The following is a 135,688-nucleotide window of genomic DNA, read 5'->3' as shown; positions in this document are numbered from 1 at the left end:
GCTCCCCCCGCCCGCGCGGCGCCGGCTCCCGCGCGCGCGCACTTGAGGCCTCCCTCGTGCATCTCCTCCATTCGCTACGTGCAGAATGGTCCGTCGGCAGCAGCTGCGGCGCCGGGTGGGAGGGGGAGGAGGCGGAGGGGAGGGGGGAGGCGGCGCCCGGGCCTGGGGGAGGGGCCTCGGCGCGCCGGGCCGGAGGAGGTGGGGGAGAGGGGCTGGGCCCCCCGAGCGCGGAGGGCGGGTGGGCAGGGGGCTCGGGTGGGCCCCGCCCCCGCCTCCCGCACCCCCCTGCACGGCCACCGCGGCCCTGCACCCCTCCTGTCGGGGGGTCCGGGGAGCCGGGGCTTCCGCCGTGTGCCCCCCTCCCAGACTCCGGCCCCCGGCCCCCGGCCCCGGGCAGCGCCGCCGCGGCCGCCTCGTCCCCGCGTGGTCGCTTTTGTGTGGTGCCAGCCTTGCCCACGCGGCCCCGCGCGGCGGGCCCCGCGCCGCCTCGCCCCCCGCGCGCTGCTCCTGCCTGGAGGAGGAGGCGGGGGGGGGGGCTGGTGACCCCGGAGTCCGGGAGGAGCGGAGAGGAGGGGTGCCGGGCCGCGGGAGCCCGCGGCGGGGCCTCGTAACAGGTGCATGCCCGGTGCGAAGGGCTCCCAGGACGTGGAAGAGGGGGACCTCCAAGGGGTGGACGCGGTCTCCCTCCAGAACCCCGGGCCGGCCGGGATGGGTGCGGCCCAGACGTGTCCCCGCAGCCCGTCCCGCAGGGGAGGGCACCGCTGGGTGGCGCGGCGCCTCCCAGCCCTTCTTCAGGGTCGGGAGAGGCAAGCTGGCGGCCTGCGGTGCCCCTTCCCCGCCGGGCGCCCGGAGGGGGCCGGGTCCCCCCCTCCCCCTCGGGACCGGAGCCACCGGGGATCACACTCGAGGCGGCCGCACAGGTTCAGCTGCGGTCTGCCGTCTAGGCCGCGGAGGGCTGGCAGGTTAGACCGTCAGGAAGGAAGGTGTCCTTCCTGGGTCAGTTTCGTTGCACGCGCGCGCGCGCGGACACACACACACACACACACACAGGACCCAGGAGCCCGGGCGAGGCAGCCGGCGAGTCCTCAGCCTCCTCCCCGGCGGCCTCGGCCTGCGGGCAGCGCCCTCTGCTGGCCGCCGGGGAGCGCGGGGAAGGACCGAGTCTTGCACGGGTCCCCCAAGGGTCTGAGGCCGGGCACGGGGCAAAGGAGGGACTCCATTCATTCTGGGTTGCCAGTGGCAACACACAGACAAGCTTGGTAAAACCTTCCCGGAAATGGGGAGTTTTCCCCGGGCTCTACATGGGTCTGGAGAAGCTAGTCAAGCCGGCAAATGAGTCCCAGGACTCCCCCCCCCCCCATAGCCCTTCCTGCCATTGGGGGGAGAAAGGGGGAAGAAGGGCTTACCCTCTCCCTATAGCAGCTCTGGTTGCCAGAGGTCCCTGCCTGTCACCTTCCCAGCTATGGCTGGGACTCAGAGCCCAGGAGCTGTGCAAAGCACATACAAGATTCCAAGCCCAGGTCCCTAGCACGCTCAAGATGAGATGGAGACCAGTGTCCCAGCCCCGCCTGAGCCGGCCTGGCCCCAGCAGAGCCGGCCTGCCCAGAGGTGAGAACCCGATCAACAACCCCTGGCTGTCTCCTCACCAGGTGCCCTCCCTGGCACGTCCCACACGCAGGCCCAGGGCGGCTGGCAGGGCAGGGTGGGGCTGGTGCTCAGGCCTGTGCCTGGGGCCACAGAAAGGCTGGGCAGGAGGAAGAGAACCCAGGCGCTGTGGGAGGGACAAACCAGGTTCCTCCTACATCTGGAGATGCCCCTGTGTGCTGGGGAAGGAGGCCACAGGTGTCCCCAAGAACTGCACTCTTCTAGGGCCTGAATCTCAAGTTGCTGCCTCTGAGAAGGGTGTCGTGGGGGGCCCTCAGCATGTGCACAGACCCCTCACCCATGTCTTACCTGCAAAGGCTTCTGACTTCACAGGCCCCACTAGGGCCTGTGTTCCTAGACCACCAGATCCCTGCAGGGCAGCCCGCAAAGCCAGAAAGCGTGGCTGCCAGAACCACTTCCATGAAACGGCACTGTGGCCTCCTCCAGCCTCCGTGCCTCCCTGCCCCAACACTGACTTCTACTGCACAGGCCAGGCCCCCTTCCAGACCCGGCTGGTGAAGAGGACTCCCAGGGGCGGGGTGGAAGCCCAGGAGGGAGCAGGGAGCCAGGCACTTTAATTGGAGGTAATTAGATAATTTACTCTGAACGCCAAGGGAGAGGGGAGGAGAGAGGGAGCTTGGCCCTAAACACTCCCAGCCCGTGGTGTCTTTCTGGACCAAAGCCCCCCTAGACCCTCTGTTCTGAATCTAGGTATCTCTACAAATAAAGTAAAACAGGCCTGTAATCCTAGCTACTCAAGAGGCTGAGATCTGAGGATCACTATTTGAAGCCAGCCCAGGCAGCAAAGTCTGTGAGATTCATTTCCAATTGACCAGCAGAAAGCCAGAAATGGAGCTGTGGCTCAAGTGGGAGAGTACCAGCTTTGATCAGAAAAAAGTTAAGGGAAGGTACCCAATTCCTGATTTGAAGCTCCATTACGTACACACACACACACACACACACACACACACACACACACACACACACACACAGAGTAATATTAATTAATTGATTCAAACACCTGAGGTGGCAGGACAAAGCTCCTGGAAGCTGGGCAGGTACAAGCTATTGGGGAGACACAGGGTGTGGGGGGAGGCCCTCTGGGATAGGAATGGGGGGGTCCCTCTTCCTGCCACCTTGTCCTCTGTCCCTCCCAAGGTCACTGCTGCCAAGTTTGGGGCCCATCCCCCCTCAGGCAGTGCCATCTCTGGTCTGCCACACACACACACACACACACACACACACACACACACACACAGGATCTGAGGGTCACTGCCGCAGGAAAGCACTCCAGTAGCGGGGAGAGGGGCCCCGGGGGTGTGTCCTGGGCCCCACGCGGGGCAGCGTGGCGGGGACTCTGGCCGCCAGCCTCGCCGTCCCTGAGCAGCTGACCTGCTGGCGGCCCGCCACGCGGGCCGGGCGGGAGGCAGCAACGTGCGGCTGGGCATGTCGCAGGCCGCGGGGCAGGGAGGTGTGGGGGCGGGCCGGCGCCTCCTCCCCCTCCCCATGGCCCATTCATAAAACCCGCAGGCACTGCCTGGGCCTGGCAGCCCCGACTCCTAATTGCAAACTTATTAAGGAGTTTGCATCTCATTTGCATAGCAATTATTTCCTGGCCCTAAACAGAGAATTCCCCCCCTACACACACACACACACCCTCCGATCCTGTGTCCATGGTAATCTTGGAGGGAGAAAGGGGGTGTGCTCAGGACAGCACCCCACTTTCCTGACCCCTATTGAAAGTGAGGGAGAGGGGTTGGCAGAGCACCCATCCGGCAAGGCGCCCTACTTGCGCCCCAGGTGAGCTGGCTTTACCCCCACTCCAACTGAGGGAGGTGCCCGCCCGTCATCTGCCCCCTCCCCCCCAGGGCTGGCTGTGCCCTGGGGAGGGAGGAGGCGGGCGGCATGGGTCTGCAGCAGCTGGCTGTACCTGGCAGGAGGCGTGCTGGTGGGTGAGACAGTTCGTGCCCAGCCTCACGTACTGCCCTGCTACAGTCTGTGCCCCCACATCCCCGCCCCTCACCCCACAGAGCAAGCCCTCAGTGACTGCAGACACAGACACCCTGTCACAGGGCACAAAGGCACCCACACTGGGCCAGCAGCAGGGCCTCTACCCTGGCAGCCACCCTCAAGAGGACAGATGCCTTCACAAGCCATCTTGCCCCTTCCCAGCCAGAGCTGGGGGAAGCAGGAGCTGTTCTGATGCTCCCCTGAGTAAGAAGGCCCGCAGAGAGGCCTCTCCTTTCCTGAACCCCATTGATGAGCCCCCACATACCGGGACAGACACACACACACACACACACACACACACATTCTGGGCTCCAGCCGGGAAGATCTGTCCGGGCATGAGAGCACTGGAACCTCCAACCCACGGGGCTGTGGGGGGAGGGACGCCCCGAGGAAGGGACGGGTGCTTGTACTTCACATTGTCCTAAGAGTGTGTGTCACCAGGTTCCCTGGCTTGCATGCATCACAGACTGTTGGAAATGGAACCAAAATCGAATAATAAAAGCTAGGCCTTCGGTGGCTCACACCTGTAATCCTAGCTACTCAGGAGACTGAGATCTAATGGTTGAGGTTCAAAGCCAGCCGGAACAGAAAAGTTTGGGAGACTCTTATCTCCAATTAACCACCAAAAAGGTAGAAATGGAGGTGTGGCTCAAGTGGTAGAGCACCAACCTTGAGCAAAATAGCCAAGGAAGAGCACAAGGCCCGGCATACAACCCCAGCAATACACACACACACACACACACACACACACACACACAAAATCTAATATGACCTGGGACATAACCTGCTGGGTCTATAGAACATGGAAGGGTGAGAAATAAATCACAAAATTCAAAATTTTTTTTGCATCAGAATCTAAAAATCCAGCCTTTTATTATCTAGGTCATCAGGCTCCCTCCTCAGATACAACTCCTGCTTCCCGCCATTTCTCCTAGCAGTGGTACACAAAGTTTTTCCCTCTTGTTGCTAGGGCATAAAGAGTAGGAAAGTTCTGGAACACCAACCACAGGTCTGTCCAACCAGAGGGGCACTGGATCTCCTCGGCCCTCCCCGCTCCAGGAGCAGTTGGGATTTGAGGACTGTGTGTGTGCATGAGACAGGGGTACTTGGAAGAAAGTACCAGAAAAACGTATCCCTTCTTCATCTCAGTCTGTCTCTCACTTACATGAGTGTATTTCACAAGATAAATGGTATAAAATAATATACTGCTGTTAAAGGTGTGTACTCAACATGGTTTTTATTGCTAGAGACACATGATCAAAACTACCATAGTTGGTCACTGCTCCGAGCTTCAGGTGGGGCAACTGTGGACAGAGGACGGCCCTCAGTTCCTAGCCTGAAATCTGATGAGCTCAGAGCCTAGGAGGGAGCAGGGGTCAGGGACAAAGTTCACATGGAAATGACAGGTGAAGAAGCAAAGATCACTCCTAGCCGGACACACAGACAAACAGTCTCCCATTGGAGCTGTGTCTGGACCTTCCCTGGTCCCTGCCAGCAGCACCTAGAACCCAGCACCTCCCAGACCCTGCTTGCACACACAACAGTGAGCCCTGCCTGACCTTGGGGCCTCCTCACAGGTACCCAAGGAGTTGAGGCCAGACCTAGCTGCTACCCACATCTGTCCCAGTGTGTCGCCGCCAACTGAAGCATTCAGTAACTGGCATGGAGGAAGAATTTAGGCTCCAGAAAGGCCCCAGTTGTCTACCAGTTGGGTGACTTGGGTACCGCCCATAACAAGGTATGAGCCTTGGTTTTCCCCATCTGTAATAGGGGCTTATCATCATACCTACTATGCCCAATTGTCTGGCCTGCTTGTGTGTGCAGGGAGGGCCTGGCATGCAGCCAATGTCCTGCGAGATTCTCATAAAGATCCCGGATCTGTCCACACTGGTGTAAGAGAAGTTACAACATTTTCAGCCTCCTATCCAGATCCACCTGGACTGTGACTCGGTATCAGTATGAGGAGAAGCCCACTGCAGACACACATGCACCTTCCTGGAGAAGCTGTACAACTGCCCACCCCAGTGGCCCTGGCTCTCTCCAAAGTTACCGGTTTCCACGGCCCATCCTGCCCCAGCAGTCCACCAAGCCACCCTTCCTGAACGTTTTTTACTTCAAGCATGAGCCGAGAGCGGCACCTGGTGTCCATTTCTGTAACTACAGGAACCTGGAAACATTCATCTAGGCTGGCGGGAAGTCCAGTATGCAAAGCACACTTCCCTGAGGCCTCCCAACTCCCAGCTGGGGCCCAGGGAGCCCTAGAGAAACCGCTCCCCACCCCCACCCCTCTTAGGCCTGCACCTGCTGGTGGGGGAGGGGTGACAAAGAAGCCTTTGCCCACACTCGCCATCACAGCCCTGCCACTGCCTTATAGAAATCTCCTTATTCCGTTCTGGTTACCACAGAGAGGAAGCCTAGACACCAGAGATAAGCCATTTTCCCAGGGGCAAAAAAATGATGACGCCCATGGCTGAATGATGAAATGGTTCCAGGTGTCACAGGACACCAGAAAAATCTCCTGAGGAAGCCAGGAGGAAGTGGCCTGCACCGTGTTCCAAGCCTCAAGGTCCAGCACAGCCTTGCCCGGCTGGTGGGGTGACATCTCTCGAGGTTCTCCTGCTCGCTGTGTCCTCAGCTGCACCCTGGAGGAAGCAGTGCGTGCTTCTCAAACTGGGTGCACCTGGGCATGGCCAGCAAAGGGTTTCCTCACTGCCCTGCGTGCCCAGCCCGACAGCCAATCAGAACTGACGGGGGAGGGGCTGAGCCAGGGTTCTTTTTTTCAGAGTCTTTCCAGATAATTCTACATGCAGCCAGGGATGAGAAAGGGTCCTCTGGGAGTTTCCAATCCTCAGACTCCCCTGTCCTCTAAGAGACCAACTCCCCAAAACTCCAGATCTTGAGGATGCTCCAGAACCCCAAAGCAAGCTTCTTCCTTTCCCTCCCCCCCCACCTCCCACCCCTGGTCCCAGGGCCCTTGGGGGAACCTCAGTGGATAGACTTCAGAGAGAGCCCAGAGGCTAGAGCCTCCTGAGCCTCTGACCCCACGCCTGGCCTCCGGGGTGGGGGAGGGAAGGCCACTAGGTGCTTAACCCCAGCAGGATGAAGGCGCCATAATTAGGGTCATGCGGTTGGCTCAGCCTGCGGAAATCCCCGGCTTAGTGAGGCTGGGGAGGGGCTGCAGCCTGGGAGAGGGGTCAGGGCCACAGAGGTCAGCCACATGGAGACCCCTGCGCCCAGGCCTCCGCCACCCCGAGGAATCCCACCAAGGCCGCGCTGCATAGTTCTTTCCCATCCTGGGTGCTAAGCCCCACCAGAGAGGGGGAAGGGCAGCACAGCCCCCACCTCAGAGACACCCCCTCCCTGCTCTCCTCTAGGCTGGGGTGCGCCCAGATCACCCCCTGCCCGGGGGTTTAGGAGGAAACCGAGAGCGCCGGTGGGAAAGGCCAGCCTGAGAATTCCCAGGGTGACCCACTGCGACCCAGGGCCACTGGGCCTGTAATCCCGTTGCTCTCCCCTGTGGAATGTAGCACCCAGGGTGTGGAATGAGGCAGGGAGGGAGCAGGGGTCAGGGAAAGAGGGGGCCTTGACAAGAGGACTTCCCAGCCCCCAAAAGTCCCTCCAGGAGAGGGCAGCTCAGGGTCATAACTCCTGAGCCTGTCACCTGGGCTCATCCCAAGGCACAGGGCTGGGTGCCCGGATGTCCCTCAGCTGGCCCCAACCCAGAATCCTAACGTGGGTGCTGGGGACCTCACGGTCATCTCTGCAGGGCCCCTCACATGGAGGGCAGGAAACGGGTCCAAGACCAGAGCTGGGTAACGCGGAACTCCTCAGTGCTGTGCCTCAGGCCTGGCCGCCCACGAGACCGCTGCAGCGAGCTCGCAGCCTCCAAGCCCCACGCACGCCCGAGTCCCTCCTGCCCACCTGGACGGGGCACAGTGGGCAGAAGAGATGCAAGCCTGTGCCAGCTCGGCTGGGGCTCCAGTCTGCCCAGGGCCTCCCTCATTAAGAATCAGAGCCGCCGGGCACCCGTGGCTCACACCTGTAATCCTAGCTACACAGAAGGCTGAGATCTGAAGATCACGATTCAAAGCCAGCCGAGACGGGGGGGGGGGGGGGGGGGGGGTCCATGAGACTCTTATCTCCAATGAACCACCAGAAAATCAGAAGTGGTGCTGTGGTCCAAGTGGTAGAGTACTCGCCTTGAGCTGAAGAGCTGAGGGACAGCGCCCAGCCCCAGAGTTCAAGCCCCATGACCAACCAAAAAAAAAAAAATCAGTGCTATTTCCTCCAGGAAGCCATCCAGACTGGCACACAAAGGGTTGGAGACAAGCCACACACACACACACACAGCTTGGATGCCCTCCCCTCCCAGCCTCACCACTCACCCATCCTCGGGTTCTGCTGGCTGTGAACCCCTGTGGACAGGGTCTTGGGAGCCAGAGGGCCGAGGCGTAGAAAAAGGAGGGGCTTAGGCAAAGGGAGAGGAGCAGAGCTGTCACGGAACGTGGGAAGGGTCATCATTAAAGGCCATCTGTCCAGGCTCATCTGCTGGCCTCGGTGTGACTTCTGCCTCACAGTGAAGAAACCAGGGTGTTGTGGTGTGTGCAGGTTTTCAGTCTCTCGGCTGAGGAATCATCTCCCGCGCTGGAGCTGATTAAAGTGATCCATTTCCAAAGCTCGGGCTCTTTCCTTCCCAGCCCAGGAGCTCACTGGCTCATGCCTGTAATGTTCTCAGGTCACTCAGATCTGACACTCGTGGATCAAAAGCAGCCTGAGCGGGAAAATCAGTGAGACTTTTATTGGCAATTAACCACTAACAAGCTGGTATCACTCAAGTCATAGCACTCCAGCCTTGAGGAGAAAAACTAAGGGAGAGCACTTAGGCCCTGGCACAAGTTCAGTATTAATACAAGTTCACACACACACACACACACACACACACACACACACACACACACACACACGAGGCTTGGAGGCATGAGTCCTTTCATGTTCCCAGAGACAGGCTATCCCTAGCTTCACTTCTGATAACCGGAGGCTTCCGGCAGGACAGGCATCTTCAGGCTGTGCCAGGCCCCAACCCGGCAGGCCCTGGAGGGTAGCCTGCCCCACCGCTCCTCAGCCTCTGCATCTCCAGACCACCACAGAGGCGGCCTGTGTGGATCCTCGAGGTAGAGGGAGGGGGCCCTGCTCATTGCTGGCTCCAGCCCCAGCTGGGTGTCTGGGCCAGGCAGGAAGCGACCCTCTCCTCTCAGTGTCAGGAGTTCCCAGCTTGTAGACTCGCGAGAGGTCAATGCCGGCCTCCCAGCCAAGTGCTAACTGCACACCCAGCTCTCAGGAAAGCATGTGGGATTCTGGGAGCTCTCTTCCTCCCCCTGCCTGGGGGCACTTTGTCCTGGAAGGGGTGTGAAGGGGGAAGAGGATCATGGGTGGCACACTGGCATTTTCCAAGGGGCTCCCTGGGGAACTCTCCAGACCACGCCCACACCCCTCACATCTGGCCCTGGGGTCCCAGGTCACTCAGAAGTGCTCACCTCACACCAGTTCTGCACTGCCTGGCTCAGACAGGGAAGTCAGAAGCACACAATCAGTCTAGAGGCCACTTTCCCCACACAGGGAGGTGAAAAGTGCCCCCCCACCCCCCACCCCCCAGGGCTTGCACCAGGCCCTCTTTGAGAGCTGGACACCTCCCCTGGGAAGTCTACCCTGACTGGCCAGGGTCATTCTGCCAGGCGACCCCAGCTGGCCACCCGCCATGACAGCCCCCACACTGAGGAATCACTTTGAGATCCTTCTGCAGCCAGAGACAGAATCTCCTTCAAGTTTGGCACCCCAATCAAGCCCAGATGGGTATCTGTAAAATGAGGCAAAGGGCCCGAAGCCCAGGGACACAGGGCTGGAGGGCACTGTTTGCTGCCTAGTCCGACCTCCCTCCCCGAGCCGGGCCCCAGTTCCTGTGTGGGGCGGGTCTGGTGTCTGACACGTGGCATTTACCAGAAGAGCAGAGACGTGAGCCCAGCCTCCTGGTGAGCCCAGCCTCACGTGGAAAAGAGGTGTCAGATTTCAAAGTGCCGAAAACTGACAGAAGCCGGTAGGTGTGGCTATGTTAGACGTGGCTAGGGAGTGGCACCCACACCCAAAGACGTGAAGGAGGCCTGTGCTGGGCAGGGCCACCAGACCCAGGGGACAGACAAGAGAGACCACCCCGCATAAACTAGAGAGTGCAAGAAAAAGCACAGAAAGGGGCTGGGAAGGTGGCTCAGTGGTAGAGTGCTTGCCTTGCATGCATGAGGCCCTGGGTTCGATTCCTCAGCACCACCTAAGCAGAAAAAGCCGGAAGTGGTGCTGTGGCTCAAGTGGTAGAGCGCTAGCCTTGAGCTGAAGAGCTGAGGGACAGCGCCCAGGCCCAGAGTTCAGGCCCCATGACCAACCAAAAAAAAAAAAAAGAAAGAAAGAAAAAGCACAGAAAGCTCCCAATAGGTAGGCAAAAATGCGCACAGGGGAGAGGTTGGGGTGTAAAGCTGGGGAGCCACTCACAGTATGGGTGGCAAGATTGTCTGGACAGACACACTTGGCCCTGAGCTGTATACTCAGATTAATACCCAAGTGTACCCCGACCCAGCCACCTGACTCATCACTAAGCCCTGGGCATCCAAGGCAAGAGTTACCTAGGTAACTCCTCCATGATGGACTGGGCAAGAAAAGTGGGGATGGGCAGGAAATTGGGTGTTCCGCAGAAGTTTGAAGCAACAAGGCTGAATCTTATAAACTGTGCTAAGTGAAGCATATAACACAGTGTCATTCATGGAAAAAATAAGAATTCATGTTTACAGCCCACAACCACAAGGCATCAGATGCCAGGAGGAAGGCTGGGCCACCAGCGGCTCACGCCTGTAATCCTAGCTACTCAGGAGGCTGAGATCTGGAGGATCCTAGATGGGGGCTAGCCTGGGCACATAAATCTGTGAGACTCTTATCTCCAAAATAATGAGCGAGAAAGCCAGGCTGGAGATATAGCTCAGCAGTAAGAATGAATGCCTGCTTAGTGAGAGACCCTGAATTCAAAGTACCACTACCACCCCCAAAAAGAAAGACATGGCAGGGATGGGAAGGTGGCTCAGTGGTAGAGCGCTTACCTTGCATGCATAAGGCCCTGGGTTCGATTCTTCAGCACCACATAAGCAGAAAAGCCGGAAGTGGTGCTGTGGCTCAAGTGGTAGAGTGCTAGCCTTGAGCTGAAGAGCTGAGGGACAGCGCCCAGGCCCAGAGTTCAGGCCCCACGACAGAAAGAAAGAGAGAGAGAGAGAGTGAGAGAGAGAGAGGAGGGAGGGAGGGGGGGAGGGAGGAAGGAAGGAAGGCAGACAGACATGGCAAAGGGCAGAAAGGAGATTTGTGACATGACACAGCCAATGGAAGATGGCACTTCAGCCCACCCTGAGCTGCCCTATAGCTCAGGTATGACCTTAGCTTTAAATAGGTAAAGACCTGGGGAGAGGGGCTCACAGTCCCTATCTGTCAGTGGTGGTCAGATGGTGTCTAGTTGTCCACTGTCTCAGCATGGATTAGGTGGAAGCCTGTTACCATGCAGCTGAGCCACTGACGCCTGGCACATGGTCTGTCCCGACCCGACCCGTCGCCTCCTGGCTTTCACGATGGCTGTAAAGTGACTACAGGAGAGAATGACTCCGTGCACATGACAGAGGCACAAAGGGAGAAGGCTGGGGTGCCTTGCTTTAAGTTAATTTCTAAGCCAAGCAGGGAATCAGAGCTGGTCCACAGAAACAGTTCTCACTTGCCTGTTAATTACCATCGGAAAACTACGAGCTGCAGAGTTGGAAAGGGTAGAGGACATGTAGAGGTTCGTTGTATTTTCCTTTTTTTTTTTTTTTTGGTCCATCTTGGGGCTTAAACTGAGGGCCCTGGGCCTCTTTGTGCTCAAAGCTAGTGCTCTACTACTTCAAACACAGTGCCACGTCTGGCTTGAAGTAGTTTATTGGAGCTAAGAGTCTCATGGAGGGCCAGGAATATAGCTTAGTGGTAGAGTGCTTGCCTAGCATGCATGAAGCTCTGGGTTCGATTCCTCAGTACCACATAAACAGAAAAGGCTGGAAGTGGCGTTATGGCTCAAGTGGTAGAGTGCTAGCTTTGAGCAAAAGAAGCTCAGGGACAGTACCCAGGCCCTGAGTTCAAGCCCCAGGAATGGCATAAAAAAAACGTGTCATGGATTTTCCTGCCCAAGCAGGCTTCAAAAGGCGTCTTAAATAGCTAGGATTATAGCCACTGGTGCCTGGCTCCATTGTATTTTATTCTTTTAAAAAAGAATTTTTTTTTGTCAGTCATGGGGCCTGAATTCTGGCCTGGGCGCTGTCCCTCAGCTCTTCAGCTCAAGGCGAGCACTCTCTACTACTGAGCCACAGCTCCACTTCCAGCTTTTTTCTGCTTATGTAGTGCTGAGGAATCAAACCCAGGGCCTCATGCGTGCAAGGCAAACGCTTTATCACTGAGCCACCTTCCCAGCCCTGTATTTTATTCTTTACTTAACTATATATTGAAGTTTCCATTGTAAAACTTTTCAAAAGGCGCATGTGCGCGCGCGTGTGCGTGCACGCACGCGCGCACACACACACACACACACACACAAACACACACAAATAATCTAGCCTGGGTTGGGAAGGTGGCTCCGTGGTAGAGTGCTTGCCGTGATTGCCTTGCATGCATGAGGCCCTGGGTTCGATTCCTCAGTACCACATAAACAGAAAAAAGCTGGAAGTGGCGCTGTGGCTCAAGTGGTAGAGTGCTAGCCTTGAGCTGAAGAGCTGAGGGACAGGGTCTAGGCCAGAGTTCAAGCCCCATGACCGACAAAAAAAAAAAAAAAATCCTCTCATTTGAAAACTCCTCTCCTTCTTCTGCCTGGGAGTGAGCTTGGCCTCCCATGCTGGGTGGGACAGGGGTTGGGGTGGGGGGCGCTCTCTGGCCAGGCCATGCTCAATCCCCAGACCCATCATCCTCTCCAGAGCCCACAGCCCCACTCTGGGGACGCAGAAAGGCAAGGTGGGGGCTTCACAGAGGTTTGGAGACCCTCAGAGACCAGTGCAGCCAGCCCTGACTAACAAGGGGAAACTGAGGCACGGAGGACTTGCCTGAGGGCCTTGGACCCTGGCTGTCCAGGGCCAGAGTTACGGTGTGTAGATTGCCTGGGTTACACTCAAATCAGTCCTTGCTCCGTGGCTCCGTCTCTTCCTCTCTTCTTCACCAAGGTGCTGCCTGCCACGCTCCATTTCCGGGCAGGATGGAGGAGACTCTGCAGGGACCTGGCATTGGAGCCCAGCCTCTGCTCCCTGTGGCAGTGGGAGGCCAGAGACCCCTGCCGGCAGCAGCCTTGGGGGACAGGTGCGTCAGCAGGAGCCCTCCCATCTTCAGAGCTGCGGTCCCAAGGCCAGGCCCCCTGAGACTGCCTGGCCCCCAGCCAACCCCAACAGCTCTCATTCCTCACCTCAACTCCAGGACCCAGCCCAGGCATTGCCTGCCCGGGGAGGCCCGGTTCCAAAAATCCTCACACCCCAGCCAGGAACCCGGATGCCGGAAACCGTTCTGTCCACTAGATGGCGGGATGCACACAGAAATGTGGTCAAGGCTCAGCAGCCCAAGTATTCCTGGACTCCCTCCCACTCCCGCCTCACCTGTTTTTCTTCGGAATTTTTTGTGTGCCAGTCCTGGGGCACACAGTTAACTCAGAGCCTGGGCGTTGTCCCTGAGCTTTTGTGCTCAAGGCTGGTGCTCCACCACTTGAGCCACTGCTCCAGTTCTGTTGGTTAATTGGAGATAGGAGTCTCAAGGACTTTCCTGCCCTCTGGTTTGGAGTTGCAATCCTCACACCAAAGCCTCTGGGGTAGCTGGGATTACAGATGTGAACCACAGGCATGTTCTGCTTTTGCTTTTATCTTTTGAGATGGGAGTCTTGCTATGATGTCCAGGCTGGCCATGTACTCCTGGATTCAAGCTCCTTCCATCTCTCAGTCCCCAGAGTGCTGGGCCTACTGGTGTACCACACCTGATTTCTCATTACCTTTTTCCTTTTGGTTTCTTGCAATGCAGACCAGGCTGGCCTCCGATTCACAATCCTCCTATCTTAGCCTCTCTAGTACCCATGACCCCTTGAGCTTACCGAATGCCAGCCTCCAGCCTGGTCCCCATGCTGTCCCAAGAAGGGTCCTCTGCACAACAGCTGGGCCATCTTCGTGAATGCACATCTGGGTAAGGGATTATTGCCAGCAAGGCAGTGACAAGTCCCAGCCCTCTTGCTCAGTCCTTCCTGACCAGGCCTCTACCCACCTCTTACCCCTCCCCAGCAGGTACCGCTTCTATGAATCCCAAACTGTGGGCAGCAAAGTGGTCATTCCCACTGGAACCGGTCACTCTGGCATCCCTAGAAGTGGCTTTTGCTCTGCTAGGTTGAAGGCTGCATGGTGCAGGTGTGCTGACACTTGCTGTGGCAGGTTGAAATTGCTCATGGAGTTGTCTGTCCTCTCCCAGCAGCCTCTGAGGCAGGAACCGTATTTTGCCCATGGAGTACTTCAGGCAAGGTCAGAGGAGGTGATAAGGGCCACTCCCAACAAATGGGGACCCTTGGGGGCTTCACAAGGGGACTGTTAGGAAGGTATGTGCTGGCAGAAATCCTGCAGCGTCCTGGGCCAGGCTGAGTGGTGAGAAGCCAGGAGCCAGTGCTGCAGGGAAGAAATGGGGTGGGTGACAGATGCCCCCCGCCTCCCAGCTCCTGCTGCCCGCTCTCTGCACCCCCGCCCCCTACCCCGGAGCCCACACAGCTCATTCTCCCAGGGGCAGAGCAGATGTTGCAGGAGGACCAGAATAGCTCCAAAAATGTGGAGTTACTCAGCAGCACAAACTCAGGGCCTTGAACTTGCTAAGCAGGTGCTAGACCACTTGAGCCAGTCCCCAGCCTTTTTTACTTTTTTGCCAATCCTGGGGCTTGAACTCAAGACCTAGGTGCTGTCCCTGAGCTTTTTGCTCAAGCCCAGCGCTATATTATTTGAGCCACAGCACCACTTCTAGCTGTCTCTGGGTGGTTTATTGGGGGTAAGAGTCTCATGGACTTTCCTGCCCAGGCTGGCTTTGAACCACAATCTTCAGATCTGTCTCCTAAGTAGCTAGGATTACAAGCATGAGCCACCAGTGTCCTTTTTTGAGTAAGGTATCCTGTTTTTGCCTGAGGCTAGTCTGGACCGAGATCCTACCTAGTCTCCCAAGTAGCTGGCATGACAGACGTGTACCACAATGTCTGCCTTATTGTTGAGATGCAAGACTTGCTTATTTATTTTTTGGTTTTGCCCAGACTGGCCTCAAAATGCCAATACTCCAAGTAGCTGGTATTACAAGTGTGAGTCATTGTGCCCAACCCGGGGATGTCAGATGAACAGAATTTAGTTGATGAGCTGTCTGGAATGGCTCCACAGGACAACTGGCCCGCTCTCCAGAGAAAAGGCACCCCCAGCCTTTCAGAGTGGAAAGACAGCAATCGTGTGGACGGAGCAGGAACAAGGAGCAGTGAACGAGGGACCTCCACGTGGAGCGAAACCTCACCTCTGTGCTGAAGGGGCCGGCAGGCGGCTGCTCCTGTTTCCAAAGGAGTCTCTGGTATGGATTGCAGGAGAGGAGGAACTGGGCTTGGGGAAGCAGAGGTGGCCTTGCATGGAGACAGAGCAAGACTCACACACTGTGTCTGGTCATTCATCCAGCAATCACCTGCTCGAGGCTGAGCGCCCAGCCTCGGTGGTGAGCCGAAGCGGGGAGCCGGGAAGGTGAAGATCCATTTCCTTGGCCACAGTGGATGGCCAAGTTGGGGAGTGACAGGAAGCAGTGCTGTTCAGCAAGGCAGGGAGCCGGCCTCCAGCAGAGCCTACGACTGCCAATGTCACCGTAGGCACCCAGCAGAGGCTTCCGGAAAACAACTTTAATAGCTGAGGAAGGGCACGTCACCAAGAAATATTTCCAGCACAGGCCAGGGCAGCATGCAGAGCAGGAGCGCCGAGGTCAGATGATCCTGGCTTCACGTCCCAGCCCTCCACCTGCCCACAAGCCCCTTAGCGCTCCTCAGCCCGGGTTCCTGGCTTGTAAGGCAGGCACCGGGTGACTGAAGCCACTGTGAGGACTACTTGGAGAAAACACAAAGTGCTTGGCACGAAACAGGCACAACAGGAACCCCCAGCAGACTGCCTTGTCCTCCGCTCCTGCAGGCGTGTGCTGCAGACGCGGGCTGAAGGAGACATCCCCTCCCCACCCCGCCAGCAGCCTTGGTGGCAGCTACGTCCCTACAGAAACAGGGTGGCATGGTGGCAGCATGCCAAGACCGGGTGGGAGCTCTGGGTGGATGGAGGAGCAGCCCATCTTCAGAGTTCTAGAAGGAAGGAGAGAACAGGCAGCACTGCAAAGACCAAAATCAGAAAGGAAAAAACAAAACAGGACAAGACCCAAAGTGACTCAGTTATCAGAGTATACAGCAGGTCAGGAGGCTCAAGTCTGTCTGTAATCCTAGCAACTTGGGAAGCATTTATTGGGAAAGGGAAGGATAGAAGTTCAAGAGCAGCCCAGGCGGGCAGGGAAAAAAAATCACAAGACGATCTCAACCAATAACTGAGTACAGTAATATAGCCCAGGTTGGCACCAGCACAGAGCAAGACCCTACCTTGAAAATTACCAGTGCAAAAGAGGGCTAGCTGAGTGGCTCAGGGGTAGAGCACCTGTCCAGCAAGTGCAACGCCCCGAGTTCAAGCCCCCCAGACTGCAGAAAAGAGGGACATTCCTCTTTTCATAACCCTAAGGAACGATGCCAAAGTTAAAACAAAAAAGCCATACAGCATTGTACATTCTCTCCAAGAATGTACACATTGATCCTTTGCACGTAAATGCCAACTCCCGTTTAACTGGGCTGTCAGTCTAGACTTGGCATGAGGAGACACTACAGGAGAGGAAAGCCCGGGCACCAGGCCGGGGCAGGGAGCGCAGGGCGCAGCCCTGTCCTGCACAGGTGTCTGCTAACTCTTGGCAAATGTCTTTTTACCAACTCCATTAGGAGTCTAATTTTTAACCTTTGAGTTCTCAGTATATACATATATTTTTTTCTCTCTTTCCACATCTACTGATAGACAGTGAAGTTGTGCATGGAGACAGAGGCTGCTTTTGTGCTCATGGGCGTGCCCAGTTCCACAGGGATGTGAAAATGTTGTGCCGGAGAGAAGCCAGACCAGGCACAGAACACGGAGCCACCACGTCCACTTACCTACTCAGCAGTTCTTTTGCTCAAGGCTCTACCACTTGAGTTACACCTCTGCTTCTGGCCTTTGGCTGGTTAATTGGAAGTAAGTCTCCAGTATTTTCCCAGGCTGGCTTCAAACCATGATCTTCAGAGCTCAGCCTCCTGAGTAGCTAGGATTACAGGCGTGAGTCTGTAAGGGACATCAGCCTTACCTGTCACCCAGAACTGTTTCAGGGCCTGAAGTCACAGAATTTCATGGCTGGCCGAAGCTTTAGCAGCAGGCGTAGAGGAGGCAAAAGCAGTCTGCAAGGCAGATGGCACTCTGGGGAAGTAGAGTCAGCAGTAGCTGCATCAGAAATCACACAATGAGGGCTGGGAAGGTGGCTCAGTGGTAGAGCGCTTGCCTTGCATGCATGAGGCCCTGGGTTCAATTCCTCAGCACCACATAAGCAGAAAAAGAAGCCGGAAGTGGTGCTGTGGCTCAAGTGGTAGAACGCTAGCCTTGAGCTGAAGAGCTGAGGGACAGCGCCCAGGCCCAGAGTTCAGGCCCCATGACCGGACCCAAAAAAAAAACAAAAAACCAAAACAGAAATCACACAGTGACTACTCAGGGGGAAGTGAGGCACATGACCTTCCGGGCTCTCAGACCGTGGAGAGTGAGGCGCTCAGAGCAGAGGCCTTAGAGCACGCATCACCAACGCCTGGCCCCACACCTGTCCCCAACTGCCAGCAACTGTGCCTTAAAAGTCATGCTAGGACCACTGAATGCCCAGCTCCTCACGAGCCACTGTCAGGCAATACAGGTGGGACTCATCCAAAAGTAGTTTCCAGAAAGTTCATCCGAATGTTAAGCCCCCAGGTGAAAAAAGTAACTCAAGGAACGAGCTGGACTGAGAATCAGACACCCTGAGTTCTTGTCCAGAAAGGCTACTTTTACATGTAAAATTTAGGGAGTTCTTTGAGCTCCCCCCACCCTCGCAGTCTCCATAGTCACAGTGAAGGTCCAAAATAATGGTGGAGGTTGGGCACTGACTGGTGGCTCACACCTGAAATCCTAGCTATTCAGAGACAGGCTAAGATGTAAGGATCTAAGATGTAAGATGGTTCAAAGCCAGCCTGGGCAGGAAAAGTCCAGAGACTCTTCTCTCCAATTAACCAGGAAAAAACCAGAAGTAAAGATGTGGCTCAAGTGGTAAGCATCCGCCTTAAGCAAGAAAGCTAAGGGACAGCACCTGGGCCCTGGGTTCAAGCCCTAGGACTGGCACAAAAATAAATAGCTGGGCACCGGTGGTTCACGCCTGTACTCCTAAGCTGAGATCTGAGGATCGCGGTTCAAAGCTAGCCCAGGCAGGAAAGTCTGTGAAACTCTTATCTCCACTAAACCAACAGAAAACTGGAAGTGGTGCTATAGCTCAAGTGGTAGAGCACTAGCTTTGAGCTGAAGAGCTGAGGAACAGCACTCAGGCCCAGAGTTCAAGCCCCACAACTGACATACATACATACATACATACATAGCCACTTCATTCAGTATGAAGGGGGTCTCTGGACCAGAAGGTTTGCAGCAGAGAGTTCATCCTAACTGGAGGGCATATAGCTACATAACTATCCTCATGTATGAGGCCACAGACTAGAGAAACAAGATCCACAAAGGACTCTAACACCTCAACTCAAGGGTTTCATTCTTTATCAGCAACCCTTTAGCCAACTGTCAGCATGCTGATGCATTACTGTAGTTGGTTAAGGGACAGCATGAACCCAGTGCTTCTACCGCCTGGTTCCTGTGCACTGGCCCCTTTGTGGGCATAAGACTGGCCGGCTAAAGGCAGCACCCGGTTAGCCTGCATAGCAAAGCCCAGCTCATTCCCAGGCCCACAGAACCACCAGAGACCAGCCAGGGCAGGCTTTGAGACAGGATAGCACCTGAGGGAAGGTTTCTTTCTCTCCTCTGGTTCCAAAGCAGCACATGGCAGCCATGATCACCGACTGGACCCTCAAGTCCCACAGTGCAATGGCCACTTCTATTTGGCATGTAAACATTGAGCCTCACACTCACCCAAATAAGGTTTCGAAATACCCATGTGTGTCCTGGTTATGCAAGAGCTGTTGTGAAATTCCAAGCTTTTCACTTTTAAAAAAATGCCTGTGGTATGTACCAGGAGGTGGCCGGGTGACAAAGGCCACAGGCCATCCATCCCTGGGAACCTGGCTGGCTTGATGTTGACCGCGAACACCTTCACTCCTGCCAGCCCAGGATGCCCAAATGCGCTTCAAAAGGACTGACACCTGGCAAGACAGATGAGCGGCAAAGCATCCACAATGCTGAGAACCAAACTACATAACCATCCTCCCGCAGGGGAAGAAGAAAACAAAATCCCATGATTTTTAAGATTGAATTACAGAAGTAGAGCAAAGCAAGGAACGCACAGGTGAGAACGATTTGAATTTCAGTTAAGCGTTGGATTCCCGTATGGTGCAATTTTCACCAAAAAAGCGTTTCGAGCCCCTGAGGACAAGAGAAGGAAGGCAAGGAGAGAACGGAAGAGGCCGAGGAGGCCGCCACGTGAGTGGAGGCCAACGGGAGCGGAGGCCAAGGGGAGCCTGGCCATGGGGCCCGACACCCCCACCCGAGGTTAGCTTAGGAGTAGATAGGGCTGTGGCCAGGCCCGTCTGAGTTGGTGGCATCCCTTCAAGGTGACAGGTTGAGAGCTGGAGGTGGTGTCACACTGGCCCTTTAGGACCCACACAGCCATCCAGGCCTCGAGACCATCCCTTAAGCTCCCGCTCCCCAGGCCTGGGGTCCAATGGAAACCCAGGTCTGCCGGCCACAGCTGCCCCTCTAGGGCTGTTTCGCTCGGCAGTGGTGTGACACTGTGGGTGAGGCCGGGCATCAACAGAGATGCTGCAGCTGAAGCCCTGAACCCAGGCAGATGAAGATGAGGCCCTTTGGCCTGACCGATAGCTTCTTAAGGGCACGGAAGGGGAGAAAAACAAAGGCAAGCGTCTCCTTGCCAGGAAACATAATCTGTGATTATAAATATTTCATGGGCAAAGAAAGCAGCCCTGGCTGAGAGTGTGGGTGGGGGGAAGACAGCAAATGAGATCCCAGTTCGCAAAGCGATAGGGCAGCTGGAGGAGCCGCGAGGCTGGGGCTATTCTGGGGGTGTGCCGTGCGGGCCTGCGTCACAGGCTCTGGCCACAGGGCCGAGCTGAAACCACAGCGTGCCAGTGGTCAGCACAGGACACCTTGGAAGAGCAGAGGGGACCGCAAGGACAGAGCGGTTCCAAGGACGCTGAGCCTCACCAGGAGGCGGGAGAGGGGCGAAGCCTAGCAGGCAGGGCCCTGTGGGCATGTGACTAAGGGCAGAGGCAGGAAAGGGCCTGACCCCAGAAAGCAAGGGACCGGAGAAGCTGGAGGGCAGCTTGGGTCAAGATGCTGAGAATAACAATTCCTTCCATCTTTCCTTTGCCCCGAGCCAGGGGGCTCTTTCTCTCATAGCCTCTAGGGAACAGCACAGAAAGCCCACCGAGTCCCAGCTGCTGTGGCTGCAAAGACACACACACACACACACACACACACACACAGAGGCAGAGCAAAAAGACACACACACACACACACACACACACACACACACACACACACACACACACACAGAGGCAGAGCAGTGTGCCCCCACCAGTCAGTGCTGGGGCTCCTCCATGCTGCGTTCACCACCACAGCAGAGCTGGTGACCATACTCCTCCAGCCCTCCCGGTGTACCAGATGGGGAGGCACTCCCCATTTTCCCAGCATCCCCCCAGGAACACTTAGTCAGAGGAGCCCTAGGGAGCCGAGTGTGCTCAGGGGGAGGACACAAAGCTGAGCCCTCTGTGGCTCCTTGCCTCCGGGCGTGGCAGGTGACAAGCTCTATGCTAGGACTTGGGAGACTCAGGACATGGCCATAGGATCACAGCAGATAAGAATCAAGTCAAGACAGAGAGGACTAAGGGATGCTGGGCGAAGACCCTGAATCTGAAGTCACAGGATCTGGCTGAGGCCAGCTCACACAGGGCCCTGAGAAGCGACATCACCTCTGCACCCGTGTCCTCATCTAAAAAGAGGAAACAAAGCTGGGAGGAACACCAAGAAGGTCACTGTGCTAGAATGTTCCCTAGAGTATCTGTACCCAACCACCCTCCAGATCCCCTGGAGGTCTCAAAGGCACAGCCACCCACCTGCTGGCCGCTTTGCTCCCTTCTCCATCCTCGCTGCGTTCGGCATAATGAAGGCCAAACCCTGAAGTCCTTGGCTATCCCCCACCATCTTGGCCCATGGCTGCATCTGGCCACCTGTACCTAAGAGCTACTGGCCCACCCAGTACACATTAGCATCTTAGGCACACTCCCTCCCCATCTCCAAGACTACTACCCCTCCTCAAGCCCCTCTCCTCAGAGCAAACCTAACCTCATGTGCCTGACCACGCCCAGCCCACTTGTTATAGTCCCACCAAGAATATCCCAGTGAAGCCAGGTGATGGTGGCTTATACCTGTATCTTAGCTACCGAGGAGGTGGAGATCTGAGGATCATGGTTCAAAGCCAGCCTGGACAAGAAAGGTTGTAAGACTCCAGAAAACTGGAAGATGTGCTAGGGCTCACCATGAGCAAGAGTTCAGGGACAGTGCCCAGGCCCTGAGTTCAAGTCTCCCACAACCCCACCTCCAACACACACACACACACACACACACACACACACCCCAAATTCAAATTCCCTAGCACCTTTGGGATAAAAACCTTCCAGGGCTCCTAAGACCCTGCTCCTCTCCTGGCCTGCCTATAATATGGATCTTCAGTGTCCCCTAGAGGTCCATGTGGGAAAGGCTTAGACCTTAGCTTTGGTAGTGGACCTTTAAGAGGCGGGGCCTAATGGGAGGAAGTTAGGCTATTGGGGGTGTGCCCTTGAGAAGCATAGTAGAACCCCATCTCTCCAAGTCTCTTCCACTATGCACTCAGCAAATCCATGTGCTTCCCCACTTCCAGCCCAAAAGAAACAAGTTATCTGATCATGGACTGAGGTCCCAGACCTTGAACCAGAATCAGCCTTTTCTCTTCCTAAGCAATTGCCTCTGGTGATTGTTACAGTAATGGGAAGCTAACAGACACCAGTTACATCCCTCAACCTACTGCACCCTGGTCCCACCCACTGGCTTTTCCCTCCATCACTGGTCCTGATCACAATCCGTCTTGCCCTGGGCTTTGGGAACATGCTCTTCTTCCCTCTGTCTGCAACACCATAGCACACCCCCACACCTACTATTTTATTTTCACTAAGGCACAGAGGACAGAAAGTGCACTGAAGTGTATTGCTAATTAATTATTTACAGACATATCCACTCATGGAACTCCCACACATCTCTAGATCTAGAGCACTGCCGACACCAGGACAGTCCTCTTGCCCCTTCCGATCTCCCTCCCTCAAGATGGCCCTCATTTTGACCCTTTTCACAATGCCAACACAGACAGCAGCTGAGGCAGCTCTTTCTCTGGGAAAGTCTATCCCCTTTATCACAAATAAGCCCTTGTTACACTGGGAGATTTGCACTGCTTGAGGTACCATTTGGTGCATGTCAGCCCCGGTTGTGATACTAAGATACAGGAAGACCAGAGCCAGAATATACACAGCCAAGACAGAGCAAAGAGCCTCTCCCTACTGTCCAGGATGTTCTGCGTATGTGTAAAAACTAGCTTATCAAATCCTCACACCAATGGTAGCACCATTATTAGTCTCCAGTTCATAGGCAAGGAAGTCACGAAGAGTAAGGGGTGGAGTTTGTTCAAACACAAGCAGGCTGGGTCTTAACCACTTCACCACTCTCCTCTCAAAGTCCACTGAGGGACTTAAGCTAAGAGAGCTCATCTCCCCAAGGATGCCAACCAGTGAATGGAAGTTGTCCATCGCCCTCCTAAGCCCAAGACATCATCTGTAACAGAAGGACTTGCCTGAGTCTCCAGGCATGCAGGAGCTCTGAGCACGGGGCAGGCACAGGAGCGTTCTGGAGAACATTCCTGGGCAAGCAGGCCGGGGGGAGGGCGGGGGTGGCAGCACCTAGGGAATGGCCACTCCTAATCCATGCTACCCAGCACTTGTCCAAGCTGATAAAGCGAGAAGGCTGGGACAGGGAAACCAGTCTTTTGGTTAGCAAGTGAGACACCATGGTGCACTTATAAATTGCACACAATTCGCACTGTGGTTTCCCAGATCCTGACAGTCCTTTGTGAACTCAGCAGCGGAGGAGCCGAGCCCCCACCAGGGCTGCTCTGTCCAGACTCGTTCCATGTGCCGCATGCACATTCACACCACCGTTCAACTGCTTCAGCATCATCTACCTCACAACCACACCCCAGAGAGCAAAGGAAGAAAACGTTTATTCTGTCGTGGGACACTGTCACTGTGGGAGGGAGCAGCCATGCAGTCCCCAGAACCCTGCCAGCATGCACTTGTTCTGCAGTTGGAGGCCTGTGTGCTGCTCACACGAAGTTCTGGGCGATGGCCAGCACCTTGGAGTACTCGCCCTCCTTCTGGCGCAGGCTGGTGGGGATAGGGATCTTAATTCGAGTGCCCACGGGGTTCCCATTGTCCTCAATGAGGACCACATTGTTGGAGTCAAACCTGGGGGTCATTCGGGGGCCGGGCATGCGATGTCCTACGATGAGTGCTTTCTTCTTCTGTCCCTTGATGGCCAGCAGTATGCGGTCGCCCACCTTGCCCACCCCACTCTTGTTGTAGACGTGGATGCACCGAGGAGGGCGATGGTAGGGGGTGTTCCCCAGGGCACTGTTGTCCACCACACGCACCCGTGTCATCTTCTGAATCGCACTGAGGCTCTCAGTGGTGCTGCCAGGAGAGAAAAGGCAGTCCAGTGAGTGACCTGTATCTCTCCAGGCCGCGTGCACAGGCCTCAGCAAGAGCAAGCGAGTGCATGCTGCCACTTGTAGGCACACACACACACAAGCATACGTGCACGCACACACAAGCAGTCTTTGTTTCCTTACAATCGAGAGCTTCTGCTGCCTGTCAAGATTTCAATCTAGATGGGTTTTAAAGAGAACTCAATTCTTCTGTTACCACAAACTTTGCAGCAGCTTTTATAAAGTTAAAGGTTTCCAAAAGGACTCTGGGAACTGAAGGAATCCTAGTGGGCCGGGCCTCACCCACTGCCTATCCTGCAAAACCTGCTCCCCTAGATGCTCTCCTTCCCTTCCCAACTATACTCTGTATGGCCCTAACTGGAGACCCAAAGACATGGGTGAGCAGACTTGCTAAAGGAGTTCCTTGACACAATGCAGCAGAAACTGGAAACAAGTCAAGGTAACTATCTTTTAATTCCAGTCAAGGTTTTTTGTTTGTTATTTCTGGCAGTAGTGGGGCTTGAACTCAGGGCCTTGTACTTGCTAAGCAGATGCTCTACCTCTTGAACCATGCCTTCAGCCCTTTTTTCTTGGTTATTTTTTTCAGTTAGTTATGAGGCTTGAACTCTGGGTCTGGGCGCTGTCCCTGAGCAGTTCAGCTCAAGGCTAACGCTCTATCACTTGAACCACAGCACCACTTCTGGTTTTCTGGTGGTTAAGTGAAGACAGGAGTCTCACAGACTTTCCTGCCTGGGCTGGCTTTGAACCATGATCCTCAGATCTCAGCCTCCTGAGTAAGCTAGGATTACAGGTGTGAGCCATGGGCACCTGGCTTGCTTGGTTATTTTCAAGGTAGGTCAGCCTACACTGCAATCCTCCTACTTGCATTTCCCTATGTTGCTGGTGACTATCTATGGTGGCATACACATGTAATCCCAGCTATGCAGGAAGTATAAATAGGAGGACAATGTTCCAAAAGACCAGACAACAACTGTGAAGGTTTTAATGTCCTGGAGGAGTGATAGGGTCAAGAGTAGTCAGATCACTTTAAGAATTTTGTAGGGACAGAGAAGCAGCAACTTCCACTATATTACAATCCAGACAGAGCTATCTTCTCCTTCCCCTACCCTCCTCTTACGGGACATAGGATGTGCCCCCCCCCCCACTCTCGCTTTCCAGTTCCCACTCCCGTTGCAGTCCCCATAGGAGCCAGTGCTGATGGGAGGCCAAAGCAGAATAGGTTTTAGGAACTTAACATGAAAGTTACCTGAAGTAGCGCTGGCTGAGTGCTCGGCCTGTGGGGACAAAGAGGCCCAAGGGCCCAGAAAAGACGGCCATGGGGTCCCAGATGGCAAGTCCTACTGGAAAGGGGGAGAAAAAGATCATTTCTAAGTCAGGGTCCTTACTCAGAGCCAGTTGTCTTTGAAGATTTGTGTGGGAGATGACACTTGTAGCGCAGATCATTAGTCACAAAATGTAAAGGTTTCTTAGTAGTTAAAAGGCGTGTGATGAATAGCGGAACCCCTGCTCCAACACGCTACCCATGTTCCACCTCTGGGGTGAGGAAGTGGGGATGGCATGGCTTTGAACAGAGAGTCCTTCCCGCTCTTAGCCCTTCCCAGGGGGGCAGGACACAGAGACCACCGTGCTGCCAGAGACCACCGTGCTGCCAGAGACCACCGTGCTGCCAGAGACCACCGTGCTGCCAGAGACCACCCTGCTCTCTGCAGACACTAAGCACTACCCAAACTGTCAGTCCCACATCACCTTTCTGCCCAATATGAAAGCCAGAGCACCTGTGTCACTCAAGGCCAGCAGAGAAGAGCCAAAGGCTGCCCTGGACCTGGCTGGCCCAGACTCCCAAATGACACTGTGATCTGGGGGACCTGCGGCTGAAGGGGGATCCTAGGAAAGCAGGCAACAGCCCAGGGCCAGCGTTAACAAGCATGGCAATACCTGAGCGTCCTTGGAGCACAGCTGAGAAGTGCCCACACAGCTGGTGACTCCAGCCACAAAGCATGCTCACTCCCCACCCAAGGGCCCGACTCAAGGCTCTGCCAGGCCAAGCCAGTGCACTGTAGTACTTGCACACAGTTCAGATAAGACTACTTAATAAAGTTGGGGGCGTCTCCATAGTCACTGCCGCAGGAGTAACTAGACAATCCCCAAACGCCTGTTCACTGGAATTTCGCCTCAAATCCCAGGAATTCTCCAAGTGGTATCCCAAAACAACCCATGAAGCACTGGCCCAAGGCAATCATCAGCAAACAAAGCAAGCAGCGGACTTAGCAACTGCTAATGTATATGACACAGAGAGGCACAGACCATCAGACCAGGCCAGCTATTTTTCTGTTCCAACCAGAGGCCAAGTACGCATGCGGCCGAGCTCCAGTGTGGTCAGGAGGGTGGGCGGGGGGCGGGGGCCGTGCGCAGCGCCCAGCCCGAAGCCTGGCACACATGAGCTGCTCCTCTGCCTCTTCACCGCAGCACGTGTGCCGCCACCCACAGCGGTCAAGGGCTACCAGAAGGGGGCTGGCCAGCCAAGCGTGTTTCCTCTGCGCCTCGCAGCCTCATTCTGGGTCCAAAGCTCCCTCACACAGCCCCCCTCCTCCCCATCGCATGGCTTCAGGGTCTCATGTAAGGCTCATAAAAGCTCCCACAGTGGTACTATTATTAGCCTTACTGGTACGCATGGAAAGCAGGCCCAGAGAGGTAAATAACCCGACCAAGGCGACACAGCTGGGAGTGACAAGGCAGAACCCGTGCTGACTCAACAGGGCGTAAATGTGGCAACATATTTGACGCAGGAATGGCTTCCGCAGTGCTCACTGGGTGCTCTCAACAATGCTGACACGGCATGTTCATTCTACCTGCCAACTCCATGCCAGCGCCACCAACCCAAACAGACAACCGCCAGGTGAAAACGATTCACTCTAACCCTATCTAAGTTTTGAGGACAATCTGTGGTGTAGGTGGCAAGAAGCACGCCATACTCCAAGCGGTAACTAAAAATGGGCACAAACCACCACCGCTCTGCAAGCAGGTGGTCTGGTCCAGGCTGCAGCTCCCTTAAAGCCCAGCCAAGCCTCGCCATCTGATGCTGGCAGGCCCTGCCTTGTCTCACTCCCCGCAGAAGACGCTGGGCTTCTCCCCAGTCCCTCGAGATGAGCCCACCACCACCCACGTCCCCTCTCCATAGATGGCAACACCCTTGCCTGCCTGCCTGTCTGCACAGAATAGCCTCTCCCCTTCCCTCCCCCCACCACACTGCTTCCTCAAGAACGTTTTCTTTAGCCCAAGGACTGCAGAGGCCTAGAGAAGCTCCCCAGAATCACCTGACGTTTGTACCATCGGGACCCCCATATTCTTCAGAGCAGTCACTGCAAAACCCCGAGGTGTCCCTCCCCAACCTGTGTGCCCCTCTCTGCCTCAGCTGTCCCCCTCCCACACACGGTGGACATCCATGGGTCCTGTGCTGGTGGAACCGTCCAGACACAACTTGCACTCTCCTGACGCAGGCGTGGGGTAGACTTGGAACGGACGTCAGGGACTGCATGTGCCAGGCAAGCTCTGCGCCAAGGAGCCAGATCCCCAGCCCTACATATTTGCATGGAGTCCCTTGATGTGTGACTCCGCTACATGCTACTCGAATCTCCGAAACCACAGAGGACCCTGCAATCTGGCATCTGAATGGCTACTGTAATTTGGGAGGCAGCTCAGCACACTGAGACGCGGAGCCGGTGCTGGTGCTGGTGCTGGTGCTGGCGCTGCAGCGGTCATGCCTCCAGGGAGCACTTCCACTCCTCCAGAACAGCCAGTCCACCACTCTCACTCTTTAAAGGATCTGATACTGGTCTCAGCCCCAGGCTGCCCAGCCGCTCAAAGGCCTTTCCCTGACAGTATGCATGCTCCTTATCCTCCAAACCTCCAACTGTCCCCTCCACCTCCACACCAGCAAGCAAGGCAGCAGGTCCTGATACCACCAAGAATGCAATAAATACCTGTAGACTAAGATACACGGCCAGCCCCCAGGCCTACCCACGTCTTCATGCAGAGGCCCAACCTCGTCTGCACACGGGGAGCACTTCAGGAGACCCCCTGTGTCAGGAGGGCACTGGCTGTGGGGAAGCAGCCCAGGCTTTGTTGCTGGTCCTTGGAACTGTCTATCTACCTGACACCTCCACTGCCCACAGTGGAAACCCCTCAGGACCAGGGGAGAGACTGGGAGACCACAATCTACCTCAAAGCAACTCTGCTGGCCATGGTGTGGGTTCCTAGCATAAAGCCATCCTGGGCCACAAGGCCAGATGCACTGCAGGCCTGGCCTGCCTACAAGTCTTTGTTTTGCAGCAGTGTTTCTCTGAGCCATGTCTGCACAGGAGACTCGCCTCAGTATTTCCTCCTTTACCACGCTCTCACTTGGACCAGGAGAGGTATTTAGAAGGCTTCCATGCCAGGGATGGCTTTTCATGCCACTTCCTGGTCCGTTCTGCAACTTATCCTCCCACTTTTAGAATATGAATCACCTTACCTTTAAAGGGGGAGGGGCGAGAAAAGAAATGATTTACCTGAGTCACCCTCCTGTCCCTCCCTGGTTCAACTCTACAATCTCCCTTCAGTGGCTGGGGCCCCACAGCGCTGGATTCCAGACACACAGGTGAGCGGCCCACCTGGCTCTTCACCCTGCAGAGGCCACTCAAACACTTGCTGTGGGGGGGCGGGGCCAGTTCCTGGGCTGCAGCAAACTACTAGAACAGTGACAATCTGTCAAGTGGACACAACTGACTGACAGTTCAGCTCCCAGTTCCAGAGCCGGGCTCTTCCTTATGCTCCCCCCCCCCCCCCCCCCCCAGTACTTGAGGGAGCTCCTTGTTACCTCACCTAGGGCTGAACTGGAAAAGCAAACAAAACCTATACCTTGGATACTTTGTGGAAAGCTAGAAAGTACCACCAGTTGAGTTTTTAAGATCAATGAATGTATTTAGTATCAAAAATCTATACAGTACACCCGCCTTATTCCTGAATTCTGCAGCTCAGCTGAAGCAGGGAAGCTGTAAGCCCTGCATTACTTCCTGCTGTGTTTACACAAGGCATCCTTAGCATTTGTGGTTTTCCTCAACAGTGGTCTCCTTGGAGCCACTGAATACCATGGATCTACTGCATTTAATTACAGGGTATACTTAGTATAACACATCTATACATTGTCTGGTATCCAGCCAGGTGTCTGGGATGTTACAGATGCTTTAAAGGCCTTATAAGTGGAATGGGTGTGACGGAAAAGGGAGGGGAAAAAAAAGATTGGCACCATCACAAACAAGTGCTCCAAGAACATTCTATTGGAATATAACAGGAGAGACTACACACACACACACACAGAAATCAAATGCAAAACCCAGCCACAGAAATGACAGTTAGTGAGAGCCTGTAATGTTTTTCATAAAAGTAGGAAAAGAACTGGGCGCTGGTGGCTCATGCTTGTAATCCTAGCTACTCAGGAGGCTGAGATCTAAGGATCGAGTTTCAAAGGCAGCCCGGGCAGGAAACGTCCATGAGACTCTTATGTCCAATAAAACACTAGAAAACGGAAAGTGGTGCTGTGGCTCAAGTGGTAGAGCATTCGCCATGAACTGAAGAGCTGAGAGACAGGGCCTAGGCCCAGAGTTCAAGCCTCACAACTTACAGAAAAAAAAAAAAAAAGTGGGAAAAGCATAGCCCTAACACTTTGAAGAAATCAAAGTCCCAACCTGAGGGAAGGGGTGATAGTGTCCAAAAAGAAATATACTCATGGGGCTGGGAATGTGGCTTAGTGGTAGAGTGCATGCCTAGCATGAAGCTCTGGGTTTGAGTGCTCAGTACCACATAAACAGAAAAAGCCAGAAATAGAGCTGTGGCTCAAGTGGCAGAACACTAGCCTTGAGCAGAACAGCTCAGGAACAGTACCCAGACTTGGAGTTCCAGCCCTAAGACCAGCACGTATGCATACACAGATTTTAAAAAAAAAAAAAAAGGAGATCACATTATGTACATTCAATTCTTTCCATATCCTAGCAGGGGCCACCCAGTCTAAAAGGGTTCTTAAAAGGATTCTTAAAGCCAGGTGCTGGTGCTCACTCCTTTAACCCTAGCTATTCAGGAGGCTGAGATCTGAAGATCGTGGTTCAAAGCCAGCCTTGGCAGGAAAACCTGTAAGACTCTTCTCTCCAATAGACCACCAGAAAACCACAAATGGTAGTATGGTTCATAGTAGCCTCAGGGACAACACCCAGGCCCTGAGTTCAAGCCCATGATGGACAAAATACATAAATAAAAGTATTCTCACACTTTCTTCAGTGGTTTCATTCCTGAGTCAATGGAGACAAAGAAGAAGCAACAGTGTGTAAGATCTGCTAAGGACTTACAACAGGACTGAGGGCACAGTATAGAAAATAGGGTGTTACGGATGGAGAAACCAGTCAGCACCTCTATCTCTGTGGCAAAACACCTGAACCAACCACTGGCTCATGGTTCCAGCACATTCCATCCATGGCCCCTTTCCCCCATGCACTTGGGCAAAGCATCATGGCGGCTGGAACATGTACAGAAAAGGTTCCCAGACAGAAGTAGAGAAACACAGACAGACAGGAAGGAGGCCAGCAACAAAACTCCTTCAAGGACATGCTCCCAGTTAACTATTTCCTCCAGCTAAGTCTCACCTTCTACAGTTTCCAGAACTTCCCAAAAGAGCACCACCCACTAGGGACCAAGACTTGCCTTGAGCCTCTTTCTGAGACACTTCATCCAAACCACAACATTAGGACATCTGTAGATTTGTCCCAGGTTAGAATGGAATCCAGATCAGAGCCCAAGGCTGTTTCCCTCACTCCCTGTGTAACACCAGCATGGCTAAGATGCAGCTTCAGTTACTTACATCACTGAGGCAAATGCACCCACACAGTGTGGGTAACTTCCCCCAGTCCACACCATTTTTTTTGTCAGTCGTGGGGCTTGAACTCTGGGCCTGGGCGCTGTCCCTCAGCTCTTTAGCTCAAGGCTAGCACTCTTCCATTTGAGCCACAGCACCACTTCCGGCTTTTTCTGCTTATGTGGTGCTAAGGAACCAAACCCAGGGTCTCATGCATGCAAGGCAAGCGCTCTACCACTGAGCCACTTTCCTAGCCCCTCCATGAGACTCTTTTTTTTTTTTTTTTGGGTCCGGTCATGGGGCCTGAACTCTGGGCCTGGGCGTTATCCCTCAGCTCTTCAGCTCAAGGCTAGTGCTCTACCACTTGAGCCCCAGCGCCACTTCCAGCTTTTTTCTTTTTGCTTATGTGGTGCTGAGGAATCGAACCCAGGGCCTTGAGCATGCAAGGCAAGCACTCTACCACTGAGCCACCTTCCCAGCCCCTCCATGAGACTCTTATCTCCAATTAACCACCAAAAAAAAGACCCAGATCTATGTCTCAAATGGTAGAGCACTAGCTTCGAGCACAAAAGCTCAGGAGCAATACTCAGGCCCTGAGCTCAGCCCCAGGACTGGCACAAATAAAAAAAAAATAATTTTTTAAAAGATCGGTTTTAAAAGACATTGGATCATCTAAAGATTCCTAAAGCTGAGTAGAATCCATGTTTGGAGTTTGACAGATAGGACTGGAGAGAGGATTCCAGAACATTTTAATCTCTGTTCTTTCCACAGAACACTTGATTCCACAGTATACTTGATTCAGTTTTCACTGTCGGCTTGCTGAAATGCTTCCTCTCCTGGGAAGTCTCAGTGGTCCACTTAGTCCTCAAGGAAGGCTGTGAGTAGGTGGTGAGCCCACGTAGGCAGAAACACTGCAGCCACCAGATGTTCAGATTCACTACATTATTTTAGAAACTAATTATAGTTAAGAAAAGCCTTCTAAGCCAAGCGCCAGTGGCTCACGCCTGTAATCCTAGCTACTCAGGAGGCTGAGATCTGAGGATCTCGATTAAGAGCCAGCCCAGGCAGGAAAGTCCGTGAGACTCTTACCTCCAATAAACCACTAGAAAACTGGAAGGGGCACTGTGGCTCAAGCAGTAGAGCACTCGCCTTGAGCTGAAGAACTGAGGGACAGCGCCCAAGCCCAGAGTTCAAGCCCCACGACCAACCAAAAAAAAAAAAGTGTTCTAGGACTGGGAATGTGGCTTAGTGGTAGAGTGCTTGCCTTGCATGCATGAAGCCCTGGGTTCGATTCCTCAGTACCACATAAACAGAAAAAGCCAGAAGTGGCGCTGTGGCTCAAGTGGTAGAGTGCTAGCCTTGAGCAAAAGAAGTTCAAGGACAGTACCCAGGCTCTGAGTTCAAGTCCAGGGCTGGCAAATAAATAAATAGCCTCAGAGACCCAAACTCCAGGTAACCAATACTTTTCCATTTCCATTTTCTAGGTATCCATCACTAGTTTTATTGTGCAATGTAAGCAATGGGACATACTGGTTTTATAACCACAAAAATGACACTATATAAAAACTTCCTTGATGCCGGGCGCTGGTGGCTCACACCTGTAATCCTAGCTACTCAGGAGGCTGAGATCTGAGGATCACGGTTCAAAACCAGCCCGGGCAGGAGAGACCGTGAGACTCCTATCTCCAATAAACCACCAGAAAACCAGAAGTGGCGCTGTAGCTCAAGTGGTAGAGTGCTCGCCTTGAGCTGAAGAGCTGAGGGACAACGCCCAGGCCCAGAGTTCAAGCCCCACGACCAACAAAAAAAAAAAAACTTCCTTGAGAAATAAACATCCAAAGAAGATGCCTTGCCTAAAAAAAGCCTTACCACCCTCAGTGAGATCCCTGCTTTTAGTCATTGGCAGTGAGTGAAGAATGAACCATTTTCTGTAACCTCCCTGAAGACAGACCCATCCTGCTCTCCTTTTCTCCCCACATTTCCTACTACTAGTTTTGGTTATAAAAAAGGCTTCACTTCGGCCCACTCTGTTCTTTAGTGTGGATTCCTGCCATCCTAACTACCTCTTTATGGACAATTTGAACTGACCAAAAATGTGGGCTTGGGGCAAGGGACAAAAGGTACAAAAGAACAGGGCTTTTCAAACTTCTGTGACATGCAGAAATGCACTGTACAATTCCCAATATGCTTACATGTGTCAAGAAACACATGTAGATTAGTACAGTGGCTCACATCTGTAATCCTGGCTTCTTAGAGGCTGAGATCAGGAGAATCATGTTTGGAGGACAGCCTAGGCAGAGTATATGAGCATTCCTCTCATCTCAATCCCCCCCCCCCAAAAAAAAAGCTGGGCACTGTTGCATATGCCTGCCATGTCTGCTACACGAAGTCCAGGCCTGCCCTGGCAAAAAGCAAGATCCTAGCTGAAAAATACTCAAAGTAAAAAGTACTTGTGGCTTCAGAGAACCTGCTTTGCAAGTGTGATGCCCTAAGTTCAAACACCAGCCCCATCAAAGGAAGTGTACTTACTCTACGTGCAACCTCCTCTGATATTTTCTTTTCTTTTTTTTTTTTTTTTTCTGGGTCCAGTCGTGGGGCCTGAACTCTGGGCCTGAGTGCTGTCCCTCAGCTCTTCAGCTCAAGGCTAGCACTCTACTACTTGAGCCACAGCACCACTTCTGGTGTTTTTCTTTTTGCTTATGTGGTGCTGAGGAATCGAACCCAGGGCCTCAGGCATGCAAGGCAAGCATTCTACCACTGAGCCAACTTCCCAGCCCTGATATTTTCTAGAACTTTTTATGTTTAAGATATCTCTAGCTGAGAATAGTGGTTCATGCTTGTAATTCCAGTACAAGGAAGATCAAGGCAGGAGGATTAGGAATTCAAGACTGGCCTAGAATATATATACATATATATGCATATTACATATGTATATATACATATATATACCTTACCATATATATATACATATATATACACACACACATATATATATATACACATACACATATGTCTCAAAAAACCTATGATGGTGATTTCCAACTCACCAATAAGGTTCAGTTTGAAAAAAACTGCCATAAAGAATCCAGTTGCATTCCACAAGCTACTGATGAGTGAGTGAAAAGCCAGTAGGTAGCAGAGATATTAACCAACTACAAGGAATCACCCCCAAGGCAGACAGTGCCCTTGTGTTCAGCAGTCACTGCCAGGGGTTCAAGGGCCTTCCATATTGCCAGCACTCCCCAGGGAACCCAAGGAGACTCTGCCTAGGCCCCGGTAATTTCTTTATAAATTCAGTCCAACTTAATTCCTCAGGGTGGCAAAGTCCGCTTGCTGCCCACTGCGGAAAGCAAGACTTCCCTTTTGGCCCTATCTAGCAGGCATCCCAAGTTGACCAGCAGGTGTGGGTCACCACTCCGTGGTGGGCGTGGTCTCCAGCCAGGTGGAGGCTGGGGCAGCGGGGAGCCGGGGGGAGGGGGGGCACAGACGCGGGGTGGGGACGGGCACTGGGCCGCATGGCAGCAGCGAAGGCCAGACCTCGATCCCCACACCACACAATCGTCTCAGGAAACTCATGTCCACACCAAGTGGGAAAGGAGAGGGAGGACAGATAGACTCCAGGGGACGAGCCACCTGCCCGGGCTGGCCCCCCGGATCGGCTCCACGACCCGGGAAAGGCAGGTGAGCTTCGGGGACCCCGCAGCCCCGAGAGCGCGGGAGGGGGCTGCCGTCCAGGCCGGACCCCGCTCAGGCCGGGACTCCTCCAGCCAAGGCCCGTCAGGCCCGGGGCCCTCCACTCACCCCCCGCCCCACTCCGGCTTCTCCTCTCTGTCCCCGAGGGAAGTGCGCCTGCCTCCCCCACTGCAGGGAGGAAAGGGAGAGCGGAAGAAACCAGCCAGAGGGGCCTCCACGCGCCTCTGCACCCCGCCCTCCACTCCGTACCGCTCTCGCCGCCCCGGAATATCCCGCCGTGAGCCCCCCTGGACAAGCGCCGCCTTCCCCACGCGGCCTTCCCCCGACTGCGCCTGCGCGCCCGGCCCAGCCCGGCGCGCGGCGGCCTGCGAGTGCGCGCGCACCTGACGTGAGCTGGCGTGGGGGGCGCGGCCTGCGATGCCCCGCCCCGCCTCCCCTCCCTCCTCCCGCTCCCCCTCCCCCACACACGGCCGCGGCCGCCGCAAGAGCCCGGAGCTCGAGCCGCCCGGCGACTCCCCCTCCCCTCCCCCCGCCCCGCCCCGCCCCGAGCCGGGGCTCCGAGCCGGAGCCGAGTCTGCGCCTGGGGTGAGTACGCGACCCCCTCCCCAGCCCCCTCTCTTTGCTTGGCGGGGGCTTCCCACCCTCCCCCAAAGCGGGGGGGGGTACCCGGGCTCAGCTGCGCGTCCCCTCCCTTGAGCGTCCTGCGGGACCCAGCGGTGCCCGGGCCCGCGGGACCCAGGCGCGGCGCGCGCTGTTCCCGCGCGGACCGGTCCCCAGCCCCGCGTGAGCGCCGCGACCCCCGCCTCCGGCGGTGCGGGGTGCGCCGGCCTCCGCCCCCGGCTCCCGGGCCCCCCCCCGGGGTCCCCGCGGTGCCACCCCGCTTCCCCCACCGGGGCCGTCCAGGTGCGCGGGTCCCGCTGCGCCCCCCGCCCGCCGCCGCCGCCCCCGAGGGTTGGATCCCGGGGTCGCCCGGTCCGGTGCCCCGGGTCTCTTTGATCGCTTCTCAGGCTCCGGGGCCGAAGCTGGCCGGGAGCCGGGATCAGGCTGGGGCCGGGGCAGGGTCCGCGGGGTGCTGGCCCGGGGCCGCCGCTGCCCTCCGCCCCAGCGGACGGGCCCGGGAGCGAGTCCTCCCGGCGCTGCCTCCGCCTCGCCTCCGCCCGCGCCGCGCACAGTGCAGTGTATTCATGAGTCGCCGGGGCCTGCGGTGGGGGCCGCGGCGGGGCCGGAGACCGACGCCGATCCCGAGCGGGGGCAAAGGCCCCGCGGCGGCGGGCGCGCTTTGTCCCTCCCGGCCGACCTGACCGCCTCGGGCGGACCGTCCCGGAGCTCCCCGCCGCCGCCGCCGCCGCCGCGTTCCCCGGGAAAGAAAAGGACGCCTGCGAAGTGGGAAGGAGAGGTCAGAGGGGCCGGCTGCCCTTGGGGCTCGGTGCTGCCACCTGCCTGGGTCCCCTGGCCGCTCGGCCCGCACCTGACTCCAGCCAGTGTCCTCGGGGACTGGAGCCTCCCTACCCCATACTACTTACTACTCCTCCCGCCTCTCCCTCGGGTCTGCAGAATGGGGCAAGGTTGGGGCCGTGCCCAGCACCTCCGGCGGAGGGGCCCACAGCCCTCCTCCCCGGCCCACGTGAGGAGGGGAGTGGGAGTGTCTGCCGGATTCAGGGAAGGTGTGCTGGCAGCATGGTTGCCCTCCAGGGCACCAGAGGGTCCAGGCCCTGGCACATCCCAGGTGGCACATGCCGGGGCCTGCTGGCCGTTCACCCAGTGCAGTTTGGGTTGGGTGAATGGTAAGTGGGTGGGGAGGTTACCGAGCAGAAGGCCTGTGGTAGGTAGCTAAGAGCCCTGCTGGGGCCATCATACCAGTTTCCTCCAGGTATCACAAGGTAATAGAGACCTGAGTTCAAATTCTAGCTCTGCCCTGGCTTAGCTGTGTGACCTTGACAAGTTACTTAACCTGTCTGAACCTCTGTTAGCATTTAAAAGTGTGGATATGCTTAACAAGGTTTAGCATGGAGATCAAACAATATTACCTAGGTCAAGAGCCTGGCACTCTGCCTGGTAGTTGATCAATAATGGGTTCTCTCGTTGAACTCCTGACCCATGCCCGCATAGCATTACCCCTGGTGTCTCCATTTCCCAGCCTGCTGCAGGTGGAAGGGGTGTTTTTGGAGAGTTTTTAGGAACAGTCCCAAACATAATATAACCCCTTAGGCCTAAACAAGCTGTGCTGTGTGCCTAGGGGCTCTGTCCTATCTTATTGCTGTATTCTGTGTTTTCTTTGTTATTGTTTGTGGGTCATAGGGCTTGAACTCAGGGCCTGGGCGCTGTCCCTGAGCTTTTTCATTCTAGGCTAGTCCTCTACCACTTTGAACCACAGTGCCACTTCTGGTTTATTGGGGGTTAATTGAAGATGAGTCTCACAGACTTTCCTGCCTGGACTGGCTTCGAACCATGATCCTCAGACCTCAGCCTCCTGAGTAACAACTGTTTTGTAGAATCTATTGTGTCTAGAACTACTTAAGAGCTTTACATCTTATTCCTTAAAACACCCTATTACTGGATTCTTGTCCACATTTTACAGATGGAAAAACTGAGCCCCTGGGTGACTAAGTAATTTGCCCAGGAGAAAAGATACGCCTGTCTCATCTTAGAGCCTGTGTGCCCTTACCCACCAGATTATACCGCCCTGTATGTTATACCTGCCTCAGAATCCAAATTATAAACTCCACGGAAGTGGTGCTGTGGCTCAGGTGGTAGAGCACTTGCCTTGAGCTGAAGAGCTGAGGGACAGCACCCAGGCCCAGAGTTCAAGCCCCACGGCCAAAAAAAATATATATATATATATATGTGTGTGTGTGTGTGTGTATACACATATATATGTGTATATATATACATATACACTCTCTCTCTCTCTCTCTCTTTCTCTCTCTTTCTCTCTCCAAATCTGAGCATAGGAGCTTGGAGCTCTAAGCAAGAAGAAAGGCTAGTGGTAAAAGGGGTGTGGCATTTCTCCAGGGCTGGTGGTCCTCAGCTCCCTGGTGGAAATGGCAGCAAAGTGTAGTGGTTAGGAGCGTAACACCAGCCGGGCTTCCTGAGTCTTATCTGTGGAGATGGGCTACATGACCTGTTTTCTCCTGGACTTGTGACCAGGAGCACATGAGTTAGTTTCAAAGTGTACTTACCCAAAACAAGAGTTAAATAAGCCAGACAGGGTGGTAAACACTTATAGCCCCAGCACTCAGTAGGCCAAGACAGGATGACTGCAAGTTTGAAACCAACTTCAGCTGTGAAGCAAGACCCTGTCTCAAACAATAAGCCAGGCATCGGTAGTTCATGGTTGTAATCTTAGCTGCTTAGGAGACAGATCTGAGGATCACAATTTGAAGCCATCCCTCACAGGAAATTCTGTGAAACTCATAACTCCCGTTAACTACCCAAAAGCCAAAAATGGGGAGTGTTTCAAGTGGTAAAGTAGCAGACGAGAGAAAATGCTAAGGGAAAGCACCCAAGCTCTGAGTTCAAGCCCCAATAACATGCATGTGCTCATGCGCACACCTTAAATATTTGATAAATGCATTTTTTAATAATACTTTTAGCCAGGTACCAGTGGCTCACGCCTGTTACCCTAGCTACTTAGGAGGCTGAGATATGAGGAGCATGGTTCCAAGCCAGCCCAGTCAGGAAAGTCCATGAGACTTTTTTGTTGGTGGTGGTTGTGGTGGTCATGGTGGTCATGGGGCTTAAACTCGTCTTGGACGCTGTCCCTGCACTCTTCAGCTCAAGGCGAGCACTGTACCGCTTGAGCCACAGCTCCACTTCCAGTTTTCTAGTGGTTTATTGGAGATAAGTCTGGCTTTGAACTCAGATCCTCAGATCTCAGCCTCCTGAGTAGCTAGGATTACAGGCATGAGCCACTAGTGCCAGGCCATGAGACTCTTATCTCCATTTAACCCCCCAGAAAACTGGAAGTGACCTGTGGCTCAAAGTGATAGAAGCATTAGCCTTGAGCAATAAAGCGCCCAGTGCGTGTGTGTACACATATATATTTATACACATATTTATGTAATTTTATCCTTACATATGGTATTTCTCTCTTCTCTCTATCTTTCTGGAATCAGTAGGGGTGGGCTAGGACATTAGTATCTGTTACCAATTGAAAGACTGAGATCCAGGTAACACAGAAAAAAAGTTAATCTCCATCTCCAACCGATGCCTTCCTGTGACCTGAGACCTATATTAAATCTCCCCACTAACCCCCTAGAAGAATGTTTTAGGGCTGGGAAGGTGGCTCAGTGGTAGAGTGCTTGCCTCGCATGCATGAGGCCCTGGGTTAGATTCCTCAGCACCACATAAGCAGAAAAAGCCAGAAGTGGCTCTGTGGCTCAAGTGGTAGAGTGCTAGCCTTGAACAAAAGAAGCTCAGGCAATGTGCTCAGACCCTGAGTTCAAGCCCCAGGACTGGCAAAAAAAAAAAAATGTTTTTAAATTTATGACTCCCTGGCTCCCATGGCACAGGCAAGTCTTTTAATGGTAAATTATAAGCTTAATTTAGCTGGATTAAAATCCCATCCCTGCCCACCTCTCTTTTAGCCTCAGTGTGAGCTCAGCTGGGTTATATAGGTGGAATGGAGGAACTGCCCCCTGTTACCCTGTCCCTCAAATGTCCTGCCTGCCACTGGGCTGCCCAGCCCAAAGCTAGCTGCCTTAAAAGCAGTCTGGCAGCCCCGCCCCTACAATTCAGAGTTTGAATTAACCCGGTCCAGTGGCAAAGACACCTGCCCAACTCCACCCCTTACCTGCCCTGTGATGCTGTGTGAGTCCTGCTTCCTCCCTAGTACTGGGGTTAGGTGGAGGGGACAGCCACGTGACATAACGAAGGTGGCTGGTTGCTTCATTTACCAAGCACCCAGCTAGACCCTCACCCTCCCTGCTGGCGCCATTTAATGTAGATGTTCCCAGAATGTTCCACCTTCCTCTGGACCCGAGATGGCTGGAACTAGATGGGGGGAGTAGTGAGGGAGGGGGGACGCGGAACCCTCTGGCCCAGAGGAGCCTTAGAGTTTGAAGATACAGACCAGGGATGGGAATGGACAGTTGAGATTCCCTGTGTACTGGAGTTGGGAATTGCGATTGGGGCTAGTTAGAGCCCTCCACCCTGGCCCTAGATAGCCTGCCCACCTTTAACCAGTCCTGGTGCCCCAGGCTGTTCACAAACACCTGACCTGGTGCCCCAGGCTCTTCCCATTCATGTTTGCATACCAGGCTCCTGACACACCCACGTATCAAACCTCCACTTAGAGGCTAACAACTTACTTCCTTTCTACTGCCTGCCCTACAGTCACCTAGCTCCCCTGTACACAGGTACACAGGTAAGCACACAGTCGCACACCTCACCAGCACCCCCCCCCCCCCCCAGTGCCTGTGTTCTCTGGCCTGAGAGCAGGCCACGAGCATTTTCCATATTCTACCCAAAGCTTCCACAGCCTGCAGCCCTGTACGATGCATCATCCAGGCGCCCTGAAAAGACTTCTAGTTTTGGAAAGATGGTAACCCAGGTTTGAATCTAATTGTTTGATTAGCAGTGAGACTTTAATAACATTAATTACACTCCCTGAGCCCTGTATCTTCATCTTAAAAATGGCAATAAACTGGGCACTGGTTGCTTAGCCCTGTAATCCTAACTACTCAGGAGGCTAAGATCTGAGGATCATGGTTCAAAGCCAGCCCAGGTAGGAAAGTCTGTGAGACTCCTATTCAGTTAACCACCAGGAAACCTGAAGTAGAGCTGTAACTCAAAGTGGTAAAGCACTAGCCTTGAGCAAAAGAGCTCGGGAACAGCACCCAGAACCCCAGTTCAAGCCCCACACTTACCAAAAAAAAAAAAAATGGTAGTAACAGCTGGCAGCAGTGGCTCACCCCTGTAATGCTAGCTAGCTACTCAAGAGACTGAGATCTGAGGATTGAGGTTCCAAGCTAGCCTAGATAGGAAAATCCAAGAGACACATACATACACAAACGTATGTGCACAAATGATAGTAACACTTAGCTCATTGGATGGCCAAGGATTAATGTAGTCGTGAAACCATAGCACTTCCTAAGTAAAGCTATCTACTGTAGTTACTAAATTAATGTAGCTTTGGTGGTGGTGGCGGTAGTGTGTGCCATTACCAGAGCTTAAACTCAATTCCACTCTAGGCTAGCACTATAACATTGAGCCACAGCTCTACTTCTTCCTTTTTTTTTTTCTTTTTTTTTTTTTTGGTATTGTTGGTCATGGGGCTTGAACTCTGGGCCTGGGCACTGTCCCTCAGCTCTTCAGCTCAAGGCAAGCGCTCTACCACTTGAGCCACAGCACCACTTCCAGTTTTCTGAGTGGTTTATTGGAGATAAGAGTCTCATGGATGGGGCTGGGAAGGTGGCTCAGTGGTAGAGCACTTGCCTCGATGCATAAGGCCCTGGGTTCGATTCCTCAGCACCACATAAGCAAAAAGGAAAAAAAGCTGGAAGTGGCTCTGTGGCGCAAGTGGTAGAGCGCTAGCCTTGAGCTGAAGAGCTGAGGGACAGCACCCAGGCCCAGAGTTCAGGCCCCACAACCGGAACCAAAAAAAGAGAGAGAGAGAAAGAGAGAGAGAGTCTCATGGACTTTCCTGCTTAGGCTGGCTTTAAACCGCAATCCTTAGATTTCAGCCTCCTGAGTAGCTAGGATTACAGGTGTGAGCCACCAGCACCCAGCTACTTCTTACATTTTGCTGGTTAATTGGAGATAGGAGTCTCTCCAACTTTCCTGCCCAAGCTGGCTTCAAACTATGATCCTCAGATCTCAGCCTCTGAAGTAGCTAGGATTACAGGTGTGAGCCAGCTTAAATAAATTTGTTTGTTTGTTTGTTTTTGTCCATCATTGGGTTTGAATTCTGGGCCTGGATGCTGTTCCTGAGCTTTTCTCCTCAAGGCCAGTGTTCTACCACTTGAGCCACAGCGCCACTTCTGGTTTTCTGAGTGCTTTATTGGAGATAAGAGTCTTACAGCCTTTCTGTCTGAGCTGGCTTTGAACTGAGATCCTCAGATCTCAGCCTCCTGAGTAGCTAGGATTACAGGCGTGAGCCACCGACACCTGCCAGTGAATGTGTTTTTAAAGGCAGCTCAGGCTAGAAGAAAAGAAGGTATGGTATGCCCCGGGCAAGTTTCTCCTTCCTGAGCCAGGCTTTGAGGAGACTCCCTGGGACCTAGGGAAGCAAACAACCTCAGCCTCCAGCTCCCTGGGCAAGCTCTTGCCTCTCACCCTATGGTTGGATGTTAGGGAGAGAGGTGGGGGGGGGGGGGGGGGTTGCGGGACTCAGTCTTGGTGGGCTAGAGAACCCTGAGTCACCCCAGGGCTAAAGGATACTCTCCTCCAAACCATCACCTCAGTCTGTTGTTCTTTGTCTGGTTGCCTTTCTTCCCTGGGGACACTCCCTGGTTCAGTGTTGTCAGCAGAAGGGGCCCCAGGGGTCCCCCAGTGGGATGGGAGGGGTGCTGCTGCTGCTTCTGCCTTGAGAGCTCCACCAGGGTCTCCAGCTCAACTCTGCCCCCAAGCCCTTCCACAGCCCAGTTGTTCCCTGCCAGTCCCAACTGCCTGGACTGTGGTAGGGATCCTAGCTGAAGGGCAGTATCCTGGCTTCTGGGGGCTTAGGCAGGTTTGAGTCACACCCACTCTCCCTTCCTTTGCCAATGGAAAAGCTGGCTGGTAGGCACTGTGTTCCCAGCCTGCCCTGCTCGAGGCAGGAGCACGGCACTCTGGGAGTTGTAGTCCTGATACCACGCCTGTCATCCTTGTATAATGAGCTGAAGAGGAGGAAGGTGGAGGGGAATGGTGTAGACACTTATGCTATAGCAGGGGGAAAAAATGGGGAGAGAGCAGGAGTGGCTGGGGCCAGCCAGGCTACACAAACCCAGAAGTCCTGCTTTTTTTGTTTTTTGTAGAAGTCCTGCTTTTTAGTGCTCTGCCACTGGCTCCCATCCCTGGACCCCTGCTCTGAGGACAGAGTCAGCTCTGTTTTGAAGCCAATTATACAGAGTTGAAAGCACTTAAGCACATGAATTTATGCAGGCTCATTTGCTTGTTTTATTTATTCCTGGGGGGGGGCCTTGCATAAGCTAGGCAGACACTCTACCACGGAGCCACACCCCGGCTCCTATGCCACTTTGCTAAGAGGGATGAAAGAAATAAAGGTAAGAGACAAAGCCAGGCGCTGGTGGCTCACGCCTGTAATCCTAGCTACTCAGGAGGCTGAGATCTGAGGATCAAGGTTCAAAGCCAGACTGGACAAGAAAGTCCTTAAGACTTACACACACACACACACACACACACACACACACACACACACACACACACAGTAGTAGAGCGAAGTGCCCAGCCCCTGAGTTCAAGCTCCAGGACCAGTACAAAACAAATAAGAGTATGAGGCAGATGTTCTGGCCAGTAGACCCCTCCCCATCTTCCCTTAGGCTCTGGTCTCTCCCTGGCCTGAGACAGAATGAGAGAGGGAGTTTTTTTGTTGTTTGTTTTTGTTGGTTATGGGGCTTGAACTCTGGGCCTGGGCGCTGTCCCTTAGCTCTTCAACTCAAGGCTAGGGCTCTACTGCTTGAGCCACAGTGCCACTTCTGGCTTTTTCTGCTTATGTGGTGCTGAGGAATCAAACCCAGGACCTTATGCATGCAAGGCAAGCGCTCTACCACTAAGCCACCTTCCCAGCCCCAAGAGAGGTTTTTTGTGGGGGGTGGGGGGTAGAAATCACAGATACCTTCCAGCTTTGGGAAGCCAAGTGTCTCCAGTGTTGGCCAGGCGTCTGGACCCTGTGCCCCCGGCCGGGTGCCGACCCAGCCAGAGAACCGCGATGGCGAATCCATGTGACTTCCTCAGGCCCTTATCTCTGCAGGCCAGAGTTTCCCCCCACCCAGGCTGCCTGGTGATCTGCCCTCCTCTCCCAATGCCCACCCGTTTCTGGCCATGAGGCGTTGGGGGGCGAGCCCCACTGACTGCTCTGTCCTCTCTCAGGAGGACCATGCGGCAGTAGCAGCCATGCTGCCCTTCCTGCTGGCCACGCTGGGCACCACGGCCCTGAACAACAGCAACCCCAAGGACTACTGCTACAGCGCCCGCATCCGCAGCACTGTCCTGCAAGGCCTGCCCTTCGGGGGTGTCCCCACCGTGCTGGCTCTTGACTTCATGTGTTTCCTTGTGAGTGCCGTGTGCCGTCCCCACCGTTGGCACTCGTGTCCTGCACACCCCTGGCAAACGCCTCCAGATCTGATCACTCGTACCTGCCCCCGGCTCCCAGTTGCCCTGTAATGAATCATCACTGCCCTACCCTTCATGGTCCGGTTTGTAAGACATCATCCCAGACACACACACACACACACACACACACACGACATCATCCCAGACACACACACACACACGCATGCATGCACACATGCACACACACACTCTCACTCACTGACATCAGGTACAAGGTCTCTATCTACCACTTCCCCTCTTCCCCTAGGCACTGCTCTTCTTATTCTCCATCCTCCGGAAGGTGGCCTGGGACTATGGGCGGCTGGCTTTGGTGACAGATGCAGACAGGTAAGAGTCTCCTGCTTCACACACATACCTCCCTCCACGCTTCTCAGGAATAGAGGCAAGCCAGACCTCTCCTTTGTGGGAGATCAAGAGGGACGAGTCCCAGTCCCTTGCCAGTCCCCAGGAATTCTCCCCCGCCTCTGCTAACCCCGTGTATTCTCTGTCCCCAGGCTTCGGCGGCGGGAGAGGGACCGAGTGGAACAGGAATAGTATGCCCCGATCCCCACTAAACCATCTTTCCTTTTTCTTTTCCTTCTCACGCTTCTCTTCTCTTCTTGCCAAGTTGCTGGTTTCTTTTTGCAGTTTTCTTCTCTGCAGGCTCATGTTTCAGATTAGCGCAGCGGTGTGCTTTGCAGCGCAGGGGCTCCCAGCTTGTCTCTGCCTCACTCCTCCCCATCTGGCTTCTCGCCTAAGAGAAGGCCCTCCCTCCGTCCCCTGCCTTGGTGCCCTCCCCAGCCCCCAGGAAACCTCATGCCACCTTCTTAGCACAATCACGCAGAGACAAGATTGGGTGTCACCAGCAGCTTCTCGTGCCCTAACAGCTAGTTCTTCATCTTCCAGGGTCCCTGCTCACTCCTCCTGGAGGCCTGGGCAGGGGGCTGTCCAAAGACCCGCCCTGTGGCCTTGGTGTTGCCTTATGGTCTCTGTCTATAGGACTGGAGTTGGAGCTGCGGCAGCTGCTGCCTTGGGGAACAGGGAGGGTGGTGCCATGCTCAGGAGACATCTTCCAGCCTTGTCATTTCCTTGAGTTCTCCTGGTCCCCATTTTTTCCCTTCACCTCCCCATTGCCCTTTGCATCACGTTGGCTCTGTTGTTTCCCCACGCCCTCTTCTGGCCCACTGTGGAACTGCAGGGCTCTCTAACATTCTCCCTTCAGCCTCCATCTGGGCAGTGATGAAGACACCTCTCCTGTAGGGTCCACTGCCCAGCATCAGTGTCCCCTGAGGGGGAGAGGCGTGTTTGAGGGGCGGAGGGGGAGGGGTGCGCTCCTGCTTCAGCCTCTGCGCTTTCTGTGCCTTCTGTGACCCTGGGCTCAGGGTGTTCACACCTACCACCCCAAGGCTCACACTCACCCCCCGCCCTGCTCTGACTTCTCATCTCCCCCACTCCAGTGTGGCTTCAGCTATGCACGCCGACAGTCATGACCGGTATGAGCGCCTCACCTCCGTCTCCAGCTCCGTCGACTTTGACCAAAGGGACAATGTGAGTATCTCTCCCCAGATGTCTTGGCCCATCCCCTTCAAGGAAGATGGGCTAGGGCTGTGGGGTCAGGGATGCTGACGCGGCCTCCTCAACAAGCCCAGAACCCAGGCCTAGACCTCCCAGTTCCTCTTCTGCATCCAAGCCTCTCGCTCAACATCTGTGGACTCCAAACTTAGCTGACCACAGTGTAATTCTGTGCCCACCTCTGTTCCTGATTAATCCTAAGGCCGTCTTCTTCCTCAGACATTAAACACGGGTTTAGAAATCATAATGAGCCTTTCAGACCTGTATAACAAAATGTCCAGTGATCGTTGTGCTGCTTAGAGGTTCAGCTGGCCATGGAAGTCAGCCAAGCCACTGGGAGCTGACTGACAGCAGCCTCCTCAGACACGACAGTTCATCAGTTCAGGACCACAGACGGCCTTGCACACAAATGTCAGCACTCACCAGGCCCTCTGTTGTTATGAGAGTCCTGGGCAGAACACTAAATCATCCTCAGACACTGGGGTGGCATCGGTCAACCCAGCTCAGGCTGGAGGTCCCGGGGTGGCGTTTCCTGCAGCAGGGCCAGCAGGTAATGGCTGTCAGTCTCCCTGGGTAGACTCACACTGGTAAGTGGCAAGGCAGACATCTCACCCCTGCTAGCCAAAGGTGCCCATGTGGTCCCCAGACCCAGCGAAATCCCATAGTCCCGCGTCTTGACTGAGAGCCACCTTCTCGCCATCCTGGGTTCTTTCTGCCCACCCCTCCCAGAAGCTTCTACACTCTGCCTGAAGGCAGACCTAGGAAAGGAAGTGACATCTTTTAGCCCTGGTGACCCTGAGTCTTGGTGCCTGTATTTATAAGACAGAGACAGGAACTCAGGGAACACGGCCAAGAAGTGCATGCATACTCCACTGCTTTGGGTAGCCATGTTCCAAACTTGTCTTTATTAGTCGGAAGTTGGAGGCCCGCTGCCCTGCCCCCAAACCCTGCCCTGACTCCCACGGCCATAGAACTCTGCAGGGACTTGACAGTCCAGACTTGAGGGTCCAGATAACTCTCTTCCTCGAGGGTGAGACCCTCTCTCCATCATTCCCTTCCTCTGGGGCTGAGCTGTTTCTGGAGTTTTCCAGCAGGGGCATGTCTGAGTGACTGGTTATGAGACTAGGAATGTGGGTCTTGAGAAGGGACAGGGGTTGGCGGGCTGGGCCTCCCGCTGAGAGCCGTCTATCCACACAGGGCTTCTGTTCCTGGCTGACAGCTATCTTCAGGATAAAGTAAGTGAACAGCCTTCCAGCCTGAAAAAACAAGAGGGAGAAACTTCAGAACCTGTCATCTCCCTACATATGCAGCTTTGAGGGCCTTAGTGCCGCTAGCCAGCCCGGCTCACGCCCTGCTCCAGAAGGCCAGGCCAGGTCCCTGGCTGCTTCCCGCCATCCACTTCACCTGTCCTGGGGGTGGGGGAACAGCTGGGCCCTCCTCTCTCCCAACCCCTGCTACTGCTGGAAGTCAGGGGCCAGAAGGCACCCCAACGTCAGCCTTCACGCAGCCGGCGGGTAGGGGCGCCAGGTAGGCTGGGGACAGCCAGCCGGCAGCAGGCAGGAGCCGGCCAGCGTCCAGCAGGCAGAACTCGAGATCCAGCCAGAGTCCAGCAGGCAGGCAGTGAGCGCTGAGAAAGGCAGGAGGTTTGGACAGGTTAGCACTGCTCCTCTCCGTGGGCCGTGGGAGCTCAGCCAGCACCCTGAAGGCTGCACAGGGCACCTTGCTTCCCGCCACTCGCTCTCCACGCACTTCTACCCGCGTCTTTCACCATCACCACCTTTATTCCCCTTTGCCTCTGCCTCCTCCTATTCAGACTCCCCTCCATTCTCCATCTTTCCCTTCCCCCTCCTCTCTCTCTCTCTCTCTCTCTCTCTCTCTTTTTCTCTCTCTCTGTGCCAGGCTTGAACTCAGGGCCTCCTACTCTTTTTTTTTGGGGGGGGGGTCCAGTTGTGGAGCCTGAACTCTGCGCCTGGGCGCTGTCCCTCAGCTCTTCAGCTCAAGGCTAGCGCTCTACCACTTGAGCCACAGCGCCACCTCCGGCTATTTTCTTTTTGCTTATGTGGTCCTGAGGAATCAAATCCAAGGCCTCATGCATGCGAGGCAAGCGCTCTACTACTGAGCCACCTTCCCAGCCCCAGAGCCTTCTATTCTTACTTGGCTTTTTCACTCAAGGCTAGCACTCTACCATTTGATCCCCAGTTCCACTTCTGGCTTTTTGCTGGTTTAACTGGAGATAAGCATCTCCCACTTTTCTGCCTTAGCCTCTCCAATAGCTGGGACTTCAGGCTGAGTCCCTGGTGCTGACTCTTCCTTCTTGTTCTCCCTCTTTCCTGGAAGCCCTTCACTCCTCCTTTCTCTTTTCCTGCCTCTCCTCCCCTCGCCCTTTCTCCTCCCCTCCCAGGAGACCGGTTCAGCCCCTCAGCAGGGCCGTGTAGGGTGGATGTGGGGCAGTGGTCCTGCCTCCGCCCTGGTCCTAATTCCAGCCTGCCCCGTGGCCTGCAGGGATGACGAGATCCGGGACAAGTGTGGGGGCGACGCCGTCCACTACCTGTCCTTCCAGCGGCACATCATCGGGCTACTGGTGGTTGTGGGCGTCCTCTCCGTGGGCATCGTGCTGCCGGTCAACTTCTCAGGGGACCTGCTGGGTCAGTGCAGGCCGGGGGCAGCGGGGCAGGCGAGGGCGCGGGAGTTCACACCTTACCCACCACCATCTCCCTCTCCTCACCTTGCAGAGAACAATGCCTATAGCTTTGGGAGAACCACCATCGCCAACCTGAAATCAGGGTGAGGATGGGGGTCGAGGGCTGTAGCATGGCGAGGGGAAGGGGCACCCTTGGAGCGGGGAAAGCTGCCCAGGGTGTTGGCGGTTACCATGGCTCGTGGCATGAAGAGACGATCTCCTAGGGCCATTTCTTTCTCTCTCTTTTATTTTTTTTCCCATGCCTTGAACTCTGGGCCTGGGCGCTGTCCTTCAGCTCTTCAGCTCAAGGCTAGTGCCCTACCACTTGAGCCACAGCACCACTTCAGGTTTTCTAGTGGTTTATTAGAGTTGAGAGTCTCACAGACTTTCGTGCCCAGGCAGGCTTTGAACCGTGATCCTCAGATCTCAGCCTCCTGCGTAGCTAGGATTACAGACGTGAGCCACTAGCACCCAGCCCTAGGGCCATTTCCATTGGACTGGAATGATGGAGGGGCTGTAGGGGTTGGAACCAGAAGCCTTGGCGGCCACGGAAGGGCCATGGCTGTATGAGGGCCCCATGCTGGGAGGTGGAGTCGGCTGAGGGTCCTGGCCCTGGTAGCCCTCACAGACCCCTTCTGCTCCCCACCAGGAACAATCTCCTCTGGCTGCACACCTCCTTCGCCTTCCTGTACCTGCTGCTGACCGTCTACAGCATGCGGAGACACACCTCCAAGATGCGCTACAAGGAGGACGACCTGGTATGCAGGCCGCACCCCCCACTCCTGTCCCTGCGCTCCCTCCACCCGGCCCCCTTGTCCTGGCTCTATCACCAAGGGGCTCCATCCGTAAGCCTCAGTTTCCCTGCCTGTGCAGTAGGCTGATGAAACCCCTCCCAGGGCGGTTGGGAAGTAGCATGAGGCTATCCCATGCCTCGTAGCAATGTGGGGTGATACCATCTTGCCTGGTAATTGTGGTAGGCATGATCCCCTGTCCTCTACCGCCACTCTACACCCACGCCAGCCACTTCCCCAAAGACCTGAGAGTGTACCCAGTAGTCCTCAACCACGTGCTGTGTGCCAGTCTCCCTGCCCCTTGCATTCCCTGAGGCCTCTTCCTACCACCCCTACCTGCTCTGTCTACCCCTCTTGCCCCTTGAAAAGGAGCGAAGCCCCTCCAGCCTTCCTCAACTCCCTCAGGAAGGCAAACCCTCCCTCTCCCACCAGGTAAAGCGGACACTCTTCATCAACGGAATCTCCAAATATGCAGAGTCGGAAAAGATCAAGAAGCACTTTGAGTGAGTAAGCGGCCCGCAGCGTCCTCACATCTTCCAGCCCAGAGATCTGGCTGGGGGCCTGGCACGCAAGCCAGGGAAGGAGCTGTCTAGGAACGTAGCTCAGGGGAAGAAAGTATGTCTAGCATGCCAGAGGCCCTCGGTTCCATGCCAGCATCTTAAAAATAAACAATTCCAGCACTTAGGTTGAGGCCAGAGGATCTTGAGTTCAAAGTCAGGCCTAACTCCATACTAAGACCCTCCCCCACCTTAAAAAAAAAAAATGAACAGGAGTACTGGGAGCTATGTCACAAAAGCCAGGCATGAGTGGCTCACGCCTATAATCCTGGCTATTCAGGAGACTGAGATCTGAGGATTGTGGTTCAAAGTCAGCCCAGGCAGGAAAGTCCATGAGACTCTTTTTTTTTTGGGGGGGGGGGTCCGGTCGTGGGGCCTGAACTCTGGGCCTGGGCGCTGTCCCTCAGCTCTTCAGCTCAAGGCTAGTGCTCTACCACTTGAGCCACAGCGCCACTTCCGGCTTTTTTCTTTTTTGCCTATGTGGTGCTGAGGAATCGAACCCAGAGCCTCAGGCATACAAGGCAAGCACTCGACCACTGAGCCACCTTCCCAGCCCCTTGAGACTCTTATCTCCAATAAACCACCAGAAAACTGGAAGTGGCGCTGTGGCTCAAGTGGTAGAGCACTTGCCTTGAGCTGAAAAATGCAAGGACAATACCCAAGCCCAGAGTTAAGCCTCATGACCAACCAAAAAAAAAAAGCAAAAAACACATACTTAAAGATGGGGACTTCGCATAAAGATTGGAGCGGGAGCAGCGTGCCCTCACACTTGAAAAGTCACTGTTCCTTCTCCCAAGCCAGCAAGCTTTCTCTAAGACATCTGCCAGCCGAATGTTGTCCAGGGAGGCCAGTCTGCCTTGAGCTGGCTCAGGGCTCAGGGCTCCATCTCTGGCCAGGGTTAGAGGTCAGGTTCAGGATCACTTTCTTGTTGGTCTTAGGCCAAAGCTAGAGATCTTTCTGTCCATAGAGCTGCAGGTTGTTTGGGGTCAATCCGGAGTCAGGGCCTAGTGCTAGACCAGGACCAGGTCTGTGGGAATCATAGATATAACCTATGACTCAACACGGTTTCTACAAGCTCTCAGCCCTGGACAAGAATAAGACCACAGCAGGGCACCAATGGCACCTGGTAATCCTATCTACTCAGGAGGATGAGATCTGAGGATCGCAGTTCGAAAAGTCCTTGAGACTCCTCTCCAACTAACCACCAGAAAACTGGAAGTGGAGCTGTGGCTCAAAGTGGTAGAGTGCTAGTCTTGACCAAAAGAGCCCAGGGACAGTGCCTAGGCCCTGAGTTCAAGTCCCAAGACTGACCACAGAGATGGGGGGAGAATCAGACCACAGCCATGGCCCATATCTATAATCCTAGATGTTCAGTAGACTGAGATCTGAGTTTCATGGTTCCGAGCCAGCTCAGCAGATAAATCTGAGACATTTTTTAGCTCCCAATTCCTATCTCAAATAACCAGTTAAAAAGCTTAAAGTTGAGCTGTGGTTCAACTGGTACAGAGCCAGCCTCAAGTAAAAAGTTAAGAGAGCAGGCACGGCTCTGAATTCAAGTCCCAGTACCAGCACAGGCACATGCACAGGCTCCACGCACAGGCTGTGTGTGTGATGTGCTGGCTCTGTGGGTAAAGTCAGACTGCGGGTCCGCAGAGCATAACGGCTGCTGTGTTTCAGGGAGGCCTACCCCAACTGCACGGTCCTTGAAGCCCGGCCTTGTTACAACGTGGCACGCCTTATGTTCCTTGATGCTGAGAGGTACCAGGCTGGGCAGGGAGGGGGATGCCGCGGGCCCCTGCCTGCTGTGGAGCTGTGGAGGGCTTGAGTCTTGCCACACGGGAACTTGGCTCCTTTACCTCCTAGTGTTTCATAGGAGATTTATATTAGAGTCCATTCCCTGTCCCCCTACCCTCCACCTCCCACCCTCACCCCTGCACACCTGTTACTTCTGGTCTAGAGAGCACAGGAGGAAAGGGGCTCCCAGTCCCTACCCTGCCTGCAAGACTCATCCTAGGCCACAGGATGGGAAATTCTCATCGGACTGTGGAAAGGACTGGTCCGTGAGGACGGATGGAGTCCTTGGGCTGGGGGATGCCTGATCCAAGTCCAGGGCAGCCCCAGCTTTGGGGAGTGGGTCTGCCCCATCCCGCCAACCCAGCCCCTCCGGGTCCCACAGGAAGAAGGCTGAGCGCGGAAAGCTCTACTTCACAAACCTGCAGAGCAAGGAGAACGTGCCTGCCATGATCAACCCCAAGCCCTGTGGCCACCTGTGCTGCTGCGTGGTGCGAGGTTGCGAGCAGGTGCGCTGCAAGCTGACCACGGGGCCCCGGCCTGGGCAGGGCTGGGGCGGGCTGGATGGGCCATCGCGTAGAGCCAGCCCCTCACCCAGGACAAAGAGTAAACCCTGCAGACATGAGGCTGGACCCCTCCCTCATCCCAGACCCCTGAAGCCCGGTTCTCTGCCTGAGTTAATTTGTACATACAGTGACCAGATTAGGTCAGCAAGAGTGCAGCATTGAACTGTACTGACTAAGGCTGTGATTCTGAGCAAGTTTCTTAACTGCATTTTGCCTCGGTTTCCTCATCTGTAAGATGAGAGTGGTGGTGAAGACTTAGTCCACACATATAAAAAGCCTCAGGGAGGACAGTTGCCATAGGACATTCCTGAACTCCCAGTATCTGGGAGTCGAGTCAAGAGTCTAGAGTTAAGAGACCAAAACAGGAGGGGAGAAGCAGGTGTAGCGTGTGGAGGCCAGGGCCCGGGCCAGGGCCGCTGACCGCACACCTGGCCTTGGCCACGGCAGGTGGAGGCCATCGAGTACTACACGAAGCTGGAACAGAAGCTGAAGGAGGATTACAAGCGGGAGAAGGAGAAGGTGAACGAGAAGCCCCTGGGCATGGCCTTCGTCACCTTCCATAACGAGACCATCACCGCCATGTGAGTCCCTGCCCCGCCCAAGCCCCAACCCCTGGCTCCCAGCCGTCAGCTCTGTGGCTGACGCAGCGTTTCGCACACAGCATCCTGAAGGACTTCAACGTGTGCAAGTGCCAGGGCTGCGCCTGCCGCGGGGAGCCCCGCACCTCCTCCTGCAGTGAGGCCCTGCACATCTCCAACTGGACTGTGTCCTACGCACCTGACCCCCAGAACATCTACTGGTGAGCCCCAGGGCAGGGCGGGGAGGGGAGGGGCTCGGGAGGGGCGGGTGGGTCTGGGGTCCCCAGAGTGACCCCCACACACCTCGCAGGGAACACCTCTCCATCCGTGGCTTCATCTGGTGGCTGCGTTGCCTGGTCATCAACGTGGTCCTCTTCATCCTGCTCTTCTTCCTCACCACCCCGGCCATCATCATCACCACCATGGACAAGTTCAACGTCACCAAGCCCGTGGAGTACCTCAATGTGAGCCCCATACCCGCCCAGCCCAGCTCTCCAGGGCGCCCCCCATATTCTCCACACACTGCCCTAGAAGAGGTCACCCTGGGATTTACCAGCCCCCGAGCGGAGGGGTGCATGACCTTGACTAAACCCTGTGCGCCCTCTGCCTTCAGCTGAAGCTGGATGGAAGCAGCTGGATGCTTAGCTTTCAGCTAACGCGGCGCGGCGTGAGGCAGGAAGCAAGCCTTGCCGCCTGCCCCGCGACAGCCCCCGTCCTCCACCACACACACAGCTCCTCGGAACCCAGTGTCCAGAGGACGAGACATTGGAAAGTACCGCGTGAGGATAGCAGATGATGAGACCCAGGCTGCAGGCCCCAGTCCCCGTCCCACTGCTTACTAGGAGCTAAGCCTTTGAGATGCTTTGCCTCCATTTATGCGTCTGCAAGATGGGCCCTATCATTGTGACAGTTAATACCTGGAAAATACAGGTGTGCTTGGCACATAACAGGCGTTGAGCAGGTGCTAACTATTGGCATCATTCACCCCAGGCCTCAGGCACAGCCCTGCCCACCACCTCAGCCCGTGTGTTCAGGACTAATGACATTGGACCCTCTTGACCTCCCTCCCCCACAGAACCCCATCATCACCCAGTTCTTCCCCACCCTGCTGCTGTGGTGCTTCTCGGCCCTGCTCCCCACCATCGTCTACTACTCTGCCTTCTTTGAGGCCCACTGGACACGGTGAGATGCGCACCCTGCGCCTAGATCCTCCCGGTGCCTGCTGGCCCCACGGGACTGCCCTTGAGCCTCGGGGCTCCCTACCCTGCATAGTCCCGCGCTGGCAAGGAAGAAACAGGGCCCGCAGGGGAAGCCCCTCCCCGGGCAGCGCTCCCGGCACCTCTGTCCTGGTTGGGAGAGCAGGCCCAGGGCCGGCTCCCCTCACCTGTGCCCGCGCGCCCTCCCAGCTCCGGGGAGAACAGGACCACCATGCACAAGTGCTACACCTTCCTCATCTTCATGGTGCTGCTCCTGCCCTCGCTGGGACTGAGCAGGTGAGTGCCAGGCCACAGGCCGGGCATGGGGACCTCCACCCTGCACTTACAGGAGGACACATGATCGGAGGCCCTGGCCTCCCTTGATTTCCTGCTCCGTTCTGACTGGCTCCCCTCCGCTCCCCTCCAGCCTGGACCTCTTCTTCCGCTGGCTCTTTGACAAGAAGTTCTTGGCTGAGGCTGCCATTCGGTTTGAGTGAGTGAGCGGGGCCCCTGGAGAGAGACCATGGTGGGTGGGTGCAACTTAGAGACACTGCCACCCCATGGGGGGGAGCCTGTGACCACACCTCCACCCCAGCACAGGAGGAAAAGAAGGGCTGACATCATGGGTCTGAGGATCACACCACAGAGACACCCACCACGTCTGGGTCCTGTATCATGCTCCAGGAACCCATGTGGAAGCTGAGCCCACCTCAAGGTGGATTTAGGGCTTAGCAGACCCACGTCTGGGGGCTTTCTATGGTGTCTTGGGCTCATTTTCTGGGATGTGCTTTGGTAGCCTTGAATTTGAGCTGGGGGGTTGGAGAAATGTCAGTAATGAGATCTTAGGCATATTCTGGGAGAGATCTAGGAACTCCCGGGGTACTGAATCTACAGAAGGCTTTTGGGGTGTGGGGTGGCTCTGGGGCTCACAGTGCAGGGAGGAGGGTTCAGCTATCAGGGTTCTGGGAGCCTCGGTGAGGTGTGGCTGTGGTTCTCTCTGGGTCTCTGGGGACTCTGGGAGGCCATATGGGAGCACACCGCTCATCGTGGGCTGGCTGTAGTCTGTGTGGACCTTGAACTCACTAGAGGCCTATCTGGCCTCTCCCCGCTGGAGCTCTCCGGGCAAGGAGTTCTGAAGCCGGCCTGAGCACCATCTAAGGCTCATTTGGGGGAAGTGGACTATGTTAAGGTCTGAAACTTCTGGGTGTTCCTGCACTCAACATGCTTGGAGTCTGAGGGGCCCACTGAGGTGCCAGGCAGCCGCACCCCAGATATTGTGGTGGGCTTAAACACTGTCTCCTTGAGTCTTTCTGAGCCACAAGGTCTAGGGGTGTGTCCAGCCATGTCTGTTCTGACATCTGTCTCTGGGTCCGTGCGTGGGGGCCTGGGGCGTCAGTGCTGGGGAGACTAGCCATGTGACGGAAACGTGGAGGGGGCGGGCATGGTGAGCTGTCGTGCTGGCACTGAGCGGGCAGCCACCAGGTCACCCCAAGGGCGCAATGCTGGAGCACCTGGTGCCCGCAGGTGTGTGTTCCTGCCGGACAACGGCGCCTTCTTCGTGAACTACGTCATTGCCTCAGCCTTTATCGGCAACGCCATGGACCTGCTGCGCATCCCGGGCCTGCTCATGTACATGATCCGGCTCTGCCTAGCCCGCTCTGCTGCTGAGAGACGCAACGTAAAGCGGGTACGGCCGCCTGGGGCAGCAGCGGTCCGCATAGCGCCCCCTGGTGGCCCAACCAGAAGCAGCAGCAATTAAGCTGGGGGGCGGGGGGGTCACAAGGGTGCTGGGACTTGGGGACCTCAGATTGCTCAAATGTACAGCCATGGGTTGACAGATGACCCAGAAGGTCCCTGAGTTCAGGCAGTGTAGTGTTGTGTGCTGGGAGTTGGAGAGTCTGGCTAGATTTAGGGTCCCTCTACCCTAACTCCACAAGAAGGCTCTGGGCATCTAGTCCCCCACGTCCTCCCAACTCTTGTTCCTCCTACCAGCCCTGACCCCCAGAAGGCCCTGTGCCCTGTCACTGCCTGACCTGACCTCCTCAGCTACAGCCCCTCCTCTCCACCTGCTTGCCCTTCCCCTTCCCCAGACACAAGATCCTTGTCCCCGCGGCTTCATTCCCAGCCCCAGCGTTCCTGGCCACCACCTCCGCCTGCCCTGTGCCCCTGCAGCCCGTCCCCTTCGCCCTGAGCCACCTCCTGCCCATGTCCCCCCCAGCATCAGGCCTACGAGTTCCAGTTTGGCGCAGCCTACGCCTGGATGATGTGCGTCTTCACGGTGGTCATGACCTACAGTATCACCTGCCCCATCATCGTGCCCTTCGGTAGGCACCGCCGCGCCGGGACCTGGGCCCTGCTCGGGGGGACCCAGGGCCGCGCCCGCTCCACTCTAGTAAGGCAGGCCACCCTGAGTGGACAGGGCCCTGGCTGGGAGACCGGCCCCTCGGGCCTCCCGCCTGGTCCCTGGCTCAGTCTGGGGCCCGGCCTCGGGGATGAGGGGGAGAAAGAACATTTCCACTCAGACCGGACCTGCCTGCTGCGCGCGGCCCCGGGCAGAATCGCCCACCCCGGCCCCAGCTGCCCACCCTTTGCACAACCACACCTGCTGGGATGCAGTCCAGTCCCTCTGCCACGGCTCTCACACACCTACACAGCCTCCAAACCAGGAAAGACTCCCACTCCAGGGGGGCGGGTCCTGTGCCCATGGGGTTGTCCTGTGGTAGAAGATCGTTGTCACTTGGGCTGTTGTCACTTGGGCAGGTCTGCCTTCCTTTTTAGAAATGACTCACAAAGATTTTCTTTTAACCATGACCCTGCCAGTAGCCTCCACTTCCCTCCAATAACACTCTAACCTTCACCACCCTCTCTGTTAAGACCCCAGTCTCCCAAACTAACCTTCTTGTCCTGTGTAACCCCCCCCCACTCCCCCTCCAGGGAAGCACACCCCCCTCCTTTCACTTACACTCCTCTGCTTAGAGATGGGGCTAGGGAGCAGCAGGCTGGGTTTCCGGCAGATTCTCGCCGCTCCACATGAATGGGGCTCTACTGTAGGATTCGAGGTGAGGGTTCAGGAGGAAGGGACAGGAGCCGAGGAAGTAGGGCAGCGAGCGGCATCCTGTCCTGGGGCAGGAGGGGGACAGCCCTCCCGTGATCTCAGAAGGCCTGGATGGACGCACTGGTTCCAAGGTCAGGGCCCATGTGACTTCCCCCAGGGCTCATGTACATGCTGCTGAAACACCTGGTAGACAGGTACAATCTCTACTATGCCTACCTGCCCGCCAAGCTAGACAAGAAGATCCACTCAGGGGCCGTGAACCAAGTGGTAGCCGCACCCATCCTCTGCCTCTTCTGGCTGCTCTTCTTCTCCACCATGCGTGCAGGTGAGGCCCCCTGCCACTGCTCTGGGGGGGCCGGGGACACCAGTAACTCATCCAGAGTGGAGGTCAAGCAGGCCACAGGAGGCCCATGCAGCCGGGGGCCTGGGAGAGGTCTGGGTCAGGCCAGGCACAAGGAATTGTGACAGTGCATTCAGAAGGTACCAGGGAGCCCCTGGGGAGGCCCAAAGGAGGGGCGACACCCCCATTCCTTGTTCCTCCACACCAGGGTTCCTGGCCCCCACATCCATGTTCACATTTGTTGTCCTGGTCATCACCATCGTCATCTGTCTCTGCCACGTCTGCTTTGGACACTTCAAATACCTCAGTGCCCACAACTACAAGGTATTGGGCTGGGGGGGGCGGTGGGGAGGCTGGCATTGAAATGGGGAGGGCTGTGATAGGAGCTGGGGGGGTCACACTAGTCCCTGACTCCTTTTGGGCTTCTCAAGATTGAGCACACAGAGACAGATGCCGTGGGTCCCAGAAGCAACGGACAGCCCCCCACTGCTGCCGCTGTCCCCAAATCTGCGGTGAGTGAGCCGCTCCATGGCAGGGGGAGGCGTCCCAACCCCAAAACTGGGCAGTGGGGAGCAGGATTGGCTGGAGGTGCCCTGCTAGTCCCCCACGCGCGAGGGCCAGCTGTCTCTCACCCCACTCCTCTTCCCTTCAGAAATACATCGCTCAGGTGCTGCAGGATTCAGAGGGAGATGGAGATGGGGATGGGGCTCCCACAAGCTCAGGGGATGAGCCCCCATCATCCTCATCCCAAGATGAGGAGCTGCTGATGCCACCAGATGGGCTCACGGACACGGACTTCCAGTCCTGCGAGGACAGTCTCATAGAGAACGAGATCCACCAGTAAGGGGAGGGCAGGGCCCTGGAGGCCACGCCCTGCCCACTCGCCCCACCCCCACGGACACTAAAACGCTAATTTATTAGATCTAAAGCCCCTTCCTTCTCCATCCCCTGCTTTCATTAAGGTATTTAAACTCTGGGATCCCACCGTTCTCCCCCACCACGGAGAGAGCGCGGGAGCCCCTCAACCTCAGTGAGGAGAGCCCCGAGCCGGCCCCGGGGCAAAGGGGTGTGGAGGGAGTCCCCCCAGATCAACCCCCCTCCCAGTAGCGTCCAAGAAAGGGTTAATGAGAGCCGAGAGGGGTACCTGGTGCCCGAGGCTGGAGACCTGGGGGAGGGGCAGATCTTTCCTCCCCTTCATTCCCCCAGGACTTGGAGTCCCCAGCCCTCCCAAGATGCATGAGGGGTGGGTGCGGAGTGGGAGAAAGTCAGGCCCCAGCCTCGGGGCGGGGGCCCTGGGAGGAATGGCTGACACTGGAAAAATGGGTTTTTGCACTGGTTTTTTGTTTTGTTTTTTTGGGGTTTTTTTTTTTTCCTTTAAAATAAAAACAGAAAAGCTTTGGGGCTGATGTCCACTTTGTGCTGCTGCCTGGACCAAGGCTGGGGCTCCTACTCAGCCTCTGTCTCCCCACCCCACCCCCAGCGCTCGCTCCCCATCCACATGATTCCTCAAGGAATTTGTTCAGTTTCGGCTTGGGAGAGGCCTGGAGGTGGGTGTCTCAGGATAGAATGGGCCTCTGCTCAGCTTGCTCCACTCCAGCCCCACCCTCCATGGTCCCCAAACCTCACAAGCAACACGGGGCTCTGGAGAGGGACCTGCAAAGCCTCATGTCTCTGGCCAGATGCCTCAGAGTGGCTGCGCGTGTCCCCCCAGGAGTGTCCTAGCCCCACACACACCCCAGGAGCCCCTCAGAGCCTGTGATTTTCACAACCCAACTCCAGCTCACCTCTAAGTGGATTCCTGTGAGCTCTAGCCCACACCAAAGCCACACGGCTGTGCCGCGTGCACGTGTGCTTACGTACACACGGCATGTGGCCTGCATACAGTACGATGTAGAAAGCCTGCATTCCTGCCACGGTTCTGCCACCCGCCCCCTGTGCATCCCTGAGGAAAGCTACCTCTCCCTGGTCCTGTTTCCTCAGGAAAATCAAGGTATATTACAGAGTCCAAGCCCCAGGACTGGCACACATACACACACAGAGCTTGCCCAGGCACCAGCCAGGGGCAGGAGCAAACAGTGGCCTGGCCGGTCCCCACACCACAAACAGGCCAGGGGACTAGACTTCTTGGGCTGATGACTGTAGAGATGGAAGGTGGAGCCTGGGTCTTGGTTTCAGCCACCACATCAGAGCTGTAGCTTTAGGAAGCAAACTCCCCATGGAATTCCCAAGGTCCTGGGGCCAGTCCAGGGGAGAGGAGGGCACTGCCAGACCCAGCATGAGGGGACAGTGCAGTCGGTGAAACACGCTTTTATAGTGCAAAGGCTCCAGCGCTCCCGGAGCGCTTTCTGTGTCCGGGCCAGCAGGCACCAGTGCTGTCTGGCAAGACCAAGTGTTGCACAGTGTGGCCTGGACAGATCTCAGGCCTGGCCTCTGGTCAGCAGACACCCCCTTGGTTCCCAACCTGTATAGCAAGTCTCCCTGCCCTCCAGGAAGTGTCTCCCAACAGGGCCTATGAAGTTCAAAACCAAGTCCAAATGTTTGGAGATGTGAAATGCCAGATGACATCCAACAGCACACAGAGCAAAGGTACTTAGGAGGCCTGGCCCAGTGGGGAGGCCCAATGGCCAAGGCCCACCCCACCCCACCTGCCTGACGCGATCATTTGGCAGGTATTTATCCAGCAGGCACCCGGTGCCCAGCATGAGGCTGGAGACTTCAAGGCGCCGTGATGCAGTCACCGAAGGGGGAAAGGAGGCCACACAGCCCGAGTCCACTCCTTTTTTTTATTTTTGGTAGGATGGGGCTTGAACTCTGGGCCTGGGCGCTGTCCCTGAGCTCTTCAGCTCAAGGTGAGCGCTCTACCACTTGAGCCACAATGTCACTTCTGGTTTTTTTGGTAGTTAATTGGAGCTAAGAGTCTCAGGGACTTTCCTGCCCCAGCTGGCTTTGAACCTCGATCCTCAGATCTCAGCCTCCTAAGTAACTAGGATTACCTGCGTGAGACACCGAGGCCCAGCTCACTTGCTCTTTTTTATAACTGGGGCAGTGGAAAATAAGGAACAAGCAAGGTTCAAACACTAGCTCACACTTACACTCCTAGCTACTCAGAAGACAGATCTGAGGATGGCACAGCCCAGGCAGAAAAGTGTGAGACTCTTATCTCCAATTAACCAGTAAAAACCAGAAGTGGTTGAGCATAAAGCAAAAAAGACAAGCAAGAAGATAAGGCCTCAAGGCTGGGAAGGTGGCTCAGTGGTAGAGTGCTTGCCTTGCATGCGTGAGTCCCTGGGTTCAATTCCTCAGCACCACATAAGCAGAAAAGCCAGAAGTGGCGCTGTGGCTCAAGAGATAGACGCTAGCCTTGAGCTGAAGAGCTGAGGCCCCAGTTCAGGCCCCATAACCAAAAAAAAAAAAAAAAAAAGGTGAGGCCTGGAGTTCAAGCCCTAGTAACTGACACAAAATAAAAAAGAAGCTCAGGCAGGGCGCTGGTGGGCTGACACCTGTAATCTTAGCTACTCAGGAGGCCGAGATATGAAGACAGCAATTCAAGGTCAGGCGAGGCAAGAAAGTCAGTGAGACTCTTAACTCTAACCACCACAAAACCAGAAGCAGCACTGTAGCTCAAAGTGGTAGAGCACTAACCTTGAGCCAAAGAGCTCAGGGACAGCACCCAAGCCTTGCGTTCAAGCCCCATAACCAACAAAAATAAATAAATGAAGCTCAAGTTGAGGTGACGCACCTTGCAAGAGACTCAGATGGACTTGGCCCACGGAAGTGGCTCCTGTCCCCAGTGGGTGGGTATGGGTGGTGGGTCTGGCGATGAGAAGGGGTCGCCCTGTTGCTCTGGGGCTGGGATAGAGGCTTGAAGGGGAAGGAGGAGAGAGGGATGGCAGCAGTTGAGAAGTGCCCAGATCCAGAAATCCCACTGGGAGCAGAGTTCCAGGGTGGGGGAGGGGGTCTCTACTCCCACTCCCCCCAGAATCCTTAACTGTCAGGCCCTCGCTAGGAGCCCACCAGCTGTAGGCATGCTGCACTTACCAGGTAGGCACTGATGAAGACTGACCCACACCTGTACCTCCTGCAGACTAGGGCCTCCCCCAGAAATAGGGCTTCTGTTCCCATCAGACTGAGTTAAGTACCCTCTGAGGATTGAGGCTGGAACTCTCACCAGACTAAGTGTGCCCTGGAGACCACAGCCCAGCCTCTACCTCACACTATTTGGGAAAGAATAGGCCAATGAAGGTCAGAGGAGCTGGTAAGTCAGGGAAGGGCTGGAGCTGAGAAGATACCTTGGATTTGTCTGCTCAGGCTGGCTTCAAACCGGGATCCTCAGATCTCAGCCTCCTGATGAGCTAGGATTACATAAAGCCACCAGCAGCCCAGCTCCTACTTCATTTTTTATTATTATTATTCCACTGTAGGCAGACTCCACTGTTTGTTTATTCTTCATCTGATGGTCATTTGAGTTTCCCCCCGTTTTATGACTATTGGAAATAATACTACTACGAACATTTGCATGTAAGTTTTATTTATTATTTTTTATTTTTGTCGGTCGTGGGGCCTGAACTCTAGGCCTGGGCGCTGTCCCTCAGCTCAAAGCTCAAGGCTAGCACTCTTCCACTTGAGCCACAGCGCCACTTCCGGCTTTTTCTGCTTATGTGGTGCTGAGGAATCAAACCCAGGGCCAAATCCATGCAAGGCAAGCGCTCTACCACTGAGCCACCTTCCCCACCCCTGCATGTAAGTTTTAGTGTGGATGTATATTTGCGTGTCTCTCAGACATTTACTAGTGAAATTGCTGTGTCAACTGGTAGCCCTCTGTTTCGCCATTTGAGAAACTTCCAGACTGTTTTCCCAATGGCTATCTCATTTTTATTCCATTTCCCTGCTTCCTCACCAACACTTTTTTTTTTTTAATCTGTTTTTATTACAGCTAGCCTAGTGAGGGTGAAGTTGTATTTCACTGTGGTCTTGACTTGCATCTCCCTGGTGTCTAGTGGTATTAAGCTTTCTCTCAGGTGTTTAGTAGCTATTTGGGTTTTCGTCATGGTGGTTTGGTTTATTCATGTGTGCCAATACTAGGGCTTGAACTCAAGCCTGTGCACTAGGCTGTAGCTTTTTTGCTCATGGCTGACACTCTACCACTTGAGTCCTACGCCTTCACTTACAGCTTTTTGCTAGCTAGAGATGAAAGTCTCACAGACTTTCCTGCCTGGGCTAGCTTCGAACTACACTCCTCAGTCCTCTGTCTCCTGAGCAGCTAGGATTTCAGGCGTGAGCCTCTGTTTTGATTAAGTTGCTTGTCTCTTGGTTGCTGAGCAGAGCCCATTTTTATGGACAAGGGAATGGTGTCTGCCATAAACGAGAGTCGACTCCAGGCCAGTGGGGTAGGCCAACACAGCAATGCCCAAAACCACAGGAACCAGAGCTTTGAGGCGCTGCAAGCAACCTGTCTGAGAAACGGGGAGCTGTTTGAGGACCCCTTCTTCCCTGCAGAGCCCAGTTCTATTGGCTTCAAGGATCTGGGCCCCCAATCCAAACAAGTGCAGAACATCAGTTGGCAGCGGCCCAAGGTGAGCACTGGACAGGGGGGGGGGGGGGGGGCGCGGTTAATATCATCTCCAGCCCACCACTCCAGCCTAGCTTTGAACTAAGCTCCACCTCTACCATGAGAACTGGGAGTGGTGGACTGAACATGCCCAGCCGGCCCTGCACCTCCCCACCCCTCCCCTCATCTCTTCCCCCAGAACTTGAGGGAGGGCCCCAGCAGGGAGGGGGCATCCCGGCTCCCTGACATCTTCATTTCTTCACTGCAGGAAATCACAAGCAACCCCCAATTCATCCTGAATGGGCTGACTCCCACAGACATTTGCCAAGGGGTCCTTGGTGAGTCTTAAAAGAGCAAGGGGTTGGTCGCCATTGGGGCATGGGAAGGTGGGGTAGTGCCAAGGTATCTTTTTTTTTTTTTTGGTCAGTCATGTGGCCTGAAGTCTGGGCCTGGGCGCTGTCCCTCAGCTCTTCAGCTCAAGGTGAGGGCTCTACCACTTGAGCCACAGCGCCACTTCTGGTTTTCTGGCGGTTTATTGGAGATAAGAGTCTCATGGACTTTGCTGCTCAGGCTGGCTTTGAACCTTGATCCTCAGATCTCAGCCTCCTGAGTAGCTAGGATGACAGGCGTGAGCCACCAGCACCCAGCCCAAGGTATCTTTTGAGGCTGGAAAACTGGGGACCCCTAGATTCAACCACCTGGTTCTTTGTCCCTGTCCCTCCCCTTCCAGGAGATGAGCATGTAACTGTTGTGACTCCCTGGTCAAGCATCAGAAATGTATTAGTTATCTATTGGTTCTTAATAGATCCCCAAGACTTAGTAACTGAAAAAAATAACAGGCCAGGGAAAGCAGGTCCCACCAGGTCTCCGTGGCACACATCTGTTATATTAGCTACTTGGGAATCTGAGATCTGAGAATCATGGTTCAAAGGCAGCCAGAGCAGAAAAGTCCATGAGTCTTATCTTCAGATAAACAGCAAAAAGCCAGAAGTGGAGATGTAGAAGTGGCAGCCTTGAGTGAGAAAGCCAAATGAGAGTATAATGCCGAGGGGGGTGGAGGGGGTGGAGAAGAAGGAAGAGAAGGAAGAGAGAGGGAGGGAGGGAGGGAGGGAAGAAGGGAGGAAGGAAGGAAGGAAGGAAGGAAGGAAGGAAGGAAGGAGGGAGGGAGGGAGGGTGGGAGGGAGGGAGGGAAGAAGGAAGGAAGGAAGGAAGGAAGGAAGGAAGGAAGGAAGGAAGGAAGGAAGGAGGGAGGGAGGGCGGGAGGGAGGGAGGGAAGAAGGAAGGAAGGAAGGAAGGAAGGAAGGAAGGAAGGAAGGAGGGAGGGAGGGTGGGAGGGAGGGAGGGAAGAAGGAAGGAAGGAAGGAAGGAAGGAAGGAAGGAAGGAAGGAAGGGAGAGAGGGAGGAAGGAAGATTGGTTTGTTCCAAAGAGAGAGGCAAGGACCTTAGGCCAGAGTCCTCCCAGACTCCCTTGAACTAAACTCATGGCTGTGATGTGTGACTCACGCATTTGATGGCAGCCCTAGCACAGGGAGCTCCCCTCCCCAGGCCGCGGTCCTTCCTGCCTCCCTCGGTCTCCTTCCCCATGCTTCAGCAAGAGGCCACTAGTGCTGGGGAGACCGCACAGGGCCAGGCTCCTGCTCCTTCAGGGCTTGGACTTGGGGGCCACCCCCACATGGAGATGCTCAAGGGGAGCCCCACTTACCTTACAGGAGACTGCTGGCTGCTGGCCGCCATTGGCTCCCTTGCTACGTGCCCCAAGCTGCTGTACCGTGTGGTGCCCAAAGGCCAGAGCTTCAAGAAAAACTATGCCGGGATCTTCCATTTTCAGGTGAAGTGTGAGTGTGTGAGTGTGTGTGTGTGTGTGTGTGAGTGTGTGTGTGTGTGACTCCGGGAGACAGAGACTCCTGCCTGCTGAGGCCCGCCTTGCCTCCCACAGATCTGGCAGTTTGGGCAGTGGGTGGACGTGGTGGTGGATGACCGTCTGCCCACCAAGAACTACAAGCTGGTGTTCGTGCACTCATCCCAGCGCTCGGAGTTCTGGAGCGCCCTGCTGGAGAAGGCATATGCCAAGTGAGTGCCTGGAGCTGGAACGGGGCCCTGAGGCATCAAGAGAGACAAAAGGGTGCCAGAGCTTCCCTCCCTTCCTTCCCCCCCCACTCCAGAGCTTCCCTCCCTTCCTTCCCCCCCCCTTCCAGGCTCCCACCTCCTCCCCCAGATCCTAGCAGTGCCTTCTTTGCACCCCCAGACTGAACGGGTCTTATGAAGCATTGTCTGGGGGCAGCACAACTGAAGGCTTTGAGGACTTCACAGGAGGTGTGGCCCAGAGGCTCCAACTCCAGAGCCCGCCTCAGAACCTGCTGAGGCTCCTGCGGAAGGCCATTGAGCGATCTTCCCTCATGGGCTGCTCCATCGAGGTACGCCACTCCCAGTTCTGCCTCTGGGCCTTTGCACCTACTGAGACTTACCTGGAAGACTCCCCCCACCTCCGCGCCCCCCCCCCACCCCCATCTTCATCTAGCTCTTGTCATTCCCATTTCCATCCAGCTGCCTCTTTCTCACACCCACCTCCCAATCGCCAGTGGTTGTCTCCATCTGGTATATGGGTTATTTTGTTTTGATTTTCTTCTCTACTTTTATTGAGACCTGAATTTTTTTTGGGTGGAGGGAGGGAGGTTGGTTATAGAGGCTTGAACTCAGAGTCTGGGCCCTGTCCCTGAGCTTTTTCGCTCAAGGCTAGTGCTCTACCACTTTGAGCCATAGTGCTACATTCAGTTTTCTGATGGTTCGATGGAAATAAGAGTCTCAGGGACTTTGCTGCATGAGCTGTGGCTTTGAACCACGACCCTCAGATCTCAGCCTCCTGAGTAACTAGGATTACACGTGTGAGCTGCTGGCGCCCAGCTGACCTGAAATCTTTTGCTTCTCTCTGACTTTATTCATAGCCTATCTTCTTCATATAGACAAGAGACAGTTCCATAAGTCTAGTGACCTTATTTACCCTGGACAAAGCCCAGTTGCAAGAGGCTGCCACAATACTGGTTCAAGTAAATAAACACAGAATGCCACCCTACCACCAAGCATTGCAGGGATGTAATCACTGCAATCACTGATTACAGACAAATGAAGACAAGTGTCCCCATATACCATGTATACAAACGCTTACAACTTTACCCCCTCACAGTAAAAATAGCCAACAATCTAGATGTCCTTCAGCAGAGGAATGGTTACACAAACGACGGTAATCATTACACACCATGGAATACTACTGAAAAGGACAAAAGAAATAACAATTGAGAGAGGCCTGCAATAATCAGGACAGATCCCAAGACTGAAACAGAATGCAAGAAGCCATCCCCAAAAGACTTCCCACTCACGCTTCTCCATTTGTGTGATCTTGAAACAACAAAATAATAGAGAGGGGAAACACATGAGTGATTGTCTGGGGCTAGGACAGTAGAGTAGTTGAGAAGAGGGACACATGGTTATAAAAGGATCAAATGGCAAAGGATCCATTGTAGCCCTTGACTGTGGTGGTGAAAACTACACGTGGGGCTGGGAAGGTGGCTCAGTGGTAGGGCGCTTGCCTTGCATGCCTGAGGCCCTGGGTTCGATTCCTCCACACCACATAAGTAAAAAGAAAGAAGCCGGAAGTGGCACTGTGGCTCAAGTGGTAGAGCGCTAGCCTTGAGCTGAAGAGCTGAGGGACAGCACCCAGGCCCAGAGTTCAGGCCCCACGACCAGACCCAAAAGAAAAAGAAAACTACACATGTAGGCTGAGCACAGTGTTTTGTGCCTGTAATCCCAGCTACTTGGGAGGCATAGGCAGGAAAACAGTTTCAAGGGCAGATATCAAGATCTCATCTGGGAATGTGGCTTAGAGGTAGAGTACTTGCCTTATGAAGCCCTGGGTTCAATTCCTCATAAACAAAAAAAGCTGGAAGTGGTGTTGTGGCTCAAGTGGTAGAGCACTAGCCTTGAGCACAGAGAGGCTCAAGGACAGTGCCCAGCTGAGTTCAAGCTCCAGGACCAGCAAAAAAAAAAAAAAGATCTCAGCCAATAAAAACTATGTGAACTGGGCACCAATGGCTCTCACCTGTAATTCTAACTATTCAGGAGGCTAAGATCTGAGGATTGCAGTTCAAAGCTAGCTGGGTAGGAAGTCCGTGAGTCTCTTATCTCCAATTAACCACCAGAAAACCAGAAGTGGCACTGTGGCTCAAGTGGTAGCGTGCTTGCCTTGAGCTGAAGAGCTGAGGGACAGCACCCAGGCCCAGAGTTCAAGACCCACGACCAACCAAAAAAAACAACTGGGTGTGGTGGTGAACATCTGTGATCCCCCCTATTCAAAAGATAAATAGGAGCCAGGCGCCCTTGGCTCACGCCTGTAATCCTAGTTACTCAGGAGGCTGAGATCTAAGGATCACAGTTCAAAGCCAGCCTGAGCAGGAAAGTCTGTGAGACTCTCATCTCTAATGAACCACCAAAAAGCCAGAAGCAGAGTTGTGGCTCCAATGGTAAAGGGCTAGCCTTGAGTGAGAAAGTTCAGGGACAGCTTCCAGGCCCTGAGTTCAAGTCTCCCAGGACTGACAAACAACCCAGAGTTCTCAGCCTGGTTGGGGGGCCCAGGCCTGACCATGAATGCTGTTCCTCCCTCTCTGTCCCGCAGGTCAGCAGTAACAGTGACTTGGAGTCCATGACAGAGAACATGCTGGTGAGAGGACACGCCTACGCGGTGACCGGCTTGGAGGACGTGAGCTCTGGCCCCTCCCCAGACCGCCTGGAGAAGGAGGAGGAGAGTCGGGTCTCCCCCTCCCTGAGCCTCCTTTCCTGACTCCCCCAGGTCCTTTACAGAGGCAAGATACAAACTCTGATCCGGGTCCAGAATCCCTGGGGCCGAATCGAGTGGAATGGAGCCTGGAGTGACAAGTAGATCCCCTGAGCTGGGGGCGGGGGGTGGGGTGGGGAGAGACACAGCACAGCCCATGAATGAGGCTCTGTCCGGGGCTGGGGCTGGTCTTACCCGGGACCTCAGGAGATGGCCACTGGGGAACCAGGGCATCCTTTGGGGAGAGAGGAGATATGCTGGCTGTGCCCCTCCTTCAGCACTCTGTCTGGTCTGTCTGTCTCTCTGAAGTGCCAGGGAGTGGGAAGAAATTGATCCCGTGATCCAGTTACAACTGATGCATAAGAAAGAAGATGGGGAATTCTGGTCAGTGAGATGTTGGGGTTTTTTGGGGGAGGGAGTGCTTCTAGCTCCCCCCAACAATGACCATGATCACCTCCTCGGCCACCCTCCAGGCTTTGCGCCTCTGGGTCGGGAACAGGGTGGCCTGACAGGCGGGGCCTGCCCGTCCCCCTGCAGGATGTCCTACCAGGATTTCCAGAGAAACTTCACCCTCCTGGAGATCTGCAACCTCACCCCCGACGCGCTCTCCGGGGACTCCAAGAGCTACTGGCACACCGCCCACTATGAGGGCAGCTGGCGGAAGGGCAGCACAGCGGGGGGCTGCAGGAACAACCCCAGTGGGTGATGGCACTCGGGCAGGAAGGGAGGGAGGGGCAGGCAGCTCCCCCTACACACATGGGGTGAAGGTCCCAGGATCAGGGCCCATGAGGACAGGACATTCCCTGTGAAGGGGACAAACAGACCCGTGCTGGGCCAGCTTTGTTCTTCCAGTAGAGCCCAGGCCAAGCCCAGCCCAGCCCTCCCCACCTGCTTCCTCCACAGGTACCTTCTGGACCAACCCCCAGTTCAGGATCTACCTCCAGGAGGATGACCACCAGGAGAAAGAGGACAAGGTGGTCTGCACCTGCCTGGTGGCCCTCATGCAGAAGACCTGGCGGCGCGCACGCCCCCAGGGAGCACAGCTGCTGACCATTGGCTTTGTCATCTTCCCGGTGGGTCCCCAGCCTCCCTCATCCCTTTATTATTTTATTTTATTTTGCCAGTCGTGGGGCCTGAACTCTGGGCCTGGGCGCTGTCCCTCAGCTCTTCAGCTCAAGGCTAGTGCTCTACCACTTGAGCCACAGTGCCATTTCCGGCTTTTTTTTTTTCTGCTTATATGGTGCTAAGGAATCGAACCCAGGGCCTCATGCATGCGAGGCAAGCACTCGACCACTGAGCCACCTTCCCAGCCCCCTCCCTGATCCCTTTAAGACTTACCTTCCTAGCTGGGCACTGGTAGCTCACACCTGTAACCCAAACTACTCAGGAGGAGACTGAGGTCTGAGGATTGTCTGAAGGCAGCCTGAGAGGAAAGTTCTAAAGATGCTTCCTCTGGCTGCGAGTGTGGGCTTAGTGGTAGAGTGCTTGCCTAGCACACAGGAAGCCCTGGGTTTGATTCCTCAGTACCACTTACACAGAAAAGGCTGGAAAGGGCACTGTGGCTCAAATGGTAGAATGCTAGCCCTAAGCAAAAGAAGTTCAGGGACAGTGCCCAGGCCCTGAGTTCAAGCCCCAGGACTGGCAAAAAAAGAAAAAGACTCTACCTCTAATCAACCACCAAAAAGTGGGAAGTGGAGCTGTGCCTCCGATGATAGAGCATTTGCCTTCAGAGAAGAAGCTATGAGATGGCATCAAGCCACGAGCTCAAGCCCCAGTGCAGGCACCGAGAAACAATAACAGGGGCTGGGAAGGTGGCTCAGTGGTCGAGTGCTTGCCCCTCATGCATGAGGCCCTAGGTTCGATTTCTCAGCACCACATAAGCAGAAAAAAGCCGGAAGTGGCGCTGTGGCTCAAGTGGTAGAATGTTGGCCTTGAGCTGAAGAGCTGAGGGACAGCGCCCAGGCCCAGAGTTCAGGCCCCACGACTGACCCAAAAACAAAAATAACAACAACAACAACAAATCCCACACAACAACAAAGAACACAACCAGTAACTCATCTTCCCCAGGTCCTCTGCCTTCTGTGTCAGTGCTTTCTTAGGCCCAGGACTGCTGAATGCTCACACTCTCCCTACACCCCACCCCTGGCCCCCTAGTACTGGGACTTGAACTAAAGACCTTGAGCTCTTAGCTTTTTTGCTCAAGGCTAGAGCTCTGCCAGTTGAGCCATGCCTCCACTTCCAGCTTCTTGCTAGTGACTAGGATATGAATCTCACAGACTTTTGTGCCAACATTAGCTTCAAACCAAGATCCTCAGGTCTTCTGAGTAGCCAGGATTCCAGATGTGAGCCACTGCACCCAGTTTGGGATCCTAGTTTCCATGTTTAACCTGTAGAGATAAAAATATTCCTTGACAGGGGAAGGGGAAAAACAAGTCATTTAAATAAGGATACAGGTGGACCTGTTGCAACAATGAGAAGTACAAGTTGTCATATCGAAAACGAACTTTACAACTTTGGTGGGGGGGGGAGGACTGGGCGGGGGGGTGGGGGAGGCTGGGAAGGGATGGGGAGGGGAAACAAAGGAGGAGACTACAATGCTTGATAAGAAATGTACTCATTATCTTGCCCATGTAATTGTAACCCCTCTGTACAGTATTTTCACAATAAAAAATTTAAAAAAGGAGGAGGCAACAATGCTCAATAGGAAATATAATCAGTACCTTGCTCATGTAACTGTAACCCCTATAACAAGGATTTTTAAAATAAAAAAATACCAAAAAAGAAAAAAAAATATTCCTTGACAAAACTTTCTGCAAACTGTAACTGTACTTTGCTCTCTAAAGTCTACAGCTATTTAATGTTATCAGAGTCTATACCCCACCTTTCAAACACCCCAGAACACAAATACACACACATACATGTACAAGCACACAAATGCACATGTGTGTGCACACAGACACATACACACACTAGCACACACACTGTGTACACCTGCCCCAGCTTCTGCAAACCTGAGACCTCCCTACCACCCTGCATGACTGACCATTCTCTCTCCTCTTCCCAGGTCCCAAAGGAGGTACAGAGGACTTCCTCCCTGGCTGGCACTGACCCCTCCCCTGGCTGCAAGTGACTGACAAGGGGTGGGACTGGGGGGAGAAAAAAGACACTTTGAGAGGGGTTGGACATGGCTCAAGGGGTAGTTAGCGAGCAAAAGCATCACATTCTGAGTTTGAGTACTGTTTCTGCCCCCTCCCCAAAAAAAGGTGGGGCACTGGGAGTGTGCCTTAGTGGTAGAGTGCTTGCCTAGCATGCATGAAGCCCTGGGTTCGATTCCTCAGTACCACATACACAGAAAAAGCCGGAAGTGGTGCTGTGGCTCAAGTGGTAGAGTGCTAGCAAAAACAGCTCAGGGACAGCGCCCAGACTCAAGAGTTCAAGCCTCAAGCCTAGAAAAAATCAAAAACAAAAACTGACACCAACCCCCCCCCCCTCGGGAAGCACTGGACTCAGCCCCAGTGGGAGTCAGGGAAGGAAAAGACCACACCGGGGAGGTGGGTCAGTTGGGTAGCAGGGGTCCCAGACAGGTCGGTTGGTGGTGTCACCAACCTTCCTCAGCAGGCCGCTCCCCTGGGGGAACCCTCTCTCCCTGTCCCCACCCCGCCCCGCCCCAGCCCTGTACCCATCTCTAGGACACATGCAGTTTCAGACCATCCGGGATAGCCACTTGAAGAAAGAATTCTTCCAGAAGCATCCCGAGAACAGCTTGTCTGAGATCTTCACCAACTCCAGGGAGGTGAGCCAACAGTTCCGGCTGCCTCCGGGCGAGTACATCATCGTGCCCTCCACCTTCGAGCCCCACCAGGATGCCGACTTCCTGCTCCGGGTGTTCACAGAGAAACACAGCGAGTCCTGGTGAGTCAAGGCTGACCTCTCCATGCCCAGGTCCCCTGCCTGGGGGCCCGAGAGGGAAAAGCTCAGCAAGCTGTCCTCCCGTCCTCCTGCACCTTCTCCACATGCAGGGAAACGGAGGCAGGGGAGGCCAAGGCCCAGTTAGTAGCAAAACCAGAACCAGAAACTCCTAGACACCAGGTGCTGGTGGCTCATGTCTGTAATCATAGCTTCTAGCGAGGAGGCTGAGATCTGAGGAGAGCTGTTCAAAGCCAGCCTAGGTAACAAAGTCAGTGAGAATCTTATCTCCAGCAAAAAGCTGGAAGTTGAGCTGTGGCTCAAAGTGGCGCCAGCCTGAGTGAAAAAGACAGGAGACACAAGGCCCTGAGTTCAAACTCCATTCTCTCTGTCTCTCTCTGTCTGTCTCTGTCTCTCTCTTTCTCTCTCTCTCTCTCTCTCTCTCTCTCTCACACACACACACACACACACACACACACACACACACACACACACACATAAACCTACCTAGTGCCTAAGGAACAGATGACCAGAAACAGCCCAAGAGCTTGTGAGGCAAATGGGGACTTACCAATCAAAGAAGCTCAAGTGGTAGAGTGCAACCTTGAGAGAAAAAGCAGAAGGATATTATTGTCCTACCCTTAAGTTCAAGACCCAGTAGTGGGCTGGGAAGGTGGCTCAGTGGTAGAGCGCTTGCCTTGCATGCATGAGATCCTGGGTTCAGCACCACATAAGCAGAAAAAGCCAGAAGCGGTGCTGTGGCTCAAGTGATAGAGCACTAGCCTTGAGCTGAAGAGCTGAGCTGACAAAAAAAAAAAAAAGACCTCGTAGTACTGGCACACACAAAAAGAATGAATGGGAAAAATGAAAGAAAGAAAAAAGGGAGGGAGGGAGGGAGGGAGGAAGGAAGGGAGGAAGGAAGGAAGGAAGGATGGAAGGAAGGAAGGAAGGAAGGGAAAAAGGAAATACAGATGCCAGGTGCTAGTGGCTCACACCTGTAATTGTAATCAAAATGGTGGAGTATTAAGCCTGAGCACAAGAGCTCAGAGACAGCACCCAGACCCTGAGTTCAAGCCCCACAAAAGAAAGAGAGGGGGCTGGGAATGGGGCTTAGAGGTATGAAGGCCTGGGTGCCATTCCTCAGTACCACACACACAGAAAAAGCTGGAAGTGGCGCTGTGGCTCAAGTGTTAGAGTGCTAGCCTTGAGCAAAAGAAGTTCAGGGACAGTGCCTAGGCCAGGCCCCAGGACTGGCAAAAAAAAAAAAGAAAAGAAAAAAAAAAGGAAAAAAAGAGAGAGAGGGAAGGGAAAGGGAAAGAGAGAAGGAAAGAAAGGGAAAGGAAGGCCTAGAACAGAGATGCTATGAAGCTGTTCCATACTGTCCCTGCCCTCCCCCTCATCACCCCCAAAGCACCCATCCCCCAACCCTTCCACACTTGTAAGCCTCCCCTCCCTTCGTCACAGGGAACAGGATGAAGTCAACTACTTAGAGCAGCTCCACGAGGTAGTAGAGACCGGGAGCAAGGAGGTTGGGAGGAAATGGGGTGGGGGTGGAGATGAGTTTTTGGACTTGGTCCCCTTTCCCACACCCTGCACCCCAGGAGATGGCCTTTGACAAGAACTTGGATCCGGACATCATTGAGTTGTTTAACATAGTGGCAGGCGAGGTGAGAGAGGACTGTGGGCTGAGGCTGAAGGGTGGTGGTGGCTTCTGGCTGAAGGGGCCGGAGCAAGGGCTTATGGTGCATCTTTGTAGGACAACGAAATAGACATGTATGAGCTACATAACCTGCTCAGCAAACTGCTGGACAGACGTGAGTGCTCCCTCCCCACCCCCACAGCCTTCTCCCGTGGATCTGGCCCCTTTTTGACAGACACTCCATTCATCATGTGTCTTTTCCCCACTCCTTCCTTCCTTCAGTCAAGTCCTTCAAGACCCATACCTTTGGCTTGGATGCTTGTCGCCGTATGATCAACCTCTTGGATGTATCTTCCTGTCCAGTGCTTTCCCCACCCCCCAGCCTGACCCAGATATCACCACTTCTCTCGCCAGCCATGTCCCCCTTGGGTCCAGAGTAGCAAAAGATGCTGTTCTGCTGGTGGCTCCTACTTGAGGAGTCCTGCCCCCCCTTCCCCTCCCCGGGTGAGTCCCTCTTGAACTTCCCTGCTCCAGGTCGCCTCTGCTATCCTTGACCCCTTCCCAGAAAGATAATTCAGGCAAGCTGGGGTTTCTGGAGTTCCAGATCCTGTGGAAAAAGCTCAAGAAATGGACGGTAAAGGGCACCCACAAGCCATGTGTGGGAATGAGAAAAGGGGGTCCTAGAGAGGTGCAGACTAGCAAGGATGGTGCTCGATCTGCAGCCCTTGACTTGGAATGGGTCTGTGGGTGGATGGCCCCTTGGGAGGAGGCCTGCAGAAAGCCCTGGGTGCGGCAGCAGAGGGTCCCCTGCCAGGCTTGAAGCCCTACCAGGGCTGGCTCTGGGGGCGCAGGGGCAGATGAGTGGGAGGGAACCACTATTGTGAGTGAACCAGCCCTGATGCACCCGTGTGGCCTCAGGACATCTTCCTAGAATGTGATGTGGACCACTCCGGCACCCTGAACTCCTACGAGATGCGCTCGGCCATCGAGAAAGCAGGTGGCCAGAGGGCAGGAGAGGGTTTGGGGCCAGGCTGGGGGAAGGCAATGCCCAGGGGCCTGGACTCGCCTCTCCTGGTTCCTCTGTTCCCCAGGCATTAAGGTTAACAACAAGGTGACTCAGGTGCTGGTGGCTAGGTATGCAGATGACAACATGACTGTGGACTTTGACTGCTTCATCAACTGCTTCTTGAGGCTGAAGGCTATGTTCAGTGAGTTCAGTGAGACTTCTGCCCCTTCTCAGGGATGCTGGCCCTCTCCACCACACGCATGCACACACACACACACACACACACACACACACACACACACACACACACACACACACACACACACACCCTAAGGAGGAGTGCTGACCCAGAGGCACTCACCCATATAGGGCACACTGGGCTGGAGTAGTTCGGACCCCTGGGGCTGAGCCTCCATTGCTGGGGAGCTAGTGAGGATAATGTGGATAATGTGGGCATGGGGTGCACACCTGTAATCCCAGGATTGGGAGGCTGAGGCAGAAGGCTGGTGAGTTTGAGGCCAGCTTAGGCTATATAGGGAGTTCTTGCCTCAAATTTAAAAAAAAAAAAAAAGGATCCTGTTTTAGGACTGAGATACAAAGTAAACGAGTTAAGTCTATAGAAAGTGCTCAGAACCAGAGTTCTGAACCCCTCTTTCCGGCCTCCTCCCCAAATCAGCATTCTTTCTGACCACGGACTCCAAGAACACAGGCTATATTCAGCTGGACCTGCAGCAGGTTGCTGGGGAAGGGTGGGAGGAGGGAGAAGCGGGAGGGGCCGCGCGCCTCTCAAAGATGGCCCCGCCCCAGGGACGGCCCCGCCCCAGGGATGGTCCCTTCTCACCGGTGGCCCCGCCCCGAAGGTGGCCCCGCCCCAGGGACGGCCCTGCCCCAGGAATGGTCCCTTCTCACCGGTGGCCCCGCCCCGAAGGTGGCCCCGCCCCAGGGACGGTCCCTTCTCACCCGTGGCCCCGCCCCGAAGGTGGCTCCGCCCCAGCCCCCCTCACTGGTGACTCCGCCCACTCCGGCCCCGCCACCCGCCCGTCCGCCCCCTCCTTCCTCTCGCGCAGTGGCTGCTGGTAACCATGTGGGGGTAGGCGCTGCCCCGGCCCGGCTCTCCCGCCCGCCTTCCGCCCAGGCCCGCGATGCCTCGCCTCTCCGGGCCGCCCCGCTGTCTGCTGGTGGATGGGACTACGAGGCGGCGTCCGGGCCCCAGATACCACTTTCCCGACCCGGAGGGACCCGCCTTCCCTCCAGCCCCGTGCACTCTCTGAGAGTGCTTTGCGTTGTGTTGCTTACCAGAAATGAAGTGACTCTTCCCTGCCGTGTTTGTCTGGCTGGGAAGGGCAGGGGTCGTCGTCCACTTTGCTGAGCAGCCCCCTCCCCCGTCGCTCTCCCGTGGACGTGCCACTGGCCGCCCAGCTCTGGGGGGAGGACTGGCGGGGGTGCAGATCAATTCTGGGGGGAGGACTGGCGGGGGTGCAGATCAATTCTGGGCACCCCCCCCCCCCCCCGCTCCCGGGACGCTGGCGGTTCCGCCTGTCCCGGTCACTCGGGGGCGCTGCTGGCCTTGTGCAAAGTCTGGCTGCCGAGCGCCACGTCTCTGTGGGTCAGGACTGGCGCAGTGAACCAAAAGATGGAGCGGGGCGGGGGAGGGGCTGCCCCCCTACATTCTGCCACCGAGGCCTGCACCCCGCTGGCACGCCTAGGGGCCACACGACCCAGAGTCTCCTCTCTGATCACAAACTGGAGTCCCCAGAGGGTCTCAAAGGTCAAATCCTGACACCTGCAGCCGATAGGCCATACCCTTAGAGGGCTCTGCTGAGGGTAAGGATGGGGTAACGAGCCCCTGGGGCCTCTTCTCAGTGGTACAGGAGTTTGAACTCAGGGCCTCTGCCATTTGAGCAAGTCTCCAGCAGAATGGGCCCTCCATCTACCGATTCTTAACCTTGGAATGTGTGCCAGATGAGCTCTACCTTACTCCCAGCCCCGCTTCCTGCCTTAGTAAAAACCCAGGCCCAGGGCCCTTCTCTCCCGGGCCTCTCCACCCTGCCCATCTGGCCTCTGGCAGGGACATTGGGCAAGGAAGCAGACACAGCACACTGGGCCCCATTTCCCTTAGATGAGTCCTTCCCAACTCCCCTTTCTCTAGGTGTAACTCCTCCAGTTTCTGGAGAGGCTGTTCCAACCCCCCCCTTCCTTCCCTCCCCCCCTTCCTTCCCTCCCCCCCCTTCCTTCCCTCCCCCCCTTCCTTCCCTCCCCCCCCTTCCTTCCCTCCCCCCCTTCCTTCCCTCCCCCCCCTTCCTTCCCTCCCCCCCTTCCTTCCCTCCCCCCCCCCTGGCAGAGGGGGTTGCTGGGATTCCCCCCCTGGCTCCCTCCCGCCCATCTTTCTGTCTTTCTAATTTCAAAGGCCTAGTCAGCCTGGGTAGAAAGCCGCCCCCTCCCTCACGTGACTGCCCTCCCACCGCTGCCTCTCTGGGTTCCTTTCCCTTGTCTGTGAGTCTCTTCTTCGTGCCCAGATCTTTTTCTTTTCTTTCTTTTTTCTTATCCAGTCTGGCTTCTCACCACGATCCTCAGATCTCAGCCTCCTGAGTAGCTAGGATGACAGGCGTGAGCCACCAGCACCGAGTCCCCACTCCATCTCTTGAATCTTGCCCACCAGGTCCCTGGTTTCCTTCCTCGGTACTGACTTAGCTCCTCCCTCCTCCGTATAAGTTTTTGATCAGGGTACTCAGAGGCAGAAAGAAAATACCAAACACACACAGGGCCAGTGGCTCATGCCTGTAATCCTAGCTACTCAGGAAGCTGAGATCTGAGAATCCTGGTTCAAAGCCAGCCCCAACAGGAAAGTAGTCTGTGAGACTCTTATCTCCAATGAACCACCAGAAAACCGAAAGTGGCGCTGTGGCTCAAGTAGTAGAGTGAGCGCCCTGAGCTGAAGTGCTCAGGGACAGTGCCCAGGCCCAGAGTTCAAGCCCCAAAACCCAAAAGAAAATACCAAATACTATAGGAATCACATTGAATTCCTAGATTAATTTGGTGAACAAACATGTTTACACCATTTTATCGTATACTTTTCCTGGAACATCCACCCAGGTATGTAGATCTCTCCCTGTCTCTGGGCTGCTCCCCCCCCCCCCCCCCAGCGGGGGATGATAAAGTGTTTGCTTTTTTCCTTTAGGGTCTTGCTCCGTTTTTGAAATTCCTTTTCTGGGGCGTTTGGTTTGTGTGGCTCTCCCTACCCACATGCAGTATGTGCAGTATGCCCTTCCTGTGCCCTCCTCCAGCCTGTTGTTCTGGGAGCAGCTGTCCCAGAGCGACAGCTGACAGTCGGATCGAGGCATGGCCCAAGGGTGTAGGGTTTACACCTCATCCTGTCTACGGTGGGTGACAACTGTTTCGGTGGGGACAATGGCTTGCATTCTCTACAGCCTCCTCTCCAGGGCAGAGCAGCTGCCTCATGGATGGAGCAGGACTCCACCTGTCAGCTCTGGGCAGCGTCCCTCACCACCACGTTTCCTCATGTTTCACAAACACCTATAGTATGTTGCCATTTTGCCATGTGTTCACTGCCTGGAATTGGGGGTGGGGGGGAGGTGGAGAGTGTGACTCTCCAGAACGTTTCTGGAGGGCTCCAAGGATCTAGAGAATGGACCAGGAGAAGTCCTCGGGGCCAAGGCCACATAGGGAAAGCGAGGTGTGAGAACCACCAGCCAGCCATTCAGGAATAAAGGCGGTATTGATACTTGTTTAAAAGTGTCCCAGCATTGTTTGCTTTTCTCTTTTTCCACTGGGCGGGGACAGGGACATAAAGCAATGAAGTGCCTCCTACCTTGCTCACAGGAGCCTAGGAACCCAACAAGCACTTCTCCAGGAAAGACACTAATCCTGGGGGGGGGGGGCGGAAATATGTGATAAGATAACTCCTTTAGCCCTAGAAATGCTTGTCAAATAAAAATATTTACCTGGGCTGGGAAGGTGGCTCAGTGGTAGAGCACTTGCCTTGCATGCCTGAGGCCCTGGGTTGGATTCCTCAGCACCACAGCACCACATAAGCAAAAAGAAAAAAGCCGGAAGTGGTGCTGTGGCTCAAGTGGTAGAGCGCTAGCCTTGAGCTGAAGACCTGAGGGACAGTGCCCAGGCCCAGAGTTCAGGCCCCACAACCACCGGACCCCCCCCAAAAAAAAATTACCTTAAAGAAGGAACTTGTCTCAGAAAGAGCATTTGTAAAGCCCTTTGTGTGTGTGTGTGTGTGTGTGTGTGTGTGTGTGTGTGCCCACATATCCATGCACATACATCAGGGCTGGAACTCAAGGCCTCATATTTAAATACTCTACCACTTGACCCACAACTCCACTAACTTTTTATTTATTTATTTATTTGCTGGTTAATTGGGCAATAAGAGTCCCTTGGAGCCGGGCACTGGTGGCTCACGCCTATAATCCTAGCTACTCAAGAGGCTGAGATCTGAGGATCGCTGTTCAAAGCCAGCCCAGGCAGGAAAGTCTGTGAGACTCCAAAAAACCACTAGAAAACCAGAAGTGGCGCTGTAGCTCAAGTGGTAGAGCGCTTGCCGTTAGCTGAAGAGTGCAGGGACAGCGCCCAAGCCCAGAGTTCAAGCCCCATGACCGACCACAAAAAAAAAAGTCTCTTGGATATGTCTGCCCAGGTTGGCTTGGAACTGTGATTCTCATATCTCAGCCTGCTGAGTAGCTAGGATGATAGGTGTGAGCCAGTGAGACCTAGCCCATCCTTTGTTTGAAGGAATGATCAAGGAGAACAGACATCATCACAAAGAGAACAGACCCAAATTAACAAACAAACCAGACTCAACATCTCTAAGCCCACTGACAATGTCAAAACACCAGAACAACAAAAATGATCAAAACATAGCAGGTTTTGATCAAAGAAGACACTTATCTAAAGGAATGTTTAAATGTGCTGTTCTACTTTTTAGCATAAATACCCATATGGTAGAATAGTTACTGCCTTTTTCCACTCATGTCTAAGTGTATACTATCCTTTCCTAAGTAATTATCTATTAGTCCGCCCCCCCCCCCCCTTTCTCTTTCTCTCTCTCTGGTGCTGGAACTGGGGCTTGAACTCAGGGCCTGGAGATTGTCCCTGAGCTTTTTTACTCAAGTCTAGCACTCTCCAACTTGAGACACAGCTACACTTTTGGCTTTTGGGTAGTTCATTGGAGATAAGAGTCTTAGGGACTTTCCTGTCCAGGGTGGCTTCGAACTGAAACCCTCTGCTTTCAGCCTCCTAAGTAACTAGGATTATAGGCTTGATTATAGGTGCCTGGCTCAAACATTTCTTTAAATTGACCTTGAGAAAGCTTGGAAGTTCCATCAATTTCCTCAGAATTGCCTTCCTGTCCTCCTCAGAGCACGAGAGAGAGTGGGAGATCAGGAAGTCCAGCCAGAGCATTGCACAAGGCTGGGCCAGGAACTGGAAGAAACTGCCCCTGGCAGCTCTGTGGCCAGCGAGGATGGTTATCTTTCCAGGAAAGTCTTAGCATAATTCTTGGTTCTCTGTCTTGAAGAAAGTGGGGCAGACCAAGGAGGGGTGGAGTTATTCCCGGTACGGTAAGGATAGGAAGGAGGTGGACTTGAAGAGCTGATCCTAGGAGGGGGTGAGGGGAGATGCAGCTAACTCACCCCTGCTTGAGTTTTGCATTGTAACCATTGCAACCATGGACATTGCCTTCGCTGCCTCTCCAGCCTCAGCGCCCTGGAAAGGTCTCCTCATTCTGGTTCATCAGAGGCAGTGGTGGGGTAAATAGATGGCCGCATTCCAAAGGTTCAGCAAGTGATATGAACAATCCCTGAGCTTTTTTCCCCAATCACAACTGACGCTCTGTCACTCAAGCTATGTCTCAGTCCCATTTGGGGTGGGGGGGGTTGTTGGCTGATTAAGTAGACATGGAGTCTTAAGGATTTTTCTGTCCCAGCTGGCTTCAAACCTCCACGGTCAGATCTCAACCTCCTGGGTAGCTAGGATTACAGGCACAAACTACCATGCTCAGCCATTACAAGCAATGAGGCCCCCATCAGGAGATGAAATAGAAAGCTCCCTAACTCTGGGGAATTTATATTCTGGTGCGGAGGTAAATAGTGAACAAGAGGAAGGACATACCCACCTTGTCAGACAAAGTAGACAGAGCAGGAATGGGGCAGCAGGTGGCGGACACAGTGCGCATTTGAATAGGGTGGCTGGCTAAGATTTCGGCAAAGACTGATTGAAATGGGTAAGAGAGAGAACCACATAGATACATGGGTAAGAGTTGTGTAGCCAGGAGCACCAAGAACTACAGTTGGGGTACAGGACACTCCCCCCAAATATAACTGCAGGAGACTAGAATATACTACCCCAAAAATACATCTCTTTGGCCTATTGATTAGTTTTAAAAACTGAACTAAGCCAGGCTTTCAAGTGGCTCATGCTTCTAATCCTAGCAACTGAGATCTGAGGATTTGAAGCCAGCCCAGGCAGGAAAGTCCATGGGAGACTTTATCTTCAATTAACAGCAAAAAGCCAGAAGTGAAAGTGTAACTCAACGGGTAGAGTACTAGCCTTGAAGGGAAAAGCTAAGGGACAGGCCCAGGCCTCGAGTTCAAGCCCCAGGACATGCATACACAACAAAACCAAACCACAAAAGAAAAGAAAAACAATAACAAAAAAAAAACCACCTGAAATTAATGTTGAGCATGACCTCCATCACGTGTTGCTTATTCTGCTTATCCATCTTGGCCACAGTGCCCTGGATCTTCCCATTTCACCACACCCCAGCACCCACAGGACGTTGCGATGTGAGTGGCGTAGACAGGACAGCGCCACAGTGGAATAGGAGAGCCATCTTTGCCACAACTTCTTTTCTTAATTTACTTTTGCTATGCTAGAGGTGATGTGCAGCGGGATTACAATGACATGTCAGGTAATGAGTACCTTTCCTTTCAAACAGCCCTCCCTCCTGCCTCCACCCACGAGTTATATAGTTCCCGTTCATCCGTGTCCAGAGAGCTCCACTGCTGCACTTTTTCACACTTTTTCCCTCAAGTGCTGAGCCCTCTGCCTCGCCCTCCCGAAGATATACATGTGAACACACCATACATAAGGTAAAAAGGACAGTCATTAAACACTAAAAGAAAAAGAGTTTGTTTCCATATCTTGGCGTTCATCTCAGTATTATATTACCTCATATAAATAGGAGGAAGCATTTAGGCATGCGTCTTTGTGTTTCTCTCCAAAGAGTATCCTGCTTCTGTCTACTGTGCGCATCTCAAATCCTGTAGAATTTGTCATCTCCCATGCTTTTTAGATCTACCTTTCACATAGCAGAGAAAACATGCACCATTTTTCTCCCTGAGCTTGGCTTACCTCACTTAACATCATTTGTTCTAGTTCCATCCATTTCCCTTCAAAGGACATTATTCTTTCTGGTGGCTGTTGCCACCACGTTTGACTGTGTATTTGTCACCACAAATGCAGGCCATTGGTCAGGGCTTGGGAAGACAGCGGCATATCTGCATCTGAGTCCACGTGACCACAACATGGGAATTCGTCCACAGTTGCCTTCTTCCACCTTAGGTCAAAGATGCAGATTTTGGCATCACGGACATCTTGGTGAAAGTGGGACTTTGAGGGTGGCTGGTTTTCACAATACTGACCTCACCCGACAGGGTGGCCACGCATGGGGATACCACAATCCTTGGTGAGGTGCCAAAGGGAAGAGCCTGAGTTTATGATCTCAACTAGACGTTTACAATCATAGCCATCAGTCCAACTTAGAATTTAAAAAACAAATGTGGAGCTGCATGCCAGTTCCTCCTCCATCGGCCCAGCAGTAAAGCAGCACACAATCCCACGTAGGCAATGCGTAAGTTTTTCTTTTTACGATACTCACCTCACACGCATGTGCCAGGAAAATAATTAACAAGGAAATAGCTTCAACATGACTAGCTTTATTGAATGTTCCAGGTGGCTCTCCTGAGAAATCCAAACATAATTATTTAAGATCAGTGAATTACATAGAAGTGACCTAACTATTCAGGAGGCTGAGATCTGAGGCTTCTGGTTCAAAGCCAGCCCAGAGAGAAAGGCCCATGAAACACTTATTTCCAATATACCAGCAACAAAACAAAAGTGAAGCTGTGGCTCAAGGGGTAGAGTGCTAGCCTTGAGTGAAAAAGCTAAAGGAAACACCTCCAGGCCCTGACTTCAGCTCCAGAACTAGTGCGTGCACACGCATACCCGTGCAAGCGCATACAAACACACACACTCTAATTAATACATGTACTCAAAGCTATCAGAAATAATAAGGGTAACAATGATGTATACAAAGCATAGGAGAAACCAATTATATATATATATTTTTTTTTTTGACCAGGAAAGTTAGAAAGTATGAGATTCTTTTTTTGTCTTTGCTTTTGTTTTTTGTTTGTTTTTTGTTGGTAAGGATTGAACCCAGGGCCTTACAAATGCTAGGCAAATGCTCTATCACGGAGCTACATGTCTAATTGTGAGGACTTTCTCTCTTTCTCTCTTCTCTTTCCTTCTTCTTTTTCGTTCTTTTTTTCTAGTATTAGGGTTTGTATTCAGGGCCTCACAAATTCTCGGCAGGTACTCTACCTTTATGCCACATTTTACTTCAGTTTTGTTTTTGTTTTTAATCATAGGGCCTGAGCTCTGGGCCTGGGCGCTGTCCCTCAGCTCTTCAGCTAAAGGCTGGCGCTCCACCACTTGAGCTACAGCACCACTTCCGGCTTTTTCTGCTTATGTGATACCAGGAATTGAACCCAGGGTCTCATGCATGCAAGGCAAGCACTCTGCCACTAAGCCATCTTCTCAGCCCCTACTTTATTTTTTTCCAAATAGAGTTTCTCTTTTATGCTTATACTGACCTGGATTGTGATTCTCCTGTTTACGCTTCTAGTGTAGCTGAGATGATAGGCATGTGTCACAACACCCAGCTTTTCATTAGCTGAGATGAGATGTTGCTAACTTTTTGCTTGGGTTAGCCTCAAACCATGATCCTTCTGATTGCTGCTTCTCAAGAACTGGGATTATAGCTGGGTTCTTGTGGCTCATGCATGTAAATCCTAGCTACTCAGGAGGTTGAGATCTGAGGATCGTGGTAGGAAGGTCCATGAGAAACCAGAAGTGGAGCTGTGGCTTAACTGATAGAATGCTAACCTTGAGCACAATAGCTCCATAATACCTGAGCCTTGAGTTCAGACCCCAGATCCAGCACAAAATAAAATAAAATAAAATAAAAATAAATAAAAAGTAAAAATAAAATAAAGCTGCCTTGGATCATTGGTTATTTGTGTTTGTTTTTTAGGTGATACTGAGGTTTGAGCTTAGAGTCTCATGCTTGCTCAGCTTTCTTGCCTGACAGATGCTCTACCACTTGAGCCGCAACATCTACCCTACTTTTTTGCTGGTGGTAGTGGTGGTCCTGGGGCTTGAACTCAGGGCCTGAACACTGTCCTGAGCTTTTTATCACTCAAAGCTAGTGCTCTACCACTTTGGGCCACAGCATCACTTCCAGCTTTCTGGTGGTTAATTTAAGAGTCTCATGGACTTTCTTACCTGGGCTGGCTTTGAACTGTGAGCCTTAGATCTCAGCCTCCTGGATAGCTAGAAGTACAGGCATGAACCACCTGCGCCTAACCCTACCATTCTTTTTTTTTTTTTTTTTTTGGGTCCGGTCGTGGGGCCTGAACTCTGGGCCTGGGCGCTGTCCCTCAACTCTTCAGCTCAAGGCTAGCGCTCTACCACTTGAGCCACAGCACCACTCTGGCTTTTTTCTTTTTGCTTATGTGGTGCTGAGGAATTGAACCCAGGGCCTCATGCATGCAAGGCAAGCGCTCTACCACTGAGCCACCTTCCCAGCCCTCTTTCTTTTCTTTTCTTTTTTTTTTTAATGTATGTGCCCGACTTTGGGCTTGAACTCAAGACCAGGGCACTGTCTGAGCTTCTTTTTGGTCAAGGCTAGTGTTCTACCACTTGAGCTATAGCTCCACTTCCAGCTTATTTGGTAGTTTGATGGAGATAAGAGTCTCATGGGTTTTCCTGCCCAGACTGGCATTGAACCTTGATCCTCAAATCTCAGTCTCCTGAGTGGCTAGGATTATAGGCCTGAGCCACAGCCATTGACATCTCGTTTACTGGTTATTTTAGAGATGGAATTTAGTGAGCTTTTCTGCCCAAACTGTGATTCTCTGGCTCTCTGCCTCCTGAGTAGCAAAGATCACTGGTATGATCGATTGGTGGCTGGCTTTTTAATTTTTTTATTAATTTCATTGTATGTATTTTAGGGGTACAATGTGACCGTTGGATACATAGATACCGTGTGTCTGGCTCCAGTCAGGATGTCAATATTTCCATTTCCTCAGTATGACTTTGTAGTGGGTGCTCTTCTGTTTGTTCTTGATCAAGGGCTGTGAAAGTGCTTTCATGTGTCTGCCTGGAAGGAACTTCTGTGTTTTATCAAAATAATTTCCTGCACTTCATGTTGACTTCATTATGTTTTTTATTACTCAAGAAAACTTAGGGCAGGAGGTAGCTCAGGACAGCTTGTTTAGCACAGGCCTGGTACTGGGTTCCGTCCACAACCCCACAAAACAATAAAGTCACCTAGAAGACGAAGAGGTTTTAACAATCCTGTAGCTTTTGCATTTGTCTTTCATCCTGGCCTGTCATTTGATTTCTTCAAGTGTTCTAAATCTTTTGACCATTTTCAAAAATCAAATTCTAAATTGTCTTAAAAAGACAGCACATAAAACTTCAAATTAATTGAGATTTTCCAGATGGGCTTCTGGAATATCTCAAGATAATTTGTCCTAAGTCCCTGCAAAACAGAAATGTCAACTAATAAATAAGCTTCCCTGCCTCCCTTTGTGCTGGGGACCAAACCCAGGGTCTCATGCATGCTAGCCAAGAACTCTGTGGCTTAGTTTTAGACACACACACACACACACACACACACACACACACACACACATACACACACACACACATGATTTTTAAAATATAGTAGGAAAGGGCTAGGTGGGGTTTGAGTGGTGGAGCACCTGCTTAGCTAAACCAGAAGTTCTGAGTTCAAACTCCAGTACTGTCAAAACAGAAAGCAAAAAAAAAAAAAACAAAGAATCTGTTTTTCTTTTTTTTTTTTCATTGATTTTATTTTATTTGTGAACATACTGTACAGAGGGATTACAATTACATGGGCAGGATAATGCGTACATTTCTTACCAAGCATTGCAGTCTCCTCCTTTGTTTACCCTTCACATCCCTTCCTAGCCTCCTCCCTTCCCCCCTAGTCCCAATCCTTCTCCTCCCCTCCCCCTCCCCCCCTACCAGAATCTGTTTTTCTTTTTTTTGGGGGGGGGGGGTCTGGTCGTGGGGCCTGAACTCTGGGCCTGGGTGCTGTCCCTCAGCTCTTCAGCTCAAGGCTAGCGCTCTACCACTTGAGCCACAGCGCCACTTCTGGCTTTTTTCTTTTTGCTTATGTGGTGCTGAGGAATCAAACCCAGGGCCTCGAGCATGCAATGCAAGCACTCTACCACTGAGCCACCTTCCCAGCCCCAGAATCTGTTTTTCTTAATTAAAAGTACCAACTAAGCCAAGCACCAGTGGCTCATGCCTGTAATGCTAGCTACTCAGCAGGATGAGATCTAAGGATCGAGGTTCAAAGCCAGAGGGCAGAAAAGTCCCCATGAGACTCTTATCTCTAACCATCAAAAACTGGAAGTAGAGCTGTAGCTCAAAGTGGTAGAGTGCTGCTAGCCATGAGCAAAAGAGCTCAGGGACAGCGCTCAAGCCCTGAGTTCAAGCACTACAACCAACCCACCCCCCCCCCCCCAAAAAAAAAAAAGTACCGATTAACCAGGCACTGGTGGTTCAAGCCTATAATTCTAGCTTTTTAGGAGGCTGAGATCTGAGGATAATGGTTCAAAGCCAGCCCAGGAAGAAAAGTCAGTGAGACTCCTATCTCCAATTAACCACCAAAAAGGCCAGAAATGGAGAATGCTAGTATCAGAATGCTAGCCTTACATATAAAAAGTATAAAAGCTCAGGGAAGGCTCAGGGAAGGCACCCAGGCCCTGTGTTCAAGCCCCAGGATACACACAGGTACACAAAGTACCAGCTGGAGCTAGGGTTGTACCTCAGGGACAAAGAACACTTGCTTATAATGTACAAGTCTCTGGGTTTGATCCTCAGTGCCAAAAACACCAAACTAAAAGAAAGCTAGGTACCAGTGTCTCACATCTATAATCCTGACTACTCAGAAGGCTAAGATCTAAGGATCCTGGTTTGAGGCCAGCCTTAAGCAGACAAATCCAAGACTCTCATTGCCAATTAACCAGCAAAATGTTGAAAGTGGAGGTGGTTAGAGCACCAGCCATGAAAGAGAAACACAAGACCCCAAGTTCAAGCCCTAGTACCAGCACAAACACACACACACACACACACACACACACACACACACACACACACACACACACACACCAAGCCTCCAGTCACTGACAACATATAATCACTGTTAATTCTGCACTTGCATAATCAGTCTGGCCAGTTTAACAAGACTAGACTTACTTCAAATTATAACAAATTAGTCCTACCATAATTATCTTTTGTTGAAATATGGATGCAGATAGAGAGAAAATTATCCTTCAATAGAAAACATTGTATAATGCACTCATTAGAGTCTAGAGCGGCTCCTTGGGTTTTATCTACCTGTGCATTGGACTGGATCCAATGTTCCCTCCAACGTCTGTCCATGACTCTGTGAACAACATTGCTAATTTCTCACACCTCAGACTCAGAACCGCTTCCCTGTAGGCACTGAGGCAAGGCTGATGGTCTCATAGGAACTCTTGAGAAATCAGACCAACAGCACACATGCAGGCAGCTTTCCCGCTCAGGACTGAGGCACTGAGATGCCACCAGACAAATTCAGCAGTTCCCAGGACCTGAGTTCAAGCACCAGGATAGCATACACAAAAAAATGTTTTCAGGTCAGATGCTGGTGGTTTACTCCTGTAATCCCAACTACCCAAGAGTCTGAGATCTGAGCATTGTGATTCAAGCCAGCCCAGGTAAGGAAGTCTGTGAGACTCTTAGCTTCAATTAACCACCAAAAAGCCAAAAGTAAAGCTGTGGCTCAAGTAGTAGAGCGATAGCCTTGAGCAAAAAAGAAGCTCAGGGAAAGCACCCAGACCCTGAATTCAAGTCCCACTACTGGCAGAAAACAAAACAAAGGTACAACTGACTGCCGCTCAGACTCAAATCAGTTGGTCTTCTCCTCTGGTCATTAGCTTTTGTTTTTCTTTCATTTTATTGAGTTATCAGATAGACTGCCAGCCCAGATTCTGGAATGTGAAACTTTTTGGGAAAGTATCAGGTAAGGAGAATGTCAGATCTCAAGACATAGCAATCCAAAATACAATCAAAGGAGACCAGAATACATCATCCCAAATCATATTTCTTTGCCTTGTTGATTATTTCCAGCTCTTTATTTGTTAGTACTAGGGTTTAAACTTTGGGCTTCACTATTTATTGCTCAGCTTGCTTGCTCAGTTCGCACTCTACCACATGAATCACACCTCAAGCCTGGCTTTTTGCTGTTTATTTTGGAGATGGAGGCTTGTAGACTTTCCTGTCTGGGTTGTCTTCAAACTTAGATCCTCAGATCTCAGCCTTTTGATAGCCAGAATTACAGATGTGAAGCACAGATGTCAGGCACCATAGGTGCCTGACTGATCTTGGGGTTTTTGATGGTATATGTTGTTGTTCAGTATTTAGCGATAAATGAGTTATATGCCAAGGCTTTGAAGTTTCTAAGGTCAGCTTCAGGGCCATTATCTCATCGGAGTGTAGCAAGGCCCAATCCAGTCTCATGATCATGATGTAGTCAGAATTCTAGCCAGAGGCCCAACTCTAGGGCCCAACAAGTCGGGTCCAGTCACTTATCCTAATCTCCCAAATAAAGAAGCAAGTAGTGGTGCAGGGCAGAGAAAGGAGACTTATTGTGGAATGGCATGCCACAGGAAAAGGCAAAGTAAGCAGATCAGTCCATCTTCAGTAGTATAGACATGAGCCTTAGGCTTAAATAGATTTTTTAAAAAGGCCAGGCATAGTGACTCACACCTGTAATCCCAGCTGGTCCAGAGATAGAAATCAGAAAGATTGAGGTTTGAAGCTAGCTGAGAGAGAAAAAAAAAAAGAAAAAACAAAGTAAACAAGACCCCCCCTATCCACAAATAAAGGCAGGCATAGTGGTGCAAATCTCCCACACAGAAGGAGGGTCATAATCCAAGGTCCACGTGGGCAAAAAGTTCAAGGCCTTATCTGAACATAAACTAAAGCAAAGAGCAAGTTTGAGGCCTTGAGTTCAAACTCCAGTATTAGCAAATAAAGAAATTAACTAGCCAGGCACCAGTGGTTCATGCCTGTAATCCTAGCCACTTGGGAGGGTGAGATCTACAGATCATGGTTCCAAACCAGTCTGGAAAGGAAAATCTGTGAGACTTTTTTTTTTTTTTTTTGTCGGTTGTAGGGCTTGAACTCTGGGCCTGGGTGCTATCCCTGAGCTCTTCAGCTCAAAGCTGGTGCTCTATCACTGTGAGCCACAGTGCTACATCTGGTTTTCTGGTGTTTAATTAGAGATGAGTCTCCGAGCTGGCTTTGAACCAGGATCCTCAGGTCTCAGCCTCCTGAGTAGCTAGGATTACAGCATGAGCCACTGGTGCCTAGCCTGTGAGACTCTTATCTTCAATTAACCACTAAAAGGCTGCAAGTGGAGCTGTAACTCAAGTGGTAGCTCACCAGCCTTGAAAGAAAGAACTAAGGGACAGTGCCCAGGTTCTGAGTTTGGGCCCCAGGACCAGGAACACATGCGTGCATGTACACACACACACACACACACACACACACACACAACTGAATGGAGATGAGAGAAATACATAACTGTCTCAGTGGACACAGGCCATCTGGACATTGATTATTTGAGGGTTGGCCAGGCAGAACCTTGTGACCAGAGACGTCGTTTTTGCCTGTGAGAGTTAGTTTGGACATTTATCCATCCATCCTGTCCTCCTAGGTTCCAAGGTAGCTGCTAGATGGACTGCAGGAAGGAATGGCTCAGAGCCGTGCCTGCAGCTAAGATGCAGTCAGGGAAGCTGAGCTGCTAGTTATCTCTGCACATGTGCAGACCCACAGGAAGTGTCAGTGCCTTTCAGCAGAAGCAGGGTCTAAGTTCCTGTGTAACTAGCCGGCTCAGATACTCACAGTTCCTCCCAGTAACTGAGGTAGCAGGTGCCGGGATTGAAGCTCACATGACTCAAGTGCTTAGGGCCTACCACACAACTAGAAAGGGCCCACTTTCCTTCCCCCTTCTCCTAGACCAGAAGAAAGTGCAGCTTTGTTGGCCCCGCCCCTTCAATGTGCCAGGTGCTGGACCTCAGCTGTCTCTTATTGTCACCACCACCACCCCCTCGGCAAGCTGAGCTGGGTGGGACTGGGTGGGATGGGGTGGGGCTATCCAGACCTTGGATCCAGCTACGTGGTCTCTGAAGGCAAATCGAGCAGAGGCTGATGCTGAGACTTGTTCTGACTGGTGAGAGCAGCCACTGAATGGTGAGGTTGGGGATGGGAAGGGGGTGGAGGGCAGGTATGGGTGGATCAAGAACTTCCAAAAGAAAAATTAAAATTACCCGGAGAAGAGCCTGATGGCTCATAACTATAATCCTGGCTACCCAGGAGGCTGAGATCTGAGGATTGTGGATAGATTTTCCCAGCCAGGGTAGGAAAATCCATGAGACTCATTTCCAATTAACCATCAGGAAACTGAAAGCTGAGGTGTGCTAGAGGGACACAGTCTTGAGCTGAAAAAGCTAAGGGACAGCACCCAGGCCCTGAGTTCAAGCCCCAGTACTGACACACAAAAAAGAATTGCCTGGGCAAGAACCTTGCTGGCTGGAGGGGGAAGGGTTTGGGGCTGGCAGGGGGTGGAGGACATGCAGAAAGAGGGGTGATTAGAGGTAGGGAAGGGGGGAGGGTAAAGTTGGAGCCCTGGAAGCAAGGAATGGTCAGCTGGGGGTCCTGGCCCCAGCTTTCCTGTTTCCGGCCTTGGCTCAGGGTGAGAACTCCTGACCTTGCCAGGAGAAAGGACATCACCGGAATAAACCTGGCTCATGAATTGAAGATTGGGAATGCAGAAGTGTACGCAGAAGGGAGTCGGGAGTTCCTGCCCAGCCCGAGGCTTTGCCAGGTGAAGTGGGAGCAGGAAGTACAAGCCTGAAGCCTGGATTGCCCGCATTGCGTTTGCAGGTGCTGACCCCGCCATGCCCGCCCCACTGCTTCCGCTGCTGCTCCGGGTGCTGCTCTCTCGCCTGCTGCTGCCCCTGGCGCGCGCGGCCCGCCAGCACCTCCTGCCCCTGCTACGCGGCCTGGCCCACCGCCTAGGCTCCCAGAACATGCGTGAGGCTGTGCTTGGCTGTCTGCTCTTCATCCTCAGCCATCAACACCCGCCGGAGGCTGGGGACACTTCCAGGATGGACCGACGGGACAGGAGGGAGAGGGTAGGCGTCCAAAAGTGAGGCCTCGAGTCCTGCCACAACATTCTCCATCAAAATGCTCCACACCCCCCTCCCTGGACAAGGACATTGGGGCGCCAGCACTAATGGCAGGATGCTTGCTCAGTGGGCAGATCTGGGGCTGGGAGTGGGCCTGGCCTGACCTGGCCAGCTCTCCTTCATTAGCATCTCCAAAATGTGTTCCATCTCTGCCTCTTCCCCTACACCCTGACTTCCTCCCAAAGACCTCCCCCTAGTCACCCCTAATCACCTTGATCCCAGGAGGGACCTGGCCTTCCAGCCAATGGGGCCATCCAGATCTTGTGAGGAAAGTTTATTCTGGGACAAGTAGCAATTTAGCTAAGAGATAGTTGAATCTGATTGTCAGTCTTTCCTATTCAGAACCTCGCTCAAAACAATCTGACCTGGTTCTCTTTGAAGGCAGATTCATCCATCAATTGCCCAATAAATATCTGTTGCATAACTTGCATGCCTTTGAAAGTCTCACCACCCATACTCTACCCTGTAGGCTGTTGAACCTGGCCAGGCAGCCAGGGAGGAGACAGCCAAAGAGGCCACATGCCGGCTTTGCCTTCCTGGCGTGTCCACTTTTCCTCTCGGTCCTCCTAAGCTGGTGTTTCTAGTGTTTTATCTTTCACAAGAAAGAAGATGACACACCTGGAATCCCAGTGCTTGGGACAGGAGGTGGAGGCCGGAGGATCTTGGGTTTGAGACCAGCCTGAGCTACCTAGGCAGATCTTGTCTCAAAGTGTCCAAAACAGCTGGATGCCAGTGGCTCTTCTTGCAAGAAACCCTAGCTGCCCAGGAGGCTGAGATACTGTGCAGGGTCAGCCCAGGTAGAGGAGTTCATGAGACTCTAGCTGAAAAAAACAAAACAGAAACAAACAAAAACCCTGAGCAAGTTCCGAGCCATCTGGGCCACCGGTGGCGCTGTAGAAGGACCCTGTGGCCACCCAGGGGTCAGTGCAGACAGGCCTCCAAGAGGAGGTGGGGCGGTGACCCTGGAGAGACACCGAAATGAGCTGCTGGACATATTTGCATCCCAGTCTCCGGGTGATTTGCATCTTGTTCCCTTGCGAGGGGCCCTGTGCGGGGACCCCGCCTCTAGCCTCCACCGGGATCCCCTGTGGTCCCTGCACCCCTCAAAGGCCTAAGTCGGGAGGAAGCGGGCGCCCAGCTAGCGGGCCAGACGCCCTAGACGGCCCCGCCCCGTCGATCAAACGCAGCGCAGGGCCCGGCCGGTGGGGGGAGGGGGGTGCTGGGGGAGCGGGCAGCCCCGCGCGGGGCCCTCGCACCAGGCCTTTGTTCTTCCCGCCGCGTCCCTGGGCGGCGCCGAGAGGCGGGGCGGGGGTGGTGGAGACGCGGCGGGCGGGGCGGGAGGCGGAGGCCGGGGCCGCCCCTGTCCCCGAGCCAGCAGGGACCGGTCAGTCCCGCCGAGGTGCAGGGGAGGAGAGGGTGTCCCGGGCTCGCGGGCCTGGGAGCTCCGCCCTGCGCCCGAGTCTCGACGTCCCCGACGGAGCCTCAGCAGGTGCCGGGGAGGGGCGGGGCTGGCCGCAGGGGCCGTCCCTGGCCTCGCTGGACGGTGTGGACCACCCTGGGTGACCGCCCCCTCCCTACCTCCCCAGGCAAGCGGCCTGCCTGAGCAGAGACCGGCCGAGGTCTGAACAATCAGGCCGGAAGACCAGGCCCAGACCCGGTGACAAGTGTTCTTGAACCCTGACCCAGAGCAACCTGTTATCTAAGGTGTCCGTGTTGTATTGTCACGGTTTCTTGGTGTTCACTTCGGTTTTGAACCTCTACATTAGGGCTGCCTGTGGCTTGTGCTAGACCCTGCGTTTGATCCTCAGGTCCACTAAAGAAACAAAACAGGATTGAAGACCACACTGCATTGAAATTTCCCCCATTGCTGATTTTTTTTTTTACTTTTTAAAAATGTTTATTTGTTTATTTATTTTGTTGGTCGTAGGGCCTGAACTCTGGGCCTGGGTGCAGTTCTTCAGCTCTTCAGCTCAAGGCGAGCGCTCTACCACTTGAGCCACAGTGCCACCCGAGGCTTTTTCTGCTTATGTGGGGCTGAGGAATTGAACCCAGGGCCTCATGCATGAGAGACAAGCATTCTACTACTGAGCCACCTTCCCAGACTGTGGTTACTGAATTTTTATGGTGTGTGACGGGGGGGGGCAGTCTCCCTACACTTGGCATCTCAAGCCAGGGCATCTCTCTCCCTAGTCCTAGCCACCAGAGAGATAACATCACAAGGAACCCCCTCTCCTGGCCAAGCAAACACACTTCCAGCAAACATAGATGACTCTTGGTGACAGGGGAACCCACCCAGGACTGAGGTGTGCTAGGACTCCCTGTGTGATATGACAAGCCTCCCTCGGCAGGAGTGTGGGGTGCGAGAATCTGGGACGAGCATAATCAGGAGGCGGTGTACAACACGAGGTGGGGAGCAGGGGTCAGCTGGCCCAGCTCTTCCCACTCCACCTCTGGGTCAGCCACCTGGGGACCTGCAGGAAGCGGGGAGAAGCCTGAGCTTGGACAGAGGGAGAAGAGGATTTGGCTAGAAAAACCCCAGGCCCAAGCCTGTGTGAGTTTGGGCTCCAGGGCCTGTCCAGCAGAGGTCTGTGGCAACCAGCAAGCTCTCTGTCTGGGGGAGATCACAGTGAAGGGTGTGGGTGCTGGCTGGAGCTCAAGCCAGGACCAAGCCAGATGGGCTGCACTCCAACAATAATAGGCCTGGCTGATGCCATCCACTGAGACAGACGGCCAGGCCCCAGCAGGAGTGGAGAGAGGAACCAGCCTTGCCCAGTCTGGCAGGGACTCTCATCCCTTCCCTCCCATGTGTTTCCACTTCCAGCTTCTGTTGTATACAACTGTGGCTGACTGCCCCCAGCTTGGTGGATCTTGGTGACCACTATACCAGCCAGAGTCAGAGCTGGAACAGGAAAGTGGGAGAGAAGCAGGAGGCCAAGGGAGAGTAGAGGCCAGGGCCAGAAGAGGAAGAGAGAGAGACTGGACAAACATGAGGGTGGGAATCTGGGGGTTGTGGACAGACATGAAGCCACTTCCAAACCATGGGGCAGTGCCTAGAAAAATACCACCTGAGCCTGTCTTCCTGTCCTGTTTCACTTAGGGCTTGGGGGAAAATGTTTGTCATCGCCACAGGAAGAAAGGCAGAATACCAAAGACACCCCAATTAGAGTAACGTAAGGAGAGCCCACACTGCTAAGAATTTCCGCTGTCTCTCTTCAGGGCCCTGTCTTTCTCTGGGGAGAGTGTGCAGTGTCACCTTGTCTCAAAGATGTCAGAAGGGCTAATTGTTAATTAGTATGTATGGTTTCTCCAGGGAACAGGCCCCATGAGTCGATGAGGGTGAGATGGGCCTTTTGGGTAGGGATTTTCCTCTTACCAGGACCTCCTCCCCAGGCTGGGAATGTGGCTCAAGTGGTAGAGTGCTAGACCTAGTGAAAGAATGCTCAAGGGACAGTGCCCAAGCCCTGAGTTCAAGCCCCAGACTGGCGGGGAAAAAAAAAAAAGACCCCTCTCTATTTACTGTCTTGTCTTGTCTCTCTGCTCCCTGAGGGGTACCATCTCAATCTAGGACATCATGCTCTAGAGGATGTAAGGCTCATTGTGGCTTGTGATCCCAGCCCTTGGGCTTGGTAGGCACTGGTGGCTCACCCTTGTAATCCAAGTTACCCAGGAGACTGAGATCTGAGGATGGAGGGTCAGAGCCAGACTGGGCAGAAAAACCTGACAGTCTATTATTCCCAGTTAACCAGCAAAAAGCTGGAAACAGAGCTGTGGCTCAAGTGGTAGAGCCCCAGCTTTGAGTGAAATACTCAAGTAAGATCAGGAGGACCTGATTGCCAGCACAAAATAAAATAAAAATAAAAGGCGCGCAGGGTTGTGCCCCAACTTCAAGGCAAAGTTGTGGGCGTTGTGAGTGTGGTCTGAGACAGTTAAGTCAGGAATCCCACCAGGAGGACCACAAAGTCTTGCAAGGAAAGGGGATCTGAAAGGAAGAAGGCATCATTGGGCCTGGTCGGAGTGGGGCGAAGGCTGGGACGGAAGGTGGGGGGGAGGGGGAGGGGGGCAAGGGGGGGACGCCTGAGGTGGCTGTGGGGGCGTCGGGCCGGGTGAGCCGAGGGCTGGTCTGCGCCAGGTGTCCGCGGTGTGGGACTGTCCCCCAGGTCCGCGCGCGCCACGGTGGGGACCAGCCTCGGAAGTATCAATCACCGTCACGCGGCCTCGGGGCGCAGGGTCTCCGGAGAGGGAGCTGGGGAGACCCGGAGCCGCGGGGAGAGGGGGGCGGACGGGCGGGGCTCCGGCGCGCCGAGTCCAGGGGCGGGACGGGCTCGCGAGGGGCGGGGTCAGGGGCGGGACCGGCACTGGCGGGGGCGGAGCCAAACGAGAGGCGGGCCTGCGGGTGTGGGCGTGGCTCGTCCTGTGGGGGCGGAGTCGTGGGAGGGTGGGCGGGGCTAGGAGAGGGCGGGTTTGAATACGCCAGGGCGGGTGCGGGACGCTGGCGGGAGAGCGCGCCGATGTCCGCGCGCGCGGGAGCGGTCTTCTCCAGCAGGTGCTCCGGGGCCGGGCTGAGGCCGGGGGGAGGCCGGGTGAGGGTGGACCGGAGGCGGCTGTTGGTGTTTGCTTGCCACGCTGGCCGGCAGGCCTGGCCCGGGACGCGGTGGAGCCCCCGCGCGGCGCGTGCAGGGCGGAGGCGCGCCGCACGTGGCGCACTCGGCCCGGGGCTCCGGGGAACCCGGGGCGGACGCGGGCCGAGCCCGGGCGTGGGCGGCCTGCTAGCTCCAGGGCCCGAAAACGGTTGTGGCCACGCTGACCTGTGCAAGCGGCCGGCGGGGGGACGGTTAATCCCCGCTCGGCCCGGTCGGTGCTGGGGAGGGGCCGCGCCGGCGGGCGGGGACACCGGGCGGGGGGCGTCCGTCCCTTCACCTCCCTTCCCGGCCTGCCCCGCGGGGCGCGTCCGCGTGTGCTGCCCGGGAGAGTGAATAAATGGGTGTCGGGACGCGAACGCGCCCTCCAGGCTCCCTGCCTCGGGCCGAGCCGCGGCGGCTGCTTCCACCCCGGCCCCTCACTCGGCCCCGGGCCTCTTCCCAGCCTTCCCTCCACTCCTCTTGGACGTCTGCAGACCCTGGGTCTGGCCCTGGATGGGGTGTGAGGACTCCGTGCCGGGCAGTGTGTGCGTGCGTGTGTGTGTGCGTGCGTGTGTGTGATGGGATGTGGGAGAATGACCTGAACCTCCACCCTAGTTTTCCCCTTTCATGGGAGCAGAGGGACCGCCTGCCGGGTTCCCCAGCTAGCTGGGAAGAAGCCGTCTTTATACCTCCCTCCCCTGCCACCCCACAAGGAACCTAGAATAAGCTGTGTATTGAGTTTGAATCCGTAATAGCTCTGTGGCTTTAGGCAAGTGACTCAACCTCTCAGAGCCTCCGCCAGCAGCTGGGTAATTAGGAGGCAAGCGGGTCTGGTGAGGTGGGGGAAGGGGGGCTTACACAGGTAACAGCTGGGATCCTGGGGAATGGAGATAGATGTAGCACCAGGGTTTGTGTAGAAGTTGGGGTACTTGAGAAGTGTTGGGAGCCCCAGCACAGGGAGGGGCTCCCTTTGGTGGCTGCCCCATTTCTGTGGCTGAAGGGTTGGTCACCAGATGCTCTGAGCTGATAGCACTTTCTGGTTTGCTGCTTGTCATAGACAGACAAGAAAGTCAGACGCCAGCGGCTCACGCCTGTAATCCTAGTTACTCAAGAGGCTGAGATCTGGGAATTTTGAGAGGAACGTCTGTGAGACTCTAATCTCCAATTAACCACCAAAAAGCTGGAAGTGATAGAGCACTAGACTTGACCAAAAGAGCTCAGAGACAACACCCAGGCCAAGTTCAAGCCCCAGGACCTGTGAGTGCCACAAGAACATACCGCAAGGCTGGCTGGCTGGCAGAATGGAATGCTAGCAGGAGGGCAGGACTGTAGGCTGCCTGAGGGGCTGCAGGACTGAGATGCCCACCGCTGAGAGCAGGGGGAGGGCTGATCTTGCAGCCTGGGCTAGTCCTGCTGACGGAAGGCAGCTCTTCATTCCACCCCAGCCTCTCTAGTCTAACTTTGCCTTGTGGGGAGGAGGGGCTGGAGCATGGGCTGTGTGGAGGGGTGGGTGTGGTTGGGGGGGTCCCCTCCATACTGTCCAGTAGAAACCTCAGTCCTGGGTGGTTTTCTCCAGTCCCCGGCAAAGCCCTCAGGTTCTCTAGGAAATGCCAGCAGCTATTGTTCAACCACTGTGTTCTCCAGAGCCTAGAGCAGAAGCTGGCTGGCATGCAGAAGTGCTTATTGAGGAAGACCTGTTGATTGGAAGGAGTGCTCTGACCGGAGGTGTGTGCTTAGCCCCTCCCCTCTGCATTTCCGGTGTGTGTGTTGGGGGCTGAGGAAGACCATCTGAGTGTGTGGGGGTCACCGAGGGTGGGCTATGGGAAGGGTGGAGAAGCCCACAGAGGGGCCACTGGCTGCATTGGTTTCGGTAGGCTGCACCTTGCAGCTCATCTGCCCCGCCCCCTGCTCTCCTGCTGAGACTCCCAGCTGTCTTATCTCCCTGCTACCTAGTGGCTTTATCTCCCTCTGCTTCTCAGCACTTGGCTTTGAGTCTTCTCTCCTGATGTGTCCTGTGCTACCTTTCTTCATTCTGGACCCCCACGCAGGACCCGGTGGACCAGGCCTCGTGCCTGAGCCTGAGATAGGACCCCTTCCTAGGGACCAGCTGGGCTCTCTTGGCTCCCCTCCATCTGTTGACTCTGTACATCCGGTGAGTTCAGGGACAGGGTACTGGGGAAGCCTGGCCTCTTCTCTGGACAGCAGCCTTGGCCCAGAGCTGGGCCAGCAAGGGGATGGACGGGGCATGCTGGCCTGGTTTCCTGCTAGCTGCTGAGAAGGCTCCTAGCCCTTAGATCTGCTGGAGTGGGGTACTCCCCTCCCTGCCTGAGAGGGGTATAGAGGGCAACCTGGACAAAGTGCCTGGAGCTTTGGGACTATCCAGTTGGGGCCTGACCCCCACCCCTTCCAATATTCCCTTGAAGGCCACTCTAAGAAAGGGGAAGAGTTCAGTGCCGGGGTCAGAGAGGAACTGAGGGGGGGGATGGGAGGACCTTGGGGTCAGGACTGGGGGTCAGAGGTGGATGGGGCTGGGCTATGGAAAGGAGTGTGTCTTTGTACCCATTATGAAATACTTTCCTGGAAAATGGGTTGAGAACTAGAAAGCCCCTAGGCAGTGGTTGGAAAGAAATATATAGGTGCAGCTGTGCTCAGGGTCCCCTGTCCCCTGAAGAGGGGACTGGCACTCCCAAACCCTGCCTAGCCTCTGCTGGGGGCTGGTGGGAAGGTGGAAAGGTCCTGAGCGGCCTCTGCCTGCCTGCAGATCTGATTGTTTTCCATCTGGCGTCTTCTCCCCTCCCCCCAATCTTTGCCCTCCACTGATTTCTGTCCTTTGTCTTCCTATCTGTCCTTGCATTGTCTCACTGTCTGACTGTCTCTTCCTGCCTCTCAATCCTGTTTCCTTCTCCTCTCTCTGCTCTCCACCCTCCTGCTTCTCAGCTTATTAACTGCCCTGGCTTCTGGATAAAAATAGCGGTGGCAGCAGCGGTCAGGCCAGAGCCCGCTGGAGTCTGAGCAGGCGGGGAGGGAGGGGGCCGTCAGCCCGGGCGGGTGGGACCCAGCTCAGTGGTCCTGAAAGGTGGGACCCCGTGGCTTCGTGTCCAGCTGAAGGAGAACCAAGGCCTGGCCTCACGTTGCCTCTGACCCCCAGCAAGCGCCAGACGGAGAGAACTGCCAGCCAGGCACAGCAGAGCACCCCGGCACAGCCCAGCACCCTGGCAGCATGACAACCAGTCAACAGCCTCAGGACAGGTACCTAGGGGTGGGGTGAGGCGAGGGTGGTGGAGCTGGGCTGGGGATGCAGAGAATGAATGATAGGGCTCCATGGGGCCCATTTTCTTGGTCTTTGGAATATAGGTTGCCTCCATGACTGGCCCCCACCCAGGTAACTCTGAGTCAGGACTATGCGCTCCTGGCTGCAAGGAAGGTGGGCAGAGTGGGCAGGGCAGGCCCCAGCCCCTGCCTAGCCTGTCAGTGTTTCCACTGTTGCTCTTCAGCCAGCCAGCAGCTTCTGGCTCTTCCCGCCACCGCTGTGGGAGACACTTGGCAGCGGCCTTCATTCCAGAGCACATCTGGCAGAACTGCCCTGTCCCTGGGGGCTGCCCTGGAACCTTTGCCTCAGATAACCTCCGCCACCCTGCTTCGTGATCTACCCTTCCTGCCTGTGGAGCCTGTCTGAACTCCCTCCAGTTAGACCTGCAGCCGGGGTCAGGAGGATGAATTATTCGAGGAAGAGGCGCCATTGATTCCATTTCTCCGATGGACCTAGGGTTTCAGAAAGTTGCTGGGCGCTAGGGCTCATGCCTGACATGCTAACTACTTAAGAGACGGAAATTCGAGGATCAGTTGGGGCAGGAAAGTCTGAGATTTAGTCCAATTAACCACCAAAAAATGGAAGTAGAGCTGTAGCTCAAGTGGTAGAGTACCAGCCATGGGTGGAAAAGCCGAGGGACAGCGTCTAGGCCCTGAGTTCAAGCCACAGTACTGGCACAGAAAGAAAAAAAGAAAAGGGAAAAAAACGATGAAGTAGTACCAGCATTCCTTGTAGATCTCCGGCCTGTGCTTTACGCCAGGCCCTCAAGCTGTTCACCTCTCCCTGTCCGCTGTGTCTCCTCCTAGGCCAAAGTATGGCCAGGCACTTCTGGGTTTTGAAGGCTTAGCTCCACCTCTGTGAGACCATCTCCCCACTTGTGAAATGCAGGTGGGGCTGTCGCTTCATAGGGAAGGGACATCATGTGCCGACAGTCCTGGGCTGGGCCTGGCCAGGTGTGGTGCCCTAGCCAGCCCTCCTTCTTGGCTGTTCCCTGAAGCCCTCTTCCCACTCACCCCCTTGTTGTGCTGCCCTGGTTTCCTGACCCCTCTTCTGTCTCTGCCCTGTTTGACCTTGCCTTGGAGTTTTCCCCTGCATCTGGGCCTCTGAACCAGGCCTTTAGTGTTTTAAAGGTAGCTGATGAGGAGCCGGTGTTGGTGGTTCACATGCCTATAATCCTAGCTACTCAAGAGTTTGAGAGCCTGGCGCTGGTGGCTCTCGCCTGTAATCATAGCAACTCAGGAGGCTGAGATCTGAGGATCGCAGTTCAAAGCCAGCCTGGGCAAAAAAGTCCATGAAGACCGGAAGTGGCGCTGTGGCTCAAGTGGTAGAGTGCTCGCCTTGAGCTGAAGAGCTGAGGGACAGCGCTCAGGCCCAGAGTTCAAGCCCCACAACCACCAAAAAAAAAGAGTCTGAGATCTGAAGATCAAGGTTCCATGAGACTCTTTATCTCCCATTAACTACAAAAAAAAAAAAGTAGAGGACTGGGAATGTGGCTTAGTGGTAGAGTGCTTGCCTAGAGGAGCCCTGGGTTCAATTCCTCAGAATCACAACAGAAAAAACTGGAAGTAGCACTGTGGCTCAAGTAGTAGAGTGCTAGTCTTGAACAAAGGAAGCTCAGGGATATTGCCAAGGCCCTAGTTCAAGCCCCAGGACTGGCAAAAAAAAAAAAAAAAAGTGCTAGAGCACCAGCCTTGAGTGGGAAGCTCCAGGGACTGTGTCCAAGCCCTGAGTTCAAGTCCCAGAACTAACACCTCCCTCCCCCGCACAAAGGTAGCATATGAAGGCATTGAGGACTGATGGGAATAGCTTAGACTGTCGGTTTGGGTTACCCACAGGAGGCCTGTGGTAGTCCAGGTTCCTGAGTCCTGGCCAGGCCTGTGTGCTATCAGCACAGGGTGTTGGCTGTGGGAGGCTGTGGCAGACATCTGGTGACCATGGTGGGTCACTAAGGTTGCAGGCAAGGCCTACTTAGAGGACGGAGACCCGGCCAAGTCTGGATGGCCCTTATTTATCCTCAGACCCAGATGACGTCCAGTGGCTCAGACCTGCTGCCCTAGGCGGTGTGACCCGCAAAGCCAGTTCTGTCTGGAGCTTGCTCACTTCCCAGGCACTCCGTCCACTCTTCTAGGGCCAGAATGATCTGGGAGTTTCTTGACCTCAGAACCCTCTTCAGGGAACCACACGACTCCTGGCCAGGCAGCCTGCTCATAGCCTGCCTGCCCGGTGGGGGAGGGATGTTTGTTCACTCTCTCAGCCACCCGCCCCAGCCCCTCAGTTCCAAAACCATCTCTACCATGTGGGTCACACGGCCCAGTGCCCAGGCTGAGGGGTCCTTGAGTGTTCCAGGACTGGCACCAAAGGTGCCATGCCATCCAGTCACTGGCTCCCTTCCCTTGGCTCATCTTTGCCCCATTCCCAGGCCTAGGACACACCCTCCCACCTACTCCTCCCACCTGACCCCCCCCCCACACACACATTGGCACATACACGTGCATGGACCTGGGCCAGCAGGGAGATGAGGTTGAGGAGCGTCCGGTGTTGTGTCACGTGGTCCCTGTTTCCTCTTCTCCCAGATACAAAGCTGTTTGGCTTATCTTCTTCATGCTGGGCCTGGGGACGCTGCTCCCCTGGAACTTTTTCATGACGGCCACTAGGGTGAGTCTGGGAAAGAATTGAGCCAGGATGGGGCTGGGCCCCTGGACCTGCAGGCCTCAGGTCCGTGCCGGGGCCGGAAAAAATAGTCTGCAACCCTCCCTCCCCTTCCCCTGCAGTACTTCACCACCCGCCTGGATGTCCCCAGCAATGTGTCCTTGGTCACTGCTCAGCTGAGCAAGGACGCCCAGGCTGAGGCCACCCCCGCACCACCTCTGCCAGAGAGGAATTCTCTCAGTGCCATCTTCAACAATGTCATGACCTTGTGTGCCATGCTGCCACTGCTGGTGTTTGCCTGCCTCAACTCCTTCCTGCACCAGAAGTGAGCACCACCCGCCCCAGCTGCCAGCCAGGCCCCTGCTGCCTGCTGCCCCCCACCTGAGCCCCAGCCCTGGCCTGCCCCCCACCTCCTGCCTGAGCCTCGGCCTCCCCCCTCCCCTAGCCCCAGCATATCCTCCCCCGCCTCAGCCCCAGCCTGCCCCCCCCCCCCCAGCCTCAGCCCCAGCCTGCCCCACCCCGCCTCAGCCCCAGCCCACCCCCCTGGCCTTTCCCTCAGGGTCTCCCAGTCTGTGCGGATCCTGGGCAGCCTGGTGGCCATCCTGCTGGTGTTCCTGGTCACTGCTGTCCTGGTCAAGGTGCAGATGGACCCTCTCCCCTTCTTTGTCATCACCATGGTCAAGATAGTATTCATTAATTGTAAGTGGGGAGCGGGGGAGGACGCCATGGGCACCTGGAGTCGAGCCTGAGCAGCATGGCCTTTGGTTGGGGGGGCCAGTGAGGAGGGCAGCCTAGCCTCCTGACTCACTGGGCACACATGGGAACCGCAGGACCTGCTTTCCTGTGGCCCCTGCACCCCCGGCTCCTTCCCCCCGCCCCCCATCCCTGCTGAGGCCTGCTGTCTTCCGCAGCGTTCGGCGCCATCCTCCAGGGAAGCCTGTTCGGTCTGGCCGGCCTCCTGCCCACCAGCTACACAGCTCCCATCATGAGTGGCCAGGGCCTGGCCGGCTTCTTCGCCTCTGTGGCCATGATCTGTGCCATCGCCAGTGAGTCCTCACGGGGCTGGCGTGGCTGGGGGGGCAGGGGAGGGCAGGGCCTGCCTCTGCTCACAGCGCTGCCTCTCCCAGGCAAGTCGGAGCTGTCGGACAGTGCCTTTGGGTACTTCATCACAGCCTGCGTGGTCGTCATCTTGGCCATCATCTGTTACCTGGCCCTGCCCCAGCTGGTGAGGGAAGGGAGAAAGTTTGGGGGCGGGGGGGGGGTTGTGTGGCAGAACCTGGGGGAGACACAGGCTTCTCCCTAACTACCTGTCCCCCCACGTGACAGGAATTCTACCGCTACTACCAGCAGCTCAGGCTGGAGGGGCCCGGGGAGCAGGAGACCAAGCTGGACCTCATCAGTAAAGGTGTCAGTGGCCGGAGGAAGCTGGGAGGGGCAGCAGGAGTCACGGTGGGAGCCCCTGGCTGGTCCTGAGCGCCAGGCATGTGGACTTGAGGCCCTGGCTGGGGGAGGGGGAAACACCCGTAGTAATAGGAGCAGAGGAGGCTCAGGCTAAGAGGATTTGGAGGGGAGAGCTGGGCAGTGTGAGGGTATAGTCATGGACCTGTTAAGGGCTGTCTACCTCCAGTTAAGCTGGTTTCTCTGTCCTCTCCATGCCTTCAAGATCCTTCCACAGCCTGTCAGCCCCCAGGAGAGGAGGCAAGAGCTATCAAAGAAGAGTCTAGGGTGACGGTCCCCACCTCCCAGTCCACCAGCCACTCTGTCAAAGCCATCCTCAAGAACGTGAGATGGGTGTACCCTCCCACCTGCCCCATTTTCCTTTTGAGACTAGTCCTCCTTTAGAGTGGAGTGTGTGTGTGTGTGTGTGTGTGTATGTATGCGTGTGTGTGCGTGTATGCGTATGTGCGTGCGCACGGGAGTCTCAGGTGGGAGTTGGTGTTCTATCCTGTCAGCCATCATGAGCACACAGGGAGCTGGGTGAATCCCCTCCCCTTTCTCCAGATCTCAGTCCTGGCTTTCTCCGTCTGCTTCATCTTCACCATCACCATCGGCTTGTTCCCTGCTGTGACCTCTGAGGTCAAATCCAGCATTGCAGGCAACAGTGACTGGGGTGAGGAAGCCACCCTTGCCAGGCTGGGGACAGAGGGCCCCGGGCAGGTCTGCGAGCAGTGTGGAGCAGGGTTTCCCTCTGCCCAGCTGCCCCCCTCCGCTCTTCCCCTTTCCCTGTACTGAAAGCATCTCTCCATTGTTCAGGAGGACAGTGGGAAAGGGGGTCACGTCTCTGTCTCCCCCCTTGTCTCATTCTCTTCCAGGAAAGTACTTCATTCCTGTGTCCTGTTTCTTGACTTTCAATATCTTTGACTGGCTGGGCCGGAGTCTCACAGCTGTTTTCATGTGGGTACGTGGAAGAAGGGCCCCAGGGCTCACGGGGGAGGGGAGGAAGAGTATAGACACGATCCGGAAAGGAAACCCCAAGACAGCACTGTGTTACGGGGGGCCATGTTTATTTTAATGTTTGGTTTGGCTTGTTTTTTTGTGTGTGCTGGTATTGGGGCTTGAACTCAGAGCCTTGAGCTCTTGGTTGCATTTTTCCACTCAAGGCTAACACTCTACCACGTGAGCCATACCTCTCCTTTCAGCTTTCTTTTTGCTGGTTAGACTATGATAAGAATCTCAGGCTGTTTTATTGTGTTTGTTTTTGAGAGGAGGCTGCCTTCACCCCACCATCCTCAGGCCTTAGCCTCCTGTGTAGCTAGGATTACAGGCCTGAGTCACCAGCGCCCAGTTTAGGGATGTTCTTTTAAGTCCATATAGAGTTTACATAGAACTAGGTCTGCCAATCTTCAGCCTACAAGTTAAGATATAGAATACCTACCCAGATTAAGATACAGAACATTCCAGCACTCCAGAAGGCTCTACTGTCCTCCTGCCTGGTATCTTCCCCACCCCCACCCCCAAAGTCCCCGTAATCTGGTTCAGTCCAGACCCCAGTGGTCCTAAGTGGAGCTGCGGGGCCAGCGGGGCTGAGCTGCCGCCGGTTCCCCACAGCCCGGAAAGGACAGCCGCTGGCTGCCGAGCCTCGTGGTGGCCCGCCTGGTGTTCGTGCCCCTGCTGCTGCTGTGCAATGTGAAGCCGCGCCACTACCTCCCTGTGGTCTTCCAGCACGACGCCTGGTTCATCCTCTTCATGGCTGCCTTCGCCTTCTCCAATGGCTACCTCGCCAGCCTCTGCATGTGCTTCGGGCCCAAGTGAGCAGCCCGGGAGGGGGGAACTTGGTGGCACGAGGCTGGGTTTACCACTGGTTGTGGGGACGCTTGGTAGAGGGAGCAAGGGCAGGAGGAAACCGCTGGTCCCAGAGCTGAGGGGGAGGGGCTGGGAAGGTGGCTCAGTGGTAGAGTGCTTGCCTTGCATGACTGAGGCCCTGGGTTCGATTCCTCAGCACCACATAAGCAAAAAGCCGGAAGTGGCGCTGTGGCTCAAGTGGTAGAGCACTAGCCTTGAGCTGAAGAGCTGAGGGACAGCGCCCAGGCCCAGAGTTCAGGCCCCACAACTGGACCCAAAAAAAAACAAAAACCAGAGCTGAGGGGGAGCTGGCTGGCAGGACCCTAATCCGAGCAGTAGCCGGGGCAGTGGAGGGGCCCTGAGCTTGCACAGCAGAGCAGTAGGAGGTGGCCCGGGGCGGGGTTGGGACGTGATGGGTTGCTCACATAGTTAGCTCCCCAACCCCAGATTCTCACGGCTGGGGCAGGGCCAGGCCACCTGCCATAGTCCTGCCCGCCCGCCCTCCCTTAGGAAAGTGAAACCGTCGGAGGCCGGGACGGCAGGCACCATCATGGCCTTCTTCCTCTGTCTGGGCCTGGCACTGGGGGCCATCGTCTCCTTCCTCTTCCGGGCAATTGTGTGACTGAGGGGGACAAAAGGACTGCACTGCCCGCGTGCTGCCCACTTCCTTCTGCCAGAGACGAGCGGGGCTGATCTGGAGGTTTGCTCTTCTAGCTGACTTCTGCTTTCTGAAGGCCCGTGCTGGGCCGGCCGGATGTCCAGGCCCTGGGGAGGGAGCACATTGGTGGCCTGAGGGGAGAGTTGGGAGGGGACACGCACCACCTCTGCCCAATGGCTCGAGAGCTACCTTGGCAGAGAGGCTGAGGTAGAGACAGGGAAGTGTGCCTCTATCAAGGAGCTGGGCTGGCCAGTGTACCATCTGTGTGTGCCTCCTCCCCCTTCTCGTGTCCCCTCCCCTGCTTCCGGTGCCTTGTCCACTGTCACGCGCCTTGTACAGTTGCCGTTTTATTGCCTTTTTTATACTCAACAAAAACCAGGTGCCTTCTGAGGCTGAGTAAATAAATCTTTTTTTTTTTTTTTCCTCCATGGCTCCCTGTGTTCTTGAGCCATGGCTTAACGCCTTGGCGGGGATGGAGAGGTTAGCAGTTGTGGGCAGTGGGTAGCCATGTGAGCATGCCCCAGCTAGGCCTGCGTCGGGGCAGGGCCTGGGTCTGAGGGGAGGGCCTGGGTCTGAGGGGAGGGTCTAGGCTCTTGGCTTCAGAGGGCTCCAGTGCCCCCTGCTGGCGCTGTGCGGAAGGACAGGCCCGGAGCCAGGACACTCGGATTGTGGATCAGACCAGACCAAGAAAGGCCAAGTTTTTCTCTGCTGCTCTTTCCTTCATTCCTAGGACCCCAGATGGAGACGACCCTGTGTTGTCTGCATTGGTGCCCGCCCTGCCTCCACTCAGTCCTCAGTCTCTGGAATGAGCTCGGCAGAACTGGCCAGCTCCTCCCCCAGCTCCTGGCTGGACTCCCACGTCCCTGGGCAGGAAGAGTCTGAGGCCCGAGGGGTTCTCCCTTACCTGGCACCCATCCCTCACACAGCCCAGCCCGCCAGCCTCCCTGAACAAGGCCTGTGTGTCCTCCTTGAACTTGTACCTCCCCTTTCTCTTCCCAAACTCTGGCCTGGGAAGGGGTAGTTTGATTTGGAGCCATGAGGGACTAACCCCCAGCCCCCCTGGCCTGTGGTACTATTTCACTGGAGAAATAGTTGCCAGAGCTCTGGTCACAGTGCTCCCCAGAACTGGCCCTCGGGTATGGAACTCAGGTTCTTCCCAGAACGGCAGGTACTGCTGCCACTGCCGGGCTGCTCACGCCCTGGGCCCAGACCAGCAGACTGCTGCAGCCTTGCTCCGTGAAGATGCCCTTTCTCACAGGAAGTGCTTTCACTGGGGATGTCAAGTCCTGTTGGCATTTATTTTTCCTTTTTTTTTTTTTTTTTTTTGAGCTCTTCAGCTCAAGGCAAGCGCTCTACCACTTGAGTCACAGCACCACTTGCCATTTTCTGGTGGTTTATTGGAGATAAGAGTCTCATAGACTTATCTGCCCAGGCTGGCTTTGAACCGTGATCCTTAGATCTCAGCCTTCTGAGTAGCTAGGATTATAGGCCTGAGCCACCGGCGCCTGGCCAAGTGTGTGTGTGTGTGTGTGTGTGTGTGTGTGTGTGTGTATACTTTATTGGAGATAAGAGTCTCAGAGACTTTCATTCTGGGCGGGCTCTGAATTATAATCTTGAGATTTCAGCCCCTTGAGTAGCTAGGATGACAGGCATGAGCCACCAGCAACCTGGCTTAAGCAGAAGTCAAGATTTTAGGACAGTTGAGTATACCATTGTGCTGGGCACTGAATCAGCGCTAGTTCATCAAGCTAGAATACATGTCCGAGCTAGTGGGAAATATTCTTTTTTCCCTACCAGCTTCAGAAGCTGTGGGCTGCCAGCTGCCACTGGCTCATTCATGCCTATAATTGTGATTACTCAAGCCGCTGAGGTCTGTAGTATCATGGTTTGAAACTAAGCTGGGTAGAAAAGTCCACAAAACTTCATCTCCAAAATAACCAGTGACAAGTCTGGCTAGAGGTGTGGCTCAAGAGTCAGTTCCAGTTTGGCAAGCAAGCTGAATAAACTCAAGGCCCTAAGTTCAAATCATTTACTAGCAAAACAACACTGTGGGTCCCTGAGTGATCCCGGTACCCTCTGTGTGGCTGAGGCAAGGTGAGTACAAACCAGAGTTCTTTCTCCTTGTCCTGCCTCATCTTCTCTCACAAACACTAGAGCCTTGGCAAGGCATCTTAGCACCAGCAGCCCCCAGTAGGCCATGAATTTCTTCCCAAGGCCCTCCCATTACCTCCTGCCTTGGCCTTGGGAACTAACTTCCAGGTTTCCAGTCCATCCCACACATGGATGGGCTGGAAACCAATTTAGGGTATGTCACTCCATCTTCCTAGAACACGTTTCTGTTTCCCTGAACATTCCTGATGCTCCACCAACCCCGGCCAGCAGTGTCATTTCTTCCTCTTCTGCCCAGAACTTTTGAAAAGTGACTTACCTTCTCCCAAGCCTCTTTATCTTTGTCCAGCTCTGGGATGAGGCTAGGGTCTATATTTTACTCCAGCTTTGTCTTTTTTTTTTTTTTTTTTTTGGGGGGGGGGTCCAGTTGTGGGGCCTGAAGTCTGGACCTGGGCGCTGTCCCTCAACTCTTCAGCTCAAGGCTAGCGCTCTACCACTTGAGCCACAGCGCCACTTCTGGCTTTTTTCTTTTTGCTTATGTGGTGCTGAGGAATCGAACCCAGGGCCTCAGGCATGCAAGGCAAGCGCTCTACCACTGAGCCATCTTCCCAGCCCCAGCTTTGTCTTTTTGAACTTGAAGTGCTGCACCTGGCTCCCAGGAGCCCTCAGAAAATGCATGCCGCAGTGCGTCCGCCTGAGTGACAACCTCACCTGCAGCGTGCCTGCACGAGCACGTGCATGCACATGCACACACACACACACACATACCTCTGTGCCTCACTCCCAGACTGTTCCAGCAGCGACTCAAAGGAGGAAAAGGCAAACTTGAGATACAATCAGCTTCTTTTTTGTACTTAATGCTGAAGAAAACCACTGAGATAGTTCCCCAAAGTCTTCTAATACAGATGCCCCAAACTGGCCGGCTCCTGTGTAGCTGCAGTGATAGTTCATGACACAGGGAGCGCTGTTTAGGCCACATGACTGGAAAGGGGAAGCATTGCTCAGAAGGGCTGGCTAAGACAATCTGCCAAGCTGGATGCCCTAATCCTAGCTACTGAGATCTGAGGATCTCAGTTTGAGGCCAGCCCGGGAAGGAAAGTCCATGAGACTCTTAGCTCCCATTAACCAACAAAAAACTGGAAGTGGTGCCGTGGCTCAAGTGGTAGAGCACTCACCTTGAGCTGAAGAGCTGAGGGACAGCGTCTAGGCCCAGATTTCAAGCCCCACAACTGACAAAAAAAAAAAATCTGACAAACCAGGCGCTAGTGGCTCATGCCTGTAGTCCTAGCTACTTGAGAGGCTGAGATATGAGGACTGCAGTTCAAAGCCAGCCCAGGCAGCAAAGTCTGAAAGTCCATAAGACTCTACCTTCAATTAATTAACAGAAAACCAGAAGTGGCGCTGTTGCTCAAGTGAGTGCTAGCTTTGAGTGAAAGAGCACAGGGACAGCGCTCAGGCCCAAGTTCAAGCCCCACAACCAACCAAAGGAAAAAAAAAAAAAAGCTGCTTTTGTCCCCAGGCAGCTGAGACTTCAGGCTGGATGCGCCTGAGATCGCCGCCCAGAGCAGCCTGCCCACCGCGGCGCTCATAGCGTGGCTGCCACTGTCACAGCAATGCGCCTCTTTTTAGTCTTCAGGTGAAATGCTGAGCCCTTCCTTCTCCGGGAGAATCAGCTTTCCTTGCACATAGACATGAAGCCTCAGGTGAATCTATGGGTTGGAGTGTATTAGTTTTATTATTTGATGAGACTATGGAAAGAGCATGGTAGTGGCAGGTGTAATGTATAGTGGTGAGAGAGGTCCCCAGTTCTAAAAAAACAAAGCCTAAGTGCTTCTCAGTATTAAACCCATAGCAACTCAAAATGGATGTGAGCAGGGAAGTGCAGAGTCACTTTAAAGAGATAGCAGCGCTGTTGGCCGGCCAGCCCTGCCTGAAGCCTAAGTCCACACACCAGAAAGACTGCCTGTGGGCCAGAGGCCAGCCCGCAGATCCCGGGCAGAGGCTGGTTTGGCAGCAGCCATGCAGGTCCTTCAAGGCCCATCTCGGTCCTGGACAAACTGGCACTGTGGAGATGGCAGAGTTCCAACCCCTGCCACCCATCGGTGGTCTGTGCCAGCCAGGCTCACTCAGCTCTTCCAGCTCCCTCTGCAGCTAGGGCTGGCTTGGTGCTCCCTGCAAACAACAGGTGGCATTCCAGCTCCAGTCTGCAGGACAGTGCCCAGTAGGGGCCGGCACGACCCCGCCCAAGCCCCTGCCCAGGACAGTTGCTCTCCCAGGGCTTTGCTGGGGAGAACCTTTGATTCTTTCTAGCGCCTGCTATGTGCATGCAGTCTGTGGCGTGGCTCTGGCTCCTGTGAAAGGGATGGCCCATACCTATAATTCTACCTAATCTGGAGGCAATGATTGGGAAGATCAAGCTTTGAGGCCAGCCCAGGCACCTCCCCACCAAAAAAAAATTAGGGAGACCTACTATTTCAGTAAGTCAGGCATAGTGGCATGCCTATGAAAGAGGTATAAATAGGATTACATCACGACCAGTCTGGACAAAGCAACACCCAACTCAAAAGTTAAAGCCAGGGGCTGGGAAGGTGGCTTAGTGGTAGAGCGCTTGCCTTGCATGCCTGAGGCCCTGGGTTCGATTCCTCAGTACCACATATGCAAAAAGAAAAAAGCCGGAAGTGGCGCTGTGGCTCAAGTGGTAGAGCACTAGCCTTGAGCTGAAGAGCTGAGGGACAGCACCCAGGCCCAGAGTTCATGCCCCACGACTGGACCCAAAAAAAAAGTTAAAGCCAGGCGCTGGTGGCTCATGCCTGTCATCCTAGCTACTCAGGAGGTTGAGATCTGAGGATCTCGGTTCAAAGCCAGCCCAGGGCAGGAAAGTCTGTGAGACTCTTATCTCCAATAAATCACCAGAAAACTGGGAGTGGCACTGTAGCTCAAGTGGTAGAGCACTAGCCTTGAGCTGAAGAGCTGATAGACATGCCCAGGCCTAGAGTTCAAATCCCACAACCGACAAAAAAAATTTTTTAAAAGGCTGAGGGCTTTCTCAGGTGGCAGAATACCTGCTTAACAAACACGAGGCCCTCAATTCAAAGCCCAATACCACCGAAAAGGAAAAGGATGATGACAGGATCGTGGGCTGGTTAGGGAATTAAGGACAGCTCTGTAGAACTGGTTACAGGGTGGATGGTACCGCGGTCACCAGGACTAGCATGACCACGTCTCCTCCAGGTAAGGTCCTTATCCCCAGCCTCCAAGCGCCAGCTACTTCAGCCATTTCCATTGCCAGCCCCACTTCCATCCTCTCCACAGCCAGGGAAGGGAGACGTGGGGGGAGGGGCAGCAGGAGCCCAGATGGTGAGGACTTGGGAGGGTGATGGGGGTGAGGCCCCCCATGCATACAAGACCAGACTGCCATGTCTGGACCTGGGGTCCCCCCCCGCATCCCCCGCCATGTTGAACCAGGCCTTTCCCTCAGCCACTGTAAAGCGGGGTAATAACATTTGTGACTCCATCGCGATGCAGAATGATCAGTTGTGCCCCAGCACCTCTGTACCACCTGGCACGCATCTCCCTCTCAACCTGCAGTGCCAACTGCCCGTTTTACTCCAGAAAACTTAAGGCCAAAAGTCTACAGGATGGAAAAAGATAACCCACTTACCCAGTCCATCACACATGGAAGAGTTTCCAGGCAGGGAAGGGGACAGAAAGATAGAGTATTATGAGACAGTCGCCATCTTCAACCCGACTCCAAAATACTGGAGGCTCCGGCACCCTAGTCTGCCAAGTAAAGGCAGCAAAGTTCTTATGTGTGTGTTTGCATATGCTGCTACTAGGACTTGAACTCTGGGCCTAGGTGCTGTCCCTTACCTTTTTTTTTTTTTTTGCTCAAGGCTAATGGTGCTCCTATCATGTGAGCCACAGCTTTGCTTCCAGATTTTCTTGCTAAGACTGGCTTTAGGAGCTGGGAATGCGGCTTAGTGGTGGAGTGCTTGCCTCTCACACATTAATCCCTGGGTTCGATTCCTCAGTACCACATAAACAGAAAAAAACAGAACTAGACAGTGGTGCTTTGGCTCAAAGTAGAGCGCTGGCCTTGAACAAAAAGCTCAGGGGCTGGGAAGGTAGCTCAGCGGTAGAGTACATGCCTTGCAAGCGTGAGGCCCTGGGTTCGATTCCTCAGCACCACATAAACAGAAAAAGCCAGAAGTGGCGCTGTGGCTCCAGCGCTAGAGCGCTAGCCTTGAGCTGAAGAGCTGAGGGACAGCGCCCAGACCCAGAGTTTAGGCCCCTCGACCGGCAAAAAAAAAAAAAAAAAAGCTCAGGGACAGCGCTTAGGCCCTGAGTTCAAGCCCCATGACTGACCAAAAAAGGAAAAAGAAAAAAACCAGAACTGGCATTGTGGCTTAACTGTTAGAGTGCTAACTTTAAACAAAAAGAAGCCCAGGGACAGTGCCCAGGCCTTGAATTCAAGTCCCAGGACCGGGTATGTGGGGGTAGAGGGGGGGAGACTGGCTTTAGACTACAATCTTCAGATCTCAACCTCCTGAATAGCTGGGATTACAGGCTCGCGCCTGCCCAGGAACAGGAGAGAGGCACAACACAAAGTAGAACAAGTTAGTTGTTCACCCCCTCGCCCCCCAGCCCTGCCCGCCCATCACCTACTCTGGGATGAATGATTCCAGGTTACTGAATTTTACCTGCTTATTCAACGGGACCTGGAGCATGAAGAAAGCTGAAGTCAAAAACCTGACCTGGTAGGTAAAGGTGCAGAGAAGGATAACAGACATTTGGGGCTGAGCAGTGACAAAGCAAGCAGAATGTAGGCACTCCCCTGATTCTACGTGCTTGGAAAGGCCAGTCACTTCACATGCATATTAATAGCGCAGATTACCAAAGATGCCAGTTTATAAACTGAGGATGACTTAGATCACAAGTCCTGGCCCTCTCTGCCACACAGCCTGGGGGTTTTCTTCTTGCCAAGGATTCAGTGATTCAGCTGTCAGCTTGCCTGCCTGCATTCCTTCTTTGTGTGTGTGTGTGTGTGGTGCATGCATGCACCAGGACCCCTCAACTTGACTTTTTTTTTTTTTCACTGAAGGCTGATACTCTACTATTTGAGCCACAGCTTCCCTTCTGGCTTTTTGCTGGTTAATTGGGGTTAGGTGTCTCTTAGATTTGTCTGCCCAAGTTTTGACTTTCAAGGACTACCTCAGATCTCAGCCTCCTGGGCAGCTAGGATTACAGGTGTGAGCAGGGGGGCCTGTCAGCTGTCAGATCCAGTACTCACCCAGCCCTCTCGGTCACTCTCCTGGTACACACAGCAGGCTTATCCCTCCAAGCATAGGGAGGTGTGCCTGGCCCTCCCCTCCCTCAGAACCCACTTTCTGTTTCTTAGTCAGGGCCTCACTATGCAGTGAAGACTGGCCTGGAACTTGTGATCCTGTTTTTACCTCGTGAGTGCTGGCACTACAGGGACATGCTATCACCTTTGGCTTTCAGCCTCCACATTCTATCCTCTCTTCCAGCAAGGGCTGGCCTCTGCTCTCCTCCCCTGCCCGGCCTCCCTGCCCCAGCCTCACCCTTCTCCCAGACATGTCCTGCACAGCCTCCAAGTCACTTTTTATTTTCCCCCACAGGGGTTGGAGATTTTGTCTGTTTGATATTTTTAACAACACAATTTACAGTTCTAATAATTTAATCTAACATTAGGTTATTTTTTTTCTTAAGCACACTTGGAGAATTTATTATTATTTTTCTGTCAGTTATGGTGTTTGAAAACAGGGCCTGGGTGCTATCCCTGAGCTTTTGTGCTCAAGGCTAGTAGTGCTCTACCACTTTGAGCCATACCTGCACTTCTGGTTTTCTGGTGGTTAATTGGAGATAAGAGTCTCATAGACTTTCTTGCCTGGGCTGGCTCCAAACCAAGAGCCTCAGATCTCATCCTCCTGAGTGGGTAGGATTACAGGTGTAAGCTACCAGCTCCTGGCTGGTAAGAGGATTTTGAGTTTTACACCACTGTTTGGTCTGCATAGTGAATCAAAGCCAGACTGGACTACAAAGCAAGTTCAAGACTAGACAAACCTATATAGCCAGACACTGTTCCAAAAACAACCCTGCTCCCAAATCAAAGTAAGTTGAATTTCACTTAAGTGCTAGTTGCTCACGCTATACAGGAGACCTAGAGGATCATGCCCAGGCAGAAAAGGCTGTGAGATTCCATCTTCAGTTAACCAGACCGAAGGCATAGTTCAAATGGTACAGTGCCAGTCCTGAGAACTTGAGTCATTGGGTACCAACACACACACACACACACACACACACACACACACACACACACACACCCTAACAAACTCTCCAACCATAGCTGAGGGCATGGCTCAGAATTTTGGCATAGCAAGTGCAAGGACCTATGTTCAACCACTAGTACACACACCTACCAAAAAAAGGGGGGGGGGGCTAGGAAGATGGCTCAATGGTAGAGTGCTTGCCTTGCATGCATGAGGCCCTGGGTTCGATTCCTCAGCACCACATAAGCAGAAAAAGCCAGAAGTGGCGCTGTGGCTTAAGTGGCAGAACACTAGCCTTGAGCTGAAGAGCTGAGGGTCAGCATCCAGGCCCAGAGTTCAGGCCCCACGACCAACAAAAAAAAGAAAAAAAGATGGGAAATAGTAGAAAATTGTTCTCAGATGATACAGTTGCATCTAGAAAACACCAAGAGGGCTGGGAATGTGGCTTAGTGGTAGAACGCTTGCCTAGATGCATGAAGCTCAGGTTCGATTCCTTAGTACCACATACAAAGAAAAAGCCAGAAGAGGCACTGTGGCTGAAGTAGTAGAGTGCTCAACTTGAACAAAAGCAGCTCAGGACAGTGCCCAGGCCCAGAGTTCAAGCCCCAGAACTGGCAAAACAAACACAGGACCAAGTCTACTGACATTCATTTGATCATTCATCTGAGAACTGGGGATGGGCTGGGCCTGCCTCCACAGCACAGTGCTGGTGTAGAACACAGGGACTGAGCTGCAGTGAGTTCTCGGCCAGCCTTGGCTACAAATCGACTCACCCCAACTGCTTTTAATCATGAGCAAGGCAGAACAGATCCCTAGCCTTTGTCTTGGATTCCTGAGAATATAGTTTTTTTGTGCACTGTCCCCCAGCTTTACTGCTCAAGGTTGATGTCTACCACGTGAGCCACAGCCCCACTTCCTCCTCCCCAGTGATGGACTGGCGATAAGTCTCAGGATTTTTCTGCCCTGGGCTGGCTTCAATCCTCAGATCTCAGCCTCCAGGAGCTAAAATTACAGGCCTGGGCCACTCCTGGTGCCCGGCCTGAAAGCACAAGCACCCCTGAGCTACGTCTCCAGTCGGGGAACAGGGTCAGCTGGAGAGACCCCCCGGGCTCCAAGGCTGCTCCTGCTTGGGGGTCTTCCTGGGAGCAGCACCCAGCGTCCCTTTCCAAGTCCACGGACGTCCCCCGGGCCACAATGACCCAGATCCAGGAGAGCCGGGGACGGCGCCGGGGAGGATGAGGGAAAGGAGCGCCGCCCGTCCCCGGGCGCCGCGGCCGTGCGCACGGGCGAGCAAGGCGGCCGGGCATTCCCAGGCCCCGGGCGGGGAGCGGCCGTTCTCCCCCGCGGGCCTTCCGGGGGCCTCGGGCGGGCCAGGACGGCTCGCCCGCCAGAGGGCGGCGAGGCCCGCGTCTCCAGGAGCCGGTGAAGCTCCGGCACGCTGCTCAGATCCTGGGGGACCCTGCCCCCTCCCCAGGTCCAAGCGCGGAGAGGGACGCGGGTGGGGAAATGAACCCCGCGGAAGAGCCAGCCGCACGGGCGGGTGCGGGGCGCTTCTCCCCGGGAGCGACCCCGTCCCCGCTCGCTAACAATGGTGCCCACAGCGGCTGCGACACGGACGAGGGCCCGGCCGCGCGCCCCGTCCACGCCGCACCCCGGCACGCGAGCAGCGCGGGCTCCCCGGCCCCGCACGCCGAGCCCGCAGGACGCGCGGCGGCGCAGGGGTCGTCGCCACGGACTCGCGCACGGCCGGGGCCGCAGAGGGAGGGGCGGGGCTTGGGGCGGGGCGGGGCCGAGACCAGCCTGGAAACTGCTGGAAGGATGGATCGCAGCACCGCCGCTCCGTCCGCCGCAAGCCCGCAAAAAGTCCCCGCCAGCCCGGGCGGCGCCCCTCCCCCGCCCCCGGCTGGGGCCGTGTGCGCCCCGGGAGCCGGGCTGGGGCCGGATGGGGGTGTGCGCGGCAGGCCTCGGGAAGCGGGTCGGGGAGCGGCAGTGGCGGTGCCCCCCAGGGCCGGCTCTGACTGCGCTCGACTCGGGGGGAACAATAGGGCCTCGCCGTCGCCCACCCCGCACACCACACAGCACTCCTGGTCCCGGTTTGACGAGGTCACGTCCTGACGTGACTGACGGGGCTGCGAACTGGAGGGAGGCTTCCGTCCCGGAGGCCGCGGCGGCCCCGGCCTCCCTCCCCTGCATCTCTCACCCCCCCTCGCTCGCTGCTCCCCGCTTCTCCGGCCTCCCCTCCCCCGCCCGCTCCCCACGATGACGTCACGGCGGGCGGCGGCGGCAGGTGCGGCGCGGACGCGCACGCTCCTTCAGGCGGAGGGATCCGGGGCGGGGCCCGCGGTGGGTGCTCCGCCTTATATAGGCCGGTCGGAGGGCGCCGGCCGCTCTCTCGAGTCAGCCCCGCGCAGCGCTCCCCGCGTGCGAGTCCCACGCCGTCCGGGCCCACCTCGCCGTCCAGCACCGCAGCTCTTTTTCCTGCACGGTAAAGCCGCGGCCTCCCTCCTCGGCGTCCCCCTCGGGCCCGCTTCGCGGGCTGCTTCCTTCCGCCCGGCCCTTTGCAGGCCAGGCTGCCCGGGCCGGGCCGGCGTGCGGGGCGACGCGCCTGGCGCAGGTCGGGGTGGCGGTGGGGGCGCCGGCTCGGGGGGTTGCGGGCAGCTCTTGCAGAAGCCCGCCCGCACAGCGCTCGCCTCCGGGGGCTGAGCGGCGGCCCGACGGGCGGGGTGCGGGGCCCCGGGCGGGGGGGGCGCCCGCACGTGGCGGCCCCGTCGGCGTGGGGCCGTGTTGGCCCCCCACTTCCGGACGCGCCTGCGGGAGGCCGGCGCGGCCTCGGGGCGCCCAGGCCGCAGTGACTCAGCGCGCCCGGACCCGCGTGTCTGCTCCCCGCTTTGTTTCCGTGGGGCTCGCGGCGTGGGGAGGCACGCTTCCGGCCGGCTATGCTTCCAGATCTTTCCTGCAGAGGCTGGGGGGCGGGGCTGGGGAGGGCAGGGCTGGGAAGATTCGTGGGTCTCTCCCCCGCCCCTCCCTGATAGCCGAGATTGTTCTGGAAGCTTCTGGAGCCTGGCGCCCCGCCCCAATGCCCGGATGCTAGGGCGATAGGAAGGTGCACAGTGGCGCCCCCTCCTCGCGTGGGCCCTGCCGACAACCTCGGCCACCATCTTTGCGGTGTTCGGTCTTTAACTAGTCCGCCTAGTGTGGGGTCCCGGTGAGGCCTTTGCCCGGCGCCCCTTTGTCCTGATGTGGTTGAGCCTTAGTGGCGTGTGACCGAGTCGGGTTACCTTGCCTGGCTGGAGGCAACTGCACAGTCCAATCCGTTCAGCAGACCAGAGGCCTTGCAGGGGGTCATTAAACTTGGTCCTGCCCCAAATTAAAGAAGAGATTGTGGCTGCTGACTCCGACCAGCCCCTGAGCGAGTGACCTGGTGATCTGACCGGAATAGGTAGAGTAGGGCCGGCATTGCCGAATTTCAAGCAGACCAATCCATGCTGAGAACCTTGGCCTCAGATCTCACGCTGTTCTAAGTGTGGCTTTGCATTTAGTGGAGAAATGTTACATTTCCACTCCAAATGAGTTCCTGTACGGTTACAAAAAAGTCACTTCTCAGTCGAGGGAATGGAAGATACAGTACCTACCTCAAGACTTGGGTGTGAAAGGGTTTGAAACTCAGGTGGACTTGAGGGAGGTTTAGTGATTGATAGGATCATCAAGTTCTTTAGTAATGGTGGTTACTCTTATTTCTAGATGCCTGAGGAAGTGCACCATGGAGAGGAGGAGGTGGAGACTTTTGCCTTTCAGGCAGAAATTGCCCAGCTTATGTCTCTCATCATCAATACCTTTTATTCCAACAAGGAGATTTTCCTTCGAGAGTTGATTTCCAATGCTTCTGATGTGAGTATTGCAGTGTGGTTTCTAACTACAAGAGGCAAGGGTAGTGTAATATTTGAGGACTATTTCTGAAGAGGAATAAACCATCACTAGTCAAAAGAATTTGCCCTTAATTATTTGAAAGGCAAGGTGTCCTGGATCACAGGGAAAACTAATGTAAACTTGTAAACTGACATTTAAATATTAAAGGCCAGTAAATTTGAGGGTATCTATACACAAAGCCCTGTTTATCAAATTTCAGGAAATAGAACTGTGGGAGGGATCTTTCTGGTGGGGGCATGAAAGTTGGAGTAAGGGTAAACAAATGGCAGTCCTGGTGTTCATTATGTGGAAAATCGACTATGCTAAGGTCAGGGGCCTTAATTGGAACCTAGGGGAAAGCGAAGGAATGGGTGATAGTGTCCCAAAACAGGTTATACTTAATAACCTATTATATGAATTGCTAATTCCACTGTATAATACTTTTGTTTTTGCTAGTCCTGAGGCTTGAACTCAGGGCCTAGGCACTGTCCCTGAGCTTCGTTTGCTCAAGACTAGCACTCTTACCATTTGAGCCACAGCACCACTTCTAGCTTTTACTTGTGTGGTGCTGAGGAATCTAATCCGGGGCTTCACGAGTGCTAGGAAAGCACTTTGTATAATTTTCTAAAAAATGCAAGGATAGCAAATGAGATTTTTTTTTTGTCAGTCGTGGGGCTTGAACTCTGGGCCTGGGCACTGTCCCTGTGCTCTTCAGCTCAAGGCTAGCACTCTACCACTTGAGCCACAGCACCACTTCCAGCTTTTTTCTTGATTTTTCTTTAAATATAAAAAAGACATGGACTTTACAACGTGGGGGAGGGTTTGGGGGGGAGGAATGGTAGGGGAAAAACAAAGGGGCTAACAGTGCTTGGTAGGAACTGTAACCTCTGTACAGTATCTTCATGATAAAAATATTAAAAAATGGAATCAAATGACTTGTATTTGCAGGCCTTGGACAAGATTCGCTATGAGAGTCTGACAGACCCTTCCAAATTGGACAGCGGCAAAGAGCTGAAAATTGACATCATCCCAAACCCTCAGGAACGGACCCTGACTCTGGTGGACACAGGCATTGGCATGACCAAGGCTGACCTCATAAATAACTTGGGAACCATTGCCAAGTCTGGCACTAAGGCATTTATGGAGGCTCTTCAGGTATGGCATGTCTCATGTTCACATCACCACTTAGCACTGTTGCTGCCTGTTAACTTTCTCTAAACTTGTTTGGATTGAAATCTTTTATAGGCTGGTGCAGACATCTCCATGATTGGGCAGTTTGGTGTTGGATTTTATTCTGCTTATCTGGTGGCAGAGAAAGTAGTGGTGATCACAAAGCACAATGATGATGAGCAGTATGCTTGGGAGTCCTCTGCTGGGGGCTCCTTCACTGTCCGAGCAGACCATGGTGAGTAGGCTGTCCCCATTGAGTGGGCAGCTTGGGGTGGATTCTCTTTTTTTTTTCATGGGGCCTGAACTCTAGGCCTGGGTGCTGTCCCTTAGCTTGAGGCTAGCACTCTACCTTTTGAGTCACAGTACCACTTTTGGCTTTATCTGCTTATGTGGTGCTGAGGAATCTAACCCAGGGCCACATGTATGGAGGCAAGCACTCCAACACTGAGCCACCTTACTAGCCCCTGGGGTGGGTTCTCTAGGTAAGCAAATGCCACTCTTTCTGTGTGCCCTCCTGTGCTGATACAGGGCCTTGGAATCAGGCCCAGGGTGCTGCAGCATTAGTTTTTTACCTGGAGGCTGGTGGTTGACAATTTGAGCCATACTTGTGCTTATTTATTGCTGGTTAGTATTTGTAAAGCAGTTTATTTTCACTATAGTCAATGTTCAACATGACATCTTCCAAACTTAAAGTCAATTCTTTCCTAGGTGAGCCCATTGGCCGGGGTACCAAAGTGATCCTCCACCTCAAAGAAGATCAGACAGAGTATTTGGAAGAGAGGCGGGTCAAGGAAGTCGTGAAGAAGCACTCTCAGTTCATAGGCTATCCCATCACCCTCTATGTAAGTGTGGGCTGGAACCTGTGTCTGCTGTTTTGGAAGCTCATGTCCTCTGACTTGGCTTTCCTGGTGTTGCATTCTCCAAAATTTTAACTGTTAAATCTGGCATTTTAGTTGGAGAAGGAACGAGAGAAGGAAATCAGTGATGATGAGGCAGAGGAAGAGAAAGGTGAGAAAGAAGAAGAAAAGGATGATGAGGAAAAGCCTAAGATTGAAGATGTGGGATCAGATGAGGAAGATGACAGTGGTAAGGAGAAGAAAAAGAAGACTAAGAAGATTAAGGAAAAGTACATTGATCACGAAGAACTGAACAAGACCAAGCCTATTTGGACCAGAAATCCTGATGACATCACCCAGGAGGAATATGGAGAATTCTATAAGAGCCTTACCAATGACTGGGAAGATCATTTGGCAGTCAAGGTGAGGTTTATTCTCATTTTCCTTGTGTGGACTAAACGAGAGCAGGTGCAAACTATTGACAGGGAATGTGGCACAGAAGTGGCCTAATTGATTGTAGCTAGGAACAGAGAAAGCAGTTGGCCAGAATGGAGAAACAGACCATTGGTTCTGATGTACCCCACAGGCTTAATGTTCTGCACGGATTGTGTATAACCAGTACCATTGTAGACTTATTTGGTGTTGGCTCAGAGGAAGTTTCTCAGTGATCCTTGGGATACCGTTTAGTTTTATTTAAATGCTTTAGTGTATGTGACTAAGAAGTGTGTTCAAATTAGCTCATAATTTTGGGTTATTTCAGCACTTTTCTGTAGAAGGTCAATTGGAGTTCAGAGCATTGCTCTTCATCCCCCGCCGGGCTCCTTTTGACCTCTTCGAGAACAAGAAAAAGAAGAACAACATCAAACTCTATGTCCGTCGTGTGTTCATCATGGATAGCTGTGATGAGTTAATACCTGAATATCTCAGTGAGTATCTCTGAGGCTGTTGCCTAGGAGTGAGTGTCTTTGGTTGGTTATAGATCTCCAGTTTATTGCAGTGGTCCTTTGCAGCACGCTAGGTAGCAGAGGTTTGTGGGAAGAGTAGAACTTTTTCTGCTTTGTGGGCAGTCAGGTCTGGTCCAGCTGTGCTGAACTTTTATGTCTGATTGCAGACTTTATCCGTGGCGTGGTTGACTCTGAGGACCTACCCCTGAACATCTCTCGGGAAATGCTCCAGCAGAGCAAAATCTTGAAAGTCATCCGTAAAAATATTGTGAAGAAATGCCTTGAACTCTTTTCTGAGCTGGCAGAAGACAAAGAGAACTATAAGAAATTCTATGAGGCATTCTCAAAGAACCTAAAGGTGAGACTGATGTTTAATTCTGCTGATACCACACTTAGCAAGTAGGGTGCTTCCCCATTCAGAGTACCAGGTTCCAGTTGGATTATTTATTCTCTCCTATTCCAAAAGCTTGGCATCCATGAGGACTCTACTAACCGGCGGCGCCTTTCTGAACTGCTGCACTATCACACTTCCCAGTCTGGAGATGAGATGACTTCTCTGTCAGAATATGTCTCTCGCATGAAGGAGACACAGAAGTCCATCTACTACATCACTGGTGCGTTGGACCCGGGTCTTGATCCAAAGGGGTTCTGTGGGTAAGGACAGGTAGAGGGACATATCCCTGCTTCCTGGGAACTGGCACTAGGAAGGTTACATTTAATAATTCAACTTGCAGGTGAGAGCAAAGAGCAGGTTGCCAACTCTGCCTTTGTGGAGCGAGTGCGTAAGCGGGGCTTTGAGGTAGTGTACATGACGGAGCCCATTGATGAGTACTGCGTGCAGCAACTCAAGGAGTTTGACGGGAAGAGCCTGGTCTCTGTGACCAAGGAGGGTCTGGAGCTGCCAGAGGATGAAGAGGAGAAAAAGAAAATGGAGGAGAGCAAAGCCAAGTTTGAGAACCTTTGCAAGCTCATGAAAGAGATCTTGGATAAAAAGGTTGAGAAGGTGAGCCATTTAGGGACGAAGTTATACTACTTGTAACCACCTGCACCTGTGGGTCAGACTTCTGCTAGTGGAGATCCCAGCGAGTTTACTGTTAAATCATTTTATGTCTTGCTTGGTTTCTTAGTCACATTTGAGGATCATTGCTAGAGTAGGAACTTTTTTGTGCCAGTATTGGGCCTTGAACATGGCCTAGATCCTGACTGTCTTTTAAGCTTTTTTTGCTCAAGGCTAGTGTGCTCTACCTTTTTTTTGGGGGGGGGGGGGGTCCGGTAGTGGGGCCTGAACTCTGGGCCTGGGCGCTTTCCTTCAGCTCAAGGCTAGCATTCTACAACTTGAGCCACAGCGCCACTTCCAGCTTTTTGCTTACGTAGTGCTGAGGAATCGAACCCAGGGTCTCAAGCATGCAGGGCAAATGCTCTTCTGCTGAGCCACCTTCCCAGCCCCAATCTCATACATTTTCTTTGCTGCCTGGGCCTCATAGCATCAAAGATCCTCAGGTCCTAGCCTCCTGAGTAGCTAGGATTACAGGTATAACTCATAGATCTTGTCAATACTGTTTATTTCTCCTTAACTATGTCGTGAGATTTTATATGTCAGTCCTGGGGCTTGAATTCAGGGACTGGATGCTGTTCTTGGCTGGGCTTTGCCCTTGGCTTGTCTCAACTAGCCTAGAGTAGCCATGAGCCTCCTGACTACAGATGCTGCCACCCTACCCTGCTGAACTCTTTTAACTGTCCACAGGTGACAATCTCAAATAGGCTTGTGTCTTCCCCCTGCTGCATTGTGACCAGCACATATGGCTGGACAGCCAACATGGAAAGGATCATGAAGGCCCAGGCGCTTCGAGACAACTCCACCATGGGCTACATGATGGCCAAAAAGCATCTGGAGATGAACCCCGACCACCCCATTGTGGAGACGCTGCGACAGAAGGCGGAAGCAGACAAAAATGACAAGGCTGTCAAGGACCTGGTCGTGCTGCTGTTTGAAACTGCGCTGCTTTCTTCTGGCTTTTCCCTGGAAGACCCCCAGACCCACTCCAACCGCATCTACCGCATGATCAAACTTGGCCTGGGTAAGCTGGAGTCTAGTGAGCTTATGGCTAGTTGTGGGACTGGTCTCAAGTTCTAACCTGTTTTTCTTGTGAGACTTACTTTTTTTTCTTTTAATTTTAGGCATTGATGAGGATGAAGTGGCAGCAGAGGAGCCCAGTGCTGCTGTTCCTGATGAGATTCCCCCACTGGAGGGCGATGAGGATGCCTCTCGCATGGAAGAAGTAGATTAGAAACTCCCACTGGGAAGGAAGCCTGCGCCCTCCTCTGTATAGTGTCCCCACGCAGCCTAAACTGGCCCTGTCCCACCCCCCCTCCCTCTGCTGATGATTATCTTCTCTCCTGTCCCAAGTCCCAGGCAGGAAACAAGGGATTCAAGCCCTAACCCCCTCCCTCCCTCTGCCAGCAGGGTTGGGTGTTGTGTATTGTGTTTTTTTTTTTGTGTTATGAGATTAAAAGTATGCAAAATAAAAGACGGAGTTTTATACAACTCTCTCCCTTGTAAAGTGGATATTGCTGCTTTTTTGCTACAGCAAGCCCACGTGGTGTTCTCAAACCAGTCCCTTAAACTAGGCCAAAACACCAGACCACTTCCATTGCAGCTCTTTTAATAAAGTTAAAAGAAGTAACATTTCCCAAATACTAAAACCTGCAAGTGGCTCCTGGGGCAGAGCCCAGGACCCCGACAGTGCTAGGGGCAGGACTGCCCAGCACCATCCCCACTGTCCTGGGGAAGCTTGAGGCTTCTCTTCCCTGGAGTAAACAGGAGGGGACGAGGACAGGGAACTTGGGGTCAGAACCCCTTAAGTACCTTGGGCCAACAAATGGCATCCCCTCCACCTCAACTCCACCCTGGGACTACTGGCAAATGGATGGGGTCTTAAGGCAAAAGAAAGGCTGCCTCCTCACCCCACAGCTTTTCCAAACAGCTGGTCTGATACTGAGAAGATACTGCCAGAGGCAGAGAACACTGGTGTGGTGAGGTCCTTTCGCTTGCCTCAGGCACTGTCCCCTTAGACTTGTACAGGAGGTTCAGTGGGGACAGCCTTCTTCCCCCGCTGTTTTAGCCGTCCCCGGGCATAGACTCTGAGTAGGAGGGCAGCAAAGACCACAGCCACCCCAAGTCCCCCTACCACGGTGATGGTGTGCCCATAGAGCAGGCAGGAGAGCAGGATGGCAATGGCCTGGCGGAGGGTCATGATGATGGTGAAGACAGCAGCCCCAAACTGCCCAATGGTGTAGAAGATGAAGATCTGGCCACACGCAGAGCAGACTGAGAGCAGAAGGGCGTGCGCAGCAAACTCGCTGTGCCGCCCCATGAAGCGGGTCCCCTCTAGCAGGGCGCCCTGCTGCAGCAGGGAGACAACTGTGAAGAGGCAGGAGAAGAAATTGACACCAAACATCATCTGCACTGAGGACATCTTATAGGCGAAGAGGGCATCCTGCCAGTTTGAGGTGAAGCTGTCAAAGGCAATGTAGCCGGCCAGTAAGATGAGGCCTGAGAGTGTAGTGGCCCGGGAGCTGCGGGGCTCTGGTCCACTGGACAGCAGGAACATGCTGACCCCAATGGAGATGAGGCCAGCTGTCAGGTACTCCCAATGCTCGTAGCTGCGCCGAGACACCAGCTTTCCCATCAGCATGACGGGAATCACCTTGGAGGCCTTGGCCAGCACCTGCGTGGGGAAGCTAATGAACTTGAGAGCTTCGTACTGGCACCAGCTGCTAAGCACATTGGTCAAGCTGGCAAAGGAGTACCGGTACATGGGTGCCCCGTGGCGGGGCTGCTTGCAGAGGACACAGTAGAGGCCAGCCACAACCAACGCCAGCACGCGGTTCATTAGCACCAGGAACTGCGAGTCTGTGAAGCGTTCACCTGGTGATGTGGCGGTGGCCCCATAGCTGCGGGTCATGACTCTTTCCTGCAACACGCCCCAAGTCAGGTAGGACACCTGGGTGAGGGAGGGTGGAGACAGTAAACAAGAGGAGGAAAAGCTCTCAACTGCTTCCCTCGCCCATTCTGGAAAATTCTAAGTGATTTCATGGACAGTGTGTGTATGTGATCTGGTTGCTCTGTAGCTGCTTCCTCTTCCTCCCAAGGCCAGATTCACTTGTAAGGAATCAAGTGTGTGAAAAAACAGTAACCCGGCTTTAGGGCTGCCCAGACCCCGACTGTCCCTGTAGTTGGCATGTTCCAGCTGGCTCCATTCCAAGCGTTTTCCTATCAGGGAGGGGTGGACTCCTAAACTGAACACAGTATGAGCTGAACCTGTGTGAAATGCCCCACCCCACCCTTGCACCTCACCTGCAGTACTGAATTCACTCCCCAAACTTTAACGAGTTACGACGTCTATGATAGGGCAGTGCAGAGGAAAGTGTAACAGCAAAGCAGAAATTATCAGAAAGTGAGTAAGACGGGTGCTCTTCTGCACTCAATGTGAAGCAACAGTGTACCCTAACTTTCAAGACCAATGCTAGGGGAGGGAAGAGGCAGAGGGCTGTGTAGAAAACACACCAGCAAACCTTTGGGATGAACAGGTTGAAAACTTTTGAGTCCCTGCCCATGGGTACCCAACCCAGGAAGAGAAGTGGAGTCAGCCTACCTACCTGGAGCCCTGAGGCACAGAAGACCAGCTTCAGGGCCTGCCAAGAGGGGGTGGTCTCTACTGTCTCTGTCCGGGGAGCCAGGGGAGCCTCATCAGAGGCCTTGGGCTCATTGCCAAACACACAGGCTTTCACCAGAGGGAAGCAGAGACCTCTGCCTAAGGAAGACACACAAAATCAAGTCCCAGACCACCGCCAGCGGCCAGCCTCCCCCTCTCCCCCCGCCTTCCCCGCCCGTCCCACTCCCAAGTTACTGCCAAGCCCTAAAGCCGGACCTAGAGGCTTCCCCACCCTGTCGTCTCCACACACCTGTCTCCAGGTAGTTCTTCCGCCTGAAGTACTGCACCAGGAGGTAGCCGGGCACCATGATGCTGCCATAGCCGGCGGCATTCACCAAAAAGCGGAAGAGCCACAGCTGGGTCCACGCCTCCGGAGGGGCTTCGGGCGCGTCCCCCCCGGCCCCCGGGGAGGGCAGCGCGGCCAGCACCAGCAGGGCGCACCACCTGCGGGCACGGGGCCGGGGCCGGGGCCGCGGTCAGGCGGCGCTCCGAGGGGCCGCGCTGCTGGAGACGCGCCGCCCCCCTCCCCGCCCCCTCCGCCGCCGCGCGCCGGACAAAGAGCCTCTCTTCTCCGGCGGGGGGCCCGGCGGGCCGCCTCCCTCCCCTCCCGGGCGGACCCAGCCCGCGGCCACACAGGCGCCTCTGTTCCTCCCGCGCGGGCCGCGGGCGCCCCTCCCCCGCCGGGGCTCCAGCCCTCCCGCCCGGACCCCCCGCGGGCACGCAGGGCCGCGCCGCGCCGCGGTCCCCGCCAGCTCGGGGCCGCGCCACGCGTCCGGCGTGGACGGGCCGCGCGGCGCCCGGGACCCCCACCCGGACCCCGGCGGTCACGTGGGCCGGGGGCTCGGTCACGTGGCCGCCGCCGTCCTAGCCCCGCACCTGGCGTCCATAGCCCGGCCGCGTGGGGCGGAGGGGGGCCGGGGAAGGCGAGTCCCCGGGCCGCGCGCTCCCTCCGCCGCCTCCTCCGGCTGCCAGCAAGCGCTCTGGAGGCCAGCGGAAGTGCCGCGCTCTTCCCGCCTCCCTCCCTCCTGCCTCCCGCGGCCGCCTCGCCGCCCCGCCGCGGCCCCGCAGCGCCCCCGCGCGGCCTGGAGGCGCCCGCCGCCGGCAGGGAGCCCGGCCCGCGTTCCAGTCCCGTGGCCACGCGCGGGCCTGGGGCCAACAATCCCGCCCCGTGGGCGGGGGCAGCGAGGCCCTGCGCCCCCCAGCTCGGGCTCCGGCCTGGGGGATGCCTTCTTCCCGTTTTTGCTAAGCCCGGCCACCGTCCCCCGACCCCGCGACCTTCCAGGCTGAACGTGACCTGGTCCACCGCTCTCGCCCACTCTCCTGCAGAGCTCCGCGGCCGCTCTCAGTTCCGCTCAGTCACCAAAGGCCTCCCCGTGCTCGGCCCCCTTCCCAGCCCTCAGGTGTCCCGGCCACCCAATCCGGTCCTGGTCCTCCACCCGCCTCACTGGTCCTCCCTGCCCAGCTCCCACCTCCACTTGTGAGGACAAACGTGGTGCTGATGACTTTAATGGTCAGTCTTACTAGACTAGGAGCTTTCAGTCAGAAGCCGCGTGGTTTACCGCTCCATGTTCTTGTTGCCAGTCATAGGCTGACCCAGTATGGCCCTCAGCCTGTGGAATGGGAGGGAACTGGAGGGCTGTTTCCCCGCTCAGCCTCCCCATGCTCCAACAGATGGCAGCCCCAGGGCTTGTATCTTCTTAGTCCTCCTCCCTCTCCATCCTTCTGCATTTCCACAGGAAAGATACAAGCTGTGCTGGTCAGAAACAGACCTGGGAATTCTCAGATCCCTACCTGGCTCTAGCAAGATTCAGCCTTGCTCAGGGGACAATTTCCTTCTTTGCCTCTACCTTTGCCACAAGATTGCAGGGAAGGCCTAACTACAGAAACAGCTCTAGAAGAAAAACTTTTTTGTTTGTTTTGTTTTTTTTAAGTCTGCCATTTAGTGTCATGTTACTGAAATATCCCTTCCCAAAGTTCAGGGCTTCTGTAAGAAGTCTTCAACATCAGTGTTTTAGATGAGACCCTTGGGGCCTGGGCCTCTCCCTTTATCCTCTTGCAGTCTCTTATTCAGAGGGATCCATGTTTTCCTGCTGCTTGGCATTTCAGCCTGATCCAACATGTGTAGAAATACGGGACCCAACCCTGCCATCTTCAACAGATGCTAGTGGGCTTCACCCAGGATAGCTGGGGCTTTGAGAGGGTCCTCCAAAACTCTTCATCCAGTCCATCCCAGAAGTTCTTCCTTCCATCCAGAACAGCCTTTTCTCACTTGCAATCCTCGCTCTCAGTTCTGGACTGTCCGGGCCCCAGGCTCTGGCCTCAGCAGTCCCTAGGACACCAGAATTGCTTGTTTCTAAACTGCAGCCTCCATATGGGGAGAGGCAGAGTCCTCAGGACACTGGGTTCAGTCAACACACAGCAGTGGCTTTCCTGAGATCTTCAGGTCATCGAAGGGCAGAAGTGTCAGGGGCTGAGAAAGAAGGGAAGGAAGGTTAGTCACAGGAGAGAGCTGGGGAAACTGGCTTCCCACCAGAGTTGAAAAACATCAGAAATGTATCTTCTTACGAATTCCCCAGATGTGGCTGATCTGGGCATGGCACAACTCCAAGGCCTTACTCAAGCTCTCATTCTTCAAAATGATGCAGCAGCTGGGTGGACACCAGTGGCTCATGCCTATAATCATCACTACTTAGGAAGCTGAGGTCTCAGGATCATGGTTTGACTTTCCAGCCCAGGTAGAAAAGTCCATGAGACTCTGACTTCCAATTAATGACCAAAAAATTGAAAGCAGAGCTGTGGCTCAAGTGGCAGAGTGCTAGCCATGAGTGAAAAAGCTAAGGGACAGTGCCCAACTCCTGAGCTTTAAGCTCCAGTACCAGCACAATAAATAAAATAATGCAGGATATCCAAGCTAGAAGGGAGATTGGAGGCAATCCAGTCTATGGGCCCATTTGCTGTATTTGCAGGTGTTGGGGGAGAAGTACTTATAAACATTTCTCCCCCTAGGTCTCAGGCTCAGGGTTTGTGTTGTAGTTGTTGTTGTTTAACTTTTTTTTAACACTGAACATTTGAAAACTAGAAGGACTGTACAGAATAATCTCCTTCACCTCTCAAAAGTTTCCTGGGTCTGCCACACTCTGCGTTTATGCAAGCCTTTGCCGAAGCTAAGTGGTGATCCTGGGGCGTGGCTCGGGCTTCTCACAGGCCTCAACACCTTTGGGTTGTCATACATCTGCCTACAGCTGAAATCAGCTGATTCGCTGTAACTGCAAGAAACCTTGTATGAGTCCATGTTTGGGCCTCCTGGCCCTGACCAACTAAGGAAACAGGCTCAGGTTGGAGCAGAGGGCAGCTTAGGGAGCCAAAGTCAGTAACTAACGTACCCCAAACAACCAAGTTCCAGACCCTTCTAGCTGATGGCAGTGCTTATCTGCTGTGGAGGTGGGGGCCCCAAGAGCAGAGTGGAGTGGGACAGAGCACGAGTGTCTTACATCAGCCAGGTCCTGGGGCGTCTCATCTTCCACGTTAAGCAGCAGGGAGTCAGCACCAGCCTCACACAGTGTGAATGAGATGGCCCTGAGGCCCCGGCCAGCTGCCAGGTGCAGAGGTGTGCATCCATTGAGCATGCGAGCATCGACCCGGGCACCAGCCTGCAGCAAATACTGCACCAGGCTGCGCTCCTGGGTTTCCACAGCCAGGTGCAGGGCAGTCTTCCCACTGGTGCCCTCCTGGAGAAGAAGATGGAAGTCAGCCATTGCCCTGAGGCAGTGAGCTGGGCTGAGCTCAGAAGAAGGAAGAGAGTGCCACCACTTCTTTTTTATGTTATTGGCTGGTCCTGGGGCTTGAACTCAGGGCCTGGGTGCTGTCCCTGAGCTTCTTTTGCTCAAGGCTAAAGCTCTACCACTTGAGCCACAGCCCCACTTCACCTTTTTTTTTTGGTAGTGCACTGGAGATAAGAGTCTCACAGACATCACTACCCAGGCTGGCTTTGAACTGCGATCCTCAGATCTCAGCCTCCCGAGTAGCTAGGATTGCAGGCGTGAGCCACTGGTGCCCAGCCAGTGCCACTTCTGATGCTGGCAGGTAACCTGGGGTTTACCGGGTGGGGAGAGCAGTTGGGGTAGTGCCCAAGTGGACTTACCTGGGCATCAATGTCAGCTCCACTCTGAAGCAGCAGTTCCATGAGTGGCTGGTTCTTCTGTAGGGTGGCGATGTGGAGACAGGCCAGACCTGGGGTGGGGTAGGGGCTACTGATCAGCACCCAGTGGTTCCCCCCCCCCTTCAGGGGCCATCTGCCCTCGCAGCCTCAAGGGACCTCTGCCCACTCAATGCCTCTGATCACAGGAATATTAAAATGGAACCCCAAAATCCCCCTCAAAAGTCTACAAGGAAAGGAACCCAACATGACCTTTTCAGGTCATGTTATTGAAACTTTCATGCTTCAGGGGTCAGCTACTTAGCAACAACCCCACTCATCACCCCTCTTTCCACTCTAGACTGTTACCTGCCTTCAAGCCCCATTGTGCTATCTCCTTTCTAGTGTGGATTTCCCTCCTTCCCCGGGACCCCTGCTTGTACTGAGATTTAGATTCAAATTTACATGTTTCCTCTCAAGTGTCGGTTCAAGGGTCCCTGACTCCATGAGACCTTCTCTGACCATCCCCCACCCCAGTTTAAAAAAATCACAGCTCTCCCACCCCCACATCCCAGCCCTCCCCATCCTGTTCTACTCTACCATAGCACTCGCTTCCTCTTAACATATTAAATAACCCACTTTGTGTAATGAGTGTCTGGTCTTTCTTGGCTTTGTTCAAATATAAGCCCAGCTCTTAAGATACTATCTGGCACATGGAAGACCCTCGGTAGTTTTCTGCTAGATGAATGAGAGTTCATCCTATGTCTATTAATTATTGTTTTTCGGTACTGGGGTTTGAACTCGGGACATCATGCTTCTTTGGCAGGAACTGTATCACTTGAGCCATGCCTTCCTCCGCTTCCTCTGACCCTCTTTTGCTTTGTTGGGGGTTTTTGGGCTAGAGTCTTGCTAGCTTTCTGTCCTGGCTGGTTTACCTCCTGAGCAGCTGGGATTATACACATAAGCCATTATATCTGGCTAAATACACACAGTAGGTGTGTCAAATCATTCACTCACTCACTCACTCCTTCATCCAGTCAGGATGTACTGTGTCCATGTGCTTAAAGCTCGGAAAGTATCATGGGACAGCTGGGATGTGCCCTCCCTGGTGAGGTCCCTGTCTCTTATCCCCTGTGAATCCCACAGGCTCTGGGGATGCCCGCACCTTGCCAGTTTTGCAGCTGGAGGTCCAGGGAGTGCGGTGGTTCTCGGCCTGGTTCTGGCTGCCCCTGCAGCAGGCAGCGAGCACAGGCCAGATGCTGGCGCCTACAGGCCACATGTAGCGCTGTGTCTCCGTGTCTGTCTTGTAGCAGTCGGCTGGCCCCCTTCAGCACCAGCGCCTGAACTGCCCCTGGCTGGTCGAGGTGAACAGCCAGGTGGAGTGCTGTCTGTAGGCACAGAGAGGGTGGCAGGGCTGTTAGAGCATGCTCCCGCCGCTGAGAACATGCTGGGTAGCACTAGCAATCTAGTGACTAGCACCTTCTGTTAGAGTCCTGGTCTTCCAAGCCCTTCCCTCTGTCAACCTTCACCTAGTTCTTAGGACCCCAATTCCGGAAATGGCCACCTGTTTTTGTTTTTTTGCCAGTTCTGGGGCTTGAACACAGTGTAGCCACTGTCCCTGAGCTTTATTCAAGGATAGTGCTCTACCATTTGCGCCATATCTGGCGCACCATATCTGGCCTTTGCTAAGTGGTTTATTGGTGTAAGAGTCTCATGAACTTTATTGCCCAGGCTGGCTTTGAACCTTGATCCTCAGATCTCAGCCGGCCCCTCTATTCTTCTTGTAGGTTCCTCAGCCCCTGGAGAAAGGACGTGGGGGAAGATAGTAGTCGCTTACCCTCTGGGGAGGGCTGAGATACCCAGCAAGTTGGGCTGTCAGGTTGGAAAACACAGGGTGTCAGGCAGTGTCCCTGGCAAATTCCTCCGTTTAGGCTTCCCTGCCTGCTGCACAAAGATGCTGGACCCTACAGCAGCTACATTGAGTCTTTGAGTCTTTATCACAACTGGGCAATTAGATGGTATGCCCACCCTCCCCAGCTCGGCAAGCCTTGTGGCAGAGGCTGTTACTCATCGCCACATCCTCAGCTTCTGGCCCCAAATCTGCCAGATGGTTTCCCGGGACAGCAACCTAAGGAGCCTGGTATGGAAGCCTGGGATGGCTGTCAGGACACAAACAGGTAGGCACCTGGGCATAGCTTGCTCTTGCTACCTACCTGATACAGGTTGTTCTGAATGTCCAGGACCTCTTGGGGCAGCAAAGCCAGGCAGCAGAGCAGCACAGTTGGGGCCTCATGAATCACTGCCAGGTGGAGCAGCCTGGAGGGCAGGGGAGGGCTTGGAGTGAGGGTCCAGCCAGGCCAGAGGTTTGGGCTGGGGTCTTGAGGTTGAAAGGAATGCGTCAGCCTTTAACTAGTGACTGGGTGGGTGGAGGAAGTGAGAGTTTGGATCAGGAAGGGAGGGCTGGTAAGGGAAGGCAGGATTCTGAGGGCTAGGGCACAAAGCTCCCGTGGCTGGCCCTGATAAGGACCTTGGGTGGGGTGGGGTGGGCAGTGTAGGCAGAGTGTTGATGGGTCAGGGGGCTTCCTGTCCAGCCTGCCCACACCCAGATCCCCTGTGTCCCCAGGGCCCTGCCAGGCCGGCCACCGCTCAAAGCGGTGCTGGAGGAGGGCAGAGGGGGTTTCCAGGGCTGAGCTCCCCACCTCCCCACAACACGGAGGATGGGAGGAGGCAGATGTGGGGTTCCCCCAGCAACTCAGTGTCACACATTCCAAGGGAGGGAAACAAGGTCCCGGAAGAGGAACAAGGAGACAGCACACATCCCGCCTATTGCTCAGGGGAGGTGGGAAGGCCACTCCTCAGATGGTACTGGCCAGAGGGGTCTGGCTTGAGGCCCTTTCTTGATACACACCTCCCGTTGGAGGTGTTTGATGGAGGGGGACAAACGTCTTAATCTAAGAGTGAGGGGGACAGCTGAGAGGGAAAGTTCCAGTTACGGGGTTTCCCCACATCAGGTGGGGTCACAGGAGCTGGAGGGTCTAGGCCTTGGGGCACTAGTGACAGGACAGCTTCACTCAAAGGCCTGTCTGGGCTGGGGAGTGGGCTGCTCAAGCAGGAGGTGGGCAGGCTTTGGCCAGGAGAGGCCCAGAAGAGAGTGAAGAGGGAGGAACAGCTCTGGAAATCCCCTAGGCCAGTGCCTGCTCTCTGGGTCACATTCCTGCAGCCACCTCCCTCTCTCCCTCAGTCTCCCCTCCTCCCACTTCCTCTTCCTACTTCCACACCTCCCACAGCTCAGCCAGCCACCTCCAAGGGATGAAAAGTAGCCCCACCTCCATCTTTCTGGGGGACCCATTGAGGATTCCTTAAACACGCACACAGACACAGACAGATAGACACACACACACACATACACACACACAAACACCTGTCTCTAGAACTAGTACAGGCAAAGGCTGGGGCTGAGGCCTGCAAAATAGGATAGTGTCACACATCCCTGCTCCCTGGATCAAAGGTCAGCTAAAGGGATAAGTTCCTTGGAGTGCCCAAAACCCTGGAGTTCTGAGCCTGGGGGCTGGTGATCTAGGTAAAAAGTACACAAGGCCTAGGGGTCTCTCTCCTTTTCTACTTAATCATCACCAGTGCCAATGCCCACCCAGGTAGGACCCTTGCATGGCCAAAAAGCATCTCCTACCTCTCCTATGCCTTATTCAGTCTAGCATCCCTGAGTACGTGATTCCAGCCCCCTACCCCCATCTTAGTTTCTCACCCCCAAATCTCAGCCACTCCCCCTCTGCTGTTGTTTTCTTCTTCCTGGGGGTAATCCTCAACTGGCTAACCCATCCCACACAACTATCTCTTATTTCTGCTGCCACCAGGCCAAACTCCCTCGGGGCCTGGAGAAGAAAAGGTAAGATGAGGGGCTAAGACTGGACAGTCCAAATGACTTGGCAGGCTCAGGGTGGAGGGGAGGTGACTCCAGCCCTCACTTCCCCTTTCTCAGCAGAGGAGGAAGTATGCTGGTGCAGACAGACCTCTGTCTGTCGTTGGGGGCAAAGGTGCACCAGCTCAGTCACTTGACCCAGGTCTAGCTCCCAGCAGCATCTAGGAATCCTGGCAGGACTCCCCCCAACTCCCTGCTTCCTGGCCTCAGAAGGACAACCTGTAACCTGGTGACTCTTGTTCCTTGAGACAGGACCTTCTGAGGTCAGGAGCTGGGAATCCCAGAGATTGAGCAAGCAAGGATGTCCCTTCCCCCACCACGGGAAAAACAAAACAACACCAAACAGGGAATTTTCCCTTCCCAGGGGCGGCTTATTGGTAGGTTTCCAGGATGCCTGCTGGGATTCCATCCAGGGGCCTAGGCAGGGGGTCCCGGTAGCTCTGAAAAGGGAGACGGGCAGAGAGGTGAGGCCAGGTCCTCTGGTCTGGCCCCTCACCAGCGCTCAAACGCGTAGCTGAGAGTTGAGTTTGAAGTTTGGGAGAGAGAAGGAGCTGTCCCGCCTGGGGCGAGCGCTTGGCGGGATGGGGATGGGGTGGGGGGTGAGTCTCCTGAGCCGCTGTACCTCCGTCCCCGCATCCCACCCGGCCTCGCCACCTGACTCACGTGTCTCCGTCCTCCGAGATGTAAGTGAGGGCTTCGAGCTGCTGAGGGCTCAGGGTCCCCGCGGGGGGCAGCGCCGAGCCGGGGGCCGGGTCGTCGGTCCCGGGGCCCCCCAGCAAAGGCAAGGGCTCGGTGAGCGAGGAGGAGCCGTAGGTGGAGTCGGCCCGCTCCGCGTCCGCGTCCCCCTTCTCCGGTGGCTCCCCGTCGGCCCCGGGGGGAGGGGTCCGGGGCTGCGGGCCACCGCCGCGCGCGGAGGCCGGGGCCGGGCCGGGCTCGGGCAGCGAGCGCAGGGAGCGCAGGGACTCGATGCCCGAGTCACACTGGCCCTCGTCCGCCTCGTCCGCCCCCTTCCGCGCCTCCGACATGCCCGCGGCGCCAGCCCGGGGGCTGGGTTCGGGCTGGATCCGGCTCCCGGGACGCCGCCGGGCGCCGTTCCGGGGGGTGGGTCCGCCTCGCAGAGCCGGCGCCCGACCCCGCGCGGCCTCTCCACTCGGTGTGCGCGTGCGAGGGCCGGAGGAGAGGCGCGAGGGGCTGCGGGGCGGCGCGGGGCGGAGGAGAGGCGCGACGCGGGGCCGAGCCCACCGCGGCGGTCGCGGCGGTTACTCCGGCAGCCGGGCAGCCAATCAGGTCCTGCCCTCGCCCCGCCCCTCCGGGGCTCCCAGCGGCCTCTGGCCCCGCCCCCGCCCCTCCGGGCGCTTCCGGGTACAGGCCACGCCCCTCCGGAATCCCCCTTGGCGGCTCTCAGCTCTGAGCTCTTACTCTACCATTCCCGTCCTGACTCACTCCTCCATTGAGTAACCCCTTCATTCACTCATTCATTCTTTCCCCCTTCCTTCGTCACTCTGTTCATTAAGTCTACCAATTCATTCTCTCCTTTTCCCTTTTCTTTTTTAAATCAGGGCCTGGGCGCTGCCCCTTAGTTTTGTCACTCAAGACTTAAGCAAGCTCTACCACGTAAGCCGCAGCCCCGCGTCTGGCTTTTCTGGTTTGCTGGCACCTGATTCCTTCCTTCACTCCCATTTCTTGTTTTGGAGGAATTATTTAATTTTCTGCATGCGTCTTATAGGGAAAGCACATTGGTGGAGAGATGCAAGAAGAGGCATTGCCTGCTACACCCTCTCCATTTCTCCTACCTTTCCCCAAGTGCCCAAGAGTAAAGGTAGGAAAGGGGGCACCCATTCTAAGAGCAGCTCTTCCCTGAGGTCCATCTAGAGAAGCTCCCATGTCAGCTTCCTGAATCACGTAGAAATGAGCACAAGGATGTGTTTTGGGAAAGTAGTTTTTCTCAGGCAGACCACTGTCTAGCTGCAGTGGTCACGGGGTTTCTACTTCCTCACAGGACAAGGCACAGACTTGGGGTGGTTACAGTATTTGGCTAGCACCAGGGTTTGGGGACATTCAGTTCCTCATGGTGGGGCTGGGATGGGGAGGCCCCAAACACTCTGGAAGTCTTTGCCCCAGCCCTGGCACATCTTTCCTTCCCTGTCCCTGCTTTCCCTGAGCCTAGGAAGACTGTGGGAGGTCTTGGCCTACAAGTGGCCTCTCAGCCAGTCTCTCAGGGGTCTCTCCTTCCTTGTTCCTCCCCCCCAAGACTCCAAATACCATCTATCTTGGGCCAGCCATGCCTTTTGAGGGTTGTCTCTAAGGGAACAGCTTCCTTTTCATGTCTGGTTTTAGGTGAAGGAAGCTGGGGTGAATGTGGAGAATTACTGACCAGTTCCCCACTTCCCTTTCCCCCTGGAACCTTGTTTCATACATTCAACCATTCACTCAGTGACAAACACGTATGGGGTTTTTGCTATGCGCTTGATATAGTTCTGTTTGTTTTGGGTAAAACCAAATAGCACAATCCACTACTGCCACCAACCAAAGCCCAAGGCAATCACAGCTCAGAATGGCGGTTCTGAGACAGGAGTGGGGAATTGTGAGGACACAGAGCCAACTACTCAGTGGAGTAAAGGGGCAGACAAGGTTCTATTTGTGCTGGAAATGGGAAGGGAAGAGGGAGGAAAGAAGCGTCTAGTCTCACATTCTGCTCTCCATGCCCCTAGAGAAGAGGAGTGTTGAGTTTGAAGAGTGAGGAGCCATGAAGGAAACTGAGGAAAGCCCTAGGAAGTTGAG

The 135,688-nt window shown here is 54.5% G+C and overlaps 8 protein-coding genes across 15 annotated transcripts; 5 read left to right on the top strand and 3 right to left on the bottom strand.

The window, feature by feature from the left end:
• Nucleotides 1-23,307: 23,307 nt before the first annotated feature.
• Mrpl14 (mitochondrial ribosomal protein L14) lies at nucleotides 23,308-34,756 on the bottom strand. 3 transcript variants are annotated; one of them, XM_042671920.1, is made up of 3 exons: nucleotides 34,652-34,756; nucleotides 25,076-25,169; nucleotides 23,308-23,794 (listed from the first exon to the last, which is right to left on the bottom strand). In XM_042671920.1, the coding sequence occupies exons 2-3, from the start codon at nucleotides 25,144-25,146 to the stop codon at nucleotides 23,428-23,430; spliced, it is 438 nt and encodes a 145-aa protein (XP_042527854.1). In that variant the 5' UTR covers nucleotides 25,147-25,169; nucleotides 34,652-34,756; the 3' UTR covers nucleotides 23,308-23,427. The 3 variants fall into 3 exon arrangements, with proteins under 3 accessions (XP_042527854.1, XP_042527855.1, XP_042527856.1); XM_042671921.1 differs by having other exon boundaries at nucleotides 25,076-25,166; nucleotides 34,652-34,753; XM_042671922.1 differs by having other exon boundaries at nucleotides 34,692-34,710.
• A 131-nt stretch (nucleotides 34,757-34,887) lies between these two features.
• On the top strand, nucleotides 34,888-58,181 carry Tmem63b (transmembrane protein 63B). Of its 3 annotated transcripts, none has more exons than XM_042671930.1 (24): nucleotides 34,888-34,987; nucleotides 43,433-43,615; nucleotides 43,923-44,002; nucleotides 44,170-44,208; nucleotides 45,112-45,202; nucleotides 46,424-46,461; nucleotides 47,729-47,871; nucleotides 47,959-48,010; nucleotides 48,556-48,664; nucleotides 49,130-49,200; nucleotides 50,932-51,012; nucleotides 51,431-51,554; nucleotides 52,059-52,192; nucleotides 52,273-52,410; nucleotides 52,500-52,653; nucleotides 53,265-53,371; nucleotides 53,596-53,682; nucleotides 53,813-53,878; nucleotides 54,910-55,072; nucleotides 55,604-55,709; nucleotides 56,598-56,765; nucleotides 56,989-57,104; nucleotides 57,212-57,292; nucleotides 57,433-58,181. In XM_042671930.1, exons 2-24 carry the CDS (start codon nucleotides 43,457-43,459, stop codon nucleotides 57,622-57,624), a joined length of 2,499 nt encoding a protein of 832 aa, XP_042527864.1. In that variant the 5' UTR covers nucleotides 34,888-34,987; nucleotides 43,433-43,456; the 3' UTR covers nucleotides 57,625-58,181. The 3 variants fall into 3 exon arrangements, with proteins under 3 accessions (XP_042527864.1, XP_042527866.1, XP_042527865.1); XM_042671931.1 differs by lacking the exon at nucleotides 34,888-34,987 and adding an exon at nucleotides 41,084-41,109; XM_042671932.1 differs by lacking the exon at nucleotides 44,170-44,208 and having other exon boundaries at nucleotides 34,938-34,987.
• Nucleotides 58,182-62,107: 3,926 nt separating this feature from the next.
• On the top strand, nucleotides 62,108-74,798 carry Capn11 (calpain 11). Its single transcript, XM_042671933.1, has 21 exons — nucleotides 62,108-62,353; nucleotides 62,597-62,666; nucleotides 64,038-64,156; nucleotides 64,265-64,398; nucleotides 64,574-64,742; nucleotides 66,995-67,078; nucleotides 67,169-67,254; nucleotides 67,463-67,537; nucleotides 67,691-67,851; nucleotides 68,057-68,226; nucleotides 70,218-70,229; nucleotides 70,854-71,065; nucleotides 72,524-72,563; nucleotides 72,661-72,726; nucleotides 72,816-72,873; nucleotides 72,981-73,045; nucleotides 73,264-73,332; nucleotides 73,617-73,695; nucleotides 73,790-73,906; nucleotides 74,381-74,439; nucleotides 74,772-74,798. Exons 1-21 carry the CDS (start codon nucleotides 62,114-62,116, stop codon nucleotides 74,796-74,798), a joined length of 2,112 nt encoding a protein of 703 aa, XP_042527867.1. The 5' UTR covers nucleotides 62,108-62,113.
• Nucleotides 74,799-90,010: 15,212 nt separating this feature from the next.
• Mymx (myomixer, myoblast fusion factor) lies at nucleotides 90,011-90,528 on the top strand. The gene has a single exon (XM_042672118.1). The coding sequence runs from the start codon at nucleotides 90,057-90,059 to the stop codon at nucleotides 90,309-90,311; it is 255 nt and encodes an 84-aa protein (XP_042528052.1). The 5' UTR covers nucleotides 90,011-90,056; the 3' UTR covers nucleotides 90,312-90,528.
• Nucleotides 90,529-94,835: 4,307 nt separating this feature from the next.
• Slc29a1 (solute carrier family 29 member 1 (Augustine blood group)) lies at nucleotides 94,836-105,286 on the top strand. Of its 2 annotated transcripts, XM_042671866.1 has the most exons (15): nucleotides 94,836-94,890; nucleotides 96,611-96,691; nucleotides 97,015-97,118; nucleotides 98,115-98,215; nucleotides 100,850-100,931; nucleotides 101,048-101,250; nucleotides 101,485-101,624; nucleotides 101,837-101,971; nucleotides 102,053-102,150; nucleotides 102,252-102,330; nucleotides 102,589-102,707; nucleotides 102,927-103,035; nucleotides 103,238-103,323; nucleotides 103,974-104,173; nucleotides 104,718-105,286. In XM_042671866.1, exons 4-15 carry the CDS (start codon nucleotides 98,187-98,189, stop codon nucleotides 104,827-104,829), a joined length of 1,392 nt encoding a protein of 463 aa, XP_042527800.1. In that variant the 5' UTR covers nucleotides 94,836-94,890; nucleotides 96,611-96,691; nucleotides 97,015-97,118; nucleotides 98,115-98,186; the 3' UTR covers nucleotides 104,830-105,286. The 2 variants fall into 2 exon arrangements, with proteins under 2 accessions (XP_042527800.1, XP_042527799.1); XM_042671865.1 differs by lacking the exons at nucleotides 94,836-94,890; nucleotides 97,015-97,118 and adding an exon at nucleotides 96,206-96,223.
• Nucleotides 100,495-122,665, top strand: Hsp90ab1 (heat shock protein 90 alpha family class B member 1). 2 transcript variants are annotated; one of them, XM_042671862.1, is made up of 12 exons: nucleotides 100,495-100,499; nucleotides 117,006-117,152; nucleotides 118,119-118,325; nucleotides 118,416-118,575; nucleotides 119,049-119,182; nucleotides 119,294-119,599; nucleotides 119,937-120,102; nucleotides 120,288-120,478; nucleotides 120,587-120,734; nucleotides 120,855-121,123; nucleotides 121,865-122,198; nucleotides 122,299-122,665. In XM_042671862.1, the coding sequence occupies exons 2-12, from the start codon at nucleotides 117,006-117,008 to the stop codon at nucleotides 122,406-122,408; spliced, it is 2,172 nt and encodes a 723-aa protein (XP_042527796.1). In that variant the 5' UTR covers nucleotides 100,495-100,499; the 3' UTR covers nucleotides 122,409-122,665. The 2 variants fall into 2 exon arrangements, with proteins under 2 accessions (XP_042527796.1, XP_042527795.1); XM_042671861.1 differs by lacking the exon at nucleotides 100,495-100,499 and adding an exon at nucleotides 115,643-115,749.
• Nucleotides 122,666-122,766: 101 nt separating this feature from the next.
• On the bottom strand, nucleotides 122,767-125,817 carry Slc35b2 (solute carrier family 35 member B2). Of its 2 annotated transcripts, XM_042671867.1 has the most exons (4): nucleotides 125,712-125,817; nucleotides 125,086-125,279; nucleotides 124,780-124,934; nucleotides 122,767-124,124 (listed from the first exon to the last, which is right to left on the bottom strand). In XM_042671867.1, the coding sequence occupies exons 1-4, from the start codon at nucleotides 125,720-125,722 to the stop codon at nucleotides 123,189-123,191; spliced, it is 1,296 nt and encodes a 431-aa protein (XP_042527801.1). In that variant the 5' UTR covers nucleotides 125,723-125,817; the 3' UTR covers nucleotides 122,767-123,188. The 2 variants fall into 2 exon arrangements, with proteins under 2 accessions (XP_042527801.1, XP_042527802.1); XM_042671868.1 differs by lacking the exons at nucleotides 124,780-124,934; nucleotides 125,712-125,817 and having other exon boundaries at nucleotides 125,086-125,166.
• A 508-nt stretch (nucleotides 125,818-126,325) lies between these two features.
• Nucleotides 126,326-134,044, bottom strand: Nfkbie (NFKB inhibitor epsilon). The gene is made up of 6 exons (XM_042671869.1): nucleotides 133,571-134,044; nucleotides 131,184-131,286; nucleotides 130,136-130,358; nucleotides 128,977-129,065; nucleotides 128,327-128,563; nucleotides 126,326-127,305 (listed from the first exon to the last, which is right to left on the bottom strand). The coding sequence occupies exons 1-6, from the start codon at nucleotides 133,930-133,932 to the stop codon at nucleotides 127,240-127,242; spliced, it is 1,080 nt and encodes a 359-aa protein (XP_042527803.1). The 5' UTR covers nucleotides 133,933-134,044; the 3' UTR covers nucleotides 126,326-127,239.
• Nucleotides 134,045-135,688: the final 1,644 nt, after the last annotated feature.

Source organism: Dipodomys spectabilis, unplaced genomic scaffold (genome assembly GCF_019054845.1).
Source record: "Dipodomys spectabilis isolate Male_0828 unplaced genomic scaffold, ASM1905484v1 ptg000669l, whole genome shotgun sequence".
Lineage (NCBI taxonomy): Eukaryota > Metazoa > Chordata > Mammalia > Rodentia > Heteromyidae > Dipodomys > Dipodomys spectabilis.
Note: the sequence above shows the minus strand (reverse complement) of the source record. Positions and strands in the feature narration are given on the sequence as shown.

Excerpts from the sequence above, each read along its gene's own strand:
- Capn11 (XM_042671933.1), top strand. The coding sequence starts at position 62,114 with ATGGACAAGGGAATGGTGTCTGCCATAAACGAGAGTCGACTCCAGGCC. Across the intron at positions 67,079-67,168 it reads CGGTGACCGGCTTGGAGGAC|GTCCTTTACAGAGGCAAGAT; the intron begins GTGAGCTCTGGC and ends TGACTCCCCCAG. Across the intron at positions 67,852-68,056 it reads GGGCTGCAGGAACAACCCCA|GTACCTTCTGGACCAACCCC; the intron begins GTGGGTGATGGC and ends CTTCCTCCACAG.
- Slc35b2 (XM_042671867.1), bottom strand. Across the intron at positions 124,935-125,085 it reads GAAGAACTACCTGGAGACAG|GCAGAGGTCTCTGCTTCCCT; the intron begins GTGTGTGGAGAC and ends TGTCTTCCTTAG. Across the intron at positions 124,125-124,779 it reads TCTGTGCCTCAGGGCTCCAG|GTGTCCTACCTGACTTGGGG; the intron begins GTAGGTAGGCTG and ends TCCCTCACCCAG.
- Slc29a1 (XM_042671866.1), top strand. The coding sequence starts at position 98,187 with ATGACAACCAGTCAACAGCCTCAGGACAG. Across the intron at positions 101,251-101,484 it reads AACTCCTTCCTGCACCAGAA|GGTCTCCCAGTCTGTGCGGA; the intron begins GTGAGCACCACC and ends CCTTTCCCTCAG. Across the intron at positions 101,625-101,836 it reads CAAGATAGTATTCATTAATT|CGTTCGGCGCCATCCTCCAG; the intron begins GTAAGTGGGGAG and ends TGTCTTCCGCAG.
- Mrpl14 (XM_042671920.1), bottom strand. The coding sequence starts at position 25,146 with ATGGCCGTCTTTTCTGGGCCCTTGGGCCTCTTTGTCCCCACAGGCCGA. Across the intron at positions 23,795-25,075 it reads CTCAGCCAGCGCTACTTCAG|CACCACTGAGAGCCTCAGTG; the intron begins GTAACTTTCATG and ends CTCTCCTGGCAG.
- Nfkbie (XM_042671869.1), bottom strand. The coding sequence starts at position 133,932 with ATGTCGGAGGCGCGGAAGGGGGCGGACGAGGCGGACGAGGGCCAGTGT. Across the intron at positions 128,564-128,976 it reads GAGCTGACATTGATGCCCAG|GAGGGCACCAGTGGGAAGAC; the intron begins GTAAGTCCACTT and ends CTTCTTCTCCAG. Across the intron at positions 127,306-128,326 it reads CGCCCCAGGACCTGGCTGAT|CCCCTGACACTTCTGCCCTT; the intron begins GTAAGACACTCG and ends CTTCTTTCTCAG.
- Tmem63b (XM_042671930.1), top strand. The coding sequence starts at position 43,457 with ATGCTGCCCTTCCTGCTGGCCACGCTGGGCACCACGGCCCTGAACAAC. Across the intron at positions 49,201-50,931 it reads AAGATCAAGAAGCACTTTGA|GGAGGCCTACCCCAACTGCA; the intron begins GTGAGTAAGCGG and ends GCTGTGTTTCAG. Across the intron at positions 55,073-55,603 it reads AGAGACGCAACGTAAAGCGG|CATCAGGCCTACGAGTTCCA; the intron begins GTACGGCCGCCT and ends TGTCCCCCCCAG.
- Hsp90ab1 (XM_042671862.1), top strand. The coding sequence starts at position 117,006 with ATGCCTGAGGAAGTGCACCATGGAGAGGAGGAGGTGGAGACTTTTGCC. Across the intron at positions 118,326-118,415 it reads CATTTATGGAGGCTCTTCAG|GCTGGTGCAGACATCTCCAT; the intron begins GTATGGCATGTC and ends AATCTTTTATAG. Across the intron at positions 122,199-122,298 it reads CATGATCAAACTTGGCCTGG|GCATTGATGAGGATGAAGTG; the intron begins GTAAGCTGGAGT and ends TTTTAATTTTAG.
- Mymx (XM_042672118.1), top strand. The coding sequence starts at position 90,057 with ATGCCCGCCCCACTGCTTCCGCTGCTGCTCCGGGTGCTGCTCTCTCGC.